Here is a 144,179-nt window from a genome sequence, read left to right on the forward strand (position 1 = left end):
CTCTTTTTTTTTTCTCGTTATATTTGCAGCAGATCTTCATATAAAAATATGATCTAGCCAAACATAAACAAGTGAGTCAACTAAGAACTATTATAGAAAAAACAAACGTTTAGCTCATTCCGTATTGGGATTTAAGTCTTTAAAAAGACCAAGGAGTTCTTGTGTTCGAGATATCATTATTTAAGTTTTGTAGACCTGGGATGTCAGTCTCGAAAATCCTCTTTCGTTCTCCGTCCTTTATTAATATCTGTTCAATATTTATTTACTACAAAAAGAGCAGAGTTTAATCAATACACACTTTCACTCTGAGTCATTTCAGGGTCATCTCCATGGAGGTAATTATGTTAATATTATTGTGTCAAATATCCTTTCAATTTATTTTATTGTTTTGAAGTCCACACTACACGAACAGTTCCAATTATGCTTTTCACATTTTTCAATAATTTCAAATTTCAGCAAAATTATTTACATAGAAACAACGAGAATTAAATGAACTTGAGGTCAGAAATATAGATTTAGCCAAATTAGAAGTTGTCTTCAGCAAAGACAATTTCATTTTAAAAATAGAATGGTTGGCCATTATATTATGTAATGTTCTTTTCTTCTTTATTGGCGGCCCGGCATGGCCAAACGTATTAAGGCGTGCGACTCTGAGGGTCGCAGGTTCGCATCCCCGTCGCGCCAAACATGCTCGCCCTTTCAATCGTGGGGGGCGTTATAATATATGGTCAATCCCACTATTCGTTGGTAAAAGAGTAGCCCAAGAGTTGGCTGTGGGTGGCGATGACTAGCTGCCTTCCCTCTAGTCTTACACTGCTAAATTAGGTATGGTTAGCACAGATAACCCTCGAGTAGCTTTGTGCAAATTTCAAAAACAAACAAAACATTCATTGACAGTCTGTTCATGTTTTGTATCAGTGAGAGTCAGGTTCAGCGTACACCTTTCTTCCCTTTCTGGAAACGTTATTTTCTTTGTACTGTAACTGAATCCCAGTTACTTTGTTGTTGCATTATTCATAATATGTTAAATTTGTCCATTGTTCGTATTTTTAACTGGAATACCCTTTTCTTGCCATATCCAATTTAATTTGTTTTGTTCGTTGTTTCTTATTATCAATATTTAAATCCTTTGGGCAGACCTGAGATGATCAGATAAAATCTTGACCTTTTTTACCAGAATTTATGGTGTCAGTAACTATTTTATGTTTTGGGTAACTGCTACTTGTTGAACGTAACATAAAATAAGGTACTGCTTTCACAAATGTTCATTGATACGAATTCAGAACCTGTATAAGGGCCATGTACATTAATGTTGTAACGTTCATCATTTACACAGGGATATACTTACTATGTAAATAGTCTATATATTCCAATGTTTTACACATTGTTGGATTATCTTATGTTTATTTACATAAAGACTATTTTAATATACTACATGATATAACAACAAAATGATGAATTATAAGGGTTTAGAAATAGGTAGCATATTACTAAACTTATAGTACATATTTAAGGGTGAGAGGTACTTAGGATCGTTTCCATCATGTTCGAAATCGCGATCTAATGCTCGTAACATTTCGTTTTTGAGTTGTTGTTGAAGTTCGTGAATGATCCGCTTAAAAAGCTGTCATGAAATAATTGCATGCTTGCGTACGTATGAAGGAATTTAAAGTTTATTGAGCGGGAAACTTTATATGCACAAGTAGGTATTGCATTTTATTGTTGTGTTTAGTTTAATTTTAATTGTTTGATCATATCTTGTTGGCACTGAATAACACTTTTATTTCAATTTATTTCGATCTTTTTCTCTGAAAGAGTCTCCAACTAATTACTTTACTCATTATTATATATTTCGGACAAGTCTATGAATTATTACATTACGTATGTGTGTTACTATTACTGATCTAGGTCCACGACAAGTTGATAATGCCAAACTTCGTGTAAATTAGTTAGTTTGGTTCTTGTTTGGCCTCACTCCCTAACAAGCTGATATATGTTGTTTTGTTATTATAAAGTCAACTAATCTCGAACTATATGGAAAAATCACCTTTAATAAAACCGTCTTAGCCTAATGTAAATTGAAATGAAATTTTTTAACTCTAACATAATTCGATATAATTTTTTCATGTGAAGTTGCGTTATACAAGACAAAGATGACTGATGGACTCACAAAATGTTAAAAAACATGAATAATGAAAGAGAATTGTTGAACAACACCAGGAACAAGAGGAAACGGAAAGTTATATCAACGACTTAATGAAGACGTAATTACGACAGAGATTTTTACAACATTATAAATTTTGTCAGTCTTCTCTTGTAATTGAAATGTAAATTAGTTTAAACATTGATGTAAAACTTAGCATAACCGGAGTTAGTGAGATCGTTATCTTTTTCCAGACTCTCGTGTAGTATCTTGATAATCTTGATAAGAATGAGAGATAAGAATACCTGTCTTAGTACTTTCTCTTTAAATTTCACTTATTCATCAGACTCAGTGTCAAATGTATCATTCCGATGTCACCACTCTCTGGTTTCAAACGCGACTTCTGGACAAACTGCACATGTAGTTCCTTCCTTTTCATTTCCATATATAACTCTTTACTTTTGGGGTATACAAGAGAACGTTAAAACTGGTGGGTACTCTCCATTTTACAATATCATGCTGGTTACTTCGTTGACGAACTGGTTTTAGAAAGATATTGGACCAACTAAACACTATTAGTTGCTTAAGAACTTTCCGTCATATCTTCTCCAACATATTGATGCCAGAAGGTCTGATAAGGAAAGGAGACAGACTAATTTAGATGCATTTTACTGGCTGGGATACCATACCCTACCATGGGAACGGTGGTCCAGCCATCATATCTACAGTTAAGGATGCCATCATCCTTTCAATACCCAGTTTAGTGATACATACTTTCAACATCGGCGAAGACTGTACCTGATTCACGAGCGTTCCCCCACGTGTGTTCCTCTAGCTAGAGATATCACACTCCATACAGATGAATTTGGAAACTTTCCGAAGGTTGCTCATCTAAATAAATTACTCACTGTTTCCTCAACCAAATCAACGTGAGTTTAGGTAAGATATCGTAATATTTTCTTACACTAATACCTCGACTCACACTTCCCACCCTTCCCCTCCATTTCTGGTACTTCTTTTCTTGGATTCAGCTGCGACAGAAAAATTAGTCACGCTTATGTTGGTGGAGAACTGGAATATTGGCTCAGATGAAACATGGGGTAAGTGGGAATTCGATATTAGGGCGAGCAAAACATTTTTTTATATGGAGAGCATCACTGAGCTATCATATGAGAAGCGGTATCTATCGGAAAAACATTTAACGTGTATGAAAGTGTTAAGTTTTCATAAATTCCCAACGAACCTTCAACAGCCTTTTGTTTCACACCCATAGACACTGTATTCAAATTTTGTGTCTGTAATCTTGTGTATACATAAATAACTAAAGATAAACTTATATATTGGTCTTTCTGTTTGTAAGTTCCAATGTAAAATTATTTGGCCTTCCTAATACAAAATACTTATCATCATAACTTATCTGTATGTTTTATCTGTAATGCCACATCACAGATATAATGACACATTTAAACAATGTCACATAAATGTATGATTCCATGTAGTTCTACATGGCAGGCTTGTTTAAAAAATTTTTAACAAACAAGCTTTTAAATCTTCATAATACTTGCATCAAAGCCACATTTCAACATTATTTGATAGTTAGTATGTAGTTTGATGTCGCCAAGACTTTGTCACATTTGGAAAGATGGTCATGAAAAATAATCATGTACGTGGATTATGAAGATGTGTTCAGATGAAGTACTTTTCAAGAAGAAGACAGTCGTTAAACTTAGTTGGATTAAGAAACAAAGCAACATACATCAACATCAAAACCATTATTAAACTTATTTCTATATCAGATATTATTCTGACTTCAAGTGAATAATTATCACTTAATGTTTTACATGATAGATATTACTTTCAGTTATATCGTTGCTACATGTTACTTCACCATTTCAACAACTTTCACTAACACTACATTACTGGTATACCTTCATTAACGCCTGGCATGGCCTAGCGCGTTAAGGCGTGCGCTTCATAATCTGAAGGTCGCGGGTTCGCGCCCGAGTCGCGCCAAACATGCTCGCCCTCCCAGCCGTGGGGGCGTTATAATGTAAAGGTCAATCCCACTTTCCGTTGGTAAAAGAGTAGACCAAGAGTTGGCGGTGGGTGGTGATGGCTAGCTGCCTTCCCTCTAGTCTTACACTACTAAATTAGGGACGGCTCGGTGCAGTGGGCTAACAACCTACTCGCTTAAATACCTGTTCATGAAACCGCAAGTGATTGCGGCCCTATGTTTCTTGACGGAATCGAGTGGTAGATAGATAGACTTTCATTAACACAATATTAGAAAGGCATGGCCAGTTGAATAGGGTGCTCGACTACCAATCTTACAGTAACTATTTCGAATCCCTGTCACACCAAACATGTTTACCCTTTCAGCCATTGGGGCATTGTAAAGTGATGGTCAATCTCACTGTTTGTTTGTAAAAGAATAGCCAGAGTCCTTGTGTAGATTTGCCGAAATTCAGAAACACAACAAACCTGCTTAGTAATATTTCATGTGTGCAGACGATTTATGTTATTTTAAAACTTAGAGAGAATCGACTTATTTCTTAGGTTGTTGATAACGTTTATCAAATTTATTATTATTAGGTCTAGATTGTTTGTATATTTGTTGTTTTGGTTGTTTTTTTTAAATTTTGCCAAAAATAAACCAGGGTCATCCACGCTAGCCGTCCCTAATTTACTAGCTTGAGACTGATGGGGAGGACAAAGCTGTCATTATCCACGGCCAGATCTTGGGATACAATTTTACCAACGAATACTGAGGTTAACCGCACAGTATAACGTCCCCATGGCTGAAAGGACGAGCATGTTTGGTGTCACGGGGATTCGAACCTGTGATCCTCAGATTACAAGTCGAGTACCTTAACCACCAGGCTTTGCCGGGGCATTAGACCTGGAATCTAGATCTAATTGTTTATCTACACAATGCTTGTATTCTAACATTACGCTACATGTACCTTTAGATGGGGTTAGTTGGGTCTGTATCAAAAAATATTTTTTTATTTTTGTAGCTTTTGTAGTTCTATTATTAATATTCATGTTGTCTTCCTATGAAATAGTGGTACATTTTCAGATCTACATCTCTAAAACCATATGATCATTTCACTCTCAGAAAGAAAGTATTTTTACCATGTTACGAATGTGTATGTAACTACTTCAATCACAACTGTTCGACAGCCCTTCATATGGGTTGTAGGTCAATTAGAGGGCCAGAGCTTGACTGTACATTGCACGTATGTAACAGGAATATGAGAGTGTTATTCACGTGCAGTGGCCCCAGTATTCTACATGGAGACACCGACAAAGATAACCAAAGGTCAGCCTTGTATTTTGTTCAACCAACAGCATCACAATAAACTAGTATTATTACACGATTCAGTTCTAAGTATTTAACTGAAAATAGTGTCATCGTTATTTCACTAATTTGTTATTACGTCCAATGTGGCGGAATAAACAAAGCCGATCAGGTACATGAGGTCTCGTGCATAACCTTTATAAACGCCTCAAATCAGTCGCAATGACATCTATAACAGTCTCAGTGGTATTAACATTCATAACAGTCTTGCACTAGCCATTAACAGCCACAAAAAGAGTCAAACCAGTCACACTAAAGAACATGACAGTTTTAGTCACACTGACACCCAACATATCAGTTACATTGGCATCTATAATTATCTCAGTTGTCATTCTGACACCCAAATTGTCTCATACCAGTTATACTGACGTAATATAATCCACACTAGCAGCACTGATGCTCATAATAGTCTCATAACAGTCACATTGACTCTAATTTAAACAATAACCAATAGATGGGGATGCTGTTACCGTTTTATCGATTTCGAAGTGGTTATGTTAAAAATAATATTAAACTTCTGCTTATTGATTCCGAAATAATCTTTTACCAATGAATCATTTGTTATTTCTTGCTGTAAACTTACCATACAAAGCAAAGTATAACTAGAAACTTTCAAATTTTCTACCATGAATACATCATGAGTTATTAACAGGTTGTTTGTTTACTGAATTTCTTGCAAAGATGTCTCCTTTAATCGTCCCTAATTTTTGAAGTGATAGACTAAAGGGAAGGCGACCGGTCAACATTCATCAACCGCCAATTCGTTGATTGCTCTTATTCCACGTTAAAAGGGATTGGTAAACATGTTTGACGACGGGTGTAAATCCAGTGATCTGCCAATTACGAGCAAAGCGCTCTAATAGATCATGTCAGGCGTCAATAACAAATAAACATTTCCAGTAAAAAAGGTGAGGTTTCGATTACAAGAAAATCTTCTGGCCGAACGTTTCATGTCTTAAAATGTGTTTGACAAATAAAGGGAGACAAACAGAGACTTGGATAAATACTTTAAATTTTACAATATATTATAATCAAACCATAAGATTAAATTGATTAGTCTTAACAAAGAAAATCAAACATATGTTATTCAATTTTACGGATTTATTTGTGTTTTACTGGGTGTGGAAGCTGTAACAAATAACTACAGTAAAATATATCTCTATAAAGCAAATTAAATCACTCAAAGTGGGACACGTTCGATTGTTCAGGGGTAAGTGTAAGGTCTTACAATGTTAAAAATTGGATTTCAATATTCACGGTGGGCAGACCACATGCGCCCCTTGCTGTAACTTTATGTTTATTTAACAACAAACAATCACAGGTGAAGCAGATACATAACAAAAGTAAACTTTCTTCCAAGAACATGAAAATTGGTTGTTTTTTTTTCAGTTTTCTAAAGTTTTGGTGCATCCCAAGTGGCACAGCAGTATGTCTGTGGACTAGCAACGCTAGAAACTGGCTTTCTACACTGGTGGTGAGCAGAACACAGATAGCCCATAGTGTATGCTTACCTACAAATAGAAGCTGTGTTGATTTTAAAACTTTAGTGAATTAAATTGCCAGATACTAGCTTACAACTGAAAGCATGGAGTAATGGAGGGGTATAAACCTTCTTTACAAAATTTGAGACACAGTAATGGTAGATACCACACAATAATTGTGTGGTTGACACATACAACTCATCTCTAATTCGATTAATAACTTGTTATTGATGTTGACATCCATTGTATTGAACGTTGAGGACAGTTATTGAGACTGTATAACTATGGTAACGAAACATGTTAGGTTTAAACTAACTCTTCTCTCTAATTAGAAACAGAGACTGGAAATTAAATATTCTGCCTGTTATATCCTTCATTAGAGAAACAAGTACAGAGAAATGTATTTCCATTAACTTATCAGTGTTCAAACTTACTATTTATTAGCCAGATCTAGAACTTTTGAAAATAAATATGATAAAAGAAACATCTCAACAGGTATATGAAAACAATCTGGTATATAATACATTTTAATGCGTAAACTTAAACAGATAATGACTTGTGTGTGTGTGTGTGTAAAATTAAAGTATATCCTGAAGAACACAATTGCTAGAAAAACTTTTCCAAAAATTAATTCTGCATTTCAAGCATCCTGGTTTCAATCATTTATTACATTTTATGTTGAACTAATAAAATTCTCATATGGACCAAAACAGATGGTAAACTGACGACGTACTGCTTAGATGATATTCAATTTAAGCAGGGTCCAACCTAACTACTAAAATAGTTTATCTTGTCAGAAGATGGACTTTGAAATATGATACAACATGAAACAGATAAATAACATTAAATGTTATAAATTTGTTGATGACTGAGTAAATGTCAGTAGACCACTTTAAGGTATCAATATGCATAAAAAATGTTATAAAAGATTGAGATTCTTGATAAAATTTTCTTATGAACACAATGGATGATAAAACCAGTCAAACTAATTCTCAAAACCGAATAAAAAATTTCCATATCAGCTAGCATAAACAATTTAAAGGATAAGCATGTTAGAGAGGGTTATGCATGCTTCCTTTCGCACTGAGTTGTGAGAGTGCCATGGACAGTTGGTAATGTTCTAAATATCTCTGACAAAAATATTTAAATCTGTTTATTTATTTTCTAAGTAATTTAACTATTACTTATGTCTCAAGTATAACTTTTAGAAATGGCATCATAATAAAATTCTTAAAGACATTTCTAAGCCAAATCTGATTATTATTACCCGACTATTTTTAGTTACTGTTTTTTCTATTTCTTTGATGTGAAAACTTTATATTAATGTAAATCTCATGTTTACATGATTTATTGAACACGATTGCAGCTACTTTGCTTTAACCAACATCTCACATAGAGATATTGTCCATTATGCTGTTATAGGTTATGAATGTACACATATCTGTGGAAGGTAACAGCTGGTGGCTGGAATAAAATGAAATGCCTGATTATCTGTGGAAGGTAACAGCTGGTGGCTGGAATAAAATGAAATGCCTGATACCAGTTATACAATACAAAATTGGTTTAGACACCTGCAATCAATATAATTTGTGAAAATGTTTGTTGTACTGTTTGGCAGTTAATTCAGGGAATATATGTTTCATCACTTTTGGATTTTGGAGAAATTTTATTCTTTAGATAACATAATGATATTTATACAATTTTAAGGAATAGCTTCAGTTCATTTAGAAAATGGTTTAGAAATAAATGAAAAAAGTATGAAATCAAGAGTACTTAAAACACAAACCTGCCAAGTCTTCAACACAGTAAACCACTATACAGTTTTCTTTATCACTTTTGTACTCTCTCATAAAGTGTTAATTATAACATCTTAGCTATCAAGTTGTGCTAGAAAATGGAAAGCCCAAGGCACAAACTTGCTATACCCACATTTATGAAACCGAATACTGCTGCTTGTTTAAAGTAATTATAGATATGATCTTAGTTTAACAACATTTTAGAAACCATAACAATACAATATATTGGAAACTTTTTACATTAATAAAGATTTAACAATGAACACAAACAAACAAACAAAAATAATAAGAACAAAAACAATAAACAAAACTTAGTCATGCAAAGATCAAGGAACTAGAATACATAGAATGTACATGAAATAGTGCAATTATATATGAATGATAGTTAGTAATAAAAGACTATATGAACATAACAGTATTTATACAATATTTTAGAAATGTTGTTATCCACAATCACCAGTAGATGAGAAGTGTCTTTGTAACATTACAAGTGATGAAACAATCAAGAATACAAAACATTAACACAACAAACAACCATACCTTCTTATGAAGTAATAAGTTAACTATATAATATTAACAAATAAAATTAAGTTTAGGTTTATGAAATTATCATTTTAATCATATTATATATCATATTACGAGTCGCACGCCTTAACAGGCTTGACCATGCCGGGCCTTTACTTTTACACCAGATTAATTCAGAATTAGTATTCTGAATTACCAATATGATTGGCTATTGGAAACCAAGCATACACAAACAAGTCCTATGAATATTAATTGAAAACGTTCCTGAAAAAAAATAAAAGAATAAAACAGCAACAGTCGTCTGGCATAAACTCATCAATTGCCATGAACATTTAGAACAAAAAAAATAATTATGCTCATCACTGGAACTTAAATTATTGTCATGAGAGCTCCGGGCTGTTTTCAGATTGTTAGCTTCCACGGTAGTAGATCCACCAAGGGCGGCAGCCAGAGGTCGAGCTGGTCTTTCTGGGAAAGTGAAGTTCTTGTGCAGAAAAGTTATTTTATCCAGATTTTCTGGGTCCAGACTGCATCTGAGTTTTGACATTGTTAGTCCTGAAGCAGAGAATGTCCTCTCGGATGAAATTTCAGTCGCCGGGATACACAAAATCTTCTCAGCTAATACAGCTAACCTCGGATATTTGTTCTCTTGAAACCTCCACCAGCCTAGTGGATCAGAGGTGGAGATCGGATCAGATAGATATGCTTCCAATTCGAGCTCAATGGATACATAGGGACGATTGGATGGTGATTGGGCTATATCACCTTGAATACAGTCAAACAGGCTCTCTGTCGTGTGTGGCTCCACTGGTTCTTGTGTGAGCGAAATGTTTGGGCTTTCCTGTTCGTGGGTTGAGTCTTGCTCAGATATGCTGTCACGGAGTAGTTGGTCCTTCAGATAATCCTCTACCCTCTCTCTCAGGGCATAGGGAAGGAAACTCAGCCGTTTGTAGCGAGGGTCCAATATTGCAGCGAGGGACCACAATCCTGGTTCAGTGGTCGGAACCCCGGAGTTGTCTACCTGAAATCGAGTCATCATTCCCTGCACGATTCTTACTTTCAGCGTTGTCAACACATCTGCATTCCTGCCATCAATTTTTTGAAGTCCCTGAGAACCCTAACCTTCATGTAACCTGGTCAGTATATGCTTGAGTACAGTGTAAATGCTGCTCGATGTGGGAATTTTCTCCTTTGTCAGTAGCTCGGTCGCCGGCGCAAGATGACCTCTACTGCTCCTTACATCACACTCCACATGGCATCGTCAAACACCAAGCTGGCACGATCTTTTGCTTTTGTTATGCTTTCATCGTAGAGCACTGCCATAACAGGCACACGGAGGTGAAGAAGTCGCGTTAACATCTGATATGTGGAATTCCACCTTGTGGCAACTTCTTGTATGAGAATACGAGGTTCAACGCCGATTTTTTTTGTTTGGTGGTCATGCAAGGCTTGGGTAGCTACAGTGGACCGGTCGAAGTGGCTCACACAACGTCTGGCTGGAGCAAGAACTTTGGCGATGTTAGGTTCCTTGAGAGCATCGGTGATAGCCAGCTGTAAGCTATGTGAGAAACAAAACATATGTTCTAATTTGGCCTCCTTCGACTTTCATGTTGGACGCATTGTCCGTGACTAGGGCAGAGATAGCATCAAGCTCAAACTCCTCAGCAATATCTGTGACATGTTGTGCTATGTTCACCCCTGTATGGCGGTCATCTATTGCCCGAGTAGCAACAACTTTGGTCTTGAGTTCCCACTCCGCAGTCAAAAAATGGCAAGTAAGCGTAATGAACGGCTTCATCTTCAAGTTGGTCTACAGGTCAGTTGTAATAGCAACTGTTTTCCCTGACATTTCTTCCACAACTTCTGCTTTGCACTCTTCATATGCTGAGGCTAAGTAGCTATTTACTGTCGGCATACGGATGTATGCCAGCCTTTTAAAGACGTTTGTCGTTTTCCAGCCACAGGCCCATCTTTTTCACTCAAATCTAAATCTGTCAAGTCAAAATGATCCCAGATAATAGATCTCCGACCACTTTCTAAGCTAGATGACATCGTGCGTTCATTAGCCGTTCAAGTAATCAGATATCAAAACAGGAATTTGCCCGTGACGGCCGCACCAAACGTAAACAAAAACTCTAAAGGTCAACAACAACAACAACGAAAATTCAACTAAACAAAAAGGCAAGCAGTTCGTAAAATCACGACAGGCAAACATACCGATGTCAAGGTCAAATAATGGAATATATACATGTCGACAATCGTATTGTTTTCCCTCGTTTATTTTTCTCGGAAAAAAATCTTAGATTAATCGGTTAGGAAATCCGTAACCGGTAAAGAGCAATAACCGAACCGTAACCGGTTAATCGTGTAATCGTCACAGCCCTACCTTTCAGTCGTGGAGGCGTTATAATGCGACGGTCAATTCCACTATTTGTTGGTAAAAAAGTAGCCCAAGAGTTGGCTGTGGGTGGTAATGACCAGCTGCCTTCCCTCTAGTATTACACTGCTAAATCAGGGACGACTGGCGCAGATAGCCCTCGAGTAGCTTTGTGCAAAATTAAAAAACAAACAAACAAGCATGAGTATTTTAGTTATTAATAAGTTCATTTAAACAACTTCGACCTACTTTTATGCGTATGAACACACTGTCACCTACAAATGATTGTTTAGTGTGTGCTTTTCTTATAGCAAAATTACATCAGGCTATTTGCTGAGCTCACCGAGGGGAAACAAACCGATGATTTTAACCTTGAAAATGCACAGACTTACCGCTGTACTAGCGGTGGCGCTCCATTATAGTATGAAAATTGATAGTGACAGTAGATGGAAGGCCGGCATGGCATTCGACTCGTAATCCGAGGATCGGGGGTTCGAATCCCGGTCGCACGAAACATTCTCGCCCTCCCAGCCGTGGGGGCGTTATAATATGATGATCAATCCCACTATTCATTGGTAAAAGAGTAGCCCAAGAGTTGGCGGTGGGTGGTGATGACTAGCTGCCTTCTCTCTCGTCTTACACTACTAAATTAGGGACGGCTAGAACAAAGCTACTCGAGGGCTATCAACGTGGTAAGTTTGTTTGTATAACGTGGTAAGTTTGTTTGTTTGCCACGTCATACAACTGAACTTAATTAATCACTATTATTTTTTTAAATCATTAAATATTAACTCACCAAATAAATTGAATAATAACTCTTAAACTAAACAGTTTTGTATATCCAAAAATATTAATTACTAATTTGAAATCATTCTTTCCCCAACTTGTGTGTCTACAGTGAAGTTATAATTTATAAAGCTTCTGTAATAAATAATCATTTTCTTTGAAACAAACATGGATTTTTAAAGCGATAAAACAGGCAATTTTAAAATACTCTATAACTTTTTATTTTCTATTTACATACATTTTATTTTAATTTTTTTATCGATGTGAAGTTTGTGAAAGTCCGGGACAAGAAAACATAAATCGAGAGTCATTGTCTCTTATTAGTGAAGAAAATCGTCCGATCATAGAAGTTATTCTGTTGTTGTCTTGCATCTGGCTTTCTAATTCGGTTAAACACTAGTCAAAAAATTCTTGTGGATCTAACAATGTATCAGGAGCTTACGTTTCTCAATTTGTCTGTCGACTCTAGTCCTCAGAACCCTCTGACTCTGATGATTTCCTTTCGTTAAACAAATCTCGCAGTTCTTTGAAGTAGAGAGGTCTCATTGATTTGTATTTCGTAAATTTGTTGTGACGTCGACAAGGTGAAGGTACCTTCTTCCTTTCAGTTAACGGAGTTTCTGATATATATGAGATAATTGGTTTATATTTATGAGGCTGTCTTGTTATAAAATATTTGGCATGTGATCCTTCAAGACTTGTGATAATGTTTGTTATTTCACTTGAGTCATTGCTATTTTGGATGTCCTTCCTATTGGTGAAAACATTCGCCTTTGTTTCTTTCTAAAATAACAAGAATCAGGATAGGTTGATGTTAGTTATCATTATATAGAAATTACCTCTTGAAAATTAATACAATGAAACTACCGATAACTGGGCTATATAAATTTGGTGGATATCAATTCAAATACGTTTTCGAACAACACTTTTATTGAAATATCCAAATTTTGAGCAAACTAATTGACTCTATAAATTGATTTCTAATAAGTAAAAAGGGAAGGGAATGTTTATCTTGTGCATGTCGAAATATTTACAACTTTACTTCGGGGAAAACTCTGTAGAAAGTACGATATGTCTCCAGTACTAAACAGAACAAAATGTGAACAATTACTAACAAGCGTTATTAGAAATTTGAGAATTTCAAAAATAATCAAACTAAAAAAGAAATTGAAATAAAAAACGTTGGAACCAACAACTATACTTTTAAGAATGATAAATTGCGTGATGTATATTTTAATTTAGTTGCTGCAATTATCGAGAATTTTACTCTACGCTGTTTTTTTGTTGTTTTTTTTTATCAGAAAACTTCAAAACGGACAATCTGTGTCTGCTCACCATGAGCATTAATACCAGACTTTTAGAGATATTAGTGTTCGGTCCTATTACTGGGCTCCACCAGATGTCCTTAATCTATGGGTGCCTTTGTATTTAAAATTCGAATATTTTAATATTTGTTTGGAAACAGTTTAACATCGAGATGGCGCTGCGAAATTCATCAATATCGATTTGAACTAAAGCGCAAAAAGAATACAAACACGACAATAATGATGCTTCATAAAAAGTAAAATAAAACACATTTTTAACTCTATGTGGTGCGTAAATGAGTCCAGTGTTTTAATGAGAAAGTTTCTAGCTAGCATAAATGTAAACTTGTTAGAGAATTTCTATTGTTTAAAATTTTGGCATGACGAAAGGGGTGTTTGAACATCAGATAAGATACATCAAAGTTCTACAGTTATCCAAGCAAAGAAAATTTGGCTAATGCCGATTTGTTAAACAGCAAATGAAAATAAGCAAATATAAATGTCCCGGCATGGCCAGGTGGTTAAGGCGCTCGGCTCGTAATTCGAAGGTCGTGGGTTCGAATCCTCGTCACACCGAACATGCTCGCCCTTTCAGCCGTGGGAGCATTATAATGTGACGGTCAATCCCACTATTCGTTGGCAAAAGAATAGCTCAAGAGTTAGCGGTGGGTGGTGATGACTAGCAGCTGCCTTCCCTCTAGTCTTACACAACTAAATTAGCAGTTGTAGTATATGAAGGATGGAAGTCCTCACATTATACATCATACGTATATATGTCTCTCTACTACTAAATGGAATGAGTACAACCCAACTTTACGAGGTAATGACTCATAAACAGAGTCATGCAGTACAAATCTATAGAATAAACATTTATTAAAGGTTTGGAGACGGCTTGAATGGTAATGAAGAATATAATGGTATTATATATAATGAATATAATAGTATATAATGGTATTATATACCAGCGCAAGTGCTTATCCCTTGGACGGAATTTACGTAACTTCATAATTAATGAAAAGTTATCTAACGACATGAATAATTGTCTCCCTTATATGTGACCAGATCAATGAAAACCATGAGATAAAATACTGATAAAACGCCTTCCTTTCCCCGTAGCGGGCTTAGAACCATAATTTGAAACAGCTTCTATCCAAGTGGAACCGTTTTAAAATGGTCATATTAGAAGCATCTTTCATATATCTTCCCAAATGTTAATACAGTAGAAAATATGTAATTTTTTACAGTTTTGTTGTTCATACATTTCACTTTGTACTTTGAGTACACAGATTAACAAGAATATCAGGTTATACTTTTGTTGCTAAGCGACATGGCATAAAGTTGTTGTTGTATACCTATAACAAGTTAAGATTCATCTGTAACTGTGTCAATAACTGTGAAAACACATGACTCATAAACAGAGTCAATAGAGTACAACAATTTCCAAAATGTTTTGAGATGGCTGCAATGATAAAGAAGAAACCTGTATTACATGTATATATCTACACACAACGTCTCTAGAAGCTTGTTATCAAGTATCCATTTAAACCGACTGCAATTTCCTTCTAAAAAATCGATACCATTAAATTTAAACGTTTCTTATAAGGTGGAAGATTAGAGTGTAAAGTTTATAGCCTTAATACATTATATTTATAACGGTGTCTAAACTTCACGCAGAACACCAGCATAAAATGTATAGAAAGTAAGTAAATATATGTGACTGAAGGTATATTACATTCTTGTTATGTTCGTCTATTTGTGCTCTACCCACCACGACTATCGATAGCCGGTTTCTAGCGTTGTAAGTCCCAGACACTCGGTATGAAATAGTGAAATGTGATGACATTTCCCGTTATCACAATACTTACTTCAGGAAGATGAAAATTCTGAACGTTTTTGGCCCTCTTCTCTTTTATACTTTTACATTTTCTCTTCTCGTTTGTATTAACAGACTGATCTTCATCTTTTTGTGGTACAAGTGAATATTTAATTTTTTTTCTATCATCTTTATTTGTATGGTCTTCTGTGTTAGCTGATTTTACTCTTTTACATCTACAACAATTGCACTTCCAAATAATGACACTACAAAAGAAAAGCGGTAATAAATAACATGGATGATTTAATTTGACTCTTATTTGTACATCAGTGTTATGTCAATTAAAAATGGAATATAATTATAATCTAGAAATAATAATATTTAACAACGACATCCACAGGGACGTTCTCTCCCAGTGGAACGTTAGTAAGTATATGAACATATAACACTAAAATAGGCGGGTTCAGTTCCCCACGGTGGACATGGCAAGTTGACCCCTGCTGCATCTCTTTAAAATAAAGATAACAAATGTAAACAGGAATAAAATGTTATAGCTCAAGAGGGATAATTGAATAATTATTATACTCGCTGATAAATTTCAATTTTAAGACCATATTGAAATAAACTGAAAATCATTAATTAGTTAAAAAACTTTTTTGAATGAAAATGCCTTTTATATTTATCTCAAGTACTCGAATTGTAATAACTTAGGTTACCCATATTTTACACGTTTAAATTTCAAGTATTTCTACTGACACGCACAGTACCTTATTGTATTTACATATAAAAAAACAGTTTGAACAATAACATACTTACAAGGAATGTTTTTCATCAGAAGAACTTGTAATATTGTAAAAAAGTGATCCACAATTTAAGCTTTAAGTGAATCTCCACACTTAAAATACACTTTATTGTAAACTAATGATGCTAATTTCCCCTTATATATTTCTTATTAATGCAAGCGTTTGTAACCTTTTGAATATTTATCATTCTAATGAAAATAAAGTAACTAATATATTTTTTATTTCTCAGCCCCTTTAAATTCATTATTAAGTATGTACACACATGGTTCAACTATTAATAACTTAGAAATTATATTAAGATCTATTCAACAAAACATAAAAAAATACTGTTTTGTTCTTACCTTAGAAAAATTAACAAAAGTGGTATTCCTACTGCAGCAGTTACCAATGGAATCGTATGTTCTGACATGGATGGTGCTGAAATGGAAAAATACAAGTTAAAAAGAAAGTTAGTTAGTCAAGTGCAATTTGTTTTTTGTTATATGACAGTATTGGAGAAGGCTACGTTTCATTTGGTATACTTACAGTGAAAATAACAAGATAACCACAGCGTTCTGAGTTATTTATTTATTCTATTTTGAAATAGAATATTTATTCTATTTATTTATTCAAACACGTATAAGTTTAATGCACATGGATAAAACAGTACGGGTAAAGAAGTGTAAAGTATCACTTTAGATTTACTTTTTTCCTTGATAATCCAAGTAAAGATATTTACTTATCATATCTTATGACAATCAAATACACTGACTGTGTTTTTATATCAAACCAGGATGATCATTTGATGCGTCACGTGACTGACCACCATTACAGCAGTTATATATATTTGTAACAAGACAAAAGGCAAAAGTAACAAGTTCTCAGACTTCCAAGGATGTATGATTGTCGACACTTACTTACTAGCAATTTGTAAACTGAATACTGTTTATATGTTTCACTATTCAAAGAAATCTGTAATTAGTGTCTAAATGAACTACAAACGAAAGAGAATATATTGGAAAACTATTGGTAACAATTCAAAGGGAAAGTACATGGACGGTCTTTTTATTGTAAACTAATGTAAAACTCTGTTCGAGTCAACCAGTTTTTTATAAAATAGTCAAGGTTTAAATAATACAACAATACTAGGAGGAGGAAAATACTTATGGCATACAATTACTGGTCTAAAACGTACTTCAGACAACAGAAAAGCTCAAACTGTGAACAGTGAATTAGTGGGAATGATAGACGTGGTTTGGTGAATCGTGTTTTACCTGAGTTGCTATGAGTGGTGAAATGGTAAGATATTTATTATTTAGAATAGAAAATAATGTCCACAATGTACTGGAATATTATAAGAGATCGGGTCTTCACACATTACTACATTTTTTTACCTTCATGAATAAGGGATTGAATAAATTTAATGGGAAGAAAGAACAACACTCGTCAACACAAACATCGTCACAGTAATATTTTTCCATCACGACATTCTGTCAACAACCTTTCCACACATATTATTTCACGTTAAAGGTACGTTTTACGTAATCTTATATGTAGCATAACTTACTTTTCCTTGGAGAAGGAACGTATGTTTCTTCCTCCGTTCCTGGTTGACTTGGATCTAAGAAAAAAGCTTGAAATGTTTACAATGTTAACTTTGACAATTAAAAATAAAATAATAGATGGAGTATATAATAACTAATTTATTGCTTAGTTTGTTCGAAACAGTTTTTCCTTTTTCGATTTATTTAAAAATTAGAATTCACAAATACTGATCACACATGTAAACGCTTTGAAGGAAAGCACAACTTACAACACAGGTTATGTCTCAGTGTGAGTCCTTCAGGACATTGGTAGTTTTCACTTGGTTGTACGCATGCTAAAATAAAGTATAAGATGGTTCGTAGTTCAAGTATTGTTGACATAAGAAATAATATTTTGCACTATTTATTTGTAATTTAGCACAACACTACATCATGGGGTATCTATGCTCTGCCCATCACGGATATCGAAACCCGGTTTCTTGCATTGGAAGCACGCAGACAGTTTGCTGGGCCACTAGAGTAATTTTTTGACCTGATATGACACTTTAGGCTCATAACAAATTATTAACTACTTTTCTTCGTGAAAGCTCATACATTGGAAATCCTGTAAGGTATAAACAAAATCTAACAAATATAGCTTATCTTGTTCTTTATCTATTGTATCGTAGGTCACAGGAGGTTTCAACTCAATGTATTTTCATAATTAATAATAAATAAGGATTTACAATGCTAAAGTTAAGGGTTCGATTTCCCCTCGGTTGGTACAGCGGATATCCCTTTGTAGCTTTGCTATATGAAAACGCAAATTTTGGTAATTAAAGGCCCGGAATGGCCAGATGTGTTGAGGCATTCGACGTGTAATCTGAGGGTCGCAGGTTCGAATCCCCATCACACCAAACATGTTCGCCCTTTCAGCCGTGGGGGCATTATAACGTGACGGTCAATCCCACTATTCGTTGGTAAAAGAGTAGCCCAAGAGTTGGCGGTGGGTGGTGATGACTAGCTGCCTTCCCTCTAGTCTTACACTCAGATCAAAATTAAAGATATGCTCAGTAACAAATATAGTTAATCAAATAAGCTCTTCAAACTTTCTTATTTCAAATGATAAGAATGTATCGTTTCATCGCTTGGATGTGAAAAGTGGCTAAACAATGTCTCTGAATACCAGAACTTACTGTGTGTTTGTAACAAAAGAAACATTTTTCTGCTATAACACTGTAGCATTTTGTAATTTCAATATTTTCACAGACGATTAAAGAAATCATTCAACACTTTTGATTTTTTAAAATTATTTGTTCTATGACTTGTAAGGAAAACAACAAAACCTTTCTAATTTCTAACATAAGGTTATCTCGTTTTCTGACTTCACGGAATGTCTAATTTCATTAATTGTGTAATGCTATTGATTAAATTTATTCATATCTATGTATGTATTTAGTTATTGTATATAATAATAATAAATCAAAAATTATTTCGTAATGATAAATTTATATCTGCAGACAAAAAATTTGATTTTCAACATTTTAACACTGCAGGCTTAACGCGGAAACAATGGCGGTGAGCTGTATGTTGGTAGTTGGAAAGGTGATTTCATGGATTTTGGAAAATTAATGTACAATCATTAAATATATATCGAACTTATAACACTTTACATAAATTGTAGTAAAAATGGATGGAATCCGATCCATAATTTAAAGTTTTTTTTTACTTCTAAACACTACCAAAATCGATTCTTATAAGCATTTACCTTCCAAGAAATGAGTGATGAAAATTGGTTTTTGTGCTTTTATCTCCCAGTTTCTTGTGTATTCAATAACGCACTTATACACACCGGTATCAGAAAAATCAAATTTATAAATCATCAAATCTCCCGTGGCTTTGTTTATCCGAATTTTATTATCGTCTGTTGATATTCCACCGTAGGGGCCAAACCAATAATACTGAAAAACATCAAAGGTATATCTTTTGATTCCAATGCCGTCAGGGACACACGGAATCACCTGTGGGGCGCCAAGTACAATATTTTCAGGCTTAAGTTTGATGTGTGCAGGCATTGCTATTATTAGAGCATAGAATGCCATAAAAATCAATGTTTTGAAAAAGAACTTCACCATCTCTGTATCTTAAAATCTGCTTGCAGTAGTAGCTTTAACTTTTTACAAAATGTCTCCTAATTATCTGTGTTGCTAAGATACTGTTTCATTGTTAATATTATAAATATTGTAAGCACGTAAGAACAAACAATATGATATAAAAGTTACGGAGTTCCGGATTAAACACTAAAAGCTGATAAAAGTTATGGAGTTACGTATTAAACGGTAAAAGCTGACAAAGTACAGAAACTAAAAGGTGTGAAATTTATGATGAGGCTACAGAAACCAAAATTCCATCTTTACACAGTTTTGATTTGAATTTAAAATATATAAATTCAAAAATGTGTGAAAAAAACGTCTAGTGGTTACGTTATTTTTATCACAAAATAAGATATTGTTGTTTCGCATCATGCTTAGAGGCAACAAAGAAACCTCACAACAATATATCATAAAAGTTACGGAGTTCCGGATTAAACACTAAGAGCTGATAAAAGTTACGGAGACAAATTACAGAAACTAAAAGGTGTGAAATTTATGATGAGGCAACAGAAACCACAGTTCCATTTTTAAAGAGCTTTGATTTGAATTTAAAATATACAAATTGATACGTGTGAAAAAACATCTAATGTTTACGTTATTTTATTACAAAATAAGACATTGTTGTTTCACAATAATACTTGCTAAATAATCACAATTATTGTTGTGAAAATAGTTCAAACAACTCGCCTGGCAGGTAAATTACATATACGGAATTTAAAAAGTTTCTATTCTTCCCTTAAGTTTCCCAAATTTGAGTTAAAATATTAAAAAATAAAAGCATCATAAACAAACTGTTTACATACTGGTTGGAACAGAATTATAAGAAAAAGAAATTTATTTATTTTCTCCCATGAAGATACCTAGGGGGCTGAATATAAAAATCGTATAGTTAATAACATCATAGGCCTAATATCAATGTCTTCTCTCAAGTACAATGAATTGTGATTACACTCTATCAGTTTAGAAAACGTCTTCACCGTAAGATTCGTTGCTGTGACAAGCTGCTTATATAAATATTGTTCTTATTGTGTTTGATCGTCGGCAATGGATAGGACAAGGTATAGTTGATATAATATTGTACATGTTTGTTTTGAAAATTCGTGAGTGCTTACGAAGCACGTGAGGTAGATATAGCCCAGAGTTCCGGTTTTGTAACTATGGCTGGAGGTGCAAGCAACCCTGTTAATGGAATTATTTGCAATTATTCAGTGAGAGACTGGTCAATCTGTGAGTCAGCCACTTTCTCTTGAAGTTATTCATCTCATGAACAATCTGAACCTGTTCATTCCGAGAAAGATATTTATACCATTTTCTCACCACAGGAATTTTCTAATGTTACCCTATACACCTCCTGCAGAGTCAGCTCGGTTTAATATTGCGTATTTAGGTATGATTCCTCAGGTATGTGATGTTTTATCCTTTTTTATGATTTCCTACAATCCTCATCCTTTTTTGTTGTATGATAGTTCTTAGTTCTTCTTTACCTTATTCAGTTTCCCACTTTCTTTGGTTATTAGGGTTCATACAAAGCATTTTACTTCATAATTGGTTGAGAGTTCCAGCATGTCTTGCTTCCTATTTGCTGTGAATAGTTTGTTTGACGAACCATCAAGTAGCCTATCCGTTTTAAGACTCATAGGTGTTGGAATCTATTTTCATTCTCTACTCTCACCTTGCATACATAATTTTTCTGTTGTTGAAACGTACTGGGTCAAAATGCAGCCTTCTGTCAGATTTATTTGCTGCCCACTTAGGAAATCATGTGTAGCTCTGTTTCTTAGTATATTTTCAAACGTATTCCAGACCCTTTGGAATTGCATGCTAGGAACACTCTATCCTTTCGTTTTTGGTAGCTCATTTGCCACAGTTGGAATCGAGACAAGCCCCTATTCCTGTTTCCCATCCTGGTGCTTCCCAGCTTTTACCTGTTCCTCATTCCAGGTGTTTTTTTCAGTGTAGATTATCATAATATCAACAGTACCAGTTGATAACTGGATGGGAGCTCAGTTGTGTGACTTTCTTCCCCTTGGCAGTGTTTCACCACAGATTGGTGGATTCTTTGAACATGTCCTATGCTTCCTTTACCTTCCTCTTTTTATCACAGATATCCATTTCTTTCCTTCCTCAGGATCCCATTAACAGCCAGCTTCTGTTGGAGGTAGTTCAAGACCTTCTGTCCAACAGAACATTGAATCTGGAAATCATCTCTTTCACAGTTTCTATTCCAGCTGTTTGTTGTTGTTATTAAAACTGAAGACTGGCTATCTGTCATAGTCTTTCAATCAGTTTCTAAGTCTCCTTTTTTTGTTTTATAATATAGAGTAAAAGCAAAAAAACATAAGTTTTTTTGCACATTGTAGTGAATATGTTTGACTTCCTCCTTCAATTATACTTTATCTTATTGTGGAGGCAGGGCTGAATTATTTATTAGGCACAGTGCCTGGGGCCTATGAAAACTATAGGTCCATGAAAAGTTTCCTTAAAAGTTAATTTTTGGTTTAACTTATATGGCTGGTAGGGCCAACAAACAATAGGTGCCTACGTCCTACAATCGCCTTGATACAGCATGGTGGAGGAACTTGGGATTGTTGTGGTTCTTTCCCTTCAACTGTCTTTTGTGTAGCTTATTCTGAAGATGTTATTTGTCTTAGGTTGGTTCTGGTCAATTTCTCTCTCATACACATTTTTTCAATCCAGGACATCAGGTTTTCTAAGTTGATATACCATTTTCTATTCTTATCATACTCTCTCTTCAGGAGTCAGGGGTTTGATATCCCTTCTGGTCTCATTAATTTCAGGTGAAGATGGTATGATCCTCATTCTACACCCACCCTCTCTATCTGTGTCAGTTTCCAGCAGCACAGATTTTGGATGTAGTTGTCAAGTACAGTCCATCATGTCCTAGCCACTTTGTGTCTGGGGACACTTCCATTTTTTCCCCAATACTAATTGGATTTACTTCTCAGTTTTTGTCTACCAGAATATACAACACATTTCCCAGATTGGTGAAGAGTATGGCTGATTTAGAAGTAGTGTAGTTTCCCACATCATATCTACATATCTAATTCTTTAGACATAAGGTGTGTCCTTTGTACTCTTTCAAAGGGTGCTTCTTTTCTTCCCTTGCACCAATTCAGTGTGTGATTCTATCTGATTATATAAGCTAATTTACCATATCAGAAGTTAGTTTTTCGATACATAAAATGTACTTCCTCTCCACTGAAAATGAGTGATTCAATTCTCCACTAAAACTCAAAACAGTAATTTGATAGAACTGAATAGAGGAAGTCACACGTATAATGAGTGTATAGCACTTTCCTTTGTGGAGGATTATCCACGATAATTTGCACGAGGGACATTAAAATGAGTCATTTCCAAAGGAAGGGAGGAAAAAAGGCTTGTGGCATGTTTTTCTTTCTTTTTTTCACATAAAGGGCAGCACTAAATGAGACTAGTTATATGAAATACATTTTCTGTATAGGAAACATAACTTTCACTGTTGCCCTGCTTAATATCTTATTTTGTTGAAAATCACCTATATTTTCATGAAAATTGGGATCATCTAGAAATTTTTCCTTCTCTCTAGTATGTTTTCTTGGCCTCCAAATTAACAAGGTGCCTTATATCCAATTTTATATTGTAAGCCTTGATATGGATATATCATCCAGTTGTAAAAGAGACCCAAGGCATCTCTCAGCCCTAACTTGTTAATTTAGAGGCCAAAAAAACATCCTGGACGGAGGGAAAAATTTCTAGAAGACCCGAAAAGATTAAAGTCAGTGAGTTTAGTACAAAGGTAGATAAAAAAAGATTGAAGTAGGTGATGCAACTTTGAACATTTTACAGTTTTAAGTCAGCTTTATCATACTAATAAGATATAGTGCATAATGTAAGCCAGTAGTGAAAATGAAAGGATGGTTTTCTGTGGACAAATATTTAGTCCCATCTCTTTAAGTAAAGTGTACTTTCTCTGAATTCACCTTGACAGTGAGGATGAATCACATATATTAACCTGGTTTAGCTTGTTTTATTCAGTTGTTATAGTAGTGAGGTACAATGTATGTATAATGTAAATACTGTGGTTCTTGGGACACAAACAGCACAATATAAAGATAGACGTTAATATAATAACAGTTTCATTATTTGACTATTTTCCATATATTGCAACAAAGGTATTTCTGTTTGATTAGACAATGACTGAAGGTGGAAATTTTGCATTTAGCAAACACATTATGCTATGATCTTTTTATGGATGATTTATGGACAAAATTGAAAGTGCTTTTGTTGTTATTTTTTAAAGCTTTTAACATCTGGGAAATAAGGTTAACACAGTATATGCAAATCAAGAAATTTTAAGAGTTTGGAAAATTTGTACCTTATGGACCATCACACTTTAATGTTATTACCTTAAAATTGAAACTGTTTATTTAAACCACATCTGAAACATAAAACCATTTTTATCAAAACCTAATTTCAAAGATACCCAAGAATAATTAACTTCTTAAAGTTTTAGGTCAATTATGAATTGTATTTTTTTAATTAGATTTAGTTCTCTGTGAAGAGATTTATTTTTGTTGTTGATTAATTAATGAAATTCTTATTGTAGTTTTGTTCTTATTTATTTTTCAGTTGTGTAAATAATCAGAATACTTAATAGTCTTACACAGTATTATTTGTTTAAGGGTTCATTTATCTTTTAAGAACAACTTTCAGGTTTCCTGCTGCCCTTGGAACTATTTCATTGTAAATCATGTTCAGTTTTGATGGCCATAATAATGCATTATTATGAAAATACTTCTTTCATTGTAGTAAGTTTCTACAAACGTTGATGAGGTCAATCTTATTCCACACATTTTGATACACTTTTCACACAATCTCCACTGCATTTGGATGTTGGCTTTCTAGACTATGTTTAAGCAGATCAAAGACAAAAACGAAACAGCATTTTATGCTTCAATAAAACTGAATTGTGTTGGCAATCCAAATATTTTATGTTAAGGCCTTTAAAACAAATACAGATAATAATTATTCACTAATGGATATAAACTAAACTGAGTTTTTTTTGTCTTCAATAGTGTTTGCTAATTCAGAACCTGTTAGAGGGTTTGAAGAAGGTGCACTCCAGATGTGCTTTGCTGATCTTAGGCAGGTTAGTAAACCTTTACAAAAGTCTACTATTTAAGTTCATATTAAAAGATATTACAAGTAATGTAAACATTGCTTTTGGACTAAATACATTTTATGTGGTTGCTGTACAATAGTCATTAATATTGTATATGTATGTAACATAGACATATATTATGTATATAGATATGTAATTAACAGTTACATTATGGAAGACATTAAACCTTGAAGAATGATATATGCTCATAGGAAGAAAAGTATGCAACTCTCATGAAATGCCTTTCAAAAATGAAACTAGTTAATGAAATTATTTCCTTAAAACTTGATAACAAACTTTCATTAAAGTAAGTAGTTTCAGCAAAAGTTTTATTTTGTAAATATTTTTTGGATTTTTCTGATAAAAAATTCATTATTTAATGTAGTTATTTACACTTGGACTCTGAGTAGTTCACATGCAAAGTAATTTTTACATAAAGTATAAAAATAATATGTTTTAACTTACTGTTTCTACATTTCATTTGCATAACCTCTAGAACCTCATAAATGAACATCAATTGTTGTTTTTTTAAGGTAAATGTTTGTTCTTTTTTTTCTCTTTTATGCACCGTATTACTAACTCTATTTGTCATCATCAACAGAGAGTGCAGGGAAATGTTTTTAAAATTAACAAAAATGTGTACATACCTTTTACATCTTTATAGAAATTTATTAGTATAGTCATCTTTTTCACATATTCATAATTTAATGTCTTTATCTTTTCATTTATAGTTTATTTTTAACTCTCCTTTAAAATTCATTGTCACTATTTATTCTGATATGTTAACTGATACCAATAGGCCTTTTATGAAGAAGTTATTTTGAGAAATTCCCCACATAGGTGTGTTGCCAAAACAGGATGGCTGTTATAGATACCATCTTGTTTATAAAGCTTTCACAATCTGTGTAACAAGTTAAGCTTATAAAAACAATTAAATCACTCAAATAGGATTTTTAAAACATAAATTATACATAGTCAACTAAAATATAAAAATTAGATTTAAGTACAATTCAACTGTCTCTAACTATAGCATTTTGAGGTAACAAACCACTGTAAGTGCTGTAGACAATAGTACTGCAGGCTGTTACTTCGACTTCAGTACAAAAACTGTACACCAATTTCATATTAACTGTTGGTGGAGTGGAGTGTAAACTGAGCTCTTTATAACATCTTTGTACACTTGTATTAACTAATTACTTGTACGTCATAAATTTGTTTCCAAAGTATAGAAGATTGGCATAGCACCCATAAAAGGCTGTAAAATCTATTTCTCTTTTGCAGTGGATTCAGTTCTGTCTCAAAAGGACATGTGAAAATACATTGGCATCTAGACAGTTGTATGCATTGTGAGCTTATGTGTTTACAGTCAGTTTCTGTTAAATTGGAGATTTTTTTATATAACTTGGATCATGTGACAAGCAAACTATGTGAGCAAAATATTTATTTTAAATGTTTCTGTTGTAACAAAGAATTAAAACTTGAATAACATAAACATTAAATTATATACTATAATGTTAATTTCATTCACATGCATGGATTGTAAAGATGTTTAGTTAAATTTTGCACATAATTCAGTAACTTGCATATAAATTAATTTTAAAATTATGCTGTTCTGATCAGATAAACAGATATGACTTTCAGTGTTATTTTGTTTATCAACACTACTCATCAGTGAGTTTCTGATGTGAGTACTTAAGACTATGTCATTTAAATGCTTCTGTGTGCATTTTAATCTGGAATTTTTTGCCCGTTAGCTTCAGTCAAGAACACTTTTTATATGTCTGGGAACCAAATATATACACGAGATTTACATTCATTGTCAGTGACATCCGTCAATGTATTTATGGCATTCGTACTCGTGATTATAAATGTCACATATATGTTTGTAATTGATACATTTTTTGTTGACTTCGCTCTCTTGAACTTCGAGTAATCCAGTTACATGTCTTATCACAGCTGTATGTGAGAGTGACTTATTTTGTCATGTAATTCTTGGAATTGTGATTTCTTCATGAAGTTATTTGCTTTTATTCTCTTTTTTTTATTATTTTTTCTGTTGACTAAATCACTGGACTTTTCTACAGGCTTTAAAAGAAGTTCAAAGTAATTGTTAATCAGATTGTTTATTTCTGTTATAATTATTTTGGTGAACTTTGTATTTGGTCATTCTAATTTGCTTCAGAAACATCTCTAGAATACTTTAGAATCCTCTTTTCTTAGTCTTGCCTGAAACATCAGTCTAGTCTAGTTATCTGAATGGTAAATGGTGAACAAGTTTTTGTATTTGTCTTGTCCATCCCATAGTTCTGATGCTCATGAACTGTCATGGTTAGTAACCTGTATGGTCACTTCAGCCTGATGGTTAATTGAGAACTTTTTATTAACGACTAGATACCAGTTATTCATTACTTTTTATCCTGTGTTTTGACAAATAATCTGCTTCCTTATTCTTGGAAATCTCAAAGAACTATTTATTTTGTAGTCGTGGCTGAAAATCAATCATTAGTCTTCTTGATACAGAGACTGGTTGATATATATATACATACAGTAGTTTAAATATTCAGTGACCATCATGGAGGTCTGTTTTCTCTTTTTTTAACTCAAGGGAGTTTCACGTTTGTATCATGTGAATTTTGTTGCATATTGCTTTTTCTTTGTATTAGAGGATGTGTGTCTCAGGTTAATAGGCTGGCTTTTATTGGTCACTAGCCATTGTTAGGGAAGGTTGTATAAAGTTTTACTTGTACAGGTCTCATGCTTTTCTAGGTACAAGGAAGCACTGTGCTGGTCTACAGTACATGGAATCCTCTCTTACTTCACAAAAGAAATATTGTTTTTATAAACACCTAAAGTTAAAAAAAGGATAAAAACAGTTACATTATTTAACTAGTGTTTCAAGCAACTGCCCTTCATTAGGTTTGATATTGTTTAAGGTTATTTAATTTTCTCAAGTTTCAACACAACTGTTCATTGTTATTTGTGAATCTTTTCCACTTTTAGAAAGAAATTAAGGATGTTTATTGGATAGCATTGCTAAATTCTATAACAGTATGACATCATTCTTAGTCCTAGAATTAATGACCTTTGTCCATCTCTTAAAAAATTTCAAAACAACTTTGTATTTTTTATTTTTTTTATCAATATCACCTATATTTTAATTCATTTTTCTATTTCCCATATATTAGTATTGTTTCCTATATATTAATATCACCTGTATTTTTATTCATTTTTCTATTTCCCATATATTAGTATTGTTTCCTATATATTAATATCACCTGTATTTTTATTCATTTTTCTATTTCCCGTATATTAGTATTGTTTCCTATATATTAATATCACCTGTATTTTTATTCATTTTTCTATTTCCCGTATATTAGTATTGTTTCCTATATATTAATATCACCTATATTTTTATTCATTTTTCTATTTCCCATATATTAGTATTGTTTCCTGTATATTTTTTTACATTATCATTTTCTGTAATTCCCGTTCCTTTTTATTTTTTATTTTTCTATTATGTGAAAACTGTTTTAACATCTTTTAACTGTTGTCACTGCCATCTTTCATGTGATGCACACATTTTTTATGTACATCTAAACATGACAGGAATGTCTTCTGTTATTATTGACATAAATGACATCAACATCTGTACTTGTAATGTGCCCTACTAATCATTGCTCTTTATTATCCTAAAAAAGGAATAGTCAATCTAGTTAAAATATTTTATGTCACCTTTATTGGGTTATATGTAGTACTGATAAAGATTTAAACACTCATTCAGTTTCACATGTACATAAACAGTCAAAAGATTGTTAGGCTAGTTTGGCCTGCTTGAAATGAATCGTGTATTTTGTTCAGTTTAAAGTCTTGCTCAGTATGTTAGTTATTGCTATTTCTTTTCCAAAAGTTTAGTAATGCATTTGAAAGCCACGCTGTGTAACATTGAATAGATTTAAAATAGTTATTGGTATCTGAATAGACCTATTCGCTTAAAAGTTCCACCAGTCTATAGAAATACAGAGATAAAAGTTATAGTTTTGTAAATCACCTTTTGAGTATATGCATAAAGATTGGCTCTGCTTACTGTTACTGGGAAGATTTTAAATTTTTCATGAAACATTAAGAACAAGTTATGAAGTACTTTATAAAAATGATAAAAGTAGCATGAGATAGACTTAAAAATTCAAATAACTTAACTTTATTTTAACTAAACATTTTAGTAAACTGAAATCATTGAAGATCTACATGTTGCATTCTTTGGAAATAAGAAGCTTTATGGCTGTCAGGTATTTACAGTGTTAAAGAGTATAATGTGTGTGGTAGAAGGAACACTCTAAATGTCCCTCTGGTGTTAATATATATAATAAACAGTTTGTGTCATGCTTCTTTTTTTAATAGTAATGGTATACAATTTATATCATTGTTTTGTAACAAAACTCCCAATTGATATTGTTAGGTCAACTATGGTATTTATGTTGTGAATGTTTAATATACATATTGGTTTGTTTTTTATTCTTGTTAACTTTGGTGATAGAACAAAACAATTTAATTCAGAAATTATTTAGATTTAGAATTGATATTTTGTCTTTATTGAGCTTAGAGTAAGTTATCGCACAGTACATTTTTAAGCTTAATTATAAAACAAATAATACCCTAGGCTCACTTATTGCACCACCATAAGTTAAATAGCATTTTATTTATATTTTTTTAAGTTGTTTATTAACATTGAGGTATAGATAAAGTAAGATAAAAGTTACCAAGGGTTTCAATGGAGTAGTGTTTCAACTAAGCCTTTGTTATAATAATGTTTTACACCCAATGCTTATATTTAGGCCATTAAATACACCTTCTGTTACTAATGTTAAGATCAGATGATAGCTAGTTGTGTCTTAGTGTGAATGTGTAGTATTTAAAGTGCGTAATTCCCTCCAGTTTTACACTGTTAAATTAGGGATAGCTAGCTGACTTCCCTCTAGTCTTACACTGTTAAATTAGGGATAGCTAGCTGACTTCTCTCTAGTCTTACACTGTTAAATTAGGGATAGCTAGCTGACTTCCGTCTAGTTTTACACTGTTAAATTAGGGATAGCTAGCTGACTTTCCTCTAGTCTTTCACTGTTAAATTAGGGATAGCTAGCTGACTTCCATCTAGTTTTACACTTCTAAATTAGGGATGGCTAGTGCAGATAGCCCTGGTGTAGCATTGCATGAAATTGAAAAACAAACAAACATAATTAAAGATGTATTAACTGTGGAAACTCTACCAAGTAAAATAGTTCCATATATTTTTTCATATCACATCTTCCAATTATTTTAGTTTAGTCACAGAGTCCATCAGTCTCCTTTCACTAAAACTGATTTCTTATTATTACTTTCTGATTTATAGTGTACAATTCCTTCTTATTGTAATTTTTGTTAGTTAATTTATGTATAGCAGTTTACTTTATTTTGGTGCACTGGAATTTATCTTGCAGAATTTTTGTAGTTATATTTTCTTATAACTTCTAGATCTTTTCATGACATGGGACTGGGCAACCTACTTTCATGACTATGGACAAGAAAATAGTAAGTATTGAAGGGTGAACCCACAAGTTGCTGTAGTTCTGCTTGAAAAGTAAGTGGAACATAAAAGTGATCAAAGTTAATTTTAAATGTCACTATAACTTGCTTTATTATAAATTGTTAAAGTCTTTCCAATAATTATTATGCATGTTTTGATTTTTAAAAAAGGAAAAAGGAAACGTATAGCCACCTGAAAAGTTGTATGTTTAGTTACCTAGTTATGTGTTGCCCTTAAGAAACCTGATACTATTGATGTCTTACTCCAAGACATGTCCTGCAAGATGTCAAGTTTCAAGTTAAGTCTTATTTAGTTTCTCAACTAGCCTTTGACAGATGTAAATTCAAATTTAGAAAGAATGAAGGTAAGATGATAAATAGTTGTAGACTGTGATTAAAGTAATGTTTTATTTTTTCTTTCCTTAATGTTAGTTTATTTTTAGAATTGGTTAAATTGTTTGATATATATATTTGTTTATGAGGATTATTTTGCATTGTTATCTTAAGATAAGTGTTTAGAACAAAACTAAACCTCCTAAGCTAGCTGAATTTTGTGTTTGGGATTATAGCAAAAAATGTGGTTGCATTGAGGGTACCATAACAGATGAATCATTACCTTTTAATCATCATAAGTATGGTGATATGTTAGACGTATATAATATTCATTACTCGTTTAATTTTTATTTGAACTATGTAGGTATTTTGTTTTGATCAGAAGTTGGAAACAGTTGTAGATTTTATTACCAAAAAGTTTCTCTCTGTAGATGTTTTTTATCATAGTTATATATTAAACATAACTTGAGAATTCTCTGTATTAATACCATAATTATTAATGAATCAATTTTAACTGTCGAGAGTTTAATAATAGTTGAATGTCTGTTGTGTAGTCAGTTAATCATACATGCATACAATTTGCACATATTCACAAGATGATAGGTTCCAATGCTTCACATTAAATAAACATTCTTAGAATTTCATCTTCACGTGTAATGTGAGAGTAATAAAACATTGAATACAAAGTAGATAAATATTATCAATATATTATTTTTCTAAGGTAGATAGAAATAAAATCTTAAATTTATGGTATAATGTTTATAACTAAAATTCTATTTTACATTTTGAAGTTAATAATCATGAATGTGTTAGTTAATTTAGCCATAATTAGTTTTATTTAGTAGAAAACCACTTAAATTCAGAATGTTTGTTTATATTTCATATATTTAACAGTGCTTACCACAAATTTGCACAATTAATTGATACTTTCTTGCATATAAATACGATAGTTTTCCTTAACCTTTTTTTTATGATAACTAGGTGCCTGGGATTTTATAATGCAAGAACACCTCATATCTGTTAAAGCATGTCTTGTTAGTTGGCATAACTAAGAATATAGGTACTTGTAGGAATATCATGAAGTATATAGTTTGTACAGGTTGATCTGTAAGTAATTTTGAAAATTTTATATTTAACGTTGTTCTGTGTGTAAGCTTCTTTATAATATAAGTTATATATGGTTTTAACTATCAGCTTTGAGTTGTACTTATGAGATAAAATTCATGTTTTTTGTTTATGTGTTGAAATATCCTTAAGTCATTCAATCAAAGTAATTTTTTAGAAATATGTAAAGCATATAAGTGTTTGAGTAATTTTGCACAGTAATTATATGTTTAGAAGTTACACTGTGCACAAAAGCTTCTCTACTACAATAGAAATACAACTGTTCATGAGTAGTTTGTTGATCCTGATTCTAAAAATTGTTGAATATTACTGATCACCTCTAGTTTTTGAGCTGTGTTAGGTTTATTCTAAATATTCTTATATATTGTGAAAATAACTGTCTCTGATAACTTTATTTATTTCTTGAAAATTGCATTTAAGAATGTTAAAAAACAATGTGTAATTATATACTGAAAATACACTTAAGCTATGTTTAAAACTTTCATCATGGTATTATTATTTATTTCTTTTTACAAAATACCTGACTGACTTTTTGCATCTTTTATGTATGTTGTTAGTTTCATGCTATAAGAATCAACAGTAATCTTCTGTCATCACATGATTCCACTGTCTTTCTTTATGTTACTGTTCTATTATAGACATAACTTAAGGGAAGTGCTCACCAAGATTATTGCTCACTGCACCTAGATCATTTGATAAGAAGCTTAATTAAAAGTGTGAGAAGTGTAACTGTAGTGACATCTTGGACCCAGTTTTCCTCTTGTTCTCAGAGATATCATTAATCGTCACAACATAGTTTTCATCTCTGTAAATTCCTAAGAAAATTTTAACAACCAGTTTGAGTGATTTCCTAGCAGTAAGTTCTTTCTGACTGAGTAGTGTTTTAAAATCACCATTCATCAGCACTTCCCAAATCTGTGACCCAACAAAGATACCACCTTTTAGATTTTACTTCACTGAATTTTTGAAATTTATAAGACAGATGGAGTGAGGGAAGAAACATATCTTGATGATTCAGTGAAAGTTGGAACTCAACTTTCTGTTTTCCTGGAACATAATTCTCTCACTGGCCATTCCTTTTTTTTTTTAAATGAATTTTATGATATTGGCTATCCCAGACAGACTACAGTGTTTAGTATACTCACTTTATAGACTTAGCAGTAGTGGATATTTGATTGCTTCAGGTATAAGCTGCATGTTCTACTATGTTTACAGCATTAATAACAGGAACCAATGGCTTAGTGTTCCCATTATGTAAAAGCACAGTTTTCACACTAACTTTAGATGAATTGGTAAAATGTTTTCTTTCTTGAGAGTATATTCAGTACTTGATTCTTCAATTAGTGCATCAACATTTGTACAGAAACACAAAGTATCTTGCATGCTGTAGTGAGAAGCAAGACTTTTATGATAAATTCCATTGCCGTAAATGAAAGTTCCCCATGCTGTTTCAGTATAAAACAAGTCACAAATCTGATCATTTAGCTCATCTTGTGTGATCAAATGAGGCAGTTTATGCTGAGATGCAACAGGGGTAAAATTACTAAATGAAGGAAGTAAAGATGATTCATTGTCTTTTTTGCAGTATAACTTCTATTTCCCACTTTGCTGCTGGATGTGACACAAGGAAATCATCCCCATGAGATACTGGTTTCTTCACAGATGCAATCTCTGGATATTTAGTGTATTGTTTAGTTTTGTCTGAATATCCAGAAATATTAATGCAAAAATAACAGTTAGTTAGATGATCTTTGGGCTCACACTGTATCATTGAAATTGTCAATGACACAATTGCTCTTCTTTTATTTAGCCACTGTGTGAAGCCAGATTTGGAAACTGTACAACACAAATGTAGCATAAACTGTTTAGGTGGTTTTTTGGACTTGAAGTGAAAGCAGTCAGTACATAAAATAATTTTCTAAAAAGTATAAAAGAATTATGTTTAGAGAACTAGTTTAAAATATTTTAAAAACAAAATTTTGATTTTATTTGATTATATCACAGGTATGATGTGAGGAAGATGGACTTTGTTTTGAGTGTGCACAAAGCCAGACAAAGTAATCAACTGAGTGAGTGAGTGAGTGAAAAGCAGTTGACAGAGAGGTGTATCACTCTGCCCATTTTAAGCTCAGTTGAAGGACTCCTCAAATGTTCCTGGGCAGAAAAGGTGAAAATGGGAATGAAGCAAAATTGGTGCAAGTCATTATAATTTTATCAAGAACAAGTAGCACATATAAACAATATATATGGAGTTTTACACCAATACAATACAGTTACTGTTTGAAGTTATCAAAAAATTTATTCCTTTTGTTCATTAAACTTTTTATTTAAACTTAATTTCACAGTATAAACCTATTGAACTGAGCTGATTGTATGGTATTACACATATTGTTGATAAAGTAGTGAGATACTACAGTAGCTTAAAATCTGGAGGTGATGGACAAGTTCTGATTACATATCTGAAACCAAAACTATTTAATTACCAAGAATCACTTGAGTTTTTTCTAGTAGCAAATGATGTGTAATGCAGTGTTACCTAAAACATTGTTCAGGGCAAATTTGTGTGTGCAGACTTATAAAAGAATTAATTGATTGATGAATTTGTGTTATAAAGATAAAAAGTTTTTTTTTGTTTTTTACTTTACAATGGTGTGTTTACACTTTATATTTTATAATGCATGCTTTTGAACCAATTGCAATGTTTATTTATTTATGAAAAGTGTATAACTTCCTTTCAAGTTGTTTTAAAAATAAAATTATTGCTAAAAAATACAAGTTACAAATAATGCAACATTTTTTAAAGGGTCTTATTTTTTTTAGGTAGGTTTTGTTCAGGCTTGTGAATGAAAAAGATTTGTACAATGTTAATAATATAATTTACTAATTTTTTAAAATATTATTAATTTGACCTGTCCATACTTTTAGTGTGAATTAATGTTCTTTACTCCCTTAAGGGTGAGAGAAGCAGACAAGAAGAAAAATATATTTTTAGCATTAAAAAAGAATCAACGAGACAAGAAGAAGTTGGTAGAAACTGTCCCAAAACAGCTCAGACAGTTAACATCAAACAGTGATTAGTATAATTGTACTTTATTCTTCCCTTTGTTACATATTTTGGTTTCCTATAATTACTGGCTTGATGGAAAATATCCATTGAGTTTTTTGTGTGTTTAATGAATTAGTAAAATGTGACTGTTCAATGTCAAGAACACTGATATCAATTATTCTGAGAAGTGAGTGAACCAGGCTTTCAGTTAACATTAATAAAATATAAAGATTCTTATCATTCTTTGCTGTAGTTTTGTTAAAAATGGACAGTTCTAGAGCAGAGCTTACCATATTCATGTCTGCCATAAAGGGAAATTAGGCCAAGAAGTGCACTTTCTACTTATTTCTAACAAAATATATTGACCAGTTTTTGATTGTTTGGCTATATAGTTTTAAAATTTTGTGAGAGACAAAAACGTTTATGACACTAAATTATTAAAATTATTTGACTCATGTGTTGCTTTATTTCTCAGTTTTAAATCACTTTTTGTTTAGCCCATTTATTGTGTTATAGAATAGGGAAAGAGTGTGATTCTAAGGGAAGTTTGATATTATAATTAAATTGTGATATTAACACAAATAATAAAAAAACGACATTAAACTCGGGTCAGTGTTATAGTTCTCTTCTAATTTTCCATTTGATTTAATAGCCAGCTCATAACTGTTTGGTCTCAAGGTAATATATAGATAGTAGAAAATGAACTTGAATCATCTAATAAACTGTTGTTGTGACAGTACTGAATTCCTTGTGTTTTTCTGAATATAACTTAACAACTAATTGTAAAGTTACATACAGATATTAGAATATAAACAAACCTTGTGGTCTAATAAATAGCAGCTATGATCGATCTAAACTGTCTTCTTTATGATTCAACACACTGATATAGTTGTGTTAAGAGAGTCATCTGTATAAACAATATCTGTAAAGATGTGTTTTCAAAACAAACACCAAGGGCCTTTATGAGATTTTAGAATGGTACTTAATACAGTTTCTCAAGTGTTGTCCCAGTTATTACTGGAAGAAACATCATCATGTGGATACAAAGTAAAATTGCCAACCTGGTATGTGGTGAAGTAAAATGGTAAGCAGACAATACAGGAGAGAACAGTTAGTATTATATACAATAATTTAGGTATAGTTGACTGGTATGCTGTAACATAATAATACATTGTGTTATAATAATTCAAAAATGGCTAAATGATTGTTACTATACACAACTGCTGCAACCTAATGGCAGACACTAGAAAAACACAGTACTCTGACAAGGAAAAAAATGGTAATGTGATTGTTTCCCTGCTAATATGGTATACTGTAATATAGTGGGAGATGCTAAAAACAAACAAACAGTACTACAACCATGAAAAAGTGGCTAAATGATTGTCACTGTGCTGTACCTTGATGTTGCTATAAGGTGACTGTTTTGTGGTGCTAAATAATTTGACAAAGTTGTTTACCAAACTAATGGAGAAGAGCATATGATATTACTATTATAGAATAATTCAGTTTGTTTGTAACATATACAAAACAAATACGTCTGTAGTAATATTACAAAGTAGTATAATTTGTTTGTCATTGTATAAACAGACTTTTCATCCTCTACTTACATCAGACACTTAGAGCTGGCAGCTGGTTTTTACTCAATATTAAACATATTTACGTGCTGCGTATCTGAAAGCCAGAGTTCAGTTTATTTTGAAATAAATCTCACACATCTCATGCTTGTAAGAAATGTTTGGTAGGATAGTCTACAAATGGGAAAAGAACTTTTAAAGAATCTTAAAAATGGGAATAATGTTTGACATGTTTCTCTAAGAATTGGACACTGAAAGAAGTTAGTTGTGCTTAACTTTTATGAAACATTTAAAATTGTGCCTTTTACTTGTCATATAAGTATGCTACTGGTTGAATTGTAATTGACTAATTAGATAAAATAATTATTAGTTATGTTGTACTGTACATTTTAGGCTCATAATGAATGACACATCATCAGGTTATTATGGGGTATAATTGTCAACAGTTTTGTACTTTACATTAAATAAACCCCACTATCTGGTAGATGGTGTAGTTAAATACTTTTCCTTTGCAAAGAGGTTTTAGTGGAATAGTCCAGTGCAGTTAATAATAAGATAATATAATTTACTTTGTTTGTGTGAATAATACATACTTCATGAAAAATATGTTAAGATCCATTTTTTTTCATAATTACAGTCATTAAGTGTTGCTTTTTTTTATATATATATTTCATGCTTTTCATTTATAAATTTGACTGCTCATGGGAGAGATGTAATTAAACATTAAGGGTTCTTTTTTTTTTTCTCTCTAACACTATACTGTTTCTGCTTCTGTTTGTTACATGAAATACCAATTTTGAAGGTCCCAAACTTGTAGATGTTTACAGCACTAGAACTACTAGTAAACATTTGTTAATGAAGAAGAATTTTTGTAACATTACTCCTGTTACTGATTGTAAACAGAAGGCTCGGTACTCGTGATTTACATATTATTTTATGTCAGTGCAAATAAAGTACTACATCATGTTTTTGTTTTTTTAATTCTTGGAATACCTATTGTGAATCATATTAGATACTCAAGAGATTCAGACAAATAAATAAGGTACAATATAAAATTGTGAATCATATTAGATACTCAAGAGATTCAGACAAATGAAAAGGTACAATATAAAATTGTGAATCATATTAGATACTCAAGAGATTCAGACAAATAAAAAGGTACAATATAAAATTGTGAATCATATTAGATACTCAAGAGATTCAGACAAATAAAAGGTACAATATAAAATTGTGAATCATATTAGATACTCAAGAGATTCAGACAAATAAAAGGTACAATATAAAATTGTGAATCATATTAGATACTCAAGAGATTCAGACAAATAAAAAGGTACAATATAAAATTGTGAATCATATTAGATACTCAAGAGATTCAGACAAATAAAAAGGTACAATTTAAAATTGTGAATCATATTAGATACACAAGAGATTCAGACAAATAAAAAGGTACAATATAAAATTCTAACAAAAGATGTTTAGATAGTGAGTAAAAAACTTTCATGTTTTGTTTTTGTTGTGAAAAAAGTCAGAGTGGTCTTTTAACTAATATGAAACAATTTGTTAATGATAGTGCAAGTTCCCTTGCACAGGCCTTTAATAGTTACAAAGATTAGTGATAAGGGTTAAAATTTTCTGTGACCATCAGTTGTCTTAAGGGTTCAAAATATTTGTAAGCTAATAACCATCATGAAGGGTGGAAATTTCTGTGAGGTATCACCCCTGTGTTTCTTAAATGTTTTTACAAAAACTCGTAGTTGTTTACAATCCATTTCGTCAGGTTGAACTTCAGTGGTCGCATCATGATTCAAACTGCTTACTCCTGAATGTTCAACATTTAGTTGTTTCTTGTCCCAGCCTTTTGTATTACTTTGTTTTGACCATATGCATTTTTTTTTTTTCAGAATAATATGTTACTATGGACATGAATAATTAGTGTAAATATGTGTATATTGCTTTGATGTTTTCAACTATGAAGTGCTTCTTTATGTTTAGCTTTACATTTCTGGAAACAGCTAAAACCATTTAACTGAATTTGGATTTTAACACTTGTTAAAAGGTTATAAAATTTTATAATATTGTCATGCTTTTGCTTTTGTGTAAATAATAAAAATTTATCTAGAAACTAACTTTAAAACATAATATTTACAAATAGATTTCAAATAAAACAAGTCAGAACTATTTTTTTTTTGTGTGTGTGTGTGTGTGGAAAATATTTTATTAATCATTATAAACTTATAACTGCTGCAAAGAAACTGTATAACATACTTATTTTTCTGGTTGTGTTAGATGTTGATATTTTTCAGTTTGAAGAAATCAAGTATTGTGGAATGTTTTTTTGTTTAGTAACTAAGAAAGATATTTATCTGCATAGTACATTGTACATTTTTTTTGTTTGTGGGGTACATTTTTTTTTCCACAAAATAGTTTATTGTAACTATCTGTCCATACCTTTGTTGCTGAGTTTTTGGGAGATAGTTTTCAAGTGCCTTTTGTGTGCAAACCAAACAATTTCCATAAAATCAGTTTATAAATGTTTGGTAAATTGATCCAATTTAATAATACCATTTTTTTGCTTGAGTTGTATATAGAGCTATATTTATATGTTTATGTACACAGTATATTTATTATCTGTTTTGGTTTCTGAAAATATTGGATGGATGAATGGATAGAATACATTAAAAGTTAATTGTATACTTATTGTTGTTTTGTTAGCTGGTGTTTATTTTTAATGTTTTAAAGAGTAATTTGTATGTATTAACTAGTACTATATTATATGAAACTATATTGTTTTATCCAATAACAAACAAGCATACTTCAATGACATGTTGGTTGTTGTTTATTTTAAGTTAAGAAATAAAAATACAGTTGTTAACAGAATTACTAGTACACAGTTTCCAAAAAATGTTTTGTAGATTGTTTTTATTATAGGCTGTGTTTGACTTACAGATATTGCTGTATAGTCACAGTTCTTTGTAGTAACATTTACTCTGCAACTGTAGATACGTACACTTCTCCCTCAAGTACTTTTGTCAGACATCATTTCATTTGTATGTCATAAAAACGTGATGAATATAATCTACAGCCTTTGTTACTGTTTGTTTTTAACAACTAAAATAAGAAGACAATTTTTATGATACACTATCAAGATGTTCCTCTCATTTAATACTTCTGCTTATAATGACGTAAAATTATTTTTTATGGAAGTAAACATTACAACTTTATTCAACATACATTATTATTGTGGCATTATATTTCTGATTTTATTTCATAACATTCAGTTTGAGATGTTTTAAGGATAGTCTGGTACAGCTGTAGCAATGTATCCATGTCTGATAACTTTTTTAGTGTTCGTCTTTCTTTTGTTCATGAATTCATATGTCCTAATTTGTTATTAAATACAGTTATTGTGAAGGAAAAGAAAATTTACTGAATTTTAACATGATACAGGATATTTGAATATTTTGGGTTATTTGCTTGAATCATTTCATAATATTCATTATGAAGAATGAAGATTTAACAATCTGGAATAAACAGAAGTTTATTTATACATTGCTATTTATCTTTAGTTAAGAAAATTTTACATTTTTATGTTAGAGATTCCATCTTTTGATTTCCCATCCTGTGTTATAATCCTTGTACAAATTTTACAATCCTAGTCATTCCCTTCCTTGGTGATCAAGTCTGTATGTATATCTTCCCCCTTAAATAGCTGATTGGCAAATAGCAGTATTTTACAACAGCTGTTATTATCTTTGAAGAAAGTTCACTGAATAAAGTAAATTAACATTTTTCCATGAATATTTTTAGTATGATACAGCCATGTTCTCAAAGCTCTCTTTGCCTTCAATTGAAGGTTTACTGTTAGTAATAGGGATAACACAAGATGAGTGTGTAAAAATATTTTATATATCAATTTTTTTACTTCCAATAAAAAACTTGCTTACAAGAAAACGTGGACATTTCACACTATTAACTCATCACCTCTTTTGTATGCCTTTTTTCAAGGAGCTACCACTAATAAAAATGGCCATTCTGAATTTTTATGGTTTATTAACTAAATGTGTAATAATCACACAATCTCACATTTTCACGCTCTTCACCTTCATCCCCAACATACTGTGTGGGCATACAATTAATAAGGAGGACACTAAACGGATCCTAGGCCATAAAGTATAGTACGACGCATACCCACACAGCTGTTGGGTTCGACCCCACTGAAAACGTTAATTAAAAGAACTTCTTAATATATGATTTGCTACTAAAGAACACAGTGGTGTTAACTAAATTTACAGGCCAATTCCTGTTTCACAAACCTTTTTAATTGTCTAAAGTTTCAGGTTATTTGATAAAAATCATTTTAGTTGTTTTATTATTTACTTCTTGTTATTAAAGTCAAGTTGTACATAAATTATTTATCTATTGAAAACACTATATGGGTTACATCATACATCTAAACTGCCCTGACATCCAGTGAAGTGTGAATTACAGTCAGTAAATAAGATTAGTAATTATTAGAACATGAGCTGTCAAATTATTGTGTGCACATTTGTTATTTCTTTTATTTCTACAAATAACTTTAATAATATGATAAAAGTATAATGTTATTATATTTTAATTACAATTTAATGTTTATTTGTCTTTCTGAATTATTTACTATAATATATGAAATATGCTATTAAGCGCAATCTACATTACATAAACCAATTGTGTAAAATCTTACTGGTTGAAGTATAATATTTATAATTGGTTAAAGATGTAATATTGAAGACATTTTTCAATGTTATTCATTGTGACCAACACTTGTTTTAAAAAGTACAGGTTTCTTTCATTATTTCATGTTTAACTATATGGTGTAAGGAAGCAACATTGACCACGATATAATATTTCACATTGTTCATATGTCATTTGAATAAATGGGAAGAGAAACACATTATTCTAATTAGTAGTTTTAAAATATAAAACACATTATTATATTTGTGTTGTGAATTGTTTGTATATTTCTTTTATCAGTCAGTAATTAAAATACCACTGGGCTTGTTATTTGAACAATAAACAGAGATGCGAGGAATGTGAGAAAAGTATCACCTCTTGTCTATTGTTGGCTTTGTTCTTTCGAGAACTAGCCTGCAATGTGAGAAAGACACAATGAACTGTAAAAAAAAAAGGTGGGTCGATATGCAAATAATTAAACGTGTTAAAAGATAGAAATAAATACATTTTCATAATATCTTATTATAAATGGAGCTGAAAGCTCATTCTAAATCCCATATTTAAAGGTTTTCTTGATAATTTGTATAGTAAATCTACTTAAACTCATGAAATACTATTCAGTAGTGGTATAGATATGTCTCGTATATGATGATTTTTTAAAGATAAATTTAATGTTTCATAATCTAATTGTATCAAAACCCATACTTAAAGTTCTTAATATAATTGTAAAATAATAAAATGACACTAGATACATAACGAAAATATTCATCCCTGGATGTTAATTACTATAAGAGTGATTTGTTTTCTTGTTGTTTTTTTTAAACTTTGCGCAAAGCTACACGAGGGCTATCTGCCCTAGCCGCCCCTAATTTAGCAGTGTAAGACTAGAGGGAAGGCAGCTTGTCATCACTACCCACCGCCAACTCTTGAGCCACTCTTTTACCAATGAATAGTTGGATTGACCGTCACATTATGACGGCCCCACGGCTGAAGTTTCCTTGCTATTATGTTTTTAGATCTGTAGAAAACAAATGTGGTATGTATGAGTTAACAACAGTATAGAGGACAACACAAGGAGTACCAAATAACAACAAATGCTGACTTACAATATCTGCTAGAGAGGTCATCTCTTACTGTGTACTGATCTATGAGACTGGAACTTCTTTCTAACATCTGCAGCTTTGTCAATATCCTATAAACAGATCAAAATCTTATGTTATCTAGATTCTAATCTCTTAATGCAAAGGACCTGTCATTAAACGTAACAATACAGAAATACCTAAATTATAAAACAATAAACAAAGTCTCTTCCTTGTGGACATGACATGGAGAAAAAGCTACACAAGAGAAATAAAGTAATTTATTTGACAAAAATTTGATGATAAGTCCACTAACTTCTTTAGAAAGTACTTATGTTGATATAAACTTGATTATAAATCCATTAACTTCTTTATAAAGTACTTGTGTTGATATAAACTTGATTATAAATCCATTATAAATCTAACTAACTTTATAAACTTTATAAAGTATCTGTGTTGATATAAACTTGATAAATCTCTTAACTTCTTTATAAAGTACCTGTGTTGGTAAAATCTTGATAAATCCATTAACTTCTTTATAAAGTACCTGTGTTGGTAAAATCTTGATAAATCTCTTAACTTTATCTACTATCCTGAAGTCTACAGGTAAAATATCCAACTGAACAAAACTTTATGTTTGAGGAGAAATATTTATCAGAAAATAATTGAAAGCTAATGTTCTAATTTTCTTTGACTGAAAATGTATTTCTGACAGGTACTTCCCTCCTCTCACAAGATTATGTATTTTAATATAGTGCTGCCCTCTACACACAATGTTGTCTTTACACATGCCACATATTTTCTGCTCCCTCTTATTGAAATCAAATGATTCCAACATTTCTCTCTTTTAAATCATCATGCATCACTCATCTGCCAATAAAAGCATGACTCCCTCTATATGTCTCTACTGAACTATCACTTCAAAGCTTGGCGGAAGACATAAGCACTGAAGGAAAGTGGGTAGAGGAATGGTGGGACGAGTTAGCAGAAGGAAACACCTATTGGAAATATATTTTCAGTCAAGGAAAGTTACAACTCCTCATACAGTACTTCCCTCCCTTCCAAAACTCATCCACGGGGTACTGACATCCATGTGGGGAATAGATGAGGACTCGACTCCCAGTCAGTGGGTTAACTGCAATTTGACACCTCACTCCCATGTGAGTGTATATTGCATACTGAAGAATAGCATATCATCTACACCTGCAAAACACCACCACTCTACTCTGCAATGAATGGTTACAGCCGTCTTTGTATGGAATCCATTCAGGAGAGTGCCTCTATGGTAGACCACCCTGGTGGCTTGGAATTATAAAGTAATAAGGTTTTCCATACTCCACAAGAAGAAATGGGAGTGAGAAAGTGGTAGAAAGTCCAGAGGAATGTTATCACCTGAGACAGTGCAATGGGTTACAATGAAACCCTAATTTGAAAAGTGGACCATACTGATTTATTTAATACAAGGCATTGCAGGGATGGGCAGCTTTTCCCTTCTGCTCTACCCATGCAGTTCATCCATCCATCTGTAATGGGCAAGTTTATGAAGCAATTACATTGCAAGTTTATTCACATACAAGTGATTTTATGGAACATCCCATTTCAATTGTGAGCATTGCAAAGTCATGGAAGGTAAAGCATGAGTCAACACGGTTGTATAGTGGGGATGTCAAGTTGAAGAACAGATGGTCAGGCACCACTCACCACAGAATGGGATCCATATAATGAGTAAGTAAAGCAAGGGTTCCTGAAAGAAAAATAGAAACATAAACTTACCTGCTCAAAGTTGCACTGAAGCCTGAAGAATGGGTGCAGGTGGAAGACAAAAACCCAACAAAGAAGAAACTGCTATATGGTGTAAGTAATGGGAGATGAATGTATTTGATGTAGTCCACATGCAGGACTGTAGGATTTCATGGCTGATGAAGATGATATGTGAGGGAAAATGTGAAGTATTAAATCTGATCTGAAAACATCGGGAACAAATTCTGGGAGGAAGCCAAGTAAGAATAAGTCAATCAAATAAAATGTCAAACCCAACTAGTGACGGTAGAAGGGAAAGATCCCAAACAGAGGAAGATTTCCGAGTAATAAAGAGTCGGTAACAGGTACCGTGGAAGAAAGCTATTTGGGCAGTATAACATAGAAGTCTATCTGGATTGAAACAACAAAAGAGATGAGAAATATAAGGAAGAGAAACAGGCAAAAGGAGAGTTACCCTCCATATCATCTGAGGTCTTTGGGAGGAAGAAAGGAGAATATATGTAGGGTGGTAAAACATATGTGAAACATCAATGATAAACAAATCTGACCCTTGACCTCCACAGCCTAATGGGAGAAGGAAATACCTTTTAAGAGAATGATGGAACATGAGGAAAGTGGCTGAAACATAGGTAAATTGTGGGAGTGGAGGACCACATTAATATTCCAGTCTGGAGGAATATACCATAAGGGGGAGATGACAAATCTGGAAGGAACACATTAACATGGTAAGGACAGGAGAGCAAATACTCAATTATATCAGAAAAATCAAAGGTACAGAATAAGGTGGCCCAATAACCTGAGGACGATGAGATTGAAGACACATGGTTGAAAATCCACATAAGAAACTCTAACACTCTAGTCACAGTAGGTTGGTCAGTAGGGAATACTGGAGTTACATTTTCCATTTGGGTTGATACACCTCCATTGAAGAAGGATGTCTGGGATGACCTAAACAGAAAGCTACTTGATATACTCACCAAGGACTAGAGAAAAGCCAAATGTAAAGACAAAGGAGGTGAATGGCTGGATGTAGAAAGAGTGACCAAAGGTAATAAAGAAGGAAGGGATACAAAGGTTGTGATACTGGAGGGAAAAATTGCAGTTGTTGTAATTGTGGAAACTACAGCTGAGGTAGCCAATAAGGAGTGATGAGAAGTACTTGACAGAGTGGTATGGATGAGAGAGATTACCTGGTGAAATAATCAGATAAGAAGATAAACATAAAGGAATTTATGGTATCAATCCTAGTTGAAGGCATTCACAGCTAAAGCCCAAGGCTGAGATGCTGGGGACTAAAAGAGGGCTAACCTGTGACTGAAGTAGGTAGCATGCCCAATCTACGTGGGGAAAATGAAAACCCCACCAATATCAAAGCCACCAGAAAATGAAGGGATCTAAAAATCACTACATCAGACATATTTGATTGGGGCATGAAAGGCAATTTGCTAAGAGATTGAAAGCACCTGGAATGTAACACACAAGATTAATATGATCTATGTGGGTCCAATATGGTAGATCCAACATTTTAAAACAGGGGTCTCTTGACCACGTGTCCCCTTGCTGATTGATATGAGCTAGCATTGTAGAATTGTCAGAAAGAATCACCAACAGACATTGTCTGGTGAGAGGAAGCAAGCACGTTTATATGCGTGTATGTGTGAGTTTTTCTTATAGCAAAGCCACAATAAGCTACCTGTTGTGTTCATTGAAGGGGATTGAACCTTTGATATTAGCAGGGGACAAAGGGAAGTGAGTTATTTAAAGTCCAATGGAGTGCAAAAAAGCTCAAGAACTTTGATATGCAAAGACCTTTTGATCTAAAGCCTTCTACAGCCCTGAAGGAATGCATCTGTGAAAATATGTAATTCTGGATAAGGAGAAGGAAGTGGGACATTCACCAACATAAGGATCTTGTCCAACCATCAACAGAGATTGTAATCAAGCTAGAAGTAAGGATAAAGGGAATTGACAAGGGATCCCAAGCAGGTTCTACTGATTATGAAGAGTTTCACGAAGGGGTCACCTATGTGCATGACAAAGTATGACTAGTGACATCACTGAAGACCACGTCCCCCAAACGACAGAACCTTACAAGCAGAAAGTGAGAGAGCTGAAAGAGCATGATGAACTAACAATTCCATGGAATGAAGCTGCAGAGGAAAAGGCTGGACCTGAATGATTGGTGTTGAAAAAGACACCCAAGTGGGTGTGATATTGGGTAGGCTGAAGGAAGGACATCTTTAATATGATTAAATAGCCCATTTGAGCAGTCACTAGAAGAGGCCAATGGGTATGGTTAGCAAACTTCAGTTTGAAAAAAACATAAGGGGCAGAAGCAAACTTGAAGAGTAAGGAATAAAACACCATGTGATGGACGAACTGAAGATACCGACGAGACAATGGGGATATAGGGATATGGAGATAAACACTAGTGACATCAATACCTGTCATTCATAAGCCCAGAGAAAATGCCCACTGTCAGGTAAGAAACAGTAAAATGGGACAGTTGAACAAAGTAATTGAGGAAAGACGAATTGATGATAGGCTTCCAGTCCTGGTTTTCTTAAGAACAACAAAGAATCTTGAATAAAACTAGGTGAAAGATATATAACAGATTCAATGTCCTGCTGAGATAATAGTTTCTGAACCACCTCCAACAGACACTGGCTGGTCATGAGATTCCAATATGGAGTAAAGAAAATGGGTGTAGGAGACACTGGAGGAAGGAAAAAAATGGGATTATGAATCCCTCCAATAAAACTTGAAGACCTTAATGTTCCATGATGAAAGGATGCCAGTAGTGAAGAAAATTGGTTAGCCAAGCTCTCACCAGATTAGAATCCACCAGGTGATGTGATGTGCATTGTCAAAGAATGCGATGAGATGAGGACCTCAAGGAGAAGGAACAAGTAAGTGTTGGGAAAAAGAAGGAGGAGAAATGGTAATAGGTGCTGTACTGGGCTCTGAGTGAGACATAACAGACTGTTGTTGTGCTGCTGAAGTTCATGATTCAAAAAGACTCAGAGATTGTGTCCAATATGTATTACCATAGAAGTGGGCCATATGTAAACACCTAAGATAAGATGATGGTAAACATGTATGAGTTAAGGTTGCATCACAGTCTAGAAGGTCCCAACAACAGAGAAACCACGTATGCAGAGCCAGAGCCGAAGACGACAAATGAGCCAACATAGAATAAAGAAGGGAAAGGATATCCCCCAAAATCCCTCAGGGTTTTGATGAAAAGCTTAAGTGAGGAGATGGGTGGTAGAGAAATAATGTAAAAAAGTTGTGAAGGTAGAACAAAGGAAGGAAAGTTGGGCATGTGTAAAGAAAAAAAACTGTTTATAGATGGCAGCACTGTATGAGAATAGTTAATCTTGTGAGAAGAGGGAAGTATCTTATTGGAATCAGCTAGTGTTAATACCATTAATATATTATTAATTAGAACATTTAAAATGTAGGAAATGAGTGAGTCTTGTTTGAGTAGGCTATTCTGTCATATGAGGGGGGAACAAATCTCACATTTGGATCTGGACTTAGAAGCGTTTGCTTTTGATTACATAGTTATAATCAGAACTCACCTTCACCATGGTGATTACAGGGTATCTTTTTCGGTAAACGGATTTTACGGTACAGTAATATTCAATCCACAAAAAAAAACACTGTCCAGCAACACCTTTTTTTATCCACCCTCCATACAGCCCATTTAGAACATCCATTTTCTCTTCACACCACTACTAATGCTGTATGTTTATCACACCTCTATAAATTAGGTGTATATCATCTCTGTAATTCATTAACTAAATAATATTACAAATGGAAGCATAATTAAAAACTGGCTGATAGCATAGTAAGCAATACTGTTAACATTAAAAAGAATCAATTTTGATGTACTGTACCACTTGAAAAAGCAGTAAGAAAACTAGGTTTAAAACAAGTTGTTCCTATGACAACACAGTTGAATAAGAAAATGGACATCTAATTTATAAAAAAAAATATGGCATGAATGCAACATGTTTTCCTGTGTGTTGTGTATGTTTTCTAAGTATAACAAGATCATATGGGCTTTTTATAGAAATATTTCTTTGCACAATATTTTAACATTATATCTCTCTGCTTAATACATGCATACTTTACATAATAATTTCTGTTGTTTAAATGGTTTTATGCTGTATTTATGTGTGTGTGTATATATATGTTTATATTCTCTATGAATTCTACACACTAGCAATAAGGGTGTTTACCTCTTCTGGTTTAAACCACTGAGATAACAAAAACAATAAATGTTCTGCTGCAGGAAGTAGAGCAAAAAAAAGTTCTCCAACTGCACCAATTTGTGATACCTGTGGAAGAGGGAAGAAATAATAGTTTTTATACCAACGTAAACTTAACGTCAGATAACAATAAAATAGAATCACTTTTTTTCTATGATATAAAACCTTATAGACTAATACCAGTAAAAATTGGTCCTTAACTTGTGTAAATATACATTACTTGGTGTGTTTTGATACAAAATTGTTGAAATCAACTTAATTATAAAAACAAAAACATTTAACCTACATAGTAAACTAATAAATACATTTCATACCATTCTAACCAACAATATCTTTTTCAGTATCATAATAATTTTGGAAACTATCCAAATAACAAGACACGAGATTCTTATTCCCCTTTATTATTATACTGGAACATGAGTTGCTTGTAACTGTTTACTATCCAACTGGTACATGAGTTGCTTGTAACTGTTTATATTCAACTGGTACATGAGTTGCTTGTAACTGTTTACTATCGAACTGGAACATGAGTTGCTTGTAACTGTTTACTATCCAACTGGTACATGAGTTGCTTTTAACTGTTTACTATGCAATTGGTACATGAGCTGTTTGGGTAACTGTTTACTATTCAACTGGTACATAAGCTGCTTGTCATTACTTACTATTCATGTGGTACATGAGCTGCTTCTCATTACTTACTATTCAACTGGTACATGAACTCTCTATTTATTCAATCATAAGATGAGAAAATATGAATAGAATGTGCTCTGATGAATCACTTATTTCACACCTCTTCAACAATAATGACTGACTAGTGACAAAACAGAAAGTGTTAGGACTTTTAAAGGAACCAATCCCTACAATTGTGCACAGTGGAATACAGTATAAAACTTACAATTTATTTACTTGGCAGTTTTCCAATAGCCATAACCAGTACTGTAGTAATGTTCAGTTTGATAAATATGGGAAGGTATTTTTATTCAAATAGTATCACATTGCTTTGTACAAATAACAATCGTGTAAGCACAGAGGAAGGTGATTGCATAATGCTAAAGGTACTGAAAAATGTTCAGTATAATTCATAAAAAGTATTTGACATGTTTATTTATTATATTTTCAAGCTGGACAAGTCTTAGCTGCGCTCTCTAGAAATATAAAGAATAGTTTCTATTAGAAGGAGCACATACCAGCAAAGTTTAGTACCAAGACTGTGCACAGGGTCTTGTATGATTTTGTTGTACACTACTTTAGTACAAGATGCAATATCCTTCCACTGGTATGCTTCTTTACTTTTCTGATGAGCGACCCATGGAGGTACAACTTTTCCAACTTTTCGATCATATATAGCTTGGTTAAGACCTGCCACGAGACCTAATTTACAGAAAACAAATTTTAAATTTAAGACACTCAAATAGGCTACAACAATATTTAGTTCAGATGTAACTTTAGGCTTAGTCATACAAAACAACACTGATGTGAAATATACAATGTTTCATTTTAATAATATAAAACTGATTTCTTTTTAGAGCTAGCTCTATCCTCTCATAATTTATTTGGAGTATTATGTTACAGTGCGAAAGGGTAAAAAGTTTTTGTTGAAAAAAATGAATTTTTGTATTGCTGTTAGGCCTTCGTATTAAGCCTTGTTTCCACTAGTTCATATTAGCTTAAGTGACTGCTTGAATTGGTAAAGAAAATTGCTAAAAAAATATTTAAAAAACAGTGAATATAAACAGGATTTAAAATTATTACATGTATCAAATGAAACCTTTAGGTTTAAAAATCTTCAAAAAATTGGTTTCTTTAAAACTTGAGTTATTTTTATTGTATTCCAGTGATAGAAAACTGTGAAGCTGTGTATATTATTTTTCAAATTAAGGACAACAATATAGTTTTGTAAAATAGTATAGGAAAATTTTAAGACAGTGTAAGAGGACAAAAAACAGAAAATAAAATGTATCACAACAAATATTTTCCACATTTCAAAGCTGTAAGTTCATATAAATATCACATACACAAAACACCTTCTTTGCAGATGCTACCTGTGGAAAGAAATTCTGAAGTTTCAAACCACTTCATCCAATGGCTTTCTTTTTTAAACAATTCAATGTAACAAACCACACAATGGTTGCACAGATTTGATGTACCTGGGTATTACATAGTTAAATACAACTTTGAGGTAATCTAGCAATCTGTATTTCAGTTTGGCCTAATAAGGTGTGCAGAGCCAAAGGATTTTACAATGCAAGTTCACTAATGCAGGCCACTCGCATTTTTGATTTTCAAATCTTTGTATAGATACAGATGTACTAGTCAAGTGTTTTCCAATATGTATAGATACAGATGTACTAGTAAAGTATTTTCCAAACTTTTGTCATCACTCTTTATGCACGAAACATGATTTCATGTGCCACCATTTTTTTTAGATAAGGGAAAGTTGTGTGATTAGATATAATTCACAGATACATATTAAAACATTATATGTATTGTAGTAATTAATTATTATTTTCTTTAATAAAAAAAAATATCTAAACACTTAACTATGCATTATTGTGCCTCATCACAGATAATTTATGCCTCCCTGAGATGAGGGTGGAGCGCCCCATGCTACGGGAAATGTTGTACTAGCTGATATGGATGCTATGAGAATGAAACAGACAGTATAGTCTGTTCTCCACAGGGTTAGTTTTAATGACTCTTTAGTGCTGCAGGGCAAAACAAGTAATGGATTTCATGGTAAGTTAGTTTATCTTGCATCCTTTATTTACAGAAATGTTAAGGTGTTTTTGGGCACTTATTCTAAACCACGAAATACTCATGTTAACCTTTCATACTTACTCAGTTTTTTAGCGGTTTACGACCCTTTTGTATTATCTGATTTACTTCTGAATACAAAAGCTAATTATGAGTGAGAAAAAACAATTACGTACCAGCTACACTAGGTTCTGTCAACCACACCAGGTCTGGTGGTAAAACCTAAGGTACTCCCCCCACTTTAGTACTTACAACCTGCAAACTAGACAAGAAACTAAATAATATTTTTCTAATTATATTTACTGATTATCATATTGCACAACATATATTTTTATTTTGGTCATTATGCCATAATTAATGCACACAATGAAAATTTTAATTTAGGTTTTAAAAAAATGCAGCACTGACTGCACAATTTTTATAAACTATCATTAGCTCCAGAAAAAGAAAAAAAGCAACATACATGCTTAATAACTTTATACTAGATTCTTTAGTCAAGAACTGTAACTGAGCCATAAGTAAACTAAAACCAAATATCCAGCAACCGCTAATATCAGAGCTTCACCGAGTTAAAATAATCCATGTCACTTAGTGGATAAGAGAGTATTCATTGCTTAATTAACTATTTATATAATTTTTACGTCATCATTTTACATGAATACTGACCTTTGGACACAGAAAGCTACATCATAGAAATATTCTCAACTTATCATATTCCTTTCTTGGAATTAGTCTTGCTCTATTTGGTCCTTTAACAAGGTATTTTATTTATCATAAAAATATGATCTCCTTTCACTTTAATAAAGGTTTCATTTATTTATCACACTGACCTACTATGATACAAAATAATACTGTTTGCATGAGTTAGTTAGAGAAAATGTGAAGAATAATTTTTTTTTCATTAAACCAGGGATTTGGTTCCCAAGATATGACCCACCCGAGTAATCAGATCATTTTCTGCGATCATGTTCATATGAAGGAGAAGATCATTTTACTGATGTAATCATGTTAGGTTCAGAAGAGTTCTTGTACATAAAGATATGTTTCTGTTTTACTGTGTTCAGTTTTGCGACTTGAAAACTGCCACCTAAAAAGCAATGTAAGTGAAGCATGGTGGGTAATGTTTTAGTTATTTGACTTTTTTGGCCTCAATATTTGAAACGTATTTAAGTGCTGATTTTAAGTAAAAGTTACGCACTACGTCTTTAATTCCAAATTCATTGGCTCGGCATGGCCAAGCGCGTTAAGGCGTGCGACTCCTAATCCGAGGGTCGCGGGTTCGCATCCCCGTCGTGCCAAATATGCTCGCCCTTTCAACCGTGGGGGCGTTATAATTTTCGGTCAATCCCACTATTCGTTGGTAAAAAAGTAGCCCAAGAGTTGGCGGTGGGTGGTGATGACTAGCTGCTTTTCCTCTAGTCTTACACTGCTAAATTAGGGACGGCGAGCACAGATAGCCCTCGAGTAGTTTTGTGCGAAATTCAAAAACAAACAAACATTCGTAGTTCTAACGGTAATTTAGAAAAATGAGAGTTAGTTCCAATAACTATAATTTTTCATATTTAAAACTGCTAACTCTACAATTTTGTTATCTGTAAAACTTCAGTATTTTTAGAAAGTTGCAAATTATTCATTATATTAGGGACTGTAAAGTTTCATACATTGTCAAGACAAAACACCACTTAAAAAACTAGTTTGTGAGGAGTATTGTAATGAAATGGCCGTCCACTATTTAACCCAGACACTCATCTATTTGTTCATATGTCGAAACCTTGGGTCACGCAATTTCTTTATCAATATCACGGAATCTTCAGACCTTGAACTTCGTATTAAAGAAAGTTTACTCGTAACAAAAGAGTGCTCTGTTCTTAACGCCGTATACAGCTTCTCAGACTTAAAACTATTTAATAAAGTGCTAAATATTTCACGTCTTTTAATTTCCCACTTTAGCACCGTATGTGTGTATATCACGGAGCCAAAATGCAGCTAGTGGATTATGATATTCAAAAAGGACTTTAAAAAAAGGCCCCAATTTTGCTATACTTGATTTAAAAGTTAATTGACACTTTTCGAGAACTCGCCGAAAGTTTAATTGCACTCCTTTAGTTAAACTTGAATCATGATCTAATCTTTCTTAAGTTACATCACAACGTGTATTGGTTGATTGGGTTTACTGTAACTTTACTTTCAGGAATGTTAAATTATTATAAATTAAACATTTATTAAGGTATTTTAATTCATGTTGCTGGAGTGTATTTGCAAAAACAAGTTCTTTAGTCTTTTAACCCCCTACCTTCTGGTGAGAAACGTACGGTTTTATTAATAGAATATCATATTAGCATAATCTATTTTCTTTCTGTCTACCATGTCAGTAAAGTAGTGTTTGACAATACTGTATCATTAGTCAACATATATTATTTTTCCAATTTTCTTCCAGATGATGGAGTAAGTATGTTCCAGAATTCTTAAAACTAAATAAAAATATATTATGTTTTATTAATGGTTATCTTTATTATTAAACTTTGTTTTCCCCACCACGAGTCCATTAGCCAACTTAAGTAAGAGACTGTATGTACTTGAGAAATGTGTTGGAGATTCTCTGAAAGACAAAAAATATGAAATCCATTATGTTCGCACACCATAAATGATCCCAGCTTTGGTTATCATTACTTAGAACACCCGTGTATCTACACTTTTTTTTTCTTAAGTATGCATGCTATCAATGACGTATTTAGGTTGGGGCTAGAGGGACTTAGTCCCAGGGCCCATGGTTTTAATGGGGGCTCATTGATAAATTTATTATATGTAAAATTACATGGGATGTAAGGCCCACAAAAATTATCATTTCCTGGGCCACCAACCTTAAATCCGCTACCTTATGGTATCAGTGTCTTCAGATTCTTCCGTAGTCTGACTGTTGTTTCAAATAAAGGAACATCTTTTCTGTTGTATTTTTATCTATAACACTCAAATAATATTTCTATTTCCAACATTCCAAAACATTGTGGTTTCAACGTTATCCTTTTGTCTTTATGGTATGAACCTACAACTAACCAATCCCTTGAGACGACGAAGCGTATAACTTCATAAACATAGATAATAAACAGTGTCAAATTTACTCTTAGAAGGGGTGAGTGATTAATTACCGAGCATAGCAATATAATCAATATATAGATCAGTTTCAATTTGTTTCATAAAACGAATATAGCATCAATGTCTCCAGCGATATCCTTTGGCACATTCATGTACTTACTTTTTTTGTGTAATCAATTAATATATAGTTGTATTCTTAATGGTTGTGAGCAGTTAGACCATTTCCAATGTTTGCTGACGTGTGTTTCATACCTCATGTAAATACTTCATGACATGTTTATAAATGTCAGAAAAACACGTGTTCAAAAAGTCTTGTAACCTGAGTGCTTTCGAAAGGTGGATCCTGAAAAAACGAGTCCATCTTTCGAAAGTGCTCAGATTTTTATCACTTTTAACCCCATATTCAGAAATTTCTGTTCCTGATGTGATCCTTTTATAAAGTTTGCTTCATTCCATGCATTAATTATTGGGTGTTTCCACTGATGATAGAGCCTGCGTACGTCTGTTAGCTATTCATTCTTCTCAACTTTACCCAACGGCAAAAAGATATCTGTTCAATCATCACAACTTGGATTTTTTAATTTTATATATTTTTATTGTTTCTTTGATACATCCTCTGGATATTACAAGTGAATAGCCCCCCCAGCGGTAAGTCTCAGCAACGATAAAATCAGAGGTTCGATTCCCTTCGGTGGGCTCAGCAGATAGCCCAATGTAGCTTTGCTATAAGAACACACACATACTAATGAATATTTATGAAGAATGTCATAAGAGTTTTCAATTTAAGTGCAATCTTATAAGCTTCATTCCCAAATAATCTTACCAAGTACCAAAATAATTTTACGTTTCACACAAATGTTTTGATGTGTTTTTCATCGAAAATATTTTGTAAAACTTATTTGGGAAAAGAAGGCCAAGTAAAGTTCATTTAATGATAACAAAATAGTTTATTTTTTTTCCTTTTTCATTTCTGTTTACCATTCATTCTACAAAGTTGTAAACCTGGGTCACAAATATTGTTTTGAATTTCAACATAAATCTACTTCCTAATGGTAGTACAAATAAATAAAGAACATAGTTAAAAAAAAAGGCCTGATGCAACAGTGATTAATTATAAGCGTGAGTACGTATGTTACCATGTCAAGGAAAGCACATAAAAAAAAAACATAAGTGTTAAGTTTAAACGGGCTAAGGGAAAACAAACTGAGGTGCTAAGAGATTTCTTTTCCTTGCTGTATGCAGTATTGTGACATTCACATTAAAGTAGGTAAACAAATATGACTGATTAGTACTTTTATAAAGTATGTTTTTGTTGTGAAATAACTTTCTAGTTTTTGAGGTAACGTAGCACGTACTTTTATATCACGTGAGATTTAATATGAAACTTGATGAAAAGTAGTGAACCGTGTGTGTCGACTTTTCAAATATTTCCTTGACATTAACTGAACTCTTTCTCAAGGTTTTGATTAAGTCTGATATAACGGTTATTATTATTGAAGGACAGTAGAATGAGAATTGTTCTGGGATATCGTTTCAAGACTTGAGCTATTAGCCTAAAGATAATTTTTGTGACCTCGTTACCAAGGGCGTAGATTTTTTACACCCAATGGGGGAGGGGGGAAGATTTTTGCAACCACTTATGTGGACTGTGCAATTTCCAAATTGGTAATCTCTGATTACGTGAACCTGAAAGCTGTAAACATGCAAACACAGACTAATCTTGTTGCCACGATACTTGCATGTATAGTTAAGCCTTCTAACTGATACGAACTATCGCTTAGATCGAAAAGCTTAGAAGCACGCCTATATTAATGATGTACATTTCGGCTACTGAAAAAAGCCTACATCTAGGCCTAATTATGCAATTCGATTGGTAAGAACACGAGAATCACAAGAACAAACACACAATTTGTAGGCCTGTGATGCAATAAAACAATTCAACAGACTGAAGTGTAGGGGGGATTATTGTATCTACCATATTTCCAGCTAAAATGAAGGGGGTGTATCCCCCATCCCCCCAGGATCTACGCCCCTGCTCGTTACATATTTATTCGAGGTAATATAAACTGTGTTGGTATAAAATGTCTGCCGCTTAATATATTACATTAGAGACAGTTCTTTTGGAATCAAGTACTATATTATAAACCGAATTTACTTTTGTATTTACGGCAGTGCTACTGGGGTTGTATGACTATGTCCTTAATATTAAACTATTGACTAAAGGCTAAGGAGGCACTTTATCATCACCCACCATCGAAGCTGAGGAACTGACTTTCGCTAATAGAAGCTCCTACCACTCAAAAGTTAAAGTAGAGGAAATATTCTATGGTATCGTTCGGATTTTTTACATGGCTCTACAACAGCGCTACCTCGCTCCCTTGGATTTATATTCAGTTTATGTTGGTTTGTTCTGAATTTCGCGCCAAGCTACACAAGAGCTATTTGGATTAACCGATCTTAATTTAGCAATGATGAACTAGGGAGAAAGCAGCTGGTCAACACCTCCCGCCGCTAACTCTTGGACTACTCTTTACCAACGAATAGCGGGGTTAACCATTATATTATAACACTCCCACGGCTGAAAGAGTGAGCGGGTTCAGTAAGAAAGATTCGGACCCACGACCCGCACATTGCGAGTTGGGTTTTGTAACAACCACAAGATTCATATTCGTCAATGAAAGACATTTTTTCGGTAGTTTTTTATGTCTGTTTTAGCTAATTAAACTGGCAAAAATAAATCAAATTGATAACTTTTCGGCCTATTTTATGTAAGTTGCTAAATTATTATTCGTAAACTAGAATAATTTACATAATTTTCGTCAAGGCGACAGGTTCTCCACCAAGTTTTTAATATATTAATTTAGATTTTTGTTTGTCGTAGGTAGCGTATCACGATGAGCCTGGTATGGCCAAGCGCGTAAGGCGTACGACTCGTAATCCGAGGGTCGCGGGTTCGAGCCCGCGTCGCGCTAAACATGCTCGCTCTCCCAGCCGTGGGGGCGTATAATGTGACAGTCAATCCCACTATTCGTTGGTAAAAGAGTAGCCCAAGAGTTGGCGGTGGGTGGTGATGACTAGCTGCCTTCCCTCTAGTCTTACACTGCTAAATTAGGGACGGCGAGCACAGATAGCCCTCGAGTAGCTTTGTGCGAAATTCCAAAACAAACTTATCACGATGAAACAAAAAAGAAAATTTAATGAAAGGTAAAATCTGGGTGCTTCCTATAGTATATAGAAATTTCTTTGCTTGTATATAAACATAAAGCTGCACAATGGGCCATCTGTGGTCAGCCCACCACAGGTATCGAAAGTCTATTTCTAGTGTTCTTAGTCTGTAGACATCTCTCCCTCGAGATGGGGCGTGTGTAGAACTAAACACACAATACAACTTTCGGAATCAGTGAATTATTGAGTTAATAAATGTTTTAGTACAATGCAAGTCAATGAGAATTACTGCGTTTGTTCGTTAGAAAGGTTAATTAGCCAAAGTATTTGTTATCGATGAATTAGCAATGAATTTCTGCAAATAAGCATAGATTACTTTCACCCAAATATTAAAAACGTAAGAATAAATTCATTATTGTAACTTCGCATTATCTTCATCAAATGCTAATTGAAATTAGTTTGGTTTCTCTTCTGAGACACCATTAGATAACTGTTATTAAAACAACAAAAAAGTCTTGCATTATACACAATGCCAAGTAGGATACATGTGAGCTGATCACCTCCAGTGTCAATATCAATTCGCTACGAAAAACACGTTTTTCATGTGCCACTAGGTGTATGTATATATGTGTGTGTGTGTGTGTGATTACATCCTATATGTTATTTGGCTAGAGACAGACAAAACAGTTTGACTTTAGCTAACCATCTGAAAGCAAAAAAAAGCCTGGTTTATATACAACATACATCAACAAATTTAGGACTGAACTACAAGCAAAGATTAATAACAAAAGAAGAATTTATAAATAAGTGAGTTTCAGTTATATATCAGTGCCTTTTGACGAAATCCCAGAAACTATATTTTTATAGATAATATTCCAAGATATTATTAACACATTGACTCTCACTCGACCCACCGGTGAGTCGTTCTCTGTTTTCTTTTTAAAAGACCACTTATTGGCTTGGACACAACGGCTACACATACACTCTTTCTAAAAAAGTAATTGTAAAATGACTAATGGGACCCTAAAAAGTATCGGTAAAATAAGCTTGGAAGCCAACGTGTTAACATGCAGAAAGTGAAGTTCGATATATTCTTCTGTTATTAACACGTCTCCCAGGAGCCAAGGGGTGTCTTTATAATTTGTTGAATCGCAAAAGTCACTTCAATCCAGTAACTCCTACAGAGGGTGGTTTTGGACGTATCTTTTTGATGGAATTTCGAAACAAGTTTTCACTTGCTAATTGATAAAATTCGAAGTGAAATATAACGTTCTCAAGTTTCCATACTAGTTAGTACTAAGATCAAACCGTTCAGAGTAAATTCAGTACATATCGATAAAGCCACATTCTTAGAATCATTAATTAAACAACTGACAACTTTTTATTTTTCCGCTATCACCTTTTTAATGCTTATCTTTCAGTTTAGGTAGAACGATTTCACTTGTGATTCGGCAGAGAAGGTCGAAGCATGAAGATATCCAAGAAAAGAGTGAGTAGACAGGAACAATTTGAAAGTAGCTACAGACATAATTTTGTGCTCGACCTGTTACACAGTGTCTATCAAGGTGGGCCTAAACCGTTCCTGTGATTTGGAGACTTCCACGCTTATTGTGCTTGGTCATTAAGTCCATGATGCTTGATTGTTTTTGGAATTTCGCGCAAAGCTACTCGAGGGCTATTTACATTGGACGTCCCTAATTTAGCAGTGTAAGAGTAGAGGAAAGGGAGCTAGTTACTTAACACCACCCACCGCCAACTCTTGGGCTGCTCTTTTACCAACGAATAGAGGGATTCATCATCACATTATAACGCCCCCACGGCTGAAAGGGCATGTTTGGTGTAACGGATATTGAACCCACCATCCTCAGATTATGAGTCGAGCACCCTAAAAATCTGGCCATGCCGGGCTGCTATTGATGCACCTACAGATTTCAATCAACTTATGAAATCACTTTTCGCACCCCCAACATCAAAAGAGTGCGGGAAATGCCTTATTTTAAGCCAATAAAAATTTCAGTTAAAATTAAGAAAAGTCGGATTGGATAATTTTTCAACAAAAATGTTCCCCATTGGTTCATGAGGAGCCTGTTAAAATATTTGACTGTATTTCGCTAAATTACTCTCCGCTTTATTAATGAAAGAAGTTGATAGTTACAAGCGAAAATGTCAAAAGTAGCATTACGTCCAACTATTTCATTAAATGTAATGTACAAAGTTATTTATACCAAACTAGTAACGCCTGGCAATGTTTTTTTGTAATATACCTATAACATATGTCAGCTCATTGTTTTTATTTGTAACATGAAATTTCTTGTACAGTGAAATTAACCGTCACTCCTAATAGTATTTGTAATAATTTATTATTTTCCCCTGTAAAACAAATTAAATTACGCTACCTAGATTAAAATTATAGTATGATTTTATTTAGTTCTGGGCGTAAAAGACACACAATCATCATATAGCGAACTACTTATAAGTAAAAAACATAATTACATTCAACTCTCATTCAGAGAGGCAGTATTTTTGCTATTAAAATAACAATACAGAAACCGTCTTACATTCTTATACAAACTTGACGTAACTATTTGGAGTGAGTCTAGTTTTTTTATCCACCTTGTGTTGAACATCTTTTAACTCTGGGATCGGTGTTATCAAACCTTTCCCATCGCAATACGACAAGACGTTTCTTGCCGCGAGTTTAGCCATATTTTGTCTAACTGTTACTTCTGCAGTTCCTATGTGGGGTAGAAGGACCAAGTTTGGTAGAGTGGTGAGTCTGTGATCTTTTGGTATCGGTTCAGGAACCATGACATCCAAACCAGCAGCACGGATCTTTCCATGTTTTAAGGCATCGTATAAATCATCATGTTGGACGACTTTTCCTCTGCTCGTGTTGATAAATATAGCAGTAGATTTCATCAGGTTAAACTGCTTAGCAGTAAACAGTTCTGTTGTTTTGTCTGTCAGATTGCACGTACAAAGAACGAAGTCCGACTCTCTCAGAAGATCTTCAAATTCTACATAGCGGGCTCCCATACTTTCTACAGCATCAACAGGTTTGTGTATATCATGGTACACAACTTCATTGACCTTAAATGATAAAATTCTTTCGGCAACAGCCTGACCGATTTTTCCCATGCCCACGATGCCCACAGTGGCATTTTTAAGTCCTACACCACACATCCAATAAGGCTCCCACATATATACCCACTCTCCATTTTTTATAGCGTTTGAAGCTTCAAACAGTCGTCTCCCAGTTATCAGCATAAGAGCTACTGTTAATTCGGCAACGCTATCAGTTGGTATCCCTGGTGTATTACTTACTAGGATGTCGCGTTTCCTGCATTCATTAATATCAATATGGTCGTACCCGACAGAATTGGTCGCGATTACTTTAAGTTGCTGTCCAGCTGCATCAAGTACTTCACTGTCGATTATATCTGTTGTTGAACAGTAAATAATATCCTTTCCCTGAATACCCTTAATAAGCGCCTCACGTGGTATTGTTTTGGGTTCTTTATAAAATTCAACATCACATACCTTCCTCAACATGTCGTTCACTTCCTGCGATATGTCAGGCCTAGTAACAAAAACTTTGTATTTTGTCATGGTGACTACGTTTTATCGATAGCAGTGCTACACTGTCCGTGTAATGCTCAGTGAAACTCAGTCACTCGCATAGCTCAAGATTCATTATATAACCTATGTTGTCGGTAAGCGCCATCTCTGGATAAACACGTGCAAAAGGTTTGTTTGTGATTATTTGAGTTAACCCAAAAGTGTTGAATTTATAGAGCCATAATTTTCCTTTTGTTGATAATAGTAACATAAAACTTAAGAATATGTTATTTAGCCAATAGGTCGCTGCATTTTTATTTTTCTTCATATAAGTGTTTCACATTCTAATGATAACTGTTGAAGAATTTAAATATATATTTTCTTATTGAAAACGTAATGTTCCTTTATTATTAATTACTTCCTGCCAACGATTTACAAGCTTCTGAATGCCACTTCTGTAAAATTATTAGGGTTTGGAGGAAAAGAATGCAGAGAAGGTAGTTTTGACAATTTCATGTGTTCCAAGCTCTTTTCCATCAAGATAGTTCTGCAAACTTCGGAATAGATGATAATCAGATGGGGAAAGGTCTGGAGAATAAGGAAGTTGTGGAAATCTTTCCAGTCTAGCTCTTCAATCTTTACAGATGTGATCCTTGCTGTATGAGGCCGTGCATTATCCTGGTGTTACACAACATCTTTACAACTGATCAAAGCAGGCCTCTTTTCTTTCAGTGCAAACTTTGAGCGCTTTAACTGTTGACAATAGAAGTCTGATGTAATCGTTACATTAATAGCAGCAATTCAAAGTGGATCACATCAACAATATCCAACCGAAAGATTAACAAGACTTTCCTAGGGTGGTGGTCCATTTTAGGCTGTGCTTTAGCCAGTTCACCTGCACGTAGCCATTGTCTGCGGCACTTAACATTTTTATAAAATATCAATTTTCCATCTCCAGTCACTGACCTGTCCAAAAAAGGTAAGTTACATTTACGAGAGTGCAGAAAAGTGCAAATGTCCACTCTTGCTCTAAGGTTGGCTTCTGTCAAATCATGGGTGACCCTTTTGCCAAGTTTTGAAACGTTTTCTAGCTGCTGTAGATGACGGTGAAATGTTGAATGGTGTGAAATTAGCTTCTGTGCCAGTTCTTTAACAGTTACAGCACAGTCTCCATCAAGTGCAGCCAGCAGCAAGTCATCGTTAAACTATATAGGATGACCTGATCGTGGCGCATCACATAAATTGCAGTCACCTGATCTGAACTTCTGAAAACACCTTTGACATTTTCTTTCATTGAGAGACTTCGCATCATAAACAACTTGAATATTTCGTGTAGTTTCGGCTACACGGTTGTCTTTTTTAAATTAATAAAGCATTATATGCCTAATGTGCTTCTCAGACACATCCATCTTCATAAGGGTTTATTTGATAAATGATCTAAAAGTGGAGTTGGGTTAGTTTCTTTAATTTGTGTGAACATTTTTATACACGTCTTACTACATATTTCATTCATTAAAGCCTTTTGCAAAGACAAAAATGATAATACACTTTCTGTATTACTTATGGGATGACCTGATAATTTTTCCTTCATTTTGTTTAATTTCGCGCAAAGCTACACGAGGGCTACCTGCGCTAGCCGTCCCTAATTTAGCAGTGCAAGACTAAATGGAAGGCAGCTAGTCATCACCACCCACCGCCAACTCTTGGGCTACTCTTTTACCAACGAATAGTGAGATTGACCGTCACATTATTTCGCCCCCGATGCTGATTGGGTAATCAATCCTGTTCAAACATTTCCATTTCTTCCAGTGTTTCCCACTGAGATCCTGTTCTGAAATGGTCGATGGTCAGGGTTCAGGCAGAGATTGGGACTGTACTTGGGGTGGAATTCCTGAACTGTTTCCTCGGGCCCTTTGTCGAACCATGGTGGTTCTTCCCCGTGATTACACCGACCTTCCCCTTGTAGTGGAACAACGTCCCCTCGTAGTTTTACCTGTCTCTACTATCTTGGTTACTTTCAATTTGCTTTGTGTGCTTAATTTACTTTCTTCACCATTGTTTTCCGAGTCTTCTTCTGAGCTTTCATTCTCAAAGCAGTCACTCCTTGAGTCTGAATCTTGAGTTATTTACAAAACTTGAGCTGCAGTGAATGATGAACACCTACACGAAGCCATCTTGGAAACTTTGTTGACAACATTATTCCCTTTTTCTGCATCCCGGAATCAATACTAATCACGTGATCAGGTTCATGAATAAGTAAATATTCCAAGATAAACATCTAAGGCTTATTAAGTGGAAGCTATGCATTTGCCCTAAAGTGATGCTACCTAATGAATAAAAAAGACAATATAAAAATTTGACAATAGTCGCAAAGGTCACAAAGTCGTAGGATCGACTGCAGTCGGACTTTGCAGTGAAAGAGTTAATGACTGAAGTTGGTTTTTCTGACAGTCTCTCAAACATATACATTGATCGATAATCCACAGGTAACACACCGTTTAACAAACAGAAATTTACATAAACCGCCAACCAACATAATACGGTAGCCACTGTTAATCTCACTTAGAGATGTCGCAACAAATACCTTACTGAAATCAAAGTTGTTAACAGTTAATGTAGTGGCTTCATGTCAAATACCCTAATGAAACCAAAGTTGTTAACTGTTCATTTAGCGGTGTCATAACAAATACCCTAAAGAAGCCATAGTTACAACGGTAACACGTACAATGATGAAGAATGATACTTAAGTTATGCAAATATTGTATGAAAGCAGAATATTTCAGTTATACTATGCAAGATAATCAATTATGCAACTTAAACAAATACTAAAGCATTTTATGCTGAACAGTGTTTCAAAATTTCAGTGAGCATTGGACTTTTGATACTTGTTAGCACAATGTTATTAGCAACCCCATCATGTGTTACAGATACAATTTTCTTGGCTGTGGAAATTCATTACAATTACACCTCCATGTCAAACCTGTGTTATAGTTATTAGTAACATGTATTCTGGTTCATTCATGAAGTAAGCAAAAATAAAGTATAACATTAAACCAATCTTTAAGTAGAGTTTTACTAAAACATTCTCTAATTGAAATTGATATTCAAGACTCTACAATTTGATCTTTAGCTATATTTAACTGTTGTGAAATGTATCTATTGTGTGATTGGAAAAAAAAAAACTGAGCCAGGCTAGTACAGATACTTATGTACATTTCTGTATTTTTGAACTTTACACCATCACTGACATCATTGTTAGATATGACTGGACATGCACTGGACATCAGCAGCTGAACTTATCAGAAGAAAACAAATACAACTACACATTGTAGAAAATGTAGGTGAGAAAGTGGTAATTGTTTATGTTTACAAAATGTCTTTATGGATTTTGTAGAAAGTAGCAGCTTATAAGTCACTTACTTTAAGTGTAAACCAAACCTTTACTCAAAGATAAACAATCATAAACAGTATTTTGTATTTATGGCAAAAGCTACTGAAACTACCTGCCACAATCTTTAATTTTGAGCTACTTATCAGAGAGAAGATAGCAAACCACTACTTGTCCCACCTCCTGTGCTTAGGGATTGACTGCTTCTTTTGTAACACACCCACAGCTTAAAGAACAGGAGACACCTTGTGGTATTGTAATGGATTTGATTTGATTGAAACTCAGGAAGAAAGATTACTAGTAACTTGTAGTATAAGTTATTACATACTCATGTAGAAAGTAAACTAAATATACATCCTTATGCATACATGAAATCAGACATATGCTTCAGATATTTTGTCACTTCTGGATTATGGTAACTAATTAAACACCCTTGAAAGAGGTACAGATAGTCCTGAAGTACATTCCTATCTTGGTATCTTCTTGTGTCTGTTAACCAGTTTGAAGGATTATTAACAGATTCACTTTATTTATTTTCACCATGAAACTTCAGTTCTCTTCTTTAACTATGTCAGAATTCGAAATATGTCCCAAAGTGATGCACTTGTTTCAAAGTTCCTGTAAAAATTAAATAAATTGAAAGACAAAGTAACTGAATAATTCTATATCCAGAGTCTAGCACATTACCCTAAAACAAAACAATCCCATCAAAGATAAGAATAATAAAATTACTGAGACTTTAAATAAAAAAACATAAACCATGAAGCTATCAAGCTGAACAGATAAAATGGTCCCAGAAATATCAGTTTTTGTTACAAGTTACTGTTACTTATGCTGAAAATATGTTCTGAGCCAATATGTTTCTTGTAACCAGAAATTATGTTATGTAGCTACCAAATACTGCTTAATAACTAAACAACTACATATTATTTGAAATTTCATTCTTAATTAAGACTATAACTGGCTTTATTAAAACCAGTATTTGAAAAACAGTTTTGTATTTGGGTATCACTTACTGCTAAGTTTAGTGCTGCTGTTATTTGTTGCCATGAGATTTTAGTCTTCTTTGACCAAAAATGCATCTATGAGATTATTTGTTTTGTACTTACAAAGACTGTTAAACTTTAACTGTATCTTATGAGGGCTTATTACACTTGTATAATTCAAATGATCAAATAAAGGACTTAAAATGTTTTCCTTAACTTATGTAAGCAGGTACTAGTGTTACTATCAGAAAAGTTAACTGTGGCTAGTGTAAAAGAAATTGAGTTGTGATGGGAAAGTAACATAATTTTCCTTTCAGGATAAATTTATAAAGGCCACAAAAACAGGTGGAACAAGTGCGTGAACGTGTAGACAATTCTTATACACTACTTTCAAGAAGGTTCACAAAAAAAGGTGGAACAAGTGCAAACAATTTTAACAATAAAACACTGTTTCATACAAGGAAATGAAATGTGTACCTATGTTTAACCAGTTCAAACATCTTTTGAAAGGAAGAAAATACTGATGAGAGAATTATTAAAAGTCAGTTATGTGGATGAACCATGTATTTTGAAAATGGAAAAACCAGGATTAAACAGCACATTCTCTTTAAACAAAAAGCAACTGGAAACAGAGTTTATTAAATGTTTTGATTTTTTAAAATATTCCAGAGAATAGTGTACAAGGGAAAAAAATTCAAAGAATTCAAGTCTACCGATATATTACGATAACCTCCCAACTACTCCTGAAGAGAATGATGCATCTAGAAAATTTTGTTTTCTCTGTGACAAGAGTAACTTCTACAAGAAAATGAAGACAAAGAACCTGCCTCCCACTAGTACAGAGGATTTACAATGCTAAAATTAGGGGTTCGATTCCTCTCGGTTGGCTCAGCAGATAGCTTGATGTGGCTTTGCTAAAAGAAAACACACATACACAAATAACATTCCAATAGTAAGTTGAATGAAATCTGTGTCAAGAATTTTACAGGAGGAAGAATGTAAGGCTGTACACAACGTAATTCTATTTTATTATTGGTAAGTCATCTAACTATTAGATTCAAAGAGGTCTGGGAACTAGAAGGTTACAGAATAAGGATGTAAAGTTGTTTTTTACCAAAAACACAGTTTTACTTATCCACAGAAAACAAAACAAAAACAACAACAAAAAAAAACATGTAATTCACCACCTAATGTCAATAATAATAAACTTAGAGAATGTGATGAAATGTGGTATTTTACCAGTTTTCTATTGAGTAACTGGCAGAATAACAGGAGGTTCACCAGGAAATGTACTGTAGAGCAAAATTCTAAATTCTCTAACCTTGACTGAAGTTGAAGCAAAGAGAGAGATTGGCTTCAAGTAAAATCTTTATCTCAAACATTCATTAAACAGTCAAAGACAATAACAAGTGTATCACTTAGGTGTCTTTACTGGAAAGCTTAAATATCAATTATATTTGTAGCAAAATATAATCATATCTGTGATCATTACTGATGGTACAGACTAAAAAAACAAACAACAATTGCCTTTCTTTTTTAGGGTTAACATTACTGTATAAAAGTACAACATGAATACCAATACAAAGGAACACCTTTATACATAAACTATATTAATAAATATAATCAAACATCAAGTACACCCTCTACATTCCTACACTCAATTACACAACCACCTTCAAACATGTGGTCATCTGTCGGTCAGTTACCTCTTTCTTTCTTTATGAACCTGACAGAGACAGAAGAAGGTCAAAACGTTGTTTGCCCCTCTACATAAAAATTTTCTCAACCCATACCAGCCGTTTTTAAATATATAAAAATACATCATGTTTTACTTGAAAGGAATTTTTCCTAAAAACAACCAAGCTGATTGTTGTCTTAAATTAAAACTACACAAATAACATATTGAAAAAGTTTTAAAATGTATATTAAACAAGGATGTAGGAAATGTTTCAACACCCAGACAAACAGTAAGTTTTAGCGTTATTAACTGAAGACAGGGCCCAACATGGCCAGGTGGGTTAAGGCGTTCGACTTGTAACCTGAGGGTCGCAGGTTTGAATCCCAGTTGCACCAAATATGCTCACCCTTTCAGCTATGGGGGCATTATAAAGTGATGGTCAATCTCAGAAATGTACTGTTACTTCATGCACTTGACTACTGTGAATGGAAATTAATAGAGCTTACTTACGTTCAGTGAAGTTTCCTTGCTGTTATGTTTTTAGATCTGTAGAAAACAAATGTGGTATGTATAAGTTAACAACAGGACAACACAAGGAGTACCAAATAACAACAAATGATGACTTACAATATCTGCTAGAGAGGTCATCTCTTACTATGTACTGATCTATGAGACTGGAACTTCTTTGTACCATCTGCAGCTTTGTCAATATCCTGTAAACAGATCAAAATCTTATGTTATCTAGATTCTAATCTCTTAATGCAAAGGACCTGTCATTAAACGTGACAATACAGAAATACCTAAATTATAAAAACAATAAACAAAGTCCCGTACTTGTGGACATGACATGGAGAAAAAGCTACACAAGAGAAATAAAGTAATTTATTTGACAAAAATTTGATGATAAATCCACTAACTTCTTTATAAAGTACTTGTGTTGATATAAATTTGATTATAAATCCATTAACTTCTTTATAAAGTACTTGTGTTGGTAAAATCTTGATAAATCCATTAACTTCTTTATAGAGTACCTATGTTGATATAAACTTGATTACAAATCCATAAACTTCTTTATAAAGTATCTGTGTTGATATAAACTTGATAAATCTCTTAACTTCTTTGTAAAGTACTTGTGTTGGTAAAATCTTGATAAATCTCTTAACTTTATCTAGTATTCTGAAGTCTACAGGTAAAATGTCCAACTGAACAAAACTTTATGTTTGAGGAGAAACATTCATCAGAACAATAATTAAAAGCTAATGTTGTAATTTTCCTTGACTGAAAATGTATTTCTGATCGGTACTTCCTCCTCTCTCAAGATCACAAGATTACGTATTTTAATATAGTGCTGCCCTCTACACACAATGTTGTCTTTACACATGCCACATATTTTCTGCTCCCTCTTATTAAAATCAAATGATTCCAACATTTCTCTCTCTTAAATCGTCATGCATCACTCCTCTGCCAATAAAAGCATGACTCCCTCTATATGTCTCTACTGAACTATCACTTCAAAGTTTGGCAGAAGACATAAGCACTGAAAGAAAGTGAGTAGAGGAATGGTGGGAAGAATTAGTAGAAGGAAGTACCTATTGGAAATGTATTTTCAGTCAAGGAAAGTTATAACTCCTGATTCAGTACTTCCCTCCCTTCTAAAACCCATCCATGGAGTACTGACATCCATGTGGGGAATAGGATGAGGACTCGACTCCCAGTCAGTGGGTTAACTGAAATTTGACACCTCACTCTCTTGTGAGTGTATATTGCATACTGAAGAATAGCATATCATCTACACCTGCAAAACACCACCACTCTACTCTGCAATGAATGGTTACAGCCATCTTTGTATGGAATCCATTCAGGAGGGTGCCTCTATGGTAGACCACCCTGGTGGCTTGGAATTATAAAGTAATAAGGTCTTCCATACTCCACAAGAAGAAATGGGAGTGAGAAAGTGGTAGAAAGTCCAGAGGAATGTCATCACCTGAGACAGTGCAATGGGTGATAATGAAACCCTAATTTGAAAAGTTGACCATACTGATTGATTTAATACAAGGCATTGCAGGGATGGGCAGCTTTTCCCTTCTACTCTATCCATGCAGTTCATCCATACATCTGTAATGGGCAAGTTTATGAAGCAATTATATTGCAAGTTTATTCACATACAAATGATTTTATGGAACACCCCATTTCAATTGTGAGCATTGCAAAGCCATGGAAGGTAAAGCATGAGTCAACACGGTGGTATAGTGGGGATGTCAAGTTGAAGAACAGATGGTCAGGCACCACTCACCACAGAATGGGATCCATATAATGAGTAAGTAAAGCAAGGGTTCCTGAAAGAAAAATAGGAATATAAACTTACCTGCTCAAAGTTGCACTGAAGCCTGAAGAATGGGTGCAGGTGGAAGACAAACACCCAACAAAGAAGAAACTGCGATATGGTGCGATAAGTAATGGGAGATGAATGTATTTGATGTAGTCCACATGCCTGACTGTAGGATTTTATGGCTGATGAAGATGATATGTGAGGGAAAAAGTGAGGTATTAAATCTGATGTGAAAACATCAGGCACAAATTGTGGGAAGAAGCCAAGTAGGAATAAGTCAATCAAATAAAATGTCAAACCCAACTAGTGAGGGTAGAAGGGGAAAGATCCCAAACAGAGGAAGATTTCCGAGGAATAAAGAGTCGGTAACAGGTACCGTGGAAGAAATCTGTTTGGGCAGTATCACATAAAAGTCTATCTGGATTAAAACAACAAAAGATATGTGAAATATAAGGAAGAGAAACAGACAAACGGAGAGTTACCCTCCATATCATGTGAGGTCTTTGAGAGGAATAAAGGAGAATACATGTAGGGTGGTAATACATATGTGAAACATCAATGATAAACAAATCTGACCCTTGACATCCACAGTCTAAGGGGAGAAGGAAATACATTTTAAGAGAATGATGGAACATGAGGAAAGTGGCTGAAACAAAGGTAAATTGTGGAAATGGAGGACCACATTAATATTCCAGTCTGGAGGAATAGACCATAAGGGGGGATGACAAATCTGGAAGGAACACATTAACATGGTAAGGACAGGAGAGCAGATACTCAACTGTATCAGAAAAACGAAAGGTATGGAATAAGGCAGCCCAATAACCTGAGGATGATGAGATTAAAGACACATGGTTGAAAATCCACATAAGAAACTCTAACACTCTAGTCACAGTAGGTTGGTCAGTAGGGAATACTGGAGTTACATTTTCCATTTGGGTTGATACACCTCCATTGAAGAAGGATGTATGGGATGAGCTAAACAGAAAGCTACTTGATATACCCACCAAGGACTAGAGAAAAGCCAAATGTAAAGACAAAGGAGGTGAATGGCTGGATGTAGAAACAGTGACCAAAGTTAATGAAGAAGGAAGGGATACAAAGGTTGTGATACTGGAGGGAAAATTGCAGTTGTTGTAATTGTGGAAACTACAGCTGAGGTAACCAATAAGGAGTGATGAGAAGTACTTGACAGAGTGGTATGGATGAGAGAGATTACCTGGTGAAAAAATCAGATAAGAAGATAAACATAAAGAAATTTATGGTATCAATCCTAGTTGAAGACATTGACAGCTAAAGCCCAAGGCTAAGATGCTGGGGACTAAAAGAGGCTAACTTGTGATTGAAGTAGGTAGCATGCCCAATCTACATGGGGAAAATGAAAACCCCACCAATTACAAAGCCACCAGAAAATGAAGGGATCTAAAGATAACTCCATCAGATATATTTGATTGGGGCATGAAAGGCAATTTGCTAAGAGATTGAAAGCACCTGGAATGTAACACACAAGATTAATGTGATCTATGCGGGTCCAATATAGTAGATCCAACATTTTAAAACAGAGATCTCTTGACCACGTGTCCCCTTGCTGATTGATATGAGCTACCATTGTAGAATTGTCAGAAAGAATCACCAACAGACATTGTCTGGTGAGAGGAAGCAAGCACGTTTATATGTGTGTGTGTGTTTTTTTTTTCTTATAGCAAAGCCACAATGTTGTGTTCATTGAAGGGGATTGAACCTTTGATGTTAGCAGGGGACAAAGGGAAGTGAGTTATTTAAAGTCCAATGGAGTGCAAAAAAGCTCAAGAACTTTGATATGCAAAGACCTTTTGATCTAAAGCCTTCTACAGCCCTGAAGGAATGCATCTGTGAAAATATGTAATTCTGGATAAGGAGAAGGAAGTGGGACATTCACCAACATAAGGATCTTGTCCAACCATCAACAGAGATTGTTAATCAAGCTAGAAGTAAGGATAAAGGGAATTTACAAGGGATCCCAAGCAGGTTCTACTGATTATGAAGAGCTTAACGAAGGGGTCCCTATGTGCATGACAAAGTATGACTAGTGACATCACTGAAGACCACGTCCCTCAAACAACAGAACCTTACAAGCAGAAAGTGAGAGAGCTGAAAGAGCATGATGAACTAACAATTCCATGGAATGAAGCTGCAGAGGAAAAGGCTGGACCTGAATGACTGGTGTTGAAAAAGACACCCAAGTGGATGTGATATTGGGTAGGCTGAAGGAAGGACATCTTTAATATGATTAAACAGCCCATCTGAGCAGTCACGAGAAGAAGCTGATGGGTATGGTTAGCAAACTTCAGTTTGGAAGGAGCTAAAAGAAGCCAATAATCCATATAATGGCTCAATCACAACTCCAAAGCATGAAGATAGTGAATAAAAGCTCTGACCTCCTGACAAAAAACATAAGGGGCAGAAGCAAGCTTGAAGAGAAGGGAACAAAACACCATGTGATGGACGAACTGAAGATACTGATGAGACCATGGGGATATAGGGATGTGGAGATAAACACTAGTGACATCAATACCTGTCATTCATAAGCCCAGAGAAAATGCCCACTGTCAGGTAAGAAACAGTAAAATTGGACAGTTGAACAAAGTAACTGAGGAAAGACGAATTGATGATAGGCTTCCAGTCCTGGTTTTCTTAAGAACAACAAAGAGTCTTGAATAAAACTAGGTGAAAGATATATAACAGATTCAATGTCCTGCTGAGATAATAGTTTCTGAACCACCTCCAACAGACACTGGCTGGTCATGAGATTCCAATATGGAGTAAAGAAAATGGGTATAGGAGACACTGGAGGAAGTAAAAAATGGGATTATGAATCCTTCCAATAAAAGTTGAAGACCTTAATGTTCCATGTTGAAAGGATGCCAGTAATGAAGAAAATTGGTAAGCCAAGCTCTCACCAGATTAGAATCCACCAGGTGATGTGATGTGCATTGTCAATGAATACGATGAGATGAGGACCTCAAAAAGAAGAAACAAGTAAGAGTTGGGAAAAAGTGGGAGGAGAAATGGTAATAGGTGCTGTACTGGGCTCTGACTGAGACATAACAGACTGTTGTTGTACTGCTGCAGTTCATGATTCAAAAAGACTCAGAGATTGTGTCCAGTATGTATTACCACAGAAGTGGGCCATATGTAAACACCTAAGATAAGATGATGGTAAACATGTATGAGTTAACGTTGCATCACAGTCTAGACGGTCCCAACAACAGAAAAACTACGTATGCAGAGATAGAGCCAAAGACAAGAAATAAGCCAACAAAGAATAAAGAAGGGACAGGATATCCCCCAAAATCCCTCAGGGTTTTGATGAAAAGCTTAAGAGAGGATATGGGTGGTAGAGAGATAATGTAAAAAAGTTGTGAAGGTAGAACAAAGGCAGGAAAGTTGGGCATGTGTAAATTAATAAAACAATCTGTACTGAATTGTGAAACATACTGAAACAAATGTTCTTTGTAAAGAACAAATTTTATTTCATACAAAGTACAAACAATTAACAAATATATCAGAATATACACTATAAATTAGGTGTATATCATCTCTGAAATTCATTAACTAAATAATATTACAAATGGAAGCATGATTAAAAACTGGCTGATAGCATAGTAAGCAATACTGTTAAGATTAAAAAGAATCAAATTTTGATGTACTGTACCACTTGAAAAAGCAGTAAGAAAACTAGATTTAAAACAAGTTGTTCCTATGCCAACACAGTTGAATAAGAATATGGACATCTAATTTATAAAAAAAAAATATGGCATTAATGCAACATGTTTTCCTGTGTGTTGTGTATGTTTTTTAAGTATAACAAGATCATATGGGCTTTTATAGAAATATTTCTTTGCACAATATTTTAACATTATATCTCTGTCTGCTTAATACATGCATACTTTACATAATAATTTCTGTTGTTTAAATGGGTTTATGCTGTATTTATGTGTGTGTGTATATGTTTATATTCTCTCTGAATTCTACACGCTATATGTTACTGTAGTCACTATATGCTACTGTCTTATTAGTAAAGAAAACAAACATTAATGGACTAAAAAGTCTACAATAACAAACAGATATTCTGATACATGAACATAGCAATAAGGGTGTTTACCTCTTCTGGTTTAAACCACTGAGATAACAAAAACAATAAATGTTCTGCTACAAGAAGTAGAGCAAAAAAAAGTCCTCCAACTGCACCAATTTGTCGATACCTGTGGAAGAGGGAAGAAATAATAGTTTTTATACCAATGTAAACTTAACGTCATATAACAATAAAATAGAATCACTTTTTTTCTATGATATAAAACCTTATAGGCTAATACTAGTAAAAATTGGTCCTTAACTTGTGTAAATATACATTACTTGGTGTGTTTTGATACAAAATAGTTGAAATCAACTTAATTATAAAACAACAACATTTAACCTACATAGTAAACTAATAAATACATTTCATACCATTCTAACCAACAATATCTTTTTCAGTATCATGATAATTTTGGAAACTATCCAAATAACAAGACATGGGATTCTTATTCCCCTTTATTATTATACTGGAACATGAGTTGCTTCTAACTGTTTACTATCCAACTGGTACATGAGTTGCTTGTAACTGTTTACTATCCAACTGGTACATGATTTGCTTGTAACTGTTTACTATCCAACTGGTACATGAGTTGCTTTTAACTGTTTACTATTCAACTGGAACATGAACTGTTTGTGTAACTGTTTACTATTCAACTGGTACATGAGCTGCTTGTGTAACTGTTCACTATTTAACTGGTACATGAGCTGCTTGTCATTACTTACTATTCAACTGGTACATGAGATGCTTGTCATTACTTACTATTCAACTGGTACATGAGATGCTTGTCATTACTTACTATTTAACTGGTACATGAGCTGCTTGTCATTACTTACTATTCAACTGGTACATGAGATGCTTGTCATTACTTACTATTCAACTGGTACATGAGATGCTTGTCATTACTTACTATTCAACTGGTACATGAGCTGCTTGTCATTACTTACTATTCAACTGGTACATGAGATGCTTGTCATTACTTACTATTCAACTGGTGCATGAACTGCTCGTTATTATTACTATTCAACTGGTACGTGAGCTGCTTGTCATTACTTACTATTCAACTGGTACATGAGCTGCTTCTAACTGTTTACTATTCAACTGGTACATGAGATGCTTGTCACTGTTTACTATTCAACTGGTACATGAGATGCTTGTCATTACTTACTATTCAACTGGTGCATGAACTGCTCGTTATTATTACTATTCAACTGGTACGTGAGCTGCTTGTCATTACTTACTATTCAACTGGTACATGAGATGCTTGTCATTACTTACTATTCAACTGGTACATGAGATGCTTGTCATTACTTACTATTCAACTGGTACATGAGATGCTTGTCATTACTTACTATTCAACTGGTACGTGAGCTGCTTGTCATTACTTACTATTCAACTGGTACATGAGCTGCTCGTTATTATTAGTATTCAACTGGTACATGAACTGTTTGTAACTCTCTATTTATTTAATCATAAGATGAGAAAATATGAATAGAATGTGCTCTGATGAATCACTTATTTCACACCTCTTCAACAATAATGACTGACTAGTGACAAAACAGAAGGTGTTAGGACTTTACTTTTAAAGGAACCAATACCTAAAATTGTGCACAGTCGAATACAGTATGAAACTTACAATTTATTTACTTGGTAGTTTTCCAATAGCCATAACCAGTACTGTAGTAATGTTCAGTATGATAAATATGGGAAGGTATTTTTATTCAAATAGTATCACATTGCTTTGTACAAATAACAATAGTGTAAGCACAGAGGAAGGTGATTGCATGATGCTAAAGGTACTGAAAAATGTTCAGTATAATTCATAAAAAGTATTTGACATGTTTATTTATTATATTTTCAAGCTGGATAAGTCTTAGCTGCAATCTCTAGAAATATGAAGAACAGTTTCTATAAGAAGGAGCATGTACCAGCTAAGTTTAGTACCAAGACTGTGCACAGGGTATTGTATGATTTTGTTGTACACTACTTCAGTACGAGATGCAATATCCTTCCACTGGTATGCTTCTTTACTTTTCTGATGAGCGACCCATGGAGGTACAACTTTTCCAACTTTTCGATCATGTATAGCTTGGTTAAGACCTGCCACGTTACCTAATTTACAGAAAACAAATTTTAAAGTTAAGATACTCAACTAGGCTACAACAATCTCTAGTTCAGATGTAACTTTAGGCTTAGTTGTACAAAACAACACTGATGTGAAATATACAATGTTTCATTTTAATAATATAAAACTGATTTCTTTTTACAGCTTGCTCTATCCTCTCATACTTTATTTGGAGTATTATGTTACAGTGCGAAAGGGTGAAAAGTTTTTGTTGAAAAAAATGAATTTTTGTATTGCTGTTAGGCCTTCGTATTAAGCCTTGTTTCCACTAGTTCATATTAGCTTAAGTGACTGCTTCAATTGGTAAAGAAAATTGCTAAAAAAATATTTAAAAAACAGTGAATATAAACAGGATTTAAAATTATTACATGTATCAAATGAAACTTTTAGGTTTAAAATCTTCAAAAAATTGGTTTGTTTAAAACTTGAGTTATTTTTATTGTATTCCAGTGATAGAAAACTGTGAAGCTGTGTATATTAATTTTGAAATTAAGGACAACAATATAGTTTTGTAAAATAGTATAGGAAAATTTTAAGACAGTGTAAGAGGACAAAAAACAGAAAATAAAATGTATCACAACAAATATTTTCCATATTTCAAAGCTATAAGTTCATATAAATATCACATACACAAAACATTTTCTTCGCAGATGCTACCTGTGGAAAGAAATTCTGCAGTTTCAAACCACTTTATCCAATGGCTTTCTTTTTTAAACAATTCAATGTAACAAACCACACAATGGTTGCACAGGTTTGATGTACCTGGGTATTACATAGTTAAATATAACTTTGAGGTAATCTAGCAATCTGTATTTCAGTTTGGCCTAATAAGATGTGCAGAACCAAATGTTTTTACAATGTAAGTTCACTAATGTTGGCCACTCTCATTTTTGATTTTCAAAACTTTGTATAGATACAGATGTACTCATCAAGTATTTTCCAATATGTATAGATACAGATGTACTAGTCAAGTATTTTCCAATATGTATAGATACAGATGTACGAGTAAAGTATTTTCCAAACTTTTGTCATCACTCTTTATGCACGAAACATGATTTCACGTGCCACCATTTTTTTTAGATAAGGGAAAGTTATGTGATTAGATATAATTCGCAGATACATATTAAAACATTATATGTATTGTAGTAATTAATTATTATTTTCATTAATAAAAAAAATATCTAAACACTTAACTATGCATTATTGTGCCCCATCACAGTTAATTTATGCCTCCCTGAGATGAGGGTGGAGTGCCCCACGCTACGGGAAATATTGTACTAGCTGATATGGATGCTATGAAAATGAAACAGACAGTATAGTTTGTTCACCACATGTTTAGTTTTTATGACTCTTTAGTGCTGCAGGGCAAAATAAGTAATGGATTTCATGGAAAGTTAGTTTATCTTGCATCCTTTATTTACAGAAATGTTAAGGTGTTTTTGGGCACCTATTCTAAACCACCAAACACTCATGCTAACCTTTCATACTTACTCAGTTTTCTAGAGGTTTACGATCATTTTGTATTATCTGATTTACTTCCGAATACAAATGCTAATTATGAGTGAGAAAAACAATTACTTACTAGCTACACTAGGTTCTGTCAACCACACCAGGTCTGGTGGTAAAACCTCAGGTTCTCCCCCACTTTAGTACTTACAACCTGCAAACTAGACATAGATAATAATCAGTGATGTCGAGAAACCCACTTGTTGAGAAATTTATATGCAAAAACGGCTCGTTTGGGTTGAGAAAATATTTTACATAGAAGAGCGAACAACGTTCGCATATATCGTTTCTTTTGCATATAAAAAACTTTGTTTGGTTTCAGTTTTAAGTGTAAAAAGTTTTTTGTTATAGTTTTAAGTGTAAAATGTGTTTGGATTTTGTATTAAGTGTAAAACGTTGTTTGGTTTTAGTTTCTGGTGTAAAACGTTGGTTTGTTATAGTTTTAAGGGTAAAAAGTTGTTTGGTTGTAGTTTTACGTGTAAAAAGGTGTTTAGTTTTAGTTTTTAGTGTAAAACGTTGTTTGGTTTTAGTTTTAAGTGTATAAAGGTGTTTGGTTTTAGTTTTATGGGTAAAAAAGTTTGGTGAGCAGAGACAGATAGTCCGTTTTGAAGTTACACAACCTCTTCCAAACATGTGGTCAGCTTCCGGTCAGTTATCTCTTTCTTTGTGAACCTGACGATGACCAAAGAAGGTCGAAACGTTGTTCGCTCTTCTATATAAAATATTTTCTCAACCAGGCTATTAGCCCACATATAGAATCTAAACTTGTTTTCAAGCATTGTAAGTCCGCAGACATACCACCGTGCTACTGGGAAGACTGGTTTCCTCAATGAACAAGTCTGGTATGATAAACTATGCCACAAGAAGCAACCAAAACGCTTGTCAATTTTTGTTCCAAACAAATTGATGTCAAAGAATAATTTTACATGTACTGGAGTGTATTGCATGATAACAGTGGAGTCATAAATTAATTATAAAACACGAAGTACAAGTTCATGACAGGAATAAGAAACTTTCTTCCACTTTCACCATTATACTTAACTAAATGTTTTCAAACGAAACTTACTGGCTCATATCAACTTACTTTAGTTGAAAAGAAAATCTCTATAAGGTCCGGCATGGCCAGGTGGGTTAAGGCGTTCGACTCGTAAACCACGGGTTCGAATCCCCGTCGCACCAAATATACTAACCCTTACAGCCGTGTGGGCGTTATAAAGTGACAGTCAATCCCGCTATTCGTTGGTAAAAGAGTAACCCAAGAGTTGGTGGTGGATGGTGATGGCTAGCTGCCTTCCCTCTACTCTTTGCGCAAAATTTATAAACAAACAAAACTTCTCCTTCAGAATTACGGACGGCTAGCGCAGGTAGCTGCCTTCCCTCTCACTGAATAGCTTTGCGCAAAATTTATAAACAAACAAAACTTCTACGTCCTTCAATTCACGTTTTGTTGAAACAAATAAGTAGAAGAAAATGAGAAAAAAAATTAAAAATACAAAATCCCATGTATGGTATTATACCCAGACGTATTATATGACACTAGGGGAGTTACTTAACATTAAGAAAATCATTTGTTTTAAACATTTATGCCAGGCCAGACCATGAGATTAATAAACCTGATAACAAACCTCACTCGTGTATCACCTGTTGTGGTGGACACAGAAGACCAAATTTCCTACCCTTGTGATAACGTTTGTCCATAGTTCTTGTCTATTCGACAGTCTCTCTCGCACCTTCTAAGCCTGATATATATACACCTACCCCACAGAAGAGCTTCGTGATGTGTTTACTGGCGCCGCCTACCTGCAGCTGAGGGAATTCGTTCCAAATCTGTATTCTCAACAACACGATTGTTTAAAATAGTTTCTATATAATGGTGCTTATGGACATTTTTGCTTGTATATTGTTGCTGTATTTTTGAAAATATGAGAGTCAAAATTCTTATTTAAAAACATGAAAAGCTACTGAGAACTAAATGTTATTCGCTCCATGGGGAATCGAATTTTGGAACGTAGTGTTGTAAGTCCGGACACTTACTGCCAATTCACCGCAGTGATCATAGAAAGAACATCTATGGTACTTAAATAAGGTACCTGTGCAGTTATGATTCTGACCAAAAAGATGGTTTAAGGTTTCTAATATCAAACAGTTTCCTTTCTGACGGAACAATTTTAAACCGATTTCTCTGACATTTCAACTGCTTTTAATCGTTGTTCGATATTTAAAGACACGTATGAACAAACCTACAGAGGGTCAAACACATTATACTAAAACGAGTTTCACACCTCAGAGTTAAACTTTAGAAATTATATCACAAACAATTCTAGTTCAGTCCCTAAAGGGCACTTGGCATATTGTCCATTGTGATGATTCACTCCTAACTACAACTAGGCTCCAAGACCTTTATTGTGAGGTGCATATCAACAATACAATAAAAAATACTTTGGCGTGGAGGTCGCACCAACTAAAACGAGAAATCTATAACCCAGAAATTCATGTTAACACGTTAATATATTATAGTGGTATTATTATTGTTACTATTGTAGGACTTTCTTTGATCTACGTGTTTTTAGAACATCAGGAATATATATATATATTTGTGTTTACAATTAATGTTATACACAGTCTATTTTAAATCACTTTGCACGAAATTTCGTTTTGGATGAAATACTGTCTGCTGTGTCTACTGTGGGGATTAGGATTCCGGATTTTAGCGTTGTAGTACAAAATCTTACCGCTATTCTACCAGCACAAATAGTGTGCTGCATGTTGTGCTTGTTAACAAAATACTCGAAGAAACATTTGTATAATTTATATTATTAAGAATTTTCCTTGTTCTCTTTACTTAAATTTAACGTTTAGGTTTTAAGAATGATTTTATAGTGAAGTTAGTTCATAGCGTTGACACTAGTGCATGTCTTTTATATATTACCCCAAATACAAAAGTTCCAATCTAGTCAAACTGTGCGCAGCCTGGTGGTTAGCGTGCTAGACTAAGAATTGAATAGGATAATATCGTAGATATGATTTCCATAAACACGCTCTACACTTTCGGCTGCTTTATAAAAGCAACAATCTATTACACCATTGGATTTAAAACCTGCTCTTCCCAGTTGCTTCACGCACGCGCGAATAAAGTGTCATCCGGGTCGAAAATTCGATTTCAGTTTGCAACCATTGAAATTTTTTCTTTACATTACCACTTGACTGAACTAAACGATTTTTTTTAAAGGAATGATATTCCAAATGCTCTTTTAATGTTACTCAAAGAAACACCAAACCTTCAATCAGTGAAAAATTTAGAAATATACCGCGTGGTGCGTGGACTTAGAATCCAAGCAGAGGTATAATTTTGGTGGCTATGAAATACTAAATACAAAATAACCAAAGAACTGTGTTAAATTCACAAGTGTTAAATCAAAATCATGCACTAATTTTTTTTTGCTACATAGTTATCAGTAGATAACACATAATTTATCTGCTTTTTTATTTATTGAAAATGTTTGTGCAACACTACATAAGGGTTCATATAGTCGTTCTCTATATTGGACTGAGAGACTAAAGGGAAATTAGCTAACCAACAGCACCCACTGCTAACTCCTGGGCCACTCTTGTCTGTCCGATAATCGAGATTTGACCGTCACTGTCTTTGAAATGTATCCTTACGCTATAGAAGTACTATTTTCTATACTCCACCTGGAAAGCATTGTTCACGTTCGTTTTTTTGTTCGTTTTGAATTTCGCGCAAAGCTACTCGGGGGCTATCTGCGCTCGCCGTCCCTAATTTTGCAGTGTAATACTAGAGGAAAGGCAGCTAGTCATCACCACCCACCGCCAACTCTTGGGCTAGTCTTTTACCAACGAATAGTGGGATTGACCGTTACATTATAACGCCCCACGGCTGAAAGGGCGAGCATGTTTGGTGCGACTGGGATTCAAATCCGCGACCCTCGGATTACGGGTCGAACGCCTTAACACACTTGGCCATGCCGGGCTAACATTGCTTACTCTGTTTAAATGTTTTAGAAAAAAAATCCTTTCTTTGTCGGGAGAGAAATGAAAACGATATTATAATCACATAACCTCGGAAGGTTTTTTCGTGATGCATATGAATATTTGTGAAAAATTAAAATAACTTGAACATATTTATTTGTTTAATTACCTGAATCTGACTGATACTTATTGATTTGAGTGTTTGTTGTTACACAATGGGATCTCTGTACGATGCCCATCACGTGTATCGAAAGTTGATTTTGAGCGTTATTAATACACATTTAGCACAAAATGTTTTTTTATTCCGTATGTTAATTATCAATAACTTCCGATCAGAAGTTTGCGTCCTCTGGTGGGACAGAAGTAAGTCTGCGGAATTAAAAGGAAGTTCGATCGCCCAATGGGGCTTTGATGGGAGAAACACACCTACAGACATTTGTGTGGCGCCATCTGTTTTAATTTCTTTGTACGTCTTTCGATAGAATATGCATAATATACTGATGCATGCACTGATTTATGGAGTATGCTAAACTTGGATAAGATTTTTAAAGTGACGCATTAGGATGAAATATAGGGAAATGCTTTAGAAAGTTCAGTTTAGTTGTTGCTTTACTGATCTAAAAACTTTACTTCACTCTGTGAGTGCTTTTGTTGAAATAAGAAACGAAAGACGAAAACGAACCATTTGAAACAGAAAAATCTAACTTTCATTCAGATGAGAGATAATAAAATGCTAACGTTTGCTCTTGGAATGGGTGAGGAAGTCGTGTTCTTTCCTTATGTTTACCCTGCCGAGACGGTCGGTACTCGATCAACAAACGAAACGGTGAGAAATGGAACTCGTCAAAAGATAAAGAAACCAACTGTAAATGTTTCCTGACATTTATCTACTGCTTCCATACAAAAAACACACCAAAAACGCAGCATCCAGTTTCCTTGCTTTTAATAAAGCTCCTTCATGGATTGCATTCAGAAATGCTAACACATTTCACGTCTCTTATACATCTAATTAACTGCACGAGAAAAACCAGTTACTTTGTCCATGGTATATATATTATTAGACTGAAAGCACGGTGTGGCTGAATAGGTTTTGGTTTCTATTTTTGGTCTGTTTTTCAAGAAAAACGATCACCGAACTTTCACTTCCAGTGAGAGGCCTCGTTTTCAAATTATTCCGTTTGGTGTGTCCTCAGCTAGAAATGGGTGATAGAAACTGTGTCAACAGCAACACAGAGAATAGGTTAAAGACTCAGTGTCTACCTTGAGTCTTAAAGTTAACGGTGTAAGTCAGTGTTCTACGTAGAATAAACAATACAAATCTGTTTTAATTATTTACACCACTGTTAATTACTTACTATCCATACAGTTTATTTATATATTTAAAATCCTTGATACATCTGCAGCTTTCTTACACGATAAATTAAGCCTGTGTTTTTGGTCGTACAAACGAATAATGTCCCACGCTAGTACAGCGGTAAGTCTAAAGATTTACAACGCTAAAAATCAGGGGTTCGATTCCCCTTGGTGGACTCAGCAGATGTCGAAGAAAGAAAATTGAAAAAAATAAACACCACTTGGTGTTGGTCAATCTATTTGGAGCAGAATAAACACTTTATATGAACAAGCACTGAGCACCATTCCTTAGCCACTATTATTTCATAGAAAGCTTGTACGCCTAAAAAAACACGATATATTTTTATTATATTTCATGTTTATATATCTATGTTGTAGTAAACAGTAACATTATCAGTGAAATGAAAGACATTATTTAAACCTAATTTGCTTTCTCGAAAGTTTTGACTGCCAAGGTCGGATCCTCGACGTGGTGCTACTTTTGACAGCGCTAATAGAAGAAACGAAACAATTCCACGCATGAAGCTTGGAATGAAAGATAAATATATATAAGGATTAATACAGCTGTTACCGGCTGAGATGATGCCACTGTTTTCTTGTCGAAGACTTTTGGATTTCCAAAGGCCATCACCATCTCTTGGATGGTGCACGGCAAATTGGTAATCATAATGGCAACAAATGTGGCCGTAGCCATCATAAGTGTCTTCACCTTTGCACGAGGAAGGGTCGACGCTGTATGTTGGCAATTTCTCATTACTGATGGTTGTCGCCTTATGTCTAGTAAAATTCGTGAGTACAAGACCACCAAAAGACTACATGAGATGGTGAATACAGTCAGAAACACAACATCCAGGTACAGCTGGCGATGTGACCTTGGATACTTCTGGGTGTAAAAGATAGAGCCACATAAATACTGATTTATACTTGAAGTACTGATTGAAATAAAGTGACCACCCACGCTCCCAAGGAAAGTTTCCATGAAGAAATGTGCGGGTTTAAGGCGTGGTCAAGCGTGTTAAGGCGTGCGACTCGTAATCTGAGGTTCGCGGGTTCGCATCCCCGCCGCGCCAAACATGCTCACCCTTTCAGCCGTGGGGCGTTATAATGTGACGGTAAATCCCACTATTCGTTGGTAAAAGAGTAGCCCAAGAGTTGGCGGCGGTGGGTAGTGATGACTACCTGCCTTCCCTCTAGTCTTACACTGCTAAATTAGGGACGGCTGGTGCAGATAGCCCTCGCGTAGCTTTGTGCGAAATTCAAAACAAACAAACGAATCATTATACTAATTTAAAAAAAAATGGATATTGTTTGGTTAACAATAAACTTTCGATTAGTTGATTAAACTATTGATTCAAATTTTTTTATTGGTCATAAAATGTCAAATAAATTTCCCATATTTACTGAACTGTTTATTAAACATTAAACTTTTTATTAAAGGATATTGATATCATAAAGATATCATATCTTGTTTAAAGGTGAATTTTACAGAAAAAAGAAAACTTTGCTGCGAAAAGAACTACTCGTACTGATTAATTTTGCAGGTTTACATTTTTTATAAAAATATGTGCTAATAAATGAAACGTAGAACTTGGTGCAGAAAGTGCCCTTTCTGAGTGGCAATCCGAACGTTTTAGTTTTTACGTTTGCAGTTAGGAAAGGTACTGTGACGTAATAGTTGCCAAACAAACCGCCAACGCCAGCGCATTGAATGTAAATAAACATGGCCAATGCATGGAGAGAAACAGAGGCGGAGTCTGTTTTGACTTTGTGTTCTGAACAATGTCGAGTAGCGCTATATCAATTTGAACCTACTCTGAATGAATCTAGAACAGTTACTTTTGACACAGATCTGACAAGTTCTAGTTATGAGGACAGTTCCACGAGCGAAAGTGGCGGAACTGTGAGTGATACTGATAGCATCCAGGGCGGTTGCGAGTCGGTCATACCGCCAGTGGAAGAATGGTAAGCCTAAGTCATGACAACAAATATGGTCTGTATTATTTTACGTGCAATTTTAAGCATCTCGAAACCTGTCTGGTGTTTATAAATTATTGGTATCAAAGACTGGGATTTATTTGTTTATACTTTGCCGACTATGGTAACTAATACTCGGCCCTTCCACAATCATTGTACCGGGTATTTATGACTCGTAACAAAATGAATTTCAATTATACGTCATAATTCTGTTTATAAAATTAAACTTGATGTAGCAGGCTGATTAGTTTTAGTAGATTTAATATTTACCATAAATGTAAAATTTATACGACATATTCCTTTTCTACAACCATAAGCAACGCAGTAAACCATGTTATCATAAAACAAACATAAAGTAGCAATATCAAGACAAAAAATTGTATAACAAGGTATGTAATCCGAAAAAAACACCGATAGATTTATATAAAACACCACCACTGAAACGAACAAAATGGTCGGCGCGCAACGAAGCGTGTTTGGCAACTATTACGTCATAGTTGTAAAACGTCACGGAAACAGCCAAACGACCGAGAGGAACTTGTGTTCGAGGATCACATATTTTGTTTCATTTATTACTCAAAAACTAAAGTGTTTAAAAATATGGCAACCACACAGGAATTTTACCTAACCAAAGTACAGTTTCTAAGGTAATTATTAAATTTTTTGAAAATTCACCATAAATGTACAAGACTTACGTAACTGTTACCTGCTAATAATAAAAAATGATTCAAAACCAATAAGTTATTGTAAGCTGTTGCCTGCAAAAAATAAAAATGATTCACAACAAATCAGTTATTGTAAGCTGCTGCCTTCTAACAATAAAACTGAATCACAACCAATCAGTTATTGTAAGCTGTTGCTTACTAACAATAAAACTTATTCACAACAAATCAGTTATTGTAAGCTACTGCTTACTAACAATAAAACTGATTCACACCAAATCATTTATTGTAAGCTGTTACTTGCAAAGAATAAAAATGATTCACAGCCAATCAGTTATTGTAAGCTGCTGCCTACTAACAATAAAACTGATTCACAACAAATCAATTACTGTAAGCTGCATCCTACTAACAATAAAATCATTTATAACTATTCAACTTTGGCCTGTATCAGAAGAAATAAATATAATAGTCATTCAACAAAGTCTGGCAAAAAGTTACTGTTTTATAAATAGTATGTACCTCAAGTTGTACTATGGGTATTTATTAAGAAGCAGAAAACAGACTGAAAAGACAAACAACAGGCCAGTAGTCAATTAGAAGAGTCGCAGAGGAAGACCAAAGGATATCTTTGTAGAACAACATTATAAAAAGTAAAGATCTGGACAAAACAAAGGCCTAACATAGCGGAGAGCCTTCACAGCTGTCCGTGGATTATTTGAAACAAAATAAGAGAGGATTTATTAACCAAGCCTTTAAATAACAAAATACAAACAGAAGAACCAGCAGTTATGTTGCAGGAGTCCGAAGTAAAATGTTTATTACATTTGCTGAGATATAGGAACGAATTTTTCAGTTTGCTTCTTCATATGTTAGAGTGAACAGATGACAAAATTGGAAAAAATCACATTTCTGAGGCCATAGTGGGAATTTACTATATGAGCCTTTTACATATTTGGTATAGAGGCTCATTAGGTCCATGAGGAGATAGACATAAACATTCAATTTTGGGTTTTTATGAGCGTTTCTCACCCATTTTCTCTTACCACTATCTCACCTCACCTGGACGCATCTTTATGAAATTTGGTATGGAAGTTCACTGGATTTATGGGAAAATACACATAAATTTTTATTTTTTTACGTTTTCCAGTTTTTATTGGGCGGTTTTACGTTTTTTTTTTACCAATACTCTCCTCCTCCTAGTGGATCTTCACCAAATGTGACATGAATGTTTGTTGTGTCCACGGTGAAATGCGTGCAAACTTATGGTTTCACATATTGTGTTTTGCAGTTTTTATAGGGGTTTCTAAGTTTTGTTTACAATTACATATAAGGGAAGCAACTTTCGATCTCCTGAGTAACTTTCAATTAGATAATGAACTTATATAACTTCTGTCCAGAAAACGAGTACTCCCAATTGGTTCCATAAATGTGTTTCGTTTCAACTGTATAACACAAGTGTAAGCTTTGAGATTTACCGTTGATTGTATTTGTTAAATAATGCCCTTTGATCTAATTTTCAAAATTCCGGTAAAAATGCCCCAATGCTTAATCATTTTTAAAATGTATAAAATGCTTACCCTCCATTAGTACAGCGGCAAGTCTACGGATTTACAATGCTAAAATTAGGGGTTCGATTCCCCTCAATGAACACAGTAGATAGCCCGATGTGGCTTTGCTATAAGAAAAACACACACACATAAAATACTTTGTCAAAAATTTAAATGAAATATAGAGTCTTAGCCGCTAAGTAAAGGTTGGTATTGAAGATATGATCACTGGGAGGGACTCCCCCATAAAGCGGACAAAAAGATCTGAAGAAGATCAGTGAGCGACACACTTAACTTTTAGCCTAACATAAAGAAGTTTTACTCAGATTGTTCGTTGTCATAGTGATGCAACTAAACTATTCTTCATGTTAAAATAACAGTCAAAAACGTGTCCACGTTCTTGCAACAAAACAGCACATGTTTTCATATATATCACATTTAAACAACAAGAAAACGTGATAAATGGAAAACAAATTACCGAGGAAAAAGTCTCTGTTGTTCTGTGGCTTCCTACATATATAACATTGTACAAGAACTATTAAACACAGGGGGGTTTCTTTTATTTAACATAAATCTTACACGAAGTGTTTTAAACAATATTCCGAATATATATGTATATCTTACACGAAGTGTTTTAAACAATATTCCGATTATATATGTATATATCATACACTGTTTTAAAATACAATATAATATTTTTACCAGCCCGTATAGAAGACACCAATAAAAATCGCGGAGAAAAAATCTGTATATACGATACAGGAATGCCCTTCTTTCTCATCGATTGTTTGTTTTCAAATTTCGTGCAAAGCTACACGAGGGCTATCTGCGTCAGTTGTCTCTAATGTAGCAGTGTAAGATTTAGAGGGAAAAAAGCTAGTTACCATCACCCACTCTTGCGTTACTTTTTTATCCACAAATAGTCGAATTGACCGTAATATTATAACACCCCCACGACTGAAAGGGCGAGCATGTTCGGTGTGACGAGGATTGGAACTCGCTACCCTCAGATTACGAGTCGAGTGTCTTTACCACCTGGACATGCCGGTACTGGTTTTCTCATGGAATGAGTGTATGCTGTTTGAATTAGATATAGTAATTTTATTATCGAGATCTGATTTGTCTAGAACGACAACAGAAGAAAAATAACAAACATCTAAATCTATTTTTTTATCCCTATATTGATAGTGTTGTTCAACGTGTAACCTTATTAAACACAAAACACTATAACACAGACTACTAGTCAAAACGGGGAAGCAGTACAGATTTGTAAATAAAAATAATTTCCGATTTTGACTGATTTAACAAAATATACCCAGAGTTGTGATACTTTCGTATCGGCCTGGCATGGCCAGGTCGGTTAAAGCGTTCTACTCCTCATCTTAGGGTCGAGGGTTCGAATCCCCCATCACACCAAACATGCTCGCCCTTTCAGTCGTGGGAGTGTTATAATCTGACGGTTAATCCCACTATTTGTATTGGTAAAAGAGTAGCTCAAGAGTTGGCAATGGGTGATAATGATTAGTCGCTTTCTCTCTAGTCTTTCACTGCTAAATTAGGGACTAGTAACGCGTGAAGTTAAAACCAAACTTATATTCTACAACTTAATGACACTCGATTAGGTTTGAAGGCTGTTAATGCTTGAAAACTGTATTTCAATACCTGTGATGGGCACGGCCCAGATATCCCGTTATTTAGACTGCTTCCCCAGCGGCACAGCGGAATGTCTGCGTACTCCCACCGCTAAAAACTGGGTTTCAATACCCGTGGTGAATAAGCACAGATAGCCCATTGTGTAGCTTTGTGTTTAATCACTAACACGCAAAACACTTAGAATGAAATTGTTTACTTAGTTTGTAAAACACTATAGCTAAGTTTCTTATTATTCAAAACTAGTAAAAGAAGCGAATTACTTTAAGATGAACCAAGAAAACAAAGCGTATAACATTTATCAATACAAATTCATACTACAGGGTGAATTTAAAGAAACCCATTATTGGAAATGATTATATCTTAAATAAGTAATACTTGTTCTAGGGGAATTATGCTTCACCAGATAAGAATATTGATATTTATTTGTACAGGTACAAGATGACTCAAAAACTGTCTTAGTAAGTGTTTAATATACCTTCTGTTATTCTTTATGAGAAGATGAAACCTAACCCTAAATTAAGACACTGCAAGTATTATCTAACCTGGACAATTTTCATTGGTACACTGAATAACGTAGATAGATCCTTAAAATTCCCTGGCCTGATCCTCACAATACCCCATAATAAAAATAATGCCAGTCTGTTAGAGAAGCCCCCTCCCCTCTCAGTGGCATAGCGGTATGTCTTCGGACTTACACGGCGAGAATCCGTGTTTTGATATCCTTGTTGGGCAGAGCACAGATAGTCCATTTGTTTAGCTGTGGACGTAATTACAAACTGTTGGAAAAGCGATATAAGTATACAATGTAATGTGGTTTTGAAGCACGCTGTGCTATGTACGAGCTTTCGTGATATGCCCCGCATGGTCAGATGGTTAGGGCGTTCGACTCGTAATCTGAGAGTCGCGAGTTCGAATCACCGTCACACCAACATACTTGCTCTTTCAGCAGCAGAGGCGTTATAATATTACGGTCAATCCCACTTTTCGTTGGTAAAAGAGTAGCCCAAGAGTCGACGGTGGGTGGTGATGGCTAGCTGCCTTCCCTCTAGTTTTATACTGCTAAATTAGGGACGGATAATGCAGTTAGCACTCATGTAGCTTTGCGCGAAATTAAAAGAAACAAACAAACTTTTCATGACTAAAGCTTTTTTTTTTTTCAATATGCCTCTGGTAAAACTGAGTTGTTTTAGGGAAAAGTAACTTTTCAGAAACGAGCAGTGTACTCATTGTATTCACACTGTACGAAGAAAGTTTCCCGAAATTACATATTGGATCAACATTTAGCAATAACGTTTTAAAGAAGAGCTAACACTAACTTCGGTTCACTTACTGGCAAATCAAGTGGTTTCTGGGGCGTATATGTGCGCGAGATCATAACAAAAATACTTTTAATTCGTTGATATACATTTAAGATATGCTACAGTTAGCTTAAGTTATTTCTGATGATCCTAGGCTTAGGAGAACATGGAATTTGTTAAGTGTAAGTAATAGAAGACCCTAGAGATAAAATTCGACACTGAATCAACCGAGTCACTGATTGAACAGTGATCTGAGTATAGCAGAGAAGGGTAGAACTTATTTCTTTCCTAACCAGATTTGAGATTCACAAACAGCGTTCGAAATCTAGATGTTTGGTTATCTCTTTGTTTGTCAGAATAAAACAATAACTATCGTTCGTGTAAAGTTGAAACTCGCATGATTAAAAGGAAATCTTTCCCAGAATAGAAGAAGCGTTGTCAGTTCATATATACACTCAATCATAAGTTGGATACAACTAGTATGGCTATTAAAATAGAAAACTTTAGATACACATCGGGAATTGGACATTAGGCAACGATGAAGTTCGCTCTTCACAAATATGCTTCTGATACACAACTCACTTTTGTACATGCTTAAATACACAGTCGTTTTCCTATAGTGAGAGAAATTGTTGACGAAACTGGATTCGTGTTTATAATTTCATCGTGTGAAAATCTTATTTTGCGATTGGAATAAACTTGAAGGTATGGTTAGTTTTATCATCATAAACTCTATGCTTGATTTTGAGTTTACGTAAATTGCCGTTTTATGGAACGTGTTGTTTGTGGACAATTAAAAAAAAATGTTTTAAATTTGCTCAAACAAAATAATAAATTTGTAAGAATACCCAAGTCTGGCGTAGCCTATATGGTGTTAGACTGCAGACCGATGACCGATGAGTCCGTGATACAAGACATGATGCCTGTAAACACGCTCAACATTTTCAGCTGTGGATGTATCATACAGTTAACAGTAACTTCCGTTATTCGGTACAAAGAACTGAACAAAGCCCTTGTGGCGGCGGTTGTTGTAGGTTTGTCGTTATTTGAAAATTAGTGACATAGTTTCTGACCTGGTCATCTAGTCCATCTACTCACGAGGTAGGTATCTAACGTGTATACTTTCAAGAACTAAAGCTTCAGTACACGTTTTAAGGAATACTGACTTATTTCATTAACATGGAGAGAGACGAAATCAGTCATACATTTCACAACTTTAAGAAACATGGACCATTGATCGTGTTTTATTCAGGAACCAGAAAGAGTTCCAATAACTTTGGTGTTTCTATTCCAATAAAATCAAAGTTTGTACAGGTAGTAGGGACATAAACAGAGAGGAAAACATCTATGACTGTTAACCTCACATCATACCAGAGGTTGTCTCCTTTTAGTTCCTGATATATAGGATACAAATAACTTTTTATCTTCTTTATGAAGGCTACCTTCTGCTGAATGTCATCTGTTATGTTGTACATCCATGTAAGCTGAATACGTTCACCAACAGCCCAAAGAGCCATCTGTGGGACCACAAATGACCTATCCGACTTCATTGAGTATTTCACTTGCATGGTTTCGAAACACAGACTGATAAGACCCAGGAAATTGTCAACTAGAACAGTAAGACAAACAGTCAACCTTTTCTTATTGCTGTCTATGGAATTTTTTTATCGCTGATATCTATATATCTATGTGTGTGAGGCTTATTGTGTTACCAACAGTTACAGGCGATCCCACTTGATTATAGAAGTACATTATGCAAATATAATAATAAGTTGGAAAACAACGGTTTATGATCATAATGAAGCGGTTTATTTTTGGTGAATTATACGACACGTTTCGACAGAACACTGGTTTGTTTTCTTTAGGCAAGATCTGTAGGATTCTAGCGCATTATACAGTCTATATACAGTAGTCACTGTGCAGTTTTCTCTGTTAATAAATATATAAATGTACAGTGACTCTCCGAACACCCTGTAGTATAAAATATTAATATCAATAAGTTGCACGTGTTCTTAATATACTAACAACTTCAAGTTGAAAAATGTCACGGATCATATCCTAAGAAGACAAACCAAAGTTGTGTAAAAACGTTTAGTATATTTTCTAAAATATGTATCACCTAATGGTTCTTATAAATCGTTTTTGCCAACTTATTACTAGGCCCGGCATGGCCAGGTGGTTAAAGCACTCGACTCGTAATCTGAAGATCGCGAGTTGGAATCCCCGTCACTCTAAACATGCTCGTCCTTTCAGCCGTGGGGGCGTTATAATGAAGCGGTCAATCCCACTTTTTAAATGCCCCCCGCTAGTACAGCGGTAATTTTACGAATTTACAATGCTAAATTCAGGGGTTCGATTCCCATCGGTGGGCTCAGCAGATAGTCTGTTGTGGCTTTGCTATAAGAAAAACACACGCTTATTGGGCGTAACTTTTCGGCGTATTTTATGTAAGTTGCTAAATTATTATTCGTAAACTAGAATAATTTACATAATTTTCGTCCAGGCGACATGTTTTCCACCAAGTTTTTAATATATTAATTTAGATTTTTGTTAGTCGTAGGCAGCGTATCATGAAGAGCCTGGCATGGCCAAGCGCGTAAGACTCGAAATCCGAGGGTCGCGGGTTCGCGCCCGCGTCGCGCTGAACATGCTCGCTCTCCCAGCCGTGGGGGCGTATAATGTGACGATCAATCCCACTATTCGTTGGTAAAAGAGTAGCCCAAGAGTTGGCGGTGGGTTTGGATGACTAGCTGGCTTCCCTCTAGTCTTACACTACTAAATTAGGGACGGCTAGCACAGATAGCCCTCGAGTAGCTTTGTGCGAAATTCCAAAACAAACAAACACACACTTATTACTATAAGCTATCTTTTACTACCCAAATTAAAAACACTTGTTTGAAAATACATTAAAACTGAAATCGAAATGGAATTGTAGTGAAATTTTATTTAACATTAAGACCAAGTTCGCAGGCCCAAGTAAGGCCTTTGGAGAAAAAAAAATTAAGCCAGATCCACGACGACTGCATGTAATTTTCTGTTTTTTTATTAACTGTAGCTCTAAAATTATCGTTTCATTATTGTACATAAATCTGAATTCCGAGATTGATTCTGACTTCTATTCTATTGTTTATATTATTATGCCTTAAAGAGTTAATTAGCATATTAATCATTTTGACATTATCTTTGTAATCCCTTTAGTAATTAGATATCTTAATAGTTCCTATATTAAGAGTACATATCGGGTGCATAAAATATATTCAAATTAAACTCATAAGCTACGGCTTCTAGATACACCAGAATCCCACTAACCTTATAAGTTATGGCTTCTAGATACACCAGAATCCCATTAACCCTATAAGTTATGGCTTCTAGATACACCAGAATCGCACAACTCAATACTATCAGTAACTTAAACCTCTCTAACCATTTTCTTAATCGTATGTGTTTTGTACGTCACACCTGACTTATTGGAGAGTATAAATTGTTGAGATAACAAGAGTCTATTAATTATGAAAATTTGAAGGAAATTAAAACAATCACTTATCAGAAATAGTAAAATTTAAACTGTTTATAGATAGTATTGGTATGCTCATTGTTTAAGTTTATTTATATATATATATTTACTTTGGAGAAGTAAACGTCTTGTTATCCCACCAGAATTTTGAAAATCACCGAAAAAAACAAAAAGAAAACGGATTCACGTTTCATGTTTTTCATTAAACTGAGGTTTCATGTTTTTCATTGAACTGACGTTTCATGTTTTTCATTAAATTTGTGGCTAATTTTCTTGAAGAATAAAAAGAAGTGATTAACAATATCAAATAAATTTATGGTATCTAAGAAACGTTCTAGAACATAAATAACACATATAGTTATTCTCAAGTAACGCCCCCTACAGGAGTATACGTAATGAACAAACTGTAGCACCTTAAATGTGTCACGTCTCACCCACCTATCGAAAAGCACGGAACTAACCAGGCCATCTGTGATGCCATAACTCATCACTTAATGTGTACTTCCACAGTAGGTGGGGGGAGTTTTGAATATGTTTCTATTACATTTTTTTTTTTCATACAGGCAGAAAAGCTCAGCATCTAAGGTAAGAAGTTTTAAGATTTAAGAGGAGCACTTAATGAAGCACTTAATGACCGGAATACGAGTGTCATCCTGTATTCATGAAAAAACAACAGAGATGCACAGCTACATCTCTGAAAATGACAACCGACAGACGCGTCTTTTCTGAGAGTTTTAACTTCATTAACGATTTACAGCTCTGGTCAGTTTTGTCAAGAGCATTTATAGACCCACCAGGAAAATTTCTCCAACCTTCCTGACCTCTCGGTTGATCTGGCTCTAGCAAGAGCCTTCGAACTTTGTAGCTTTCACTGAGGAAAAATTACAAATTTGGTGCCATAAAATGAAGTGCCTGGTAAGAACATTTCACTAAAAATTTTAAAATATTGTAGACGTATAGAAATATAAATTTATAATATGAACTGCTTACTTAGCGCTATTATATCCAACACTACTATTATACTAAACAGGAACCATAACGTCCTACTAGAACTGTTAGGTTTCAGTTTTGGTTTTGCTCGTTCATTTCTAAACTCATCCTCTACATATTCCAAGTTTTATTCACTTTAACTGTCAACATTACAAAGAGTCTTACAGAGAGATTCATAATAAACTATACGATGTTTCGTTGTTTATCTATATCTTTAGACAAATGTTACAACAGTCAGTCATTGTTGTAGTTCAATGTTTATCTATATCTTTAGACAAATGTTACAACAGTCAGTCATTGTTGTAGTTCAATGTTTATCTATATCTTTAGACAAGTGTTACAACAGTCAGTCATTGTTGTAGTTCAGTGTTTGTCTATATCTCTAGAGAAGTGTTACAACATTCAGTCGTTGTTGTAGTTCAATGTTTATCTACATCTTTAGAGAAGTGTTACAACATTCAGTCGTTGTTGCAGTTCAATGTTTATCTCTATATTTAGAGAAGTGTTGCAACAGTCAGTCATTGTCCGTAGTTCAATGTTTATCTATATATTTACAGAATTATTGGTACATTTAGTAAATATATAGAAAACACACACCATCAACGTAAAGATACGTAAAATTAAAATTATCCGAGTAAAACCACATTATGGTAACGCTTGTAATTTGTAAATATTAGTTAAACTAAATTATCAATTTTCAAACATTGTGTTATTATAATTATCAGTTCATGTTAGTGACTGTCTTGTTTCTTCTAAAGTTCAAGGGATTTTCTATATCCTGAACAATGAGTATTTTACGTTGTTCTTGTTGTTTCCAATTTAGCGGGCCCGGCGTGGCCCAGCGTGTTAAGTCGTGCGACTCGTAATCTGAGGGCGGCGGGTTCGCATCCCCGTAGCGCAAAATATGCTCCCACGGCCGGGGCGTTATAATGTGACGGTCAATCCCACTACTCGTTGGTAAAAGAGTTAGCAGTGGGTGGTTATGACTAGCTGCCTTCCCTCTGGTCTTACACTGCTAAATTATGGACGGCTAGCACAGATAACCTATGAGTTGCTTTGTGCGAAATTAAAAAAACAAACAAACAAACCAATTTAGCACAAAGCTACACAATAGGCTATCTCTGCTCTGCCCACAACAGGTATCGAAACCCGGTTTGTAGCGTTGTAAGTCCGTACACATACCTCTGAGCCACTGGGGGGCAGTACTTTACGTCTTTACATCCACTGACCTTAATAATACTGTTAACACCTGCCCCACGAACCAGCACAGAATCTAATATGGAGTCTCTTCATAAACCGATCATGTCAGGTTATTTCGATAGATCTTAATGAATGAGGCTCGGAGAAACTTCTAAAACAACCAAAAGCAAAAACATAAAAATATGAATTATGAAATGTATATGAATTATGCAATAGTGGTACCACGCTGTGTGTTATACTATAATTTGTATATTTATTCTTTATTGGTGAAAGAACATTTTTTAATTTGATAATCTCTAGGAAAATCATCGTATCTATTAACGCATTGTGCCACCTGCTGCTATTTCAAGACAACATTTTTGGGGCTTCACTGAGTGTTAGTTTCACAAAGTATTAAAACTAAGGATTTCGTATATACGATTCCAATCCATCTTTTTATTGGTGTGCCCAATTTTATGTATCGCTGTCAATGCAGCAATCAATAAATAAATCTTTGACTGGTCAGTTGTGTCGAATCGATTAGAATAGCTTTGAATAATTTCTCCATCTCATCTGGACCCACAATTTAGCTTAATGGGTAGGCTTAACCCATGAGATTCACAACACCATTTAGAACATTTCAACCATGTTTTGTTTTCCCCTTTCAAGTTAACATTTCCATGTAAACACTGATAGTCTCGAGTATAGGTCATGGGTTTGATGTAATAACTTCGACTTCGAAGGAAATACCAAATGTTTTCTCTTTTATGTCCAATCAGAACAACCCAAACCTTTTCTGAAATGACTGTTTTTTATATCCACGTTAAGATTATGGATTGGATCATTGGCAGATATTAAAATACAGTTATGTCTTCTTTTTATATCTAATCAGAACAATCCAAACCTTTCTGAAATGACTGTTTTTTATATCCACGTTATGATTTCAGGTTCGATCGTTATCAGATGTTACAATACAGTGATGTCTTCTCTTTTATATCTCATCAGAACAACCCAAACTAAACACGAGATGGCAATATTTGAGTGACTTTCACACTTTGGATCGAGAAATCCGCCTTCTACTAAGTCAAAGGCCCAGAATGGTTCAGGTACTCGACTCGTAATCTGAGGGTCGCGGGTTCGAATCCCCGTCATACCAAACATACTCACCCTTCAAACGTGGGGGCATTATAATGTGACGGTCAATACACTATTTGTTGTTAAAAGGGTAGCTCGAGAGTTTGCTGTGGGTGGAGATAACTAACTGTTTTTCCTCTAGTCTTATACTGCTATATTAGGGACGGCTAGCGCAGATAGCCCTCGTGTAGCGCGAAATTCAAAACAAACAGACAAAGTAAATTATCAGTTTCATCTGATATTAGAAGTTTTTCAATTCTTCTCACATCAACATGAGAAAAAATTCATCAGCTCAGCAACGATGGATATATTTAATGTTGTTGTTTTTTCATATTAACGTCAGCGTAAGAAATAGGAGAAAGTAATATTTTGTGGGGAAATATAAGTACTTGTAATTTTATTTGTTTATAATACTTTTACCCTGCCTGCGCGGAACACACAAGAAAACTGGTTGTTGTACCTAATAAAATCTTATCTGCGCTTCTACTGTACAGTTTCAGTTATAATCGGATTACGAATTTCATTTTTTTTTTGTGCTCTGCGTTTGTTCTACCTCACTAGATTAATTCGGATACGATCCAATTTTTTCTTGGGATGTACTTGTAGAGGGATGGGTGTGTGGGGGAACAGAGTGATTAGTTAGTGTCTTAGGCAACATAAGAAACAACACGAAATAGCTGGAGCTATAAGAGAAAGAACGACCCAAGATGGCTGCCACCTGTAAAGTATCCTCTGTCTGATCAATACGACAACGTTACACTCAGATCAGTAGAATGTTCTTGAATGTTTCTACTCATAACAAGAGAAATCTAACATTTAAGTACCGTCATATGCTCTCACTCGACCCATTTGAGGTTTATAAGGTTAAAATTTGTAGTTCTAGTCCCCTCGATGAACACAGAATAGATAGCCTATTGTATAGCTCTGCAATTACCAAGAAATAACTACAATAGTGACAATAATAATACCACTATAATATATTCACGTGTTAACATGAATTTCTGGGTTACAGATTTCTCGTTTTAGTTGGTGCGACCTCTACGCCAAAGTATTTTTTATTGTATTGTTGATATGCGTCTCAGAATAAAGGTCTTGGAGCCTAGTTGTAGTTAGGAGTGAATCATCACAATGGACAATATGCCAAGAGTTACTTTAGTGCCAGAAAAATATCCATAAACATCAGTATATATAAACTATTTTAAACAATCGTATTGTTGAGAACTCAGATTTGGAACGAATTCCCTCAGCTGGAAGTAGGTGGCGCCAGTAAACACATCATGAAGCTTTTCTGTGGGGTAGGTGTATATATATCAGGCTTAGAAGGTGCGAGAGAGACTGTCGAATAGAGAATAACTTTGCACAAACGTCATCACAAGGGTAGGAAATCTGGTGTTCTGTGTCCACCACAACACGGTGATACACGAGTGAGGTTCATTATATGGTTTATTAATCTCATGGCCTGGCATGGCATAAATTTTAAAACAAATGATCTTCTTAAATGTTAAGTAACTCCCTAGTGGCTGTAAGGGTTAGTATATTTGGTGCGACGGGGATTCGAACCCGTGGTTTACGAGTCGAACGCCTTAACCCACCTGACCATGCCGGACCTTATAGAGATTTTCTTTTCAACTAAAGTAAGTTGATATAAGCCAGTAAGTTTCGTTTGAAAACATTTAGTTAAGTATAATGGTGAAAGTGGAAGAAAGATTCTTATTCCTGTCATGAATTTGTACTTCGTGTTTTATAACTAATTTATGACTCTACTGTTATCATGCAATACACATTTTACAATGTTCTTCATTGTGACCAACACTTGTTTTAAAAGTACAGTTTTCTTTCATTGTTTCATGTTTAACTACATGGTGTAAGGAAGCAACATTGACCAATATATAATATTTCACATTGTTCGTATGTTATTTGAATAAATGATTAGAGACACATATTATAAATGGAGCTGAAAGTACATTCTCAATCCCATATCTAAAGGTTTTCTTGATAATTTGTATAGTAAATCTACTTACACTCATGAAATACTTATTCAGTAGAGGTATAGATATGTTTCGGATATGATGATTTTTTAAAGATAAATTTAAGTATGGGTTTTGATATAATTAGATTATGAAACATTAAAGTTCTTAATATAATTGTAAAATAATAAAATGGTCACTGGATGCATAACGAAAATATTCATTTCTCGATATTAATTACTAAAAGAGTGATTTGTTTTCTTGTTGTTTTTTTAATTTTGCGCAAAGCTACATAATGATTATCTGCGCTTGCCGTAGATCAGCGATGTTATCTCTTATGTAACATTTAAGTTATGTCGTAGATAATTGATGCCATCTCTTGTGTAACATCCAAAGTTATGTCGTAGATAGGTGATGTCATCTCTTGTGTAACATTCAAAGCTACGTCGTAGATAAGTGATGTCATCTCTTGTTTAACATTTAAAGTTATGTCGTAGATAAGTAATGTTATCTTTTATGTAACATTTAAAGTTATATGTAATACTTCATATTGTGTAATAACCCTAATGCCTGCTGCTTACATAAGACATATATGGAAAAAAATTGTTCGAACATTTCCTATAGATAAGCAAGATATATATAAAAGTACAATGTGTAATGTCGTATTTGTGAAAATATAATATACAAGTTTGTTAAAAATATAATATATAATGTCGTTGAAACTTAATACATGTAAAGTCATTGAAAACATAACGTATTTCTCAGTCTACGAAGTGTATAAACATAGTTTTATGCATATATATGCTTGCTGTCATAGGAGAATATATACCCATTGTTATAATATTTACAAAGTTAAAAATACAAGAGATTTAGACTGATACAAAAGGTTAATAATTTTCTCGTATCTACCTTTGTTGTAGACACCATAATTTTCCTAATGTTGAATAAAACCTTTAAGGTTTTTTCTCCATTGTATTTTTTAAATTAAAAAATAACTTACCTTATAAGGAAGGAAATGACAAACAACGTTACGAGACTCGTGACCGCGAGGAACTGCTCAGAAACTCAAATTCGATCTTATATTTCACCAAGAAGGAAGGTGGGAATACAGAAACCTCGTCCAATCGCAGCCCCTGTTGGCAGCTTTCTAGCATTACAGCAGTATTGCAGGTGATTGTGAGCATCTTGTGACTCTACACATCATGGTATCAAATTGTACTAAATCTGTCACTCGTGTGATCAAGTCTTCAGTAGAGTGATGGTCATAATTATAATTGTATTCATAAACTCAAATAAATATAAAGAACATCTCATGAATCTATATAATTATTGTATATCATGGAATTATTTTATTGAATATTTTCGCAGATAGTCCTCTCATAGCTTTGCGTGAAATTCATAACAAACAAATCCTTTGAGATCGTATAGCAGGATCTGACTGTCACTCTTATAATACATCCAAAGTTCAAAAGTGCGGAGCGTGTTTTTTATTTTGATTTTGATAATAACTGAACGTGAGCCACGGAACCTCCAATCTAGCACATTAATCTCAGGTCCAAGCTTGACCCATGAACTTAAGTAAAACACGTGTATTGTAGAGCAGTAACTGCAGAAAGTGGGAACATGTGTCACAGAAGCAATTGTCTTTTTGTGTGAGTGTGTGTGAATTTAATGAGCATTTAAGTGGAATATTGCGAGTTTTATTCACCAATAGAAGTTGTCAAGGATGATCTATATTTATTTCCTCCTGATAAAGAAACGTGAAATGAGTCATAGAAAGTTTCACAAGTAAATAACTGGTGAAAAAATAATTTCGTGAGTTCACAAGAATCTTTGTTCATAATTACATAAAAATAACACATGGTGGATAAAATGTCGTTCACGGTTCGAATTTAGTTTGTTTTGAATTTCGCGCAAAGCTACACGAGGACTATCTACGCCAGCCTCCCTAATTTAGTAGTGTAAGACTAGAAGGAAGGCAGCTTGTTATCACCACCCGCCGCCAACTCTTTGGCTACTCTTTTCCCAACGAATATAGGGATTTAACGTCACATTATAACGCCTCAATGGCTAAACATGTTTGGTGTGACGGTGATTGGAACCCGCAACCCTCGGATTGCGAGTCGAATATCTTAACCACATAGTCATGCCGGGCCACGCGGTTCAAGTATCTTGATCGTATTAATTAATCCAATCTAATGCTGATGTCATTAATTTGTCTTTGTACTCAACCAATCATCAACATCTAAATAAATACGCGCGTGTCTAGAACTTGATACTTATGTTAAATAGCACTAAAACATAAATATATTAGTATCAATTATTTCAAATAATGGAGTCAGGCACAAGAATCAGAACTTTATTTAAATTAGGTGTTTTGAAGTAACTCAAAATTAATTCCCTCATCGTGAACCTTCGATAAAATATCCAGTTCCAAATGAGATGGAAGATTTACTATTCTTTGTAAGTTTGTAAAACTTTTCTATATAAGTGATCATTTGTAATAACCGTTATTGTAAATTGTATTATTGTCTGAATATTAAAATATATGTGTTTTGAGAAAGAAAATTGTGTGTATCAATCTTGTTAGCAAATACCAAAATTGGATACGTATCGACATTTATTTAACGTCTAAATATAAATTATAAATTAATTCAGGTTTAGGACTATTTGAAATTGTAACACCACACATTTTCAATGATCATAACGAAACGTAAGCGAGGAAAGCAATTGATAAAATGAAATGGGACACTGATGTTATAGACCCCAAGAAATGATTTGCCACATGTATAAACTGAAACCAACCCAAATTTCTTTGAGGTGTAATTTGATTGTTATTAAGGTGAAAACTACACAATAGACTATCTGTATTATGCCAATCACAGGTATCGAAACAAAAAAGTTAACCTTATAAGCCTGCAAACTTACCGGTGAAAAACTGGCGTTATTTCTGAGATCAAAAGCCAACAAAATCTCATAACTTTAGAAATATACACAAACATGTTGTTTCTAAAGGAAGATTATAAACTTATGAGGTTCGTAACGTTGATTATATCCACAGATAATATAACTATTATTGTTATTATTTGTTTGATTTTTTACATTTTGTTAGGTCCAGTATATTTCATAGAATAGAACTTATGAACTCATTTATAGAGATTTCAAAGCATCAGAATTTTTGTTTTAGGTTCAGTATTTAGTTATCGAATATCATGTAAGTCAGGTTATAAAGCTAACCAAAATTTCAGGTTCATCATGTCGCTCCACTGATAACGTGAAGTTCGCCAAATGTGTTCGCTCTTTCTGCTATGGGGACGTTATAAACCTTCAATCCATCCCACAATTTTCTGGTAAAAGAGTAGCTCAAGAGTTGGTGGCGGGTGGTAATGATTAGCTACCTTTCTTCTAGTCTTACATTGCTAAATTAAAGAGGGCTAGCGCAGATAGCCCTCGTGTAGCTTTGCGCACAAATTTAGACCTTGTACTCAGTAACTTTATTACATCATTGAACAGAATATATAAATATATATATGTTTTAAAAAATAACTTTAATGGTAGTCCAGTGGCACAGCGATATGTCTGTAGACTTACAACGTTATAATCTATATTTCGATACCCGTAGTGGTCAGATCATCTGTAGCTTTGTGCTTAACTTCAAACATATAGCGTGTTTATGGAGCGCTAACAAAGGCTGTTTTTCATACTATTTCACAATATAACGTCCCCACGGCTGAAAGGACGAGCATGTTTGGCGCGACCGGGATGCGAACCCGCGACCCTCAGATTACGAGTCGCACGCCTTAACACGCTTGGCCATGCCGGGCCTTTACTTTACACCAAATTAATTCAGAATTAATATTCTGAATTACCAATATGACTGGCTATTGCAAACCAAGCATTCACAAACAAGTCCTATGAATATTAATTGAAAACGTTTCTGAAAAAAAATAAAACAATAAAACAGCAACAGTCGTCTGGCATAAACTCATCAATTGCCATGAACATTTAGAACAAAAAAAATAATTATGCTCATCACTGGAACTTAAATTATTGTCATGAGAGCTCCGGGTTCTTTTCAGATTGTCAGATTTCACGGTTGTAGATCCACCAAGGGCGGCAGCCAGAGGCCGAGCTGGTCTTTCTGGGAAAGTGAAGTTCTTGTGCAGAAAAGTTATTTTATCCAGATTTTCTGGGTCCAGACTGCATCTGAGTTTTGACATTGTTAGTCCTGAAGCAGAGAATGTCCTCTCGGATGAAATTTCAGTCGCCGGGATACACAAAATCTTCTCAGCTAATGCAGCTAACCTCGGATATTTGTTCTCTTGAAACCTCCACCAGCCTAGTGGATCAGAGGAGGAGATCGGATCAGATAGATATGCTTCCAATTCGAGCTCAATGGATACATAGGAACGATTGGATGGTGATTAGGCTATATCACCTTGAATACAGTCAAACAGGCTCTCTGTCGTGGGTGGCTCCACTGGTTCTTGTGTGAGCAAAATGTTTGGGCTTTCCTGTTCGTGGGTGGCGTCTTGCTCAGATATGCTCTCACGGAGTAGTTGTTCCTTCAGATAATCCTCTACCCTCTCTCTCAGGGCATAGGGAAGGAAACTCAGCTGTTTGTAGCGAGGGTCCAATATTGCAGCGAGGGACCACAATCCTGGTTCAGTGGTCGGAACCCCGGAGTTGTCTACCTGAAATCGAGTCATCATTCCCTGCACGATTCTTGCTTTCAGCGTTGTCAACACATCTGCATTCCTGCCATCCATTTTTTGAAGTCCCTGAGAACCCTAACCTTCATGTAACCTGGTCAGTATATGCTTGAGTACAGTGTAAATGCTGCTCGATGTGGGAATTTTCTCCTTTGTCAGTAGCTCGGTCGCCGGCGCAAGAGGCTTGAGGACCTCTACTGCTCCTTCCATCACACTCCACATGGCATCGTCAAAAACCAAGCTGGCACGATCTTTCGCTTTTGTTTTGCTTTCATCGTAGAGCACTACCATAACAGGCACACGGAGGTGAAGAAGTCGCGTTAACATCTGATATGTGGAATTCCACCTTGTGGCAACTTCTTGTATGAGCATACGAGGTTCAACGGCGATTTTTTTTGTTTGGTGGTCATGCAAGGCTTGGGTAGCTACAGTGGACCGGTCGAAGTGGCTCACTCAACGTCTGGCTGGAGCAAGAACTTTGGCGATGTTTGGTTCCTTAAGAGCATCAGTGATAGCCAGCTGTAAGCTATGTGAGAAACAAAAGATATGTTCTAATTTGGCCTCCTTCACAGCGACTTTCATGTTGGACGCATTGTCCGTGACAAGGGCAGAGATAGTATCAAGCCCAAACTCCGCAGCAATATCTGTGACATGTTGTGCTATGTTCACCCTGTATGGCGGTCATCTATTGCCCGAGTAGCAACAACTTTGGTCTTGGCTTCCCACTCCGCAGTCAAAAATGGCAAGTAAGTGTAATGAACGGCTTCATCTTCAAGTTGGTCTACAGGTCAGTTGTTACAGCAACTGTTTTCCCTGACATTTCTTCCACAACTTCTGCTTTGCACTCTTGATATGCTGAGGCTAAGTAGCTATTTCCTGTCGGCATACGAATGTATGCCAGCCTTTTAAAGACGTTTGTCGTTTTCCAGCCACAGGCCCATCTTTTTCACTCAAATCTAAATCTGTCAAGTCAAAATGATCCCAGATAATAGATCTCCGACCACTTTCTAAGCCAGATGACATCGTGCGTTCATTAGCCGTTCAAGTAATCAGATATCAAAACAGGAATTTGCGCGTGACGGCCGCACCAAACGTTAACAAAAACTTTAAAGGTCAACAACAACAACAACGAAAATTCAACCAAACAAAAAGGCAAGCAGTTCGTAAAATCACGATAGGCAAACATACCGATGTCAAGGTCAAATAATGGAATATTTACATGTCGACAATCGTATTGTTTTCCCTCGTTTATTTTTCTCGGAAAAAAATTTTAGATTAATCGGTTAGGAAATCCGTAACCGGTTAAGAGCAGTAACCGAACCGTAACCGATTAATCGTGTAATCGTCACGGCCCTACCTTTCAGCCGTGGAGGCGTTATAATGCGACGGTCAATTCCACTATTTGTTGGTAAAAGAGTAGCCCAAAAGTTGGCTGTGGGTGCTGATGACCAGCTGCCTTCCCTCTAGTCTTACACTGCTAAATTAGGGACGACTGGCGCAGATAGCCCTCGAGTAGCTTTGTGCGAAATTCAAAAACAAACAAACAAGCATGAGTATTTTTAGTTATTAATAAGTTCATTTAAACAACTTCGACCTACTTTTATGCGGATGAACACACTGTCATCTACAAATGATTGTTTAGTGTGTGCTTTTCTTATAGCAAAATTACATCAGGCTATTTGCTGAGCTCACCGAGGAGAAACAAACCGCTGATTTTAACCTTGTAAATGCACAGACTTACCGCTGTACTAGCGGTGGTGCTCCATTATAGTATGAAAATTGATAGTTACAGTAGATGGAAGCCCGGCATGGCAAGTGTGCTAGGGCGTTCGACACGTAATCCGAGGATCGGGGGTTCGAATCCCGGTCGCACCAAACATGCTCGCCCTCCCAGCCGTGGGGGCGTATTAATGTTACGGTCAATCCCATTATTCGTTGGTAAAAGAGTAGCCCAAGAGTTGGCAGTGGATGGTGATGACTAGCTACCTTCCCTCTAGTCTTACACTGCTAAATTACGGACGGCTAGCACAGATAGCTCTCAGTAGATTTGTAAAACAAACAAACAATACAGTGGATGGTGGTTCAGAGTTATATTAGTTATTTTGAATAACTGGTTGGGTCCCTTCACTCTGATATTACTTGTCTGCTAGGCTAATAATTATTTCCTTACCTTCATATTTGGGGCTGGAATGCCAATTTCAGGAGGTAAGTTTATCTTACTTACTCCATATGGTGATATGTTATTATTTTGAGTTCTTCTTCTTTACTTTGGAGAGCAGTGACTTGCCCACAATTGTTTGCTGGTAGTAAAGGGTGATATAGATGTGGGTCGTTATGGGCTCGAACACCCACATCTCGCTGTCCTAATTTCAACTGATTTTGATTATTTTATTGCTCTTGAATTTCTTCATGTGAGACTGGAGAGTGGAGGTTAAAACTGACACTCAGTGTTTCCAACCACAATGTAGGTTCTACGTCATCAGTCACCTTCAAAATCTAGAGTACAGTTTATACAGTGGAGCCCCTCACTAACGACCCCTTACTAACGACTTCCCTGTCATACGACCGGAAAATTTTGACGGTACCCTGTTTGCATTAAATTGACCCCTCGTGGACGACTTCCCTCAATCGCGACTAACGACCTACCAAATTGAACAATTTTGATTATTTTACCTCTCACTAACGACTAAGTGACATTATTATGTGGCATATTCTGTGAAGTTACATAGCGGTCTGCCTTCTCATTTATGGCATATTACAAAGGAGTTTAATTATTCCGTAGTTAAACAGTATTACGTAATCTACTTCAACAATAAATCTATTTCCAGTGCGTCGAATCGAAAAGAAGATTAATTTTCATTGGTAAATTAATCTTATTCTCAATGCGCTCAGTGCGCTTATTCTATAGTACATAATGAATTAGTAACACTAAATCGGATTATTTAACAGACAGGATTAGTGTGCATAATATGAAGATTCCTCATAACACAGACTCATGTTTCACCAGAATGTCGAAGAGAAAGTTGCTTAACCTAGAAGAGAGAGTTTCCGTCATTAAACGACACGACAAAGGGGAAACTGCAATAAAAATCGCCACGGATCTTGGAGTTGGTAAAACCCAAATTCAGACAATCATTAAAGAGAAAGAAACAATTTTGAAAAAGTGGGAAACAGGCGAAAATCCAGAAAAAAAGCAGAACAAGAGAAGATGTCTATACGACGAGTTGGATGAGAAGGTGTGGCAGTGGTTTGTGAATACAAGATCCAGGAATCTACCGGGAAACTAATTCAAGAAAAAGCATTAACATTGGCGTCTCAGCTTGGCAATGAAGGCTTCTCTGCTAGCAATGGATGGTTAGATAGATTCGTAAAAAGGCATAATATCAAAGCAGCTATTCACTGTGGTGAAAGTGCTGAAGTTTCTCAAGAAGCAGTTGAAGATTGGACTAATCGTCTCCCATCAATCTGTGAAGGCTATTCCCCTAATGACATATTTAACGCTGATGAGACTGGGATACAATACAGATCACTTCCAACGAAATCAATGGTCAAGAAGGGAGAAACGACATCCGGTGTAAAAGTTTCGAAAGAAAGAGTTACAGTAATGCTTTGCTGTAGCATGTCGGGAGAGAAAGTTCGGCCATTTGTTATTGGTCATAGTGCTTAGCCGCGTTGCTTTCGTAATTCTGATATGAATTCATTGGGTGTAGATTATTATCACAACCGAAAAGCCTGGATGACAATTCCCATATTTACCGAATGGGCAAAAAAATTTAACAACAAAATGAAACTTCAGAAACGCAATGTTCTGCTTTTTATCGACAACTGCACTGCTCATGTTGCAATCCCTCTATCTGATGTAAAAATCGTTTTACTTCCTCCTAATGCAACTTCTAAGCTACAGCCTTGTGACGCCGGAGTTATACAGACCGTCAAACTGCTGTATCGCAAAACATTCTTGAGACAACTTTTGTTTCACATGGATAACGACCAGACGGCTACAGGTCCCGAGTTGTTCAAAAAATCACTCTTCTGAACGCAATTGTGTAATTACGCGTCGCTTGGCTTCGAGCTAAGACTTCCACAATTGAAAAGTGTTTTTTGAAATGCGGCTTTAACTTCTGTTTAGGCGAAGTGTCAAACGAAAGTGAAGACAATGTTTCAGAAAACCAATCTGACCCCGACTTTAGGCCTGTCTTGAATGTTGTAACTCTTGGCGAATATGTCAACTTCGACAACGAACTCCAGTTTGTGATGATTCAGTTTCTGACAATATTATCGCGTGTCCTGAAGAAATCGAGAGTGATGATGGTGAAGAATGTGACGACACAACTGTAGAGTCTTTCGAGCCAATTGAATGTGCCACTGCAATGTCATATGCAGAAAAACTTCTTACAGTTTGGTCTCAAACACGGCAAAATGGTCATTGTAGATTGCATGGTAGCAGTGAGCAAAGACATTGAAACTGTACAATTTTCGAAGAAAAAACAAACAAAAATTAGTGATTTCTTTAAGAAAATGTAGTTTCTTATCGTATTTTAAGTCTGTATTTGATCATTTTTGTGCGTGTGTAGCATTTCTTCTACAGTGATTTCTTTATAAAAATGTATTTTATCATCGCATTTTAAGTCTGCATAAGCATTAGTGATTTAAGAAAATGTCTTTTATGATCGTATTTTAAGTCTGCATGAACATTAGTGATTTCTTTAGTTTACAAACGTATATACAGTCGGTATTTGAACACTTTGCCTATTATAAAAACGTACATAATTTAAATCTTGGTAACGAATTGGGTATCCACCCCTCACTAACGACTCCCACTCATTAACGACCTTTTTTGTCGAGGTATTTTTGAAGTCGCTAGTGAGGGGCTCCACTGCATATCACATTATAGCCTGTATCCTGGGGATCCTTTTAATTGGTGCAGCGTCTTTGATTTTTGTTCGGATTTATTTTTGTGTTTATTACAAATATTAAGTTGATTGTTAGTCGTGTACTGTTTAACCATAGAAATGGAACTTCCTTCTCATAATAAATCTGGCACCTTTTATTGATTCTCTTTTTTTTGGCAGCAGCTTCTATGCTGACAGTCAAACTTTCTAGTTTCTTAACAACACCATCTATAAAAGTTGCTATAGCAAGTTTATACTGAGATTTCTGCTATTGCTTGTTAGTAATGGACTTCCATTCCTTCGCAACGTTACATATTTTATAAATAATATTTCTTTACCCATTTGTCTGTTAACCCCATGTAACCTTTGGTGGACTCCTGTTTCTAGTCAACTTCCAGTTTTTTGTTTTAAATAATAATATCTTCAAAATAAGACAAACGTTTGTACAAAAATTATTTACATCATGAAATATCACAGTTGTATCCAAAACTCTAAATAATTAATCTTTATTTTCAAATATCCACTTGGGCTGATTCAATTACTTAAGACTATAATTGATAATATAAACTATTTTTCACACAATACTTACTTTTACTTACAGTACTATTAGTAAATTATTCACTCAGTAAGTACCCCATGGGTTACAAGAGTTGTATCATAACTTTAAAAATTGTCTACTTCTCATCAAAATCCACAGAGAATGGTTCAATTAATATAGATCTCCCTTTTACAATACAAATTATTATATTTATTAAACTTTGAAACTAACTTTATCATATCGCCAGATATGGTTAATTATTCTCACACCAGCTAACTTCACGTTTTTTCTCATTGACTAATTTTCTGAGAAAATTCGTAATCCGAGGGTCGCGGGTTCGCATCCCCGTCGCGCCAAATATTCTCGCCCTTTCAGCCGTGGGGGCGATATAATATGACGATCAATCCCACTATTCATTGGTAAAAGAGTAGCCCAAGAGTTGGCGGTGGTTGGTGATGACGAGCTGCCTTCCCTCTCGTCTTACACTACCAAATTAGGGACGGCTAGCACAAAGCTACTCGAGGGCTATCAACGTGGTAAGTTTGTTTGTATAACGTGGTAAGTTTGTTTGTTTGCCACGTCATACAACTGAACTTAATTAATCACTATTATTTTTCTAAATCATTAAATATTAACTCACCAAATAAATTGAATAATAACTCTTAAACTAAACAGTTTTGTATATCCAAAAAATATTAATTACTAATTTGAAATCATTCTTTCCCCAACTTGTGTGTCTACAGTGAAGTTATAATTTATAAAGCTTTTGTAATAAATAATCATTTTCTTTGAAACAAACATGGATTTTTAAAGCGATAAAACAGGCAATTTTTAAATACTCTATAACTTTTTATTTTCTATTTACATACATTTTATTTTAATTTTTTTATCGATGTGAAGTTTGTGAAAGTCCGGGACAAGAAAACATAAATCGAGAGTCATTGTCTCTTATTAGTGAAGAAAATCGTCCGATCATAGAAGTTATTCTGTTGTTGTCTTGCATCTGGCTTTCTAATTCGGTTAAACACTAGTCAAAAAATTCTTGTGGATCTAACAATGTTTCAGGAGCTTACGTTTCTCAATTTGTCTGTCGACTCTAGTCCTCAGAACCCTCTGACTCTGAGGATTTCCTTTCGTTAAACAAATCTCGCAGTTCTTTGAAGTAGAGAGGTCTCATTGATTTGTATTTCGTAAATTTGTTGTGACGTCTACAAGGTGAAGGTACCTTCTTCCTTTCAGTTAACGGAGTTTCTGATATATATGAGATAATTGGTTTATATTTATGAGGCTGTGTTGTTATAAAATATTTGGCATGTGATCCTTCAAGACTTGTGATAATGTTTGTTATTTCACTTGAGGCATTGCTATTTTCTATGTCCTTCCTAGTGGTGAAAATATTCGCCTTTGTTTCTTTCTAAAAATAATAAGAATCAGGATAGGTTGATGTTAGTTATCATTATATAGAAATTACCTCTTGAAAATTAATACAATGAAACTACCGATAACTTGGCTATATAAATTTAGTGGACATCAATTCAAATACGTTTTCGAACAACACTTTTATTGAAATATCCAAATTCTGAGCAAACTAATTGACTCTATAAATTGATTTCTAATAAGTAAAAAGGGAAGGGAATGTTTATCTTGTGCATGTCGAAATATTTACAACTTTACTTCTGGGAAAAACTCTGTAGAAAGTACGATATGTCTCCAGTACCAAACAGAACAAAGTGTAAACAATTACTGACAAGCGTTATTAGAAATTTGAGAATTTCAAAAATAATCAAACTAAAAAATAAATTGAAATAAAAAAACGTTGGTACTAACAACTATACTTTTAAGAATGATAAATTGCGTGATGTATATTTTAATTTAGTTGCTGCAATTATCGAGAATTTTACTCTACGTTGTTTTTGTTGGTTTTTTTTATCAGAAAACTTCAAAACGGACAATCTGTGTCTGCTCACCAAGAGCATTAATACCAGACTTTTAGAGATATTAGTGTTCGGTCCTATTACTGGGCTCCACCAGATGTCCTTAATCTATGGATGCCTTTGTATTTAAAATTCGAATATTTTAATATTTGTTTGGAAACAGTTTAACATCGAGATGGCGCTTAGAAATTCATCAATATCGATATGAACTAAAGCGCAAAAAGAATACAAACACGACAATAATGATGCTTCATAAAAAGTAAAATAAAATACATTTTTAACTCTATGTGGTGCGTAAATGAGTCCAGTGTTTTTAATTAGAAAGTTTCTAGCTAGCATAAATGTAAACTTGTTAGAGAATTTCTACTGTTTAAAATTTTGGCATGACGAAAGGGGTGTTTGAACATCAGATAAGATACATCAAAGTTCTACAGTTATCGAAGCAAAGAAAATTTGGCAAATGCCGGTTTGTTAAACAGCAAAAGAAAATAAGCAAATATAAATGTCCCGGCATGGCCAGGTGGTTAAGGCGCTCGGCTCGTAATTCGAAGGTCGTGGGTTCGAATCCTCGTCACACCGAACATGCTCGCCCTTTCAGCCGTGGGAGCATTATAATGTGACGGTCAATCCCACTATTCGTTGGCAAAAGAATAGCTCAAGAGTTGGCGGTGGGTGGTGATGACTAGCTGCCCTCCCTCTAGTCTTACACAACTAAATTAGCAGTTGTAGTATATGAAGGATGGAAGTCCTCACATTATACATTATACGTATATATGTCTACTACTAAATGGAATGAGTACAACCCAACTTTACGAGGTAATGACTCATAAACAGAGTCATGCAGTACAAATCTATAGAATAAACATTTATTAAAGGTTTGGAGACGGCTTGAATGGTAATGAAGAATATAATGGTATTATATATAATGAATATAATAGTATATAATGGTATTATATACTAGCGCAAGTGCTAGTCCCTTGGACGGAATTTACGTAACTTTATAATTAATGAAAAGTTATCTAACGACATGAATAATTGTCTCCCTTATATGTGACCAGATCAATGAAAACCATGAGATAAAATACTGATAAAACGCCTTCCTTTCCCCGTAGCGGGCTTAGAACCATAATTTGAAACAGCTTCTATCCAAGTGGAACCGTTTTAAAATGGTCATATTAGAAGCATCTTTCATATATCTTCCCAAATGTTAATACAGTAGAAAATATGTATTTTTTACAGTTTTGTTGTTCATACATTTCACTTTATACTTTGAGTACACAGATTAACAAGAATATCAGGTTATACTTTTGTTGCTAAGCGACATGGCATAAAGTTGTTGTTGTATACCTATACCAAGTTAAGATTCATCCGTAACTGTGTCAATAACTGTGAAAACACATGACTCATAAACAGAGTCAATAGAGTACAACAATTTCCAAAATGTTTTGAGATGGCTGCAATGATAAAGAAGAAACCTGTATTATATTTATATATCTACACACAACGTCTCTAGAAGCTGTTATCAAGTATCCATTTAAACCGACTGCAATTTCCTTCTAAAAATCGATACCATTAAATTTAAACGTTTCTTATAAGGTGGAAGATTAGAGTGTAAAGTTTATAGCCTTAATACATTATATTTATAACGGTGTCTAAACTTCACGCAGAACACCAGCATAAAATGTATAGAAAGTAAGTAAATATATGTGACTGAAGGTATATTACATTCTTGTTATGTTCGTCTATTTGTCCTCTACCCACCACGACTATCGATAGCCGGTTTCTAGCGTTGTAAGTCCCAGACACTCGGTATGAAATAGTGAAATGTGATGACATTTCCCGTTATCACAATACTTACTTCAGGAAGATGAAAATTCTGAACGTTTTTGGCCCTCTTCTCTTTTATACTTTTACATTTTCTCTTCTCGTTTGTATTAACAGACTGATCTTCATCTCTTTGTGGTACAAGTGAATATTTAATTTTTTTTCTATCATCTTTATTTGTATGGTCTTCGGTGTTAGCTGATTTTACTCTTTTACATCTACAACAATTGCACTTCCAAATAATGACACTACAAAAGAAAAGCGCTAATAAATAACATGGATGATTTAATTTGACTCTTATTTGTACATCAGTGTTATGTCAATTAAAAATGGAATATAATTATAATCTAGAAATAATAATATTTAACAACGACAGCCACAGGGACGTTCTCTCCCAGTGGAACGTTAGTAAGTATATGAACATATAACACTAAAATAGGCGGGTTCAGTTCCCCACGGTGGACATGGCAAGTTGACCCCTGCTGCATCTCTTTAAAATAAAGATAACAAATGTAAACAGGAATAAAATGTTATAGCTCAAGAGGGATAATTGAATAATTATTATACTCGCTGATAAATTTCAATTTTAAGACCATATTGAAATAAACTGAAAATCATTAATTAGTTAAAGAACTTTTTTGAATGAAAATGCCTTTTATATTTATCTCAAGTACTCAATTGTAATAATTTAGGTTACCCATATTTTACACGTTTCAATTTCAAGTATTTCTACTGACACGCACATTACCTTATTGTATTTACATATAAAAAAACAGTTTGAACAATAACATACTTACAAGGAATGTTTTTCATCAGAAGAACTTGTAATATTGTAAAAAGTGATCCACAATTTAAGCTTTAAGTGAATCTCCACACTTAAAATACACTTTATTGTAAACTAATGATGCTAATTTCCCTTATATATTTCTTATTAATGCAAGCGTTTGTAACCTTTTGAATATTTATCATTCTAATTAAAATAAAGTAACTAATATATTTTTTATTTCTCAGCCCCTTTAAATTCATTATTAAGTATATACACACATGGTTCAACTATTAATAACTTAGAAATTATATTAAGATCTATTCAACAAAACATAAAAAAATACTGTTTTGTTCTTACCTTAGAAAAATTAACAAAAGTGGTATTCCTACTGCAGCAGTTACCAATGGAATCGTATGTTCTGACATGGATGGTGCTGAAATGGAAAAATACAAGTTAAAAAGAAAGTTAGTTAGTCAAGTGCAATTTGTTTTTTGTTATATGATAGTATTGGAGAAGGCTACGTTTCATTTGGTATACTTACAGTGAAAATAACAAGATAACCACAGCGTTCTGAGTTATTTATTTATTCTATTTTCAAATAGAATATTTATTCTATTTATTTATTGAAACACGTATAAGTTTAATGCACATGGATAAAACAGTACAGGTAAAGAAGTGTAAAGTATCACTTTAGATTTACTTTTTTCCTTGATAATCCAAGTAAAGATATTTACTTATCATATCTTATGACAATCAAATACACTGACTGTGTTTTTATATCAAATCAGGATGATCATTTGATGCGTCACGTGACTGACCACCATTACAGCAGTTATATATATTTGTAACAAGACAAAAGGCAAAAGTAACAAGTTCTCAGACTTCCAAGGATGTATGATTGTCGACACTGACTTACTAGCAATTTGTAAACTGAATACTGTTTATATGTTTCACTATTCAAAGAAATCTGTAATTAGTGTCTAAATGAACTACAAACGAAAGAGAATATATTGGAAAACTATTGGTAACAATTCAAAGGGAAAGTACATGGACGGTCTTTTTATTGTAAACTAATGTAAAACTCTGTTCGAGTCAACCAGTTTTTTATAAAATAGTCAAGGTTTAAATAATACAACAATACTAGGAGGAGGAAAATACTTATGGCATACAATTACTGGTCCAAAAAACTTACTTCAGACAACAGAAAAGCTCAAACTGTGAACAATGAATTAGTGGGAATGATAGACGTGGTTTGGTGAATCGTGTTTTACCTGAGTTGCTATGAGTGGTGAAATGGTAAGATATTTATTATTTAGAATAGAAAATAATGTCCACAATGTACTGGAATATTATAAGAGATCGGGTCTTTACACATTACTACATTTTTTACCTTCATGAATAAGGGATTGAAGAAATTTAATGGGAAGAAAGAACAACACTCGTCAACACAAACATCGTCACAGTAATATTTTTCCATCACGACATTTTGTCAACAACCTTTCCACACATATTATTTCACGTTAAAGGTACGTTTTACGTAATCTTATATGTAGCATAACTTACTTTTCCTTGGAGAAGGAACGTATGTTTCTTCCTCCGTTCCTGGTTGACTTGGATCTAAGAAAAAAGCTTGAAATGTTTACAATGTTAACTTTGACAATTAAAAATAAAATAATAGATGGAGTATATAATAACTAATTTATTGCTTAGTTTGTTCGAAACAGTTTTTCCTTTTTCGATTTATTTAAAAATTAGAATTCACAAATACTGATCACACATATAAACGCTTTGAAGGAAAGCACAACTTACAACACAGGTTATGTCTCAGTGTGAGTCCTTCAGGACATTGGTAGTTTTCATTAGGTTGTACGCATGCTAAAATAAGGTATAAGATGGTTTGTAGTTCAAGTATTGTTGACATAAGAAATAATATTTTGCACTATTTATTTGTAATTTAGCACAACACTACATCATGGGCTATCTATGCTCTGCCCATCACGGATATCGAAACCCGGTTTCTAGCATTGGAAGCACGCAGACAGTTTGCTGGTCCACTAGAGTAATTTTTGACCTGATATGACACTTTAGGCTCATAACAAATTATTAACTACTTTTCTTCGTGAAAGCTCATACATTGGAAATCCTGTAAGGTATAAACAAAATCTAACAAATATAGCTTATCTTGTTCTTTATCTATTGTATCGTAGGTCACAGGAGGTTTCAACTCAATGTATTTTCATAATTAATAATAAATAAGGATATACAATGCTAAAGTTAAGGGTTCGATTTCCCTCGGTTTGTACATTGGATATCCCTTTGTAGCTTTGCTATATGAAAAACGCAAATTTTGGTAATTAAAGGCCCGGAATGGCCAGATGTGTTGAGGCATTCGACGTGTAATCTGAGGGTCGCAGGTTCGAATCCCCATCACACCAAACATGTTCGCCCTTTCAGCCGTGGGGGCATTATAACGTGACGGTCAATCCCACTATTCGTTGGTAAAAGAGTAGCCCAAGAGTTGGCTGTGGGTGGTGATGACTAGCTGCCTTCCCTCTAGTCTTACACTCAGATCAAAATTAAAGATATGCTCAGTAACAGATATAGTTAATCAAATAAGCTCTTCAAACTTTCTTATTTCAAATGATAAGAATGTATCGTTTCATCGCTTGGATGTGAAAAGTGGCTAAACAATGTCTCTGAATACCAGAACTTACTGTGTGTTTGTAACAAAAGAAACATTTTTCTGCTATAACACTGTAGCATTTAGTAATTTCAATATTTTCACAGACGATTAAAGAAATCATTCAACAATTTTGATTTTTTAAAATTATTTGTTCTATGACTTGTAAAGAAAACAACAAAACCTTTCTAATTTCTGACATAAGGTTATCTCGTTTTCTGACTTCACGGAATGTCTAATTTCATTAATTGTGTAACGCTATTAATTAAATTTATTCATATCTATGTATGTATTTAGTTATTGTATATAATAATAATAAATCAAAAATTATTTCGTAATGATAAATTTATATCTGCAGACAAGTTTGATTTTCAACATTTTAACACCTCAGGCTTAACGCGGAAACAATGGCGGTGAGCTGTATGTTGGTAGCTGGAAAGGTGATTTCATGGATTTTGGAAAATTAATGTACAATCATTAAATATATGTCGAACTTATAACACTTTACATAAATTGTAGTAAAAATGGATGGAATCCGATCCATAATTTAAAGTTTTTTTTACTTCTAAACACTACCAAAATCGATTCTTATAAGCATTTACCTTCCAAGAAATGAGTGATGAAAATTGCTTTTTTGTGCTTTTATCTCCCAGTTTTTTGAGTATTCAATAACACACTTATACACACCGGTATCAGAAAAATCAAATTTATAAATCATCAAATCTCCCGTGGCTTTGTTTACCCGAATTTTATTATCGTCTGTTGCTATTCCACCGTAGGGGCCAAACCAATAATACTGGAAAACATCAAAAGTATATCTATTGATTCCAATGCTATCGGGGACACACGGAATCACCTGTGGGGCGCCAAGTACAATATTTTCATGTTTAAGTTTGATGTGTGCAGGCATTGCATTTACTACAGCATAGAATGCCATAAAAATCAATGATTTGAAAAAAAACTTCACCATCTCTATATCTTAAAATCTGCTTGCAGTAGTAGCTTTAACTTTTTACAAAATGTCTCCTAATTATCTGTGTTGCTAAGATACTGTTTCATTGTTAATATTATAAATATTGTAAGCACGTAAGAACAAACAATATGATATAAAAGTTACGGAGTTCCGGATTAAACACTAAAAGCTGATAAAAGTTATGGAGTTACGGATTAAACGGTAAAAGCTGACAAAGTACAGAAACTAAAAGGTGTGAAATTTATGATGAGGCTACAGAAACCAAAATTCCATCTTTACACAGTTTTGATTTGAATTTAAAATATATAAATTCAAAAAAATGTGTGAAAAAATCGTCTAGTGGTTACGTTATTTTTATCACAAAATAAGATATTGTTGTTTCGCATCATGCTTAGAGGCAACAAAGAAACACCACAACAATATATCATAAAAGTTACGGAGTTCCGGATTAAACACTAAGAGCTGATAAAAGTTACGGAGTTACGGATTAAACGCTAAAAGCTGACAAATTACAGAAACTAAAAGGTGTGAAATTTATGATGAGGCAACAGAAACCACAGTTCCATTTTTAAAGAGCTTTGATTTGAATTTAAAATATACAAATTGATACGTGTGAAAAAACATCTAATGTTTACGTTATTTTATTACAAAATAAGACATTGTTGTTTCACAATAATACTTGCTAAATAATCACAATTATTGTTGTGAAAATAGTTCAAACAACTCGCCTGGCAGGTAAATTACATATACGGAATTTAAAAAGTTTCTATTCTTCCCTTAAGTTTCCCAAATTTGAGTTAAAATATTAAAAAATAAAAGCATCATAAACAAACTGTTTACATACTGGTTGGAACAGAATTACAAGAAAAAGAAATTTATTTATTTTCTCCCATGAAGATACCTAGGGGGGCTGAATATAAAAATCGTATAGTTAATAACATCATAGGCCTAATATCAATGTCTTCTGACAAATACAATGAATTGTGATCACACTCTATCAGTTTAGAAAACGTCTTCACCGTAAGATTCGTTGCTTATATAAATATTGTTCTTATTGTGTTTGGTCGTCGGCAATGGATAGGACAAAGTATAGTTGATATAATATTGTACATGTTTGTTTTGAAAATTCGTGAGTGCTTACGAAGCACATGAGGTAGATATAGCCCAGAGTGCCGGTTTTGTAACTATGGCTGGAGGTGCAAGCAACCCTGTTAATGGAATTATTTGCAATTATTCAGTGAGAGACTGGTCAATCTGTGAGTCAGCCACTTTCTCTTGAAGTTATTCATCTCATGAACAATCTGAACCTGTTCATTCCGAGAAAGATTTTTATAGCCTTTTTCCACCACAGGATTTTCTCATGTTTCCCTGTACACCTCCTGCAGAGTCATCTCGGTCTAATATTGCGTATTTAGGTATGATTTCTCAGGTATGTGATGTTTTATCCCTTTTTATGAATTCCTACAATCCTCATCCTTTTTTGTTGTATGATAGTTCTCAGTTCTTCTTTACCATATTTAGTTTTCCCACTTTCTTTGGATATTAGGGTTCATACAAAGCAATTTACTTCATAATTGGTTGAGAGTTCCAGCATGTCTTGCTTCCTATGTGCTGTGGATAGTTTGTTTGACGAACCATCAAGTAGCCTATCCGTTTTAAGACTCACAGGTGTTGGAATCTATTTTGCCAATTTGGGAGTACCCCCTGACTTCCAGTGCTTTTAACCCATGCCTCTGTCTTATCCTTACTTTTGTGGTATTTATCTACCATACATTTACTTTCAGATACTCTGTACAAAAGTCCTGAGGTTTATGAGGAACAGCCTCTCCTTTGTTACTTCTAAGATGACTCATTTTTCATTCTCTACTCTCACCTTGCATACATAATTTTTCTGTTGTTGAAACGTACTGGGTCAAAATGCAGCCTTCTGTCAGATTTATTTGCTGCCCACTTAGGAAATCATGTGTAGCTCTGTTTCTTAGTATATTTTCAAACGTATTCCAAACCCTTTGGAATTGCATGCTAGGAACACTCTATCCTTTCGTTTTTGGTAGCTCATTTGCCACAGTTGGAATCGAGACAAGCCCCTATTCCTGTTTCCCATCCTGGTGCTTCCCAGCTTTTACCTGTTCCTCTTTCCAGGTGTTTTTTTTCAGTGTAGATCATCATAATATCAACAGTACCAGTTGATAACTGGATGGGAGCTCAGTTGTGTGACTTTCTTCCCCTTGGCAGTGTTTCACCACAGATTGGTGGATTATTTGAACATGTCCTATGCTTCCTTTACCTTCCTCTTTTTATCACAGATATCCATTTCTTTCCTTCCTCAGGATCACATTAACAGCCAGCTTCTGTTGGAGGTAGTTCAAGACCTTCTGTCCAACAGAACATTGAATCTGGAAATCATCTCTTTCACAGTTTCTATTCCAGCTGTTTGTTGTTGTTATTAAAACTGAAGACTGGCTATCTGTCATAGTCTTTCAATCAGTTTCTAAGTCTCCTTTTTTTGTTTTATAATATAGAGTAAAAGCAAAAAACATAAGGTTTTGCACATTGTAGTGAATATGTTTGACTTCCTCCTTCAATTATACTTTATCTTATTGTGGAGGCAGGGCTGAATTATTTATTAGGCACAGTGCCTAGTGCCTATGAAAACTATAGGTCCATGAAAAGTTTCCTTAAAAGTTAATTTTTTGGTTTAACTTATATGGCTGGTAGGGCCAACAAACAATAGGTGCCTACGTCCTACAATCGCCTTGATACAGCATGGTGGAGGAACTTGGGATTGTTGTGGTTCTTTCCCTTCAACTGTCTTTTGTGTAGCTTATTCTGAAGATGTTATTTGTCTTAGGTTGGTTCTGGTCAATTTCTCTCTCATACACATTTTTTCAATCCAGGACATCAGGTTTTCTAAGTTGATATACCATTTTCTATTCTTAACATACTCTCTCTTCAGGAGTCAGGGGTTTGATATCCCTTCTGGTCTCATTAATTTCAGGTGAAGATGGTATGATCCTCATTCTACACCCACCCTCTCTATCTGTGTCAGTTTCCAGCAGCACAGATTTTGGATGTAGTTGTCAAGTACAGTCCATCATGCCCTAGCCACTTTGTGTCTGGGGACACTTCCATTTTTCCCCAATACTAATTGGATTTACTTCTCAGTTTTTGTCTACCAGAATATACAACACATTTCCCAGATTGGTGAAGAGTATGGCTGATTTAGAAGTAGTGTAGTCTCCCACATCATATCTACATATCTAATTCTTTAGACATAAGGTGTGTCCTTTGTACTCTTTCAAAGGGTGCTTCTTTTCTTCCCTTGCACCAATTCAGTGTGTGATTCTATCTGATTATATAAGTACAGCTAATGTACCATATCAGAAGTTAGTTTTTCTATACATAAAATGTACTTCCTCTCCACTGAAAATGAGTGATTCAATTCTCCACTAAAACTCAAAACAGTAATTTGATAGAACTGAATAGAGGAAGTTGCACGTATAATGAGTGTATAGCACTTTCCTTTGTGGAGGATTAACCACGATAATTTGCATGAGGGACATTAAAATGAGTCATTTCCAAAGGAAGGGAGGAAAAAGGCTTGTGGCATGTTTTTCTTTCTTTTTTTTCACATAGAGGGCAGCACTAAATGAGACTAGTTATATGAAATACATTTTCTGTATAGGAATCATAACTTTCACTGTTGCCCTGCTTAATATCTTATTTTGTTGAAAATCACCTATATTTTCATGAAAATTGGGATCATCTAGAAATTTTTCCTTCTCTCTAGTATGTTTTCTTGGCCTCCAAATTAACAAGGTGCCTTATATCCAATTTTATATTGTAAGCCTCGATATGGATATATCATCCAGTTGTAAAAGAGACCCAAGGCATCTCTCAGTCCTAACTTGTTATTTTAGAGGCCAAAAAAACATCCTGGACGGAGGGAAAAATTTCTAGAAGATCCCAAAAGATTAAAGTCAGTGAGTTTAGTACAAAGGTAGATAAAAAAAAGATTTAAGTAGGTGATGCAACTTTGAACATTTTACAGTTTTAAGTCAGCATTATCACACTAATAAGATATAGTGCATAATGTAAGCCAGTAGTGAAAAGGAAAGGATGGTTTTCTGTGGACAAATATTTAGTCCCATCTCTTTAAGTAAGGTGTACTTTCTCTGAATTCAGCTTGACAGTGAGGATGAATCACATATATTAACCTGGTTTTGCTTGTGTTATTCAGTTGTTATAGTAGTGAGGTACAATGTATGTATAATGTAAATACTGTGGTTCCTGGGACACAAACAGCACAATATAAAGATAGACGTTAATACAATAACAGTTTCATTATTTGACTATTTTCCATATATTGCAACAAAGGAATTTCTGTTGAATTAGACAATGACTGAAGGTGGAAATTTTGCATTTAGCAAACACATTATGCTATGATCTTTTTATGGATGATTTATGGACAAAATTGAAAGTGCTTTTGTTGTTATTTTTTAAAGCTTTTAACATCTGGGGAAATAAGGTTAACATAGTATATGCAAATCAAGAAATTTTAAGAGTTTGGAAAATTTGTACCTTATGGACCATCACACTTTAATGTTATTACCTTAAAATTGAAACTGTTTATTTAAACCACATCTGAAACATAAAACCATTTTTATCAAAATCTAATTTCAAAGATACCCAAGAATAATTAACTTCTTAAAGTTTTAGGTCAATTAGGAATTGTATTTTTTTTAATGAGATTTAGTTCTCTGTGAAGAGATTTATTTTTGTTGTTGATTAATTAATGAAATTCTTATTGTAGTTTTGTTCTTATTTATTTTTCAGTTGTGTAAATAATCAGAATACTTAATAGTCTTACACAGTATTATTTGTTTAAGGGTTCATTTATCTTTTAAGAACAACTTTCAGGTTTCCTGCTGCCCTTGGAACTATTTCATTGTAAATCATGTTCAGTTTTGATGGCCATAATAATGCATTATTATGAAAATACTTCTTTCATTGTAGTAAGTTTCTACAAACGTTGATGAGGTCAATCTTATTCCACACATTTTGATACACTTTTCACACAATCTCCACTGCATTTGGATGTTGGCTTTCTAGACTATGTTTAAGCAGATCAAAGACAAAAACGAAACAGCATTTTATGCTTCAATAAAACTGAATTCTGTTGGCAATCCAAATATTTTATGTTAAGGCCTTTAAAACAAATACAGATAATAATTATTCATTAATGGATATAAACTAAACTGAGTTCTTTTTTGTCTTCAATAGTGTTTGCTAATTCAGAACCTGTTAGAGGGTTTGAAGAAGGTGCACTCCAGATGTGCTTTGCTGATCTTAGGCAGGTTAGTAAACCTTTACAAAACTCTACTATTTAAGTTCATATTAAAAGATATTACAAGTAATGTAAACATTGCTTTTGGACTAAATACATTTTATGTGGTTGCTGTAGAATAGTCATTAATATTGTATATGTATGTAACATAGACATATATTATGTATATAGATATGTAATTAACAGTTACATTATTGAAGACATTAAACCTTGAAGAATGATATATGCTCATTGGAAGAAAAGTATGCAACTCTCATGAAATGCCTTTCAAAAATGAAACTAGTTAATGAAATAATTTCCTTAAAACTTGATAACAAACTTTCATTAAAGTAAGTAGTTTCAGCAAAAGTTTTATTTTGTAAATATTTTTGGATTTTTCTGATAAAATTCATTATTTAATGTAGTTATTTACACTTGGACTCTGAGTAGTTCACATGCAAAGTAATTTTACATAAAGTATAAAAATAATACGTTTTACCTTACTGTTTCTACATTTCATTTGCATAACCTCTAGAACCTCATAAATGAACATCAATTGTTGTTTTTAAGGTAAATGTTTGTACTTTTTTTTCTCTTTTATGCAATCGTATTACTAACTCTATTTGTCATCATCAACAGAGAGTGCAGGGAAATGTTTTTAAAATTAACAAAAATGTGTACATACCTTTAAATCTTTATAGAAATTTATTAGTATAGTCATCTTTTCACATATTCATAATTTAACGTCTTTATCTTTTCATTTATAGTTTATTTTTAACTCTCCTTTAAAATTCTTTGTCACTATTTATTCTGATATGTTAACTGATACCAATAGGCCTTTTATGAAGAAGTTATTTTGAGAAATTCCCCACATAGGTGTGTTGCCAAAACAGGATGGCTGTTACAGATACCATCTTGTTTATAAAGCTTTCACAATCTGTGTAACAAGTTAAGCTTATAAAAACAATTAAAACACTCAAATAGGATTTTTAAAACATAAATTATACACAGTCAACTAAAATATAAAAAATAGATTTAAGTACAATTCAACTGTCTCTAACTATAGAATTTTGAGGTAACAAACCACTGTAAGTGCTGTAGACAATAGTACTGCAGGCTGTTACTTCGACTTCAGTACAAAAACTGTACACCAATTTCATATTAACTGTTGGTGGAGTGGAGTGTACACTGAGCTCTTTATAACATCTTTGCACACTTGTATTAACTAATTACTTGTACATCATAAATTTGTTTCCAAAGTATAGAAGATTGGCATAGCACCCATAAAAGGCTGTAAAATCTATTTCTCTTCTGCAGTGGATTCAGTTCTAAGACTGCATATATCGTATGTCTCAAAAGGACATGTGAAAATACATTGGCATCTAGACAGTTGTATGCATTGTGAGCTTATGTGTTTACAGTCAGTTTCTGTTAAATTGGAGATTTTTTTTTATATAACTTGGATCATGTGACAAGCAAACTATGTGAGCAAAATATTTATTTTAAATGTTTCTGTTGTAACAAAGAATTAAAACTTGGATAACATAAACATTAAATTATATACTATAATGTTAATTTCATTCACATGCATGGATTGTAAAGATGTTTAGTTAAATTTTGCACATAATTCAGTAATTTGCATATAAATTAATTTTAAAATGCTGCTGTTCTGATCAGATAAACAGATATGACTTTCAGTGTTATTTTGTTTATCAACACTACTCATCATTGAGTTTCTGATGTGAGTACTTAAGACTATGTCATTTAAATGCTTCTGTGTGCATTTTAATCTGGAATTTTTTCCCGTTGGCTTCAGTCAAGAACACTTTTTTATGTATCTGGGAACCAAATATATACACGAGATTTACATTCATTGTCAGTGACATCCGTCAATATATTTATGGCATTTGTACTCGTGATTATAAATGTCACATATATGTTTGTAATTGATACATTTTTTGTTGACTTCGCTCTCTTGAACTTCGAGTAATCCAGTTACATGTCTTATCACAGCTGTATGTGAGAGTGACTTATTTTGTCATGTAATTCTTGGAATTGTGATTTCTTCATGTAGTTATTTGCTTTTATTCGCTTTTTTTATTATTTTTTCTGTTGACTAAATCACTGGACCTTTCTACAGGCTTTAAAAGAAGTTCAAAGTAATTGTTAATCAGATTGTTTACTTCTGTTATAATTATTTTGGTGAACTTTGTATTTGGTCATTCTAATTTGCTTGAGAAACATCTCTAGAATACTTTAGAATCCTCTTTTCTTAGTCTTGCCTGAAACATCAGTCTAGTCTAGTTATCTGAATGGTAAATGGTGAACAAGTTTTTGTATTTGTCTTGTCCATCCCATAGTTCTGATGCTCATGAACTGTCATGGTTAGTAACCTGTATGGTCACTTCAGCCTGATTGTTAATTGAGAACTTTTTATTAACGACTAGGTACCAGTTATTCATTACTTTTATCCTGTGTTTTGACAAATAATCTGCTTCCATATTCTTGGAAATCTCAAAGAACTATTTATTTTGTAGTCGTGGCTGAAAATCAATCATTAGTCTTCTTGATACAGAGACTGGTTGATATATATATATATATATATATATATACAGTAGTTTAAATATTCAGTGACCATCATGGAGGTCTGTTTTCTCTTTTTTTAACTCAAGGGAGTTTCACATTTGTATCATGTGAATTTTGTTGCATATTGCTTTTCTTTGTATTAGAGGATGTGTGTCTCAGGTTAATAGGCTGGCTTTTATTGGTCACTAGCCATTGTTAGGGAAGGTTGTATAAAGTTTTACTTGTACAGGTCTCATGCTTTTCTAGGTACAAGGAAGCACTGTGCTGGTCTACAGTACATGGAATCCTCTCTTACTTCACAAAAGAAATATTGTTTTTATAAACACCTAAAGTTAAAAAAAGGATAAAAACAGTTACATTATTTAACTAGTGTTTCAAGCAACTGCCCTTCATTAGGTTTGATATTGTTTAAGGTTATTTAATTTTCTCAAGTTTCAACACAACTGTTCATTGTTATTTGTGAATCTTTTCCACTTTTAGAAAGAAATTAAGGATGTTTATTGGATAGCATTGTTAAATTCTATAAGAGTATGACATCATTCTTAGTCCTAGAATTAATGACCTTTGTGCATCTGTTAAAAAAATTTCAAAACAACTTTGTATTTTTTTTTTTTTTATCAATATCACCTATATTTTAATTCATTTTTCTATTTCCCATATATTAGTATTGTTTCCTACATATTAATATCACCTATATTTTTATTCATTTTTCTATTTCCGGTATATTAGTATTGTTTCCTACATATTAATATCACCTATATTTTTATTCATTTTTCAATTTCCGGTATATTAGTATTGTTTCCTACATATTAATATCACCTATATTTTAATTCATTTTTCTATTTCCCATATATTAGTATTGTTTCCTATATATTAATATCACCTGTATTTTTATTCATTTTTCTATTTCCCGTATATTAGTATTGTTTCCTATATATTAATATCACCTGTATTTTTATTCATTTTTCTATTTCCCATATATTAGTATTGTTTCCTGTATATTTTTTTACATTATCATTTTCTGTAATTCCCATTCCTTTTTTTTTTTTTTTTTCTATTATGTGAAAACTGTTTTAACATCTTTTTAACTGTTGTCACTGCCATCTTTCATGTGATGCACACATTTTTTTATGTACATCTAAACATGACAGGAATGTCTTCTGTTATTATTGACAAAAATGACATCAACATCTGTACTTGTAATGTGCCCTACTAATCATTGCTCTTTATTATCCTAAAAAAGGAATAGTCAATCTAGTTAAAATATTTTATGTCACCTTTACTGGGTTATATGTAGTACTGATAAAGATTTAAACACTCATTCAGTTTCACATGTACATAAACAGTCAAAGGATTGTTAGGCTAGTTTGGCGTGCTTGAAATGAATAGTGTATTTTGTTCAGTTTAAAGTCTTGCTCAGTATGTTAGTTATTGCTAATTCTTTTCCAAAAGTTTAGTAATGCATTTGAAAGCCACGCTGTGTAACATTGAATAGATTCAAAATAGTTATTGGTATCTGAATAGACCTATTTGCTTAAAAGTTCCACCAGTCTATAGAAATACAGAGATAAAAGTTATAGTTTTGTAAATCACCTTTTGAGTATATGCATAAAGATTGGCTCTGCTTACTGTTACTGGGAAGATTTTAAATTTTTCATGAAACATTAAGAACAAGTTATGAAGTACTTTATAAAAATGATAAAAGTAGCATGAGATAGACTTAAAAATTCAAATAACTTAACTTTATTTTAACTAAACATTTTAGTAAACTGAAAACATTGAAGATCTACATGTTGCATTCTTTGGAAATAAGAAGCTTTATGGCTGTCAGGTATTTACAGTGTTAAAGAGTATAATGTGTGTGGTAGAAGGAACACTCTAAATGTCCCTCTGGTGTTAATATATATAATAAACAGTTTGTGTCATGCTTCTTTTTTTTAATAGTAATGGTATACAATTTATATCATTGTTTTGTAACAAAACTCCCAATTGATATTGTTAGGTCAACTATGGTATTTATGTTGTGAATGTTTAATATACATATTGGTTTGTTTTTTATTCTTGTTAACTTTGGTGATAGAACAAAACAATTTAATTCAGAAATTATTTAGATTTAGAATTGATATTTTGTCTTTATTGAGCTTAGAGTAAGTTATCGCACAGTACATTTTTAAGCTTAATTATAAAACAAATAATACCCTAGGCTCACTTATTGCACCACCATAAGTTAAATAGCATTTTATTTATATTTTTTTAAGTTGTTAATTAACATTGAGGTATAGACAAAAGTAAGATAAAAGTTACCAAGGGTTTCAATGGAGTAGTGTTTCAACTAAGCCTTTGTTATAATAATGTTTTACACCCAATGCTTATATTTAGGCCATTAAATACACCTTCTGTTACTAATGTTAAGATCAGATGATAGCTAGTTGTGTCTTAGTGTGAATGTGTAGTATTTAAAGTGCGTAATTCCCTCCAGTTTTACACTGTTAAATTAGGGATAGCTAGCTGACTTCCCTCTAGTCTTACACTGTTAAATTAGGGATAGCTAGCTGACTTCCCTCTAGTCTTACACTGTTAAATTAGGGATAGCTAGCTGACTTTCCTCTAGTCTTTCACTGTTAAATTAGGGATAGCTAGCTGACTTCCATCTAGTTTTACACTTCTAAATTAGGGATGGCTAGTGCAGATAGCCCTCGTGCATTGCATGAAATTGAAAAACAAACAAACATAATTAAAAATGTATTAACTGTGGAAACTCTACCAAATAAAATAGTTCCATATATATTTTGATATCACATCTTCCAATTATTTTAGTTTAGTCACAGAGTCCATCAGTCTCCTTTCACTAAAACTGATTTCTTATTATTACTTTCTGACTTATAGTGTACAATTCCTTCTTCTTGTAATTTTTGTTAGTTAATTTATGTATAGCAGTTTACTTTATTTTGGTGCACTGGAATTTATCTTGCAGAATTTTTGTAGTTATATTTTCTTATAACTTCTAGATCTTTTCATGACATGGGACTGGGCAACCTACTTTCATGACTATGGACAAGAAAATAGTAAGTATTGAAGAGTAAACCCACAAGTTGCTGTAGTTCTGCTTGAAAAGTAAGTGGAACATAAAAGTGATCAAAGTTAATTTTAAATGTCACTATAACTTGCTTTATTATAAATTGTTAAAGTCTTTCCAATAATTATTATGCATGTTTTGATTTTTAAAAAGGAAAAGGAAACGTATAGCCACCTAAAAGTTGTATGTTTAGTTACCTAGTTATATGTTGCCCTTAAGAAACCTGATACTATTGATGTCTTACTCCAAGACATGTCCTGCAAGATGTCAAGTTTCATTTTTAAATTAAAAGTTAAGTCTTATTTAGTTTCTCAACTAGTCTTTGACAGATGTAAATACAAATTTAGAAAGAATGAAGGTAAGATGATAAATAGTTGTAGACTGTGATTAAAGTAATGTTTTATTTTTTCTTTCCTTAATGTTAGTTTATTTTTAGTATTGGTTAAATTGTTTGATATATATATTTGTTTATGAGGATTATTTTGCATTGTTATCTTAAGATAAGTGTTTAGAACAAAACTAAACCTCCTAAGCTAGCTGAATTTTGTGTTTGGGATTATAGCAAAAAATTTGCTTGCATTTAGGGTACCATGACAGATGAATCAATACCTTCTAATCATCATAAGTATGGTGATATGTTAGACGTACATAATATTCATTACTCGTTTAATTTTTATTTGAACTATATAGGTATTTTGTTTTGATCAGAAGTTGGAAACAGTTGTAGATTTTATTACCAAAATGTTTCTCTCTGTAGATGTTTTTTATCATAGTTATATATTAAACATAACTTGAGAATTCTCTGTATTAATACCATAATTATTAATGAATCAGTTTTAACTGTCCAGAGTTTAATAATAGTTGAATGTCTGTTGTGTAGTCAGTTAATCATACATGCATACAATTTGCACATATTCACAAGATGATAGGTTCCAATGCTTCACATTAAATAAACATTCTTAGATTTTCATCTCCACGTTTAATGTGAGAGTAATAAAACATTGAATACAAAGTAGATAAATATTATCAATATATTATTTTTCTAAGGTAGATAGAAATAAAATCTTAAATTTATGGTATAATGTGTATAACTAAAATTATATTTTACATTTTGAAGTTAATAATCATGAATGTGTTAGTTAATTTAGCCATAATTAGTTTTATTTAGTAGAAAACCACTTAAATTCAGAATGTTTGTTTATTCATATATTTAACAGTGCTTACCACAAATTTGCACAATTAATTGATACTTTCTTGCATATAAATACGATAGTTTTCCTTAACCTTTTTTTTATGATAACTAGGTTACTGGGATTTTTATAATGAAAGAACACCTCATATCTGTTAAAGCATGTCTTGTTAGTTGGCATAACTAAGAATATAGGTACTTGTAGGAATATCATGAAGTATATAGTTTGTACAGGTTGATCTGTAAGTAATTTTGAAAATTTTATATTTAAGGTTGTTCTGTGTGTAAGCTTCTTTATAATATAAGTTATATATGGTTTTAACTATCAGCTTTGAGTTGTACTTATGAGATAAAATTCATGTTTTTTGTTTATGTGTTGAAATATCCTTAAGTCATTCAATCAAAGTAATTTTTAGAAATATGTAAAGCATATAAGTGTTTGAGTAATTTTGCACAGTAATTATATGTTTAGAAGTTACACTGTGCACAAAAGCTTCTCTACTACAATAAAAATACAACTGTTCATGAGTAGTTTGTTGATCCTGATTCTAAAAATTGTTGAATATTACTGATCACCTCTAGTTTTTGAGTTATCTTATGTTTATTCTAAATATTCTTATATATTGTGAAAATAACTGTCTCTGATAACTTTATTTATTTATTGAAAATTGCATTTAAGAATGTTAAAAAACAACGTGTAATTATATACTGAAAATACACTTAAGCTATGTTTAAAACTTTCATCATGGTATTATTATTTATTTCTTTTTACAAAATACCTGACTGACTTATAGCATCTTTTATGTATGTTGTTAGTTTCATGCTATAAGAATCAACAGTAATCTTCTGTCATCACATGATTCCACTGTCTTTCTTTATGTTACTGTTCTATTATAGACATAACTTAAGGGAAGTGCTCACCAAGATTATTGCTCACTGCACCTAGATCATTTGATAAGAAGCTTAATTAAAAGTGTGAGAAGTGTAACTGTAGTGACATCTTGGACCCAGTTTTCATCTCTGTAAATTCCTAAGAAAATTTTAACAACCAGTTTGAGTGATTTCCTTGCAGGAAGTTCTTTCTGACTGAGTAATGTTTCAAAATCACCATTCATCAGCACTTCCCAAATCTGTGACCCAACAAAGATACCACCTTTTAGATTTTACTTCACTGAATTTTTGAAACTTATAAGACAGATGGAGTGAGGGAAGAAACATATCTTGATGATTCAGTGAAAGTTGGAACTCAACTTTCTGTTCTCCTGGAACATAATTCTCTCACTGGCCATTCCTTTTTTTTTTAAATGAATTTTATGATATTGGCTATACCAGACAGACTACAGTGTTTAGTATACTCACTTTATAGACTTAGCAGTAGTGGATATTTGATTGCTTCAGGTATAAGCTGCATGTTCTACTATGTTTACAGCATTAATAACAGGAACCAATGGCTTAGTGTTCTCATTATGTAAAAGCATAGTTTTCACACTAACTTTAGATGAATTGGTAAAATGTTTTCTTTCTTGAGAGTATATTCAGTACTTGATTCTTCAATTAGTGTATCAACATTTGTACAGAAACACAAAGTATCTTGCATGCTGTAGTGAGAAGCAAGACTTTTATGATAAATTCCATTGCCGTAAATGAAAATTCCCATGCTGTTTCAGTATAAAACAAGTCACAGATCTGATCATTTAGCTCATCTTGTGTGATCAAATGAGGCAGTTTATGCTGAGATGCCACAGGGGTAAAATTACTAAATGAAGGAAGTAAAGATGATTCATTGTCTTTTTTGCAGTATAACTTCTATTTCCCACTTTGCTGCTGGATGTGACACAAGAAAATCATCCCCATGAGATACTGGTTTCATCACAATCTCTGGATATTTAGTGTATTGTTTAGTTTTGTCTGAATATCCAGATATATTAATGCAAAAATAACAGTTAGTTAGATGATCTTTGGGCTCACACTGTATCATTGAAATTGTCAATGACACAATTGCTCTTCTTTTATTTAGCCACTGTGTGAAGCTAGATTTGGAAACTGTACAACACAAATGTAGCATAAACTGTTTAGGTGGTTTTTGGACTTGAAGTGAAAGCAGTCAGTACATAAAATAATTTTCTAAAAAGTATAAAAGAATTATGTTTAGAGAACTAGTTTAAAATATTTTAAAAACAAAATTTTGATTTTATTTGATTATATCACAGGCATGATGTGAGGAAGATGGACTTTGTTTTGAGTGTTCACAGAGCCAGACAAAGTAATCAACTGAGTGAGGGAGTGAAAAGCAGTTGAGAGAGAGGTGTATCACTCTGCCCATTTTTAGCTCAGTTGAAGGACTCCTCAAATATTCCTGGGCAGAAAAGGTGAACATGGAATGAAGCAAAATTGGTGCAAGTCATTATAATTTTATCAAGAACAAGTAGCACATATAAACAATATATATGGAGTTTTACACCAATACAATACAGCTACTGTTTAAAGTTATCAAAAATTTATTCCTTTTGTTCATTAAACTTTCTATGTAAACTTAATTTCACAGTATAAACCTATTGAACTGAGCTGATTGTATGGTATTACACATATTGTTGATAAAGTAGTGAGATTCTACAGTATCTTAAAATCTGAAGGTGATGGACAAGTTCTGATTACATATCTGAAACCAAAACTATTTAATTACCCAGAATAACTTGAGTTTTTTCTAGTAGCAAATGATTTGTAATGCAGTGTTACCTAAAACATTGTTTAGGGCAAATTTGTGTGTGCAGACTTATAAAAGAATTGATTGATTGATGAATTTGTGTTATAAAGATAAAAAGTTTTTTTTTGTTTTTTACTTTACAATGGTGTGTTTACACTTTATATTTTATAATGCATGCTTTTGAACCAATTGCAATGTTTATTTATTTATGAAAAGTGTATAACTTCCTTTCAAGTTGTTTTAGAAATAAAATTATTGCTAAAAAATACAAGTTTCAAATAATGCAACATTTTTTAAAGGGTCTTATTTTTTTTAGGTAGGTCTTGTTCAGGCTTGTGAATCAAAAAGATTTGTACAATGTTAATAATATAATTTACTAATTTTTTAAAATATTATTAATTTGACCTGTCCATACTTTTAGTGTGAATTAATGTTCTTTACTCCCTTAAGGGTGAGAGAAGCAGACAAGAAGAAAAATATATTTTCAGCATTAAAAAAGAATCAACGAGACAAGAAGAAGTTGGTAGAAACCGTCCCAAAACAGCTCAGACAGTTAACATCAAACAGTGATTAGTATAATTGTACTTTATTCTTCCCTTTGTTACATATTTTGGTTTCCTATAATTACTGGCTTGATGGAAAATATCCATTGAGTTTTTTGTGTGTTTAATGAATTAGTAAAATGTGACTGTTCAATGTCAAGATCATTGATATCAATTATTCTGAGAAGTGAGTGAACCAGGTTTTCAGTTAACATTAATAAAATATAAAGATTCTTATCATTCTTTACTGTAGTTTTGTTAAAAATGGACAGTTCTAGAGCAGAGCTTACCATATTCATGTCTGCCATAAAGGGAAATTAGGCCAAGAAGTGCACTTTCTACTTATTTCTAACAAAATATATTGACCAGTTTTTGATTGTTTGGCTATATAGTTTTAAAATTTTGTGAGAGACAAAAACGTTTATGACACTAAATTATTAAAATTATTTGACCCATGTGTTGCTTTATTTCTCAGTTTTAAATCACTTTTTGTTTAGCCCATTTATTGTGTTATAGAATAGGGAAAGAGTGTGATTCTAACGGAAGTTTGATATTATAATTAAATTGTGATATTAACACAAATAATAAAAAAACGACATTAAACTCGGGTCAGTGTTATAGTTCTCTTCTAATTTTCCATTTGATTTAATAGCTGGCTCATAACTGTTTGGTCTCAAGGTAATATATAGATAGTAGAAAATGAACTTGAATCATCTAATAAACTGTTGTTGTGACACAACTGAATTCCTTGTGTTTGTCTGAATATAACTTAACAACTAATTGTAAAGTTACATACAGATATTAGAATATAAACAAACCTTGTGGTCTAATAAATAGCAGCTATGATCGATCTAAACTGTCTTCTTTATGATTCAACACACTGATATAGTTGTGTTAAGAGAGTCATCTGTATAAACAATATCTGTAAAGATGTGTTTTCAAAACAAACACCAAGGGCCTTTATGAGATTTTTAGAATGGTACTTAATACAGTTTCTCAAGTGTTGTCCCAGTTATTACTGGAAGAAACATCATCATGTGGATACAAAGTAAAATTGCCAACCTGGTATGTGGTGAAGTAAAATGGTGAGCAGACAATACAGGAGAGAACAGTTAGTATTATATACAATAATTTAGGTATAGTTGACTGGTATGCTGTAACATAATAATACATTGTGTTATAATAATTCAAAAATGGCTAAATGATTGTTACTATACACAACTGCTGCAACCTAATGGCAGACACTAGAAAAACACAATACTCTGACAAGGAAAAAAAATGGTAATGTGATTGTTACCCTGCTAATATGGTATACTGTAATATAGTGGGAGATGCTAAAAACAAACAAACAGTACTACAACCATGAAAAAGTTGCTAAATGATAGTCACTGTGCTGTACCTTGAGGATAGTCTACAAATGGGAAAAGAACTTTTAAAAAATCTTAAAAATGGGAATTATGTTTGACATGTTTCTCTAATAATTGGACACTGAAAGAAGTTAGTTGTGCTTAACTTTTATGAAACATTTAAAATTGTGCCTTTTACTTGTTATATAGGTATGCTACTGGTTGAATTGTAATTGACTAATTAGATAAAATAATTATTAGTTATGTTGTACTGTACATTTTAGGCTCATAATGAATGACACATCATCAGGTTATTATGGGGTATAATTGTCAACAGTTTTTGTACTTTACATTAAATAAACCCCACTATCTGGTAGATGGTGTAGTTAAATACTTTTCCTTTGCAAAGAGGTTTTAGTGGAATAGTCCAGTTCAGTTAATAATAAGATAATATAATTTACTTTGTTTGTGTGAATAATACATACTTCATGAAAAATATGTTAAGATCCAATTTTTTTCATAATTACAGTCATTAAGTGTTGCTTTTTTTTATATATCATTCATGCTTTTTCATTTATAAATTTGACTGCTTATGGGAGAGATGTAATTAAACATTAAGGGGTTCTTTTTTTTTCTCTCTAACACTATACTGTTTCTGCTTCTGTTTGTTACATGAAATACCAATTTTGAAGGTCCCAAACTTGTAGATGTTTACAGCACTAGAACTACTAGTAAACATTTGTTAATGAAGAAGAATTTTTGTAACATTACTCCTGTTACTGATTGTAAACAGAAGGCTCGGTACTCGTGATTTACATATTATTTTATGTCAGTGCAAATAAAGTACTACATCATGTTTTTGTTTTTTTAATTCTTGGAATACCTATTGTGAATCATATTAGATACTCAAGAGATTCAGACAAATGAAAAACGAGCAATATAAAATTGTGAATCATATTAGATACTCAAGAGATTCAGACAAATGAAAAAGGTAATATAAAATTGTGAATCATATTAGATACTCAAGAGATTCAGACAAATAAAAAGGTACAATATAAAATTGTGAATCATATTAGATACTCAAGAGATTCAGACAAATAAAAAGGTACAATATAAAATTGTGAATCATATTAGATACTCAAGAGATTCAGACAAATAAAAAGGTACAATATAAAATTGTGAATCATATTAAATACTCAAGAGATTCAGACAAATAAAAAGGTACAATATAAAATTGCGAATCATTAGATACTCAAGAGATTCAGACAAATGAAAAGATACAATATAAAATTGTGAATCATATTAGATACTCAAGAGATTCAGACAAATAAAAAGGTACAATATAAAATTGTGAATCATATTAAATACTCAAGAGATTTGGACAAATAAAAAGGTACAATATAAAATTCTAACAAAAGATGTTTAGATAGTGAGTAAAAAACTTTCATGTTTTGTTTTTGTTGTGAAAAAGTCAGAGTGGTCTTTTAACTAATATAAAAGAATTTGTTAATGACAGTGCAAGTTCCCTTGCACATGCCTTTAACAGTTACAAAGATTAGTGATAAGGGTTAAAATTTTCTGTGACCATCAGTTGTCTTAAGGGTTCAAAATATTTGTAAGCTAATAACCATCATGAAGGGTGGAAAGTTCTGTGAGGTATCAGCCCCTGTGTTTCTTAAATGTTTTCACAAAAACTCGTAGTTGTTTACAATCCATTTCGTCAGGTTGAACTTCAGTGGTCACATCATGATTCAAACTGCTTACTCTTGAATGTTCAACATTTAGTTGTTTCTTGTCCCAGCCTTTTGTATTACTATGTTTTGACCATATGCATTTTTTTTTTTCAGAATAATATGTTACTCTGGACATGAATAATTAGTGTAAATATGTGTATATTGCTTTGATGTTTTGAACTATGAAGTGCTTCTTTATGTTTAGTTTTACACTTCTGGAAAGAGCTAAAACCATTTAACTGAATTGGGATTTTAACACTCGTTAAAAGGTTATAAAATTTGATAATATTGTCATGCTTTTGCTTTTGTGTAAATAATAAAAATTTATCTAGGAACTAACTTTAAAACATAATATTTACAAGTAGATTTCAAATAAAACAAGTCAGAACTATTTTGTGTGTGTGTGTGTGTGTGTTTGGAAAATATTTTATTAATCATTATAAACTTATAACTGCTGCAAAGAAACTGTATAACATACTTATTTTTCTGGTTGTGTTAGATGTTGATATTTTTCAGTTTGAAGAAATCAAGTATTGTGGAATGTTTTTTTGTTTAGTAACTAAGAAAGATATTTATCTGCATAGTACGTTGTACATTTTTTTTGTTTGTGGGTACATTTTTTTTCCACAAAATAGTTTTGTAACTATCTGTCCATACCTTTGTTGCTGAGTTTTTGGGAGATAGTTTTCAAGTGCCTTTTGTGTGCAAACCAAACAATTCCATAAAATCAGTTTATAAATGTTTGGTAAATTGATCCAATTTAATAATACCATTTTTTTGCTTGAGTTGTATATAGAGCTATATTTATATGTTTATGTACACAGTATATTTATTATCTGTTTTGGTTTCTGAAAATATTGGATGGATGAATGGATAGAATACATTAAAAGTTAATTGTATACTTATTGTTGTTTTGTTAGCTGGTGTTTATTTTTAATGTTTTAAAGAGTAATTTGTATGTATTAACCAGTACTATATTATATGAAACTATATTGTTTTATCCAATAACAAACAAGCATACTTCAATGACATATTGGTTGTTGTTTTTTTTACGTTAAGAAATAATAATACAGTTGTTAACAGAATGACTAGTACACAGTTTCCAAAAAATGTTTTTGTAGATTGTTTTTATTATAGGCTGTGTTTGACTTACAGATATTGCTGTATAGTCACAGTTCTTTGTAGTAACATTTACTATGCAACTCTAGATACGTATACTTCTCCCTCAAGTACTTTTGTCAGACATCATTTCATTTGTAGGTCATAAAAACGTGATGAATATAATCTACAGCCTTTGTTACTGTTTGTTTTTTAACAACTAAAATAAGAAGACAATTTTTATGACACATTATCAAGATGTTCCTCTCATTTAATACTTCTGCTTATAATGACGTAAAATTATTTTTATGGAAGTAAACATTACAACTTTATTCAACATACATTATTATTGTGGCATTATATTTCTGATTTTATTTCATAACATTCAGTTTGAGATGTTTTAAGGATAGTTTGGTACAGCTGTAGCAATGTATCCATGTCTGATAACTTTTTTAGTGTTCGTCTTTCTTTTGTTCATGAATTCATATGTCCTAATGTGTTATTAAATACAGTTATTGTGAAGGAAAAAGAAAATTTATTGAATTTTTAACATGATACAGGATATTTGAATATTTTGAGTTATTTGCTTGAATCATTTCATAATATTCAATATGAAGAATGAAGATTTAACAATCTGGATTAAACAGAAGTTTATTTATACATTGCTATTTATCTTTAGTTAAGAAATTTTTACATTTTTATGTTAGAGATTCCATCTTTTGATTTCCCATCCTGTGTTATAATCCTTGTACAAATTTTACAATCCTAGTTATTCCCTTCCTTGGTGATCAAGTCTGTATGTATATCTTCCCCCCCTTAAATAGCTGATTGGCAAATAGCAGTATTTTACACCAGCTGTTATTATCTTTGAAGAAAGTTCACTGAATAAAGTAAATTAACATTTTTCCATGAATATTTTTAGTATGATACAGCCATGTTCTCAAAGCTCTCTTTGCTTTCAATTGAAGGTTTACTGTTTGTAATAGGGATAACACAAGATGAGTGTGTAAAAATATTTTATATATCAATTTTTTTACTTCCAATAAAAAACTTGCTTACAAGAAAACGTGGACAGTTTCACACTATTAACTCATCACCTCTTTTGTATGCCTTTTTTCAAGGAGCTACCACTAATAAAAATGGCCATTCTGAATTTTTATAGTTTATTAACTAAATGTGTAATAATCACACAATCTCACATTTTCACGCTCTTCACCTTCATCCCCAACATACTGTGTGGGCATACAATTAATAGGGAGGACACTAAACGGATCCTAGGCCATAAAGTATAGTACGACGCATACCCACACAGCTGTTGGGTTCAACCCCACTGAAAACGTTAATTAAAAGAAATTATTAATATATGATTTGCTACTAAAGAACACAGTGGTGTTAACTAAATTTATAGGCCAATTCCTGTTTCACAAACCTTTTTTAATTGTCTAAAGTTTCAGGTTATTTGATAAAAATCATTTTAGTTGTTTTATTATTTACTTCTTGTTATTAAAGTCAAGTTGTACATAAATTATTTATCTATTGAAAACACTATATGGGTTACATCATACACCTAAACTGCCCTGACATCCAGTGAAATGTGAATTACAGTCAGTAAATAAGATTAGTAATTATTAGAACATGAGCTGTCAAATTATTGCATGCACATTTGTTATTTCATTTATTTCTACAAATAACTTTAATAATATGATAAAAGTATAATGTTATTATATTTTAATTACAATTTAATGTTTATTTGTCTTTCTGAATTATTTACTATAATATATGAAATATGCTATTAAGCGCAATCTACATTACATAAACTAATTATGTAAAACCTTACTGGTTGAAGTATAATATTTATAATTGGTTAAAGATGTAATACTGAAGACATTTTACAATGTTCTTCATTGTGACCAACACTTGTTTTAAAAAGTACAGTTTTCTTTCATTGTTTCATGTTTAACTATATGGTGTAAGTAAGCAACATTGACCACGATATAATATTTCACATTGTTCGTATGTCATTTGAATAAATGGGAAGAGAAACATAGTGTTCTAATTAGTAGTTTTAAAATATAAAACACATTATTATACTTGTGTTGTGAATTGTTTGTATATTTCTTTTATCAGTCAGTAATTAAAATACCACTGGGCTTGTTATTTGAACAATAAACAGAGATGCGAGGAATGTGAGAAAAGTATCACCTCTTGTCTATTGTTGGCTTTGTTCTTTCGAGGACTAGCCTGCAATGTGAGAAAGACACAGATGAACTGTACAAAGAGATGGGTCGATATGCAAATAATTAAACGTATTAAAAGATAGAAATAAATACATTTTCATAATATCTTATTATAAATGGAGCTGAAAGTTCATTCTCAATCCCATATCTAAAGGTTTTCTTGATAATTTGTATAGTAAATCTACTTACACTCATGAAATACTATTCAGTAGTGGTATAGATATGTCTCGTATATGATGATTTTTTAAAGATAAATTTAATGTTTCATAATCTAATTATATCAAAACCCATACTTAAAGTTCTTAATATAATTGTAAAATAATAAAATGATACTAGATGGATAATGAAAATATTCATCCCTGAATATTAATTACTAAAAGAGTGATTTGTTTTCTTGTTGTTTTTTATAAACTTTGCGCAAAGCTACACGAGGGCTATCTGCCCCATCCGTCCCTAATTTAGCAGTGTAAGACTAGAGGGAAGGCAGCTAGTCATGACTACCCACCGCCAACTCTTGAGCTACTCTTTTACCAATGAATAATTGGATTGACCGTCACATTATAACGCCCCCACGGCTGAAGTTTCCTTGCTATTATGTTTTTAGATCTGTATAAAACAAATGTGGTATGTATAAGTTAACAACAGTAAAGAGGACAACACAAGGAGTACCAAATAACAACAAATGCTGACTTACAATATCTGCTAGAGAGGTCATCTCTTACTATGTACTGATCTATGAGACTGGAACTTCTTTCTAGCATCTGTAGCTTTCTCAATATCCTATAAACAGATCAAAATCTTATGTTATCTAGATTCTAATCTCTTAATGCAAAAGACCTGTCATTAAACGTAACAATACAGAAATACCTAAATTATAAAAACAATAAACAAAATCCCGTACTTGTGGACATAACATGGAGAAAAAGCTACACAAGAGAAATAAAGTAATTTATTTGACAAAAATTTGATGATATGTCCATTAACTTCTTTATAAAGTACTTGTGTTGATAGAAACTTGATTATAAATCCATTAACTTCTTTATAGAGTACTTATGTTGATATAAATTTGATTATAAATCCATTAACTTCTTTATAAAGTACTTATGTTGATAGAAACTTGATTATAAATCCACTAACTTCTTTATAAAGTATCTGTGTTGATATAAACTTGATAAATCTCTTAACTTCTTTATAAAGTACTTGTGTTGATATAAATTTAATTATAAATCCATTAACTTCTTTATAGAGTACTTATGTTGATATAAATTTGATTATAAATCCATTAACTTCTTTATAAAGTACTTATGTTGATAGAAACTTGATTATAAATCCACTAACTTCTTTATAAAGTATCTGTGTTGATATAAACTTGATAAATCTCTTAACTTCTTTATAAAGTATCTGTGTTGATATAAACTTGATTATAAATCCACTAACTTCTTTATAAAGTATCTGTGTTGATATAAACTTGATAAATCTCTTAACTTCTTTATAAAGTATCTGTGTTGATATAAACTTGATTATAAATCCACTAACTTCTTTATAAAGTATCTGTGTTGATATAAACTTGATAAATCTCTTAACTTCTTAATAAAGTACCTGTGTTGGTAAAATCTTGATAAATCTCTTAACTTTATCTACTATCCTGAAGTCTACAGGTAAAATGTTCAATGAACAAAACTTTATGTTTGAGGAGAAACATTTATCAGAACAATAATTGAAAGCTAATGTTCTAATTTTCTTTGACTGAAAATGTATTTCTGACAGGTACTTCCCTCCTCTCACAAGATTATGTATTTTAATATAGTGCTGCCCTCTACACACAATGTTGTCTTTACACATGCCACATATTTTCTACTCCCTCTTATTGAAATCAAATGATTCCAACATTTCTCTCTTTTAAATCATCATGCATCACTCATCTACCAATAAAAGCATGACTCCTCTATATGTCTCTACTGAACTATCACTTCAAAGCTTGGCGGAAGACATAAGCACTGAAGGAAAGTGGGTGGAATGGTGGGAAGAGTTAGCAGAAGGAAGTACCTATTGGAAATATATTTTCAGTCAAGGAAAGTTACAACTCCTGATACAGTACTTCCCTCCCTTCCAAAACCCATCCACGGGGTACTGACATCCATGTGGGGAATAGGATGAGGACTCGACTCCCAGTCAGTGGGTTAGCTGCAATTTGACACCTCACTCCCTTGTGAGTGTATATTGCATACTGAAGAATAGCATATCACCTACACCTGCAAAACACCACCACTCTACTCTGCAATGAATGGTTACAGCCATCTTTGTTTGGAATCCATTCAGGAGAGTGCCTCTATGGTAGACCACCCTTGTGGCTTGGAATTATAAAGTAATAAGGTCTTCTATACTCCACAAGAAGAAATGGGAGTGAGAAAGTGGTAGAAAGTCTAGAGGAATGTTATCACCTGAGGCAGTGCAATGGGTTAAAATAAAACCCTAATTTGAAAAGTGGACCATACTGATTTATTTAATACAAGTCATTGCAGGGATGGGCTGCTTTTCCTTTCTGCTCTACCCATGCAGTTCATCCATCCATCTGTAATGGGCAAGTTTATGAAGCAATTACATTGCAAGTTTATTCACATACAAGTGATTTTATGGAACACCCCATTTCAATTGTGAGCATTGCAAAGTCATGGAAGGTAAAGCATGAGTCAACATGGTTGTATAGTGGGGATGTCAAGTTGAAGAACAGATGGTCAGGCACCACTCACCACAGAATGGGATCCATATAATGAGTAAGTAAAGCAAGGGTTCCTGAAAGAAAAATAGGAATATAAACTTACCTGCTCAAAGTTGCACTGAAGCCTGAAGAATGGGTGCAGGTGGAAGACAAAACCCAACAAAGAAGAAACTGCTAAATGGTGCGATAAGTAATGGGAGATGAATGTATTTGATGTAGTCCACATGCCTGACTGTAGGATTTCATGGCTGATGAAGATGATATGTGAGGGAAAAAGTGAAGTATTAAATCTGATGTGAAAACATCGGGAAAAAATTCTGGGAGGAAGCCAAGTAAGAATAAGTCAATCAAATAAAATGTGAAACCCAACTAGTGAAGGGGAAAGATCCCAAAAGAGGAAGATTTCGAGTAATAACGAGTCGGTAACAGGTACCGTGGAAGAAAGCTGTTTGGGCAGTATAACATAAAAGTCTATCTGGATTGAAACAACAAAATAGATGAGAAATATAAGGAAGAGAAAGAGGCAAAAGGAGAGTTACCCTCCATATCATCTGAGGTCTTTGGGAGGAATAAAGGAGAATATATGTAGGGTGGTAAAACATATGTAAAACATCAATGATAAACAAATCTGACCCTTGACATCCAAAACCTAAGGGGAGAAGGAAATACATTTTAAGAGAATGATGGAACATAAGGAAAGTGGGATAAATTGTGGGAATGGAGGACCACATTAATATTCCAGTCTGGCTGGTCATGAGATTCCAATATGGAGTAAAGAAAATGGGTATAGGAGACACTGGAGGAAGGAAAAAAATGGGATTATGAATCCTTCCAATAAAAGTTGAAGACCTTAATGTTCCATGTTGAAAGGATGCCAGTAATGAAGAAAATTGGTAAGCCAAGCTCTCACCAGATTAGAATCCACCAGGTGATGTGATGTGCATTGTCAAAAAATACGATGAAATGAGGACCTCAAGGAGAAGGAACAAGTAAGTGTTGGGAAAAAGAGGGAGGAGAAATGGTAATAGGTGCTGTACTGGGCTCTGACCGAGACATAACAGACTGTTGTTGTACTGCTGCAGTTCATGATTCAAAAAGACTCAGAGATTGTGTCCAATATGTATTACCACAGAAATGGGGCCTATGTAAACACCTAAGATAAGATAATGGTTATGAATTAAGGTTGCATCCCAATCTAGAAGGTCCCAACAACAGAGAAACCACATATGCAGAGCCAGAGCCGAAGATGACAAATGAGCCAACATAGAATAAAGAAGGAAAGGATATCCCCAAAATCCCTCAGGGTTTTCATGATAATCAAAATCAGGGTATGAGAGATAATGTAAAAAGTTGTGAAGGTAGAACAAAGGCAGGAAAGTTGGGCATGTGTAAAGAAAAAAAACTGTATATAGATTGCAGCACTGGATGAAAATAGTTAATTTTGCGAGAAGAGGGAAGTATGTTATTCGAATCAGCTAGTGTTAATACCATTAATATATTATTGATTATAACATTTAAAATGTAGGAAATGAGTGAGTCTTGTTTGAGTAGGCTATTCTGTCATATGAGGGGGGGGAACAAATCTCACATTTGGACCTGTCTTAGAAGTGTTTGCTTTTTATTACATAGTTATAATGCAAATAACTTCACTCAGAACTCACCTTCACCATGGTGATTACAGGGTATCTTTTTCGGTAAACTGATTTTACGGTACAAACATATTCAATCCACAAAAAAACACTGTCCAGCAACACCTTTTTTTATTCCTCCTTCATACAGCCCATTTAGAACATCCATTTTTCTTCACACCACTACTAATGCTGTATGTTTATCACACCTCTATAGATTAGGTGTATATCATCTCTGTAATTCATTAACTAAATAATATTACAAATGGAAGCATAATTAAAAACTGGCTGATAGCATAGTAAGCAATACTGTTAACATTAAAAAGAATCAATTTTGATGTACTGTACCACTTGGAAAAGCAGCAAGAAAACTAGGTTTAAAACAAGTTGTTCCTATGACAACACAGTTGAATAAGAATATGGACATCTAATTTATAAAAAAAATATGGCAGTAATGCAACTTGTTTTCCTGTGTGTTGTGTATGTTTTCTAAGTATAACAAGATCATATGGGCTTTTTATAGAAATATTTCTTTGCACAATACTTTAACATTATATCTCTGTCTGCTCAATACATGCATACTTTACATAATAATTTCTGTTGTTTAAATGGTTTTATGCTGTATTTATGTGTGTGTGTATATATATGTTTATATTATCTATGAATTCTACACACTAGCAATAAGAGGGTTTACCTCTTCTGGTTTAAACCACTAAGATAACAAAAACAATAAATGTTCTGCTACAAGAAGTAGAGCAAAAAAAAGTCCTCCAACTGCACCAATTTGTCGATACCTGTGGAAGAGGGAAGAAATAATAGTTTTTATACCAACGTAAACTTAACGTCAGATAACAATAAAATAGAAGCACTTTTTTTCTATGATATAAAACCTTATAGGCTAATACTAGTAAAAATTTGCCCTTAATTTGTAGAAATATACATTACTTGGTGTGTTTTGATACAAAATAGTTGAAATCAACTTAATTATAAAAACAACAACATTTAACCTACATAGTAAACTAATAAATACATTTCATACCATTCTAACCAACA

The 144,179-nt window shown here is 33.6% G+C and overlaps 5 protein-coding genes, 1 long non-coding RNA gene and 1 pseudogene across 52 annotated transcripts in view; 2 read left to right on the forward strand and 5 right to left on the reverse strand.

Moving 5' to 3' along the window:
- Positions 1 to 12,679: 12,679 nt before the first annotated feature.
- On the reverse strand, positions 12,680 to 15,980 carry LOC143257716 (uncharacterized). The gene is made up of 3 exons (XM_076516750.1): positions 15,976 to 15,980; positions 15,639 to 15,822; positions 12,680 to 13,252 (listed from the first exon to the last, which is right to left on the reverse strand). Exons 1-3 carry the CDS (start codon positions 15,978 to 15,980, stop codon positions 12,935 to 12,937), a joined length of 507 nt encoding a protein of 168 aa, XP_076372865.1. The 3' UTR covers positions 12,680 to 12,934.
- Positions 15,865 to 50,748, reverse strand: LOC143257717 (uncharacterized). Its single transcript, XM_076516751.1, has 8 exons — positions 50,685 to 50,748; positions 49,857 to 50,040; positions 48,640 to 48,738; positions 42,659 to 42,744; positions 18,182 to 18,247; positions 17,936 to 17,989; positions 16,731 to 16,806; positions 15,865 to 16,094 (listed from the first exon to the last, which is right to left on the reverse strand). Exons 1-8 carry the CDS (start codon positions 50,746 to 50,748, stop codon positions 16,010 to 16,012), a joined length of 714 nt encoding a protein of 237 aa, XP_076372866.1. The 3' UTR covers positions 15,865 to 16,009.
- LOC143256107 (uncharacterized) lies at positions 20,741 to 39,665 on the forward strand. Of its 18 annotated transcripts, none has more exons than XR_013031040.1 (6): positions 20,741 to 21,445; positions 25,120 to 25,193; positions 26,487 to 26,632; positions 30,714 to 30,819; positions 34,227 to 34,389; positions 35,177 to 39,665. XR_013031040.1 is itself a non-coding variant. In XM_076512858.1 (6 exons), exons 1-5 carry the CDS (start codon positions 21,308 to 21,310, stop codon positions 34,356 to 34,358), a joined length of 459 nt encoding a protein of 152 aa, XP_076368973.1. In that variant the 5' UTR covers positions 20,742 to 21,307; the 3' UTR covers positions 34,359 to 34,389; positions 35,177 to 39,665. The 18 variants fall into 18 exon arrangements, 4 of the variants coding, with proteins under 4 accessions (XP_076368974.1, XP_076368976.1, XP_076368973.1 ...); XR_013031041.1 differs by having other exon boundaries at positions 34,315 to 34,389; XM_076512858.1 differs by having other exon boundaries at positions 20,742 to 21,445; positions 30,714 to 30,770; positions 34,315 to 34,389.
- Positions 50,749 to 60,108: 9,360 nt separating the features above from the next.
- On the reverse strand, positions 60,109 to 61,355 carry LOC143256115 (glyoxylate reductase/hydroxypyruvate reductase pseudogene; annotated as a pseudogene). Its single transcript, XR_013031087.1, has one exon. The product of XR_013031087.1 is annotated as a glyoxylate reductase/hydroxypyruvate reductase pseudogene (transcript).
- A 3,086-nt stretch (positions 61,356 to 64,441) lies between these two features.
- LOC143256116 (uncharacterized) lies at positions 64,442 to 79,133 on the reverse strand. 3 transcript variants are annotated; one of them, XR_013031088.1, is made up of 6 exons: positions 78,988 to 79,131; positions 77,439 to 77,523; positions 75,660 to 75,843; positions 73,762 to 73,861; positions 67,919 to 68,004; positions 64,442 to 65,245 (listed from the first exon to the last, which is right to left on the reverse strand). It is a non-coding gene; the product is annotated as an uncharacterized LOC143256116 (long non-coding RNA). The 3 variants fall into 3 exon arrangements; XR_013031089.1 differs by having other exon boundaries at positions 79,004 to 79,129; XR_013031090.1 differs by lacking the exon at positions 77,439 to 77,523 and having other exon boundaries at positions 78,988 to 79,133.
- A 33,650-nt stretch (positions 79,134 to 112,783) lies between these two features.
- Positions 112,784 to 144,179, reverse strand: part of LOC143256120 (uncharacterized) — a 32,521-nt gene continuing 1,125 nt past the window's right edge. Inside the window, exons 2-6 of one of the 5 annotated variants that reach the window (XM_076512884.1) lie at positions 143,821 to 143,920; positions 139,474 to 139,559; positions 114,853 to 114,906; positions 113,647 to 113,722; positions 112,784 to 113,013 (exon numbers count right to left, since the gene is read on the reverse strand). In XM_076512884.1, coding sequence (XP_076368999.1) covers positions 112,929 to 113,013; positions 113,647 to 113,722; positions 114,853 to 114,906; positions 139,474 to 139,540 — 282 coding nt within the window. In that variant the 5' untranslated portion in view covers positions 139,541 to 139,559; positions 143,821 to 143,920 and the 3' untranslated portion in view covers positions 112,784 to 112,928. Of the gene's footprint in view, positions 113,014 to 113,646; positions 113,723 to 114,852; positions 114,907 to 115,098; positions 115,281 to 136,543; positions 138,784 to 139,473; positions 139,560 to 143,241; positions 143,338 to 143,820; positions 143,921 to 144,179 lie in introns of those variants that run through there. The other 4 variants (XM_076512882.1, XM_076512883.1, XR_013031092.1 and 1 more) reach the window with 4 other exon arrangements.
- Positions 117,848 to 144,179, forward strand: part of LOC143256124 (exocyst complex component 6-like) — a 415,504-nt gene continuing 389,172 nt past the window's right edge. For 7 of the 23 annotated variants that reach the window (XR_013031123.1, XR_013031122.1, XR_013031124.1 and 4 more), the window contains exons 1-2: positions 117,860 to 118,371; positions 122,226 to 122,299. Coding sequence is in view for 7 of the 23 variants with exons in the window: in XM_076512908.1 (XP_076369023.1) it covers positions 118,303 to 118,371; positions 122,226 to 122,299 (143 nt within the window). In the remaining 16 variants the exon portion in view is untranslated. Of the gene's footprint in view, positions 118,372 to 122,225; positions 122,300 to 126,619; positions 126,686 to 127,862; positions 127,969 to 131,329; positions 131,489 to 132,273; positions 134,568 to 144,179 lie in introns of those variants that run through there. The other 16 variants (XR_013031117.1, XM_076512907.1, XR_013031113.1 and 13 more) reach the window with 15 other exon arrangements.

This window comes from Tachypleus tridentatus, chromosome 7 (genome assembly GCF_004210375.1).
Source record: "Tachypleus tridentatus isolate NWPU-2018 chromosome 7, ASM421037v1, whole genome shotgun sequence".
Lineage (NCBI taxonomy): Eukaryota > Metazoa > Arthropoda > Merostomata > Xiphosura > Limulidae > Tachypleus > Tachypleus tridentatus.

What these genes read in the sequence shown, in the direction of transcription:
- LOC143257717 (XM_076516751.1), bottom strand. Translation starts at nt 50,748, where the DNA reads ATGAAGTGGTTTGAAACTTCAGAATTTCTTTCCACAGGTAGCATCTGC. An exon ending in CTGCAAAGAAGGTGTTTTGT is followed by an intron (nt 50,041 to 50,684) that starts GTATGTGATATT and finishes TCTGTAAATTAG; the next exon opens with GTCTCGTGGCAGGTCTTAAC. An exon ending in ACTGAGACATAACCTGTGTT is followed by an intron (nt 17,990 to 18,181) that starts GTAAGTTGTGCT and finishes CTTTTTTCTTAG; the next exon opens with ATCCAAGTCAACCAGGAACG.
- LOC143256107 (XM_076512858.1), top strand. Translation starts at nt 21,308, where the DNA reads ATGAACAATCTGAACCTGTTCATTCCGAGAAAGATATTTATACCATTT. An exon ending in ATTTAGGTATGATTCCTCAG is followed by an intron (nt 21,446 to 25,119) that starts GTATGTGATGTT and finishes TGTCTTCAATAG; the next exon opens with TGTTTGCTAATTCAGAACCT. An exon ending in TGACTATGGACAAGAAAATA is followed by an intron (nt 30,771 to 34,314) that starts GTAAGTATTGAA and finishes AGTGAAAAGCAG; the next exon opens with TTGACAGAGAGGTGTATCAC.
- LOC143257716 (XM_076516750.1), bottom strand. An exon ending in AGAATTTTCATCTTCCTGAA is followed by an intron (nt 13,253 to 15,638) that starts GTAAGTATTGTG and finishes TTGTTATTTTAG; the next exon opens with AAAGAAACAAAGGCGAATGT.